Source organism: Podarcis pityusensis (genome assembly GCF_964106645.2).
Source record: "Podarcis pityusensis genome assembly, chromosome: 11".
NCBI classification, from domain to species: Eukaryota; Metazoa; Chordata; class Lepidosauria; order Squamata; family Lacertidae; genus Podarcis; species Podarcis pityusensis.
In genome coordinates, this window is record NC_138036.1 from 61858257 (window position 1) to 62002435 (window position 144179).

The 144179-nt window shown below is 44.0% G+C and overlaps 1 protein-coding gene across 4 annotated transcripts; it reads left to right on the forward strand.

The window, feature by feature from the left end:
• The first annotated feature begins 10375 nt into the window (after window positions 1-10375).
• Window positions 10376-86231, forward strand: CEMIP2 (cell migration inducing hyaluronidase 2). Of its 4 annotated transcripts, none has more exons than XM_080972296.1 (24): window positions 10376-10398; window positions 32952-33294; window positions 43189-43329; window positions 49609-50170; window positions 55146-55315; window positions 57855-58043; window positions 61889-62058; window positions 62622-62831; window positions 63932-64137; window positions 65378-65447; window positions 68201-68329; window positions 70850-70938; window positions 71731-71862; window positions 72076-72111; window positions 72385-72540; window positions 73919-74096; window positions 74240-74455; window positions 76867-77078; window positions 77851-78030; window positions 79972-80191; window positions 81386-81484; window positions 83771-83919; window positions 85517-85620; window positions 85833-86231. In XM_080972296.1, the coding sequence occupies exons 2-24, from the start codon at window positions 32964-32966 to the stop codon at window positions 86027-86029; spliced, it is 4146 nt and encodes a 1381-aa protein (XP_080828422.1). In that variant the 5' UTR covers window positions 10376-10398; window positions 32952-32963; the 3' UTR covers window positions 86030-86231. The 4 variants fall into 4 exon arrangements, with proteins under 4 accessions (XP_080828422.1, XP_080828420.1, XP_080828419.1 ...); XM_080972294.1 differs by lacking the exon at window positions 10376-10398 and adding an exon at window positions 13611-13716; XM_080972293.1 differs by lacking the exon at window positions 10376-10398 and adding an exon at window positions 16692-16827.
• The last annotated feature ends 57948 nt before the right edge of the window (window positions 86232-144179 follow it).

Sequence of the window (144179 nt, forward strand, 5' to 3'; positions counted from 1 at the left end):
GTCAAAGTGCAAGTAGATAAATAGGTACTGCTCTGGCGGGAAGGTAAACGGCGTTTCCGTGCGCTGCTCTGGTTCGCCAGAAACGGCTTAGTCATGCTGGCCACATGACCCGGAAGCTGTATGCTGGCTCCCATGGCCTATAGAGCAAGATCAGCGCACAACCCCAGAGTCGTCCGCGACTGGACCTAACGGTCAGGGGTACCTTTACCTTTTTAACTTTACAGGTATCTCTTTACTCCTTTGCACTAGTGAAATCAAAATGTTTAGTTGTTATACTTTACTGAAAGCAGAAATCTATTTAGTCATCAAACTCCAGCTTCACTCCTGTGTATTGTTTAAACATTCAGTAGTTCTAGAGAAGCTCTGCTAAATTTTCTTCTATCTGGTCACTTTGTCAGAAATCCATTCCTCAAATTCTTTTTATCCAGATGCCCTGTTTTAACATGAGGGGGCAATTGGCTCAGTTAATTGCTGAGAGAAAGCTTAACAGTTGACTTTCACCTCATATTAGTACAAGACGTATAAGACTGTGTTCTTTGTTTTCTGTTTGTCTGTTCTGTATGATTCAAAACCTTAATAGTTTTTCACATGAAAAGCTGCTCCAATAAAACTCAACTTAATTCCAAAGTACACCATCACATTTATTCTAGGGGTTGTTTTATTTTTTTTAATGAAGTAAAATCAGGGCAGCGATATAGGTGGCCATATAATAGCTGTTAGAGCTATCCGGGGTTGGTAACTTAACTTAGGTAGTCTACATGTGAAATCAACATTTGTCTTTGGGTAAAGCAGCTTGTAAATTCATGGTAGGATTACAGTTGTATTATTAATATATAACTTATAGTTGTGTAGGAAGCTAACTTTTATTATGTCCACACTAGCCCACATTTCTGATTGTAGCTGTGAAGAATGTGGGAGAATTTACCTCACTGTATAGCTTGATGCTACAGACAGCCACCCCCCGGTTGGCACTGCCTTACAGTGACTTGACCAGTGGCTGCTATGTGCCATTGTCCTCTCCTGTCCATCCTGGAGGGTGTTGTGGGCAAAATGATCCATTTTTATCAGCTAGTAAAGAGGCAGTCTGCAGCCTCTGGATGTGGTTGCCCAGCAGATAGTAATTATTAGTGTGAAAAAGCATTAATATACTTCTCCCCCCTTTTATATTTAGAGAAGTATGATGTGTTTTGCCATGCCAGGACTAATTCCTAATGATTTAACAAACTTGGGTCATGCCCAACATATTAGCTGTGGAAACATTGATGCAACCTAGTAATCTAGACATAGACTACCATAATATACCTTTTGAAAATACTGGAAATAAGTTCAAATTTTCTTATGCTTAGTTAGAATCAAATTACACTACTCAAAACACATTTTGCACAAGGCATTGGGGAGGGGAGGGGATTGGGGATGGGCTTTTGGTCAAGAGTGGTAAGTATGGCTTCTAAAAATGTATTTACAGTAGAGCTTTGCATGGGCATTGAAGCCAAGCCCTGTCACCCGGCATACACTCCATAGTTCCAAGTAAGGCTTGATGCTCATTCTGTACTGATACTTTTAAAATATATACAGTACAGGGCTGATAGTGGCAACTGGGAGAACTTTTGCAAACGATCACTGCATCTTTTCACTGTCAAGTGAAAGGGTAGTGGCCAGAAAAAGCTTGTCATCTTTATTTTAGAATTGGTGCTAAAAAGCAGTATGAACTACAGACTAGGAGATTCATTTCATTCCTGTGCATTATAAGCTTGGCAACTCTTGATGTTCATGATTTTGGGGGAATGAAGGTGGTTGAGTTGGATCCTATAGCCTGAGAGCAAAATGGGCGCATGATGTGTGACTTCAGGCTGAGCACTACCTCAAACTGGTCTGGTTACCTAGGGATATTTGAGACCCTCACAATTGAAAGTGTGTTTAGAATACAATTATGAAAGTGTTGCTTTGGTAAAGAGGTTAATTAATGTTTCTACAGGCAATGCAAGGAATTATCTGAAATGGAAACTATTTGCATTGACTTAAATCTAAACCACGTTAATGTTACTAATGTTTTGCTTGTGTTATTTCTCTTCTCTTAAAATTCGGTTTATCTAAAGTTGGGTCTAAGCTTTACCCACTGTTAACTGTTTAAACATTCTGCTGATTATTGTACATGAAGACAACTCAAAGACAACACAAATAAAGCCTATCTTTTGACTATTTCATTGTTTCAACATTTTTGTTGTGATTCTTTACAGCTTTGCAGAAACTGATTGGAGCAAATGTTCATGAGATCATACATTTATTGTATATGAGCCAGTGGATGCTAAAGGTGTATTAGTACAAACATTATTTAGAATATGAAGATGGATTTGGTTTTTGCTACCTAGGAATTAGCAAATCATTTCCTACCTGTAATATATAAAGTCTATACAAAAAAATACCCTTTTCCCCTCTGTCGTGGAAGCATATTAGTATAGTATAAGTACCCTACGCCATGGCTGATATAAGGTACCGGTATATGTCAGAGATGAATGGTCTCTGGCCCTCCAGACAACAGACTATGATTTGCATAATCAGTGATCATTTGCCACATGGGCTGGGGCTGAGGAGCACTGAGGAGTCCAACAGTATAGGGAGGACCACAGGTTTCTTATTCCTATTATCTGTAGTTGAAATCTATTTTTGCAAGAATTAGCTCACTTGCAACATAGAAACGCAGGTGACGCTGTGGTCTAAACCACAAAGCCTCTTGGGCTTGCCAATCACAAGATCAGCAGTTTGAATCCACGTGACAGGGTGAGCTCCTGTTGCTCGGTCCCAGCTTCTGCCAACCTAGCAGTTCAAAAGCATACCAGTTCCAAGTAGATAGGTACTGCTGCAGCGGGAAGGTAAACGGTGTTTCTGTGCACTCTGGCACTCTTCATGGTGTCCTGTTGTGCCAGAAGTGGGTTAGTCATGCTGGCCACCTGACCCAGAAGGCTGTCTGTGGACAAATGCCAGCTCCCTTGGCCTGAAAGCAGAGATGAGCGCCACCCTGCATAGTCAAATTTGACTGGACTTACCGTACTTTTCCGTGTATAAGACAAGGTTTTTTTATTTAAAAATTATGTTAAAAAATTGGGGGTCACCTTATACACGGATAGTGCATGGTAGGGATGTGGGATTGGTTACTGCCCGAGAACCGTAGATTGTCAGCCGGTATTTGGCGTGTTATTGGTGGCTGCGGCAAGTGCTGATGTTGATTGGCTGTCGTTGTGGCACTAGGACGGGCGAATGGCAGCTTCTGCTGGCACGGGGACAGACGATAGGTGTGTTTTGGGAAGCGTGCGAGTGGCACCGTAGGTCAGGTGGGTGAGCTATTTTCGCCAATCCCACCTAAAATAAGCTCAACAACCCTGGGGCACCCCCCCCTCAAAAAGCTCAACAACTCAGGGAAATCTCCCCCCATTTTAAAAATTTTGTGTCTCCCAAAATAGGGGGCATGTTATACACAGAAAAATACAGTAACTGTCCAGGGGTCCTTTACCTTGCAGCATCCACTTGTTTTTTAGCCAATGATCCCCAGCCACCATGGCTAACAAATAAGAGCTCTGGGAATTGTAGTTTAGCGAGTTGCAGTCTAGCAGCATCTGGAGGTCTACAGGTTCACTATGTCTAAGCTGCCCCAAGCACAGGATGTAGAAGCAAGGTGATCTGGGAGAATATACTGAAGATCACATGTATACAAGATCGGTTGTATTCTAATCCATCTTCCCTCATGCTGCCAAGAGTGGTGAATTAAAGTTTACATTATTTTTATCCCATGAGTTTTCACATCAGCTGCTTTCTGAACTGAGAGCTGATTTGGGCACCTGAAAAATAATATATGCAAGCTGAGTAAGAAATGCATGACAAAAGACACCCGAGTGGGGTGCTAGGTTTATTGGGCCTCTAATGGGTGGGCTTTGTTATTATGCTTAACCCACAAGCTACTCTTCTGGTGGGCTAAAAATGGCAGTTTCATAATGGACATCTGTGAATGGATTGTTGCAGACAAAACACTGCACTTAGGTGCTAGCCATGACGGGCATAAGAGTCTAATGTAGGCTGCTTCAGTAATGTGAGCACCAAGCTCAACCAGACCTTCTGGGCAAATAAATGTTCAGAGCTGAGGCAGGTTTTTATCCTCGTCCTGTGCCCACTTCACTTACATTGTTCAGGTGCAAGGGTTGCAATGTCTGTAAAATAACACTCCCAGTAAGACTTCCCTCCTTGTATTTGGTATCCTAAGGGCTGCTTAGACTAAAGGAAATACTTCGTTAAACTATGGAATTCACTGCCACAAGATACAGAGAGGGCTGTCCAACTTGGTCAGCTTGAAAAGGACAACTTCATGGAGAATAAGTCTGTCTATGACATGTTTATAAATTACCTTTGGGAGAGGCATGTTGCACCCAAATCTGGTGAGCTTCCTATAGGCATTGGATTGATCCCTGTGGGAACAGAATTCTAGACTAAGATAAGTTTTTGGTCTGATCTAGCGGGGCTGTTAGATTTTAGCGTCTCTTGTGGCATAACCTTGCTTGCACTGGAGTCATTGAAAAGCTCGTGATGACAAATCTTGCAGCTGTTAAGGTGCCCCAATATTCATTCTTTTTGCTGCAACAGTCTAACAGCTACCATGAAAAATGACACTGCGCTTCAGAAAGATGGCAAAACTAGAACTTTTCTCTCTGACTTCTAAGTTTGAGGGGTTAACATTTGTTTCTGAAGCACCTCAGTGAAAATACAGCGTTTTGAAGTGTAGCTTAAATCAAACCTGTTGGGCTTTGTTAGAATGAATATGCGTGCCCTCTGCTGACATATTGCTGGAATGACTAATAATAGTTAACTCTCCTAGAAGTGTTTGTAACCAACCATAAGCTCATGTAATGCATACATGTAATGCATGAAAACTCAAAAACCCAGTTTGAGTCTTACAAATTAAAAACTCGAGAGGGGGAAACTACCCTGTTTAAACAAATTACCAAAAATCCCCACTTTAAATCCCATATATAACTTGTCAACTTTATGTATTTAAAACCAATAAGATTATTTTAAATTTTTGTGTTACTATATTTATGGATTTTATAAATTGATTTTTATTTTACACTTTTAGTAACATTGTAACAGTAGTTCCTAAATCAGAAACAATGAGACATTTCAAAGTACCTACCAGTAATACGTTCTAAATTGAGGCAAATAGAAGAGAGAGAAAGTATCAATATATCACCCTTATAGCTCCTGTTACAGTAATTTATTTTTTAAAAAAATACCATCTTTCAGTAAATCTTGACTTCCAAAGTAATTTTTCAAGCTAATTTCTTTGCATATAACTTATATAATTTGCTTATTGGTTGAAGTAATTAAAACTTTCAAATTCAGATTTTGTTCTTAAGTAAAAATATTTGCACATCAATTTATTTATGCACTATCTTATGTGAAAACTGTAATTATGCATCCATATTGTTTTTCACTGCTACATAGAATTACATCTAGTTACCCCCTACTACAGTAATTCCTGTATAGCAGTTAATGATTTTAGCTTCATAAGAGGGAGAGAGCCCAGATTCCATGTGCTGGTACCATGGGTGTAGTCAAGGGGGTAGTGCAGGGGGGCAACTACCCCCCCAGTCAATAAAAATACTTAACTGAGGTTCTGTCTCCCCTAACAAAAGCCTGCCCCCCCCCACAAAAATCCTGGCTATGCCCATGGCTGGTACACTGTTCATTTTTTAAAAAAGCCAGAAACTGCTTTTTATGCTGATCACCCCCACCTGTCTGCTACTTAGTTAGATTAGAGGAGTTTGTCACCTGTCATAATGGTTTTGAAGATGATAAGGAGCTGGCTAAAAAGTTCAATGAATAAATGGTTATCTTATCCCCATGAAGTGAGGATCTTTTACTTTACTGAAATAATATGGTGTCTGTGCTTAAAACCCTTGCACTTGAGGCTAGCCTGGGTTCTATGCAGTGACTCATCACGTAACATATTGGAACTCATAACAAGGCAGCAAATTCACAGTTTAAAGTGGTTTTTATTTGAGAGCCAGGAAGAGAATGAGTATTCTGAAAGAAGCCCATGTACAGTAAAGGGACACAGATCAGTGGGACTTAGATAAATATTCCAGGCAAAGTCATTTGATCGGGACGTGTGTCTTCTAACCAAATAGAGTGGAAGATGAGGAGTCACAGGGGTTGGGAGTGAATATGTATGAATTCAACAGTGCTTACGGTACTTTATTTTTTGGTTGCTGTTAATATTGTTTAAAGGTTATGAATGCTGTAGTACTCGCCCAGCTTGTCCGGAGTTTTGGGCTGGGTTGCCATCAGTATGCCGATGACACCCAACTCTATCTGTTGATGGATGGCCATCCTGACTCGGCCCCAGACACACTGACCAGATGTCTGGAAGCTGTGGCTGGATGGTTACGTGGGAGCCGGTTGAAGCTAAATCCTTCGAAGATAGAGGTCCTGTGGCTGGGACGGGACGATATGGGATTGGGGGGGGCAACTCCCATCTCTTGCGGGGGCGCAATTAGTGCCAGCACCATCCGTTAAGAGTTTGGGTGTAATCTTCGACACCTCCCTTTCCATGGAGGCGCAGATTGCAGCTACAACAAAGGCGGCATTTTTCCATCTCTGCCAAGCTAAGCAGCTGGCTCCTTATCTCTCTCGCCCTGTCCTAGCCACTGTGATCTATGCAATGGTCACCTCCAGACTGGATTATTGTAACTCGCTCTACGTGGGGCTGCCCTTGAGACTGACCCAGAAACTCCAGCGGGTGCAGAATGCTGCAGCGAGACTCCTTACGGGGTCTTCGCTGCGAGATCATATTCACCCGGTGCTATACCAGCTGCACTGGCTCCCAGTGGAGTACAGGATCAGGTTTAAGGTGCTGGTTTTAACCTTTAAAGCCCTATACGGCCTAGGACCCTCGTACCTACGGGACCGCCTCTCCTGGTATGTCCCACAGAGAAACTTACGGTCTTCGAATAAAAACATATTGAAGGTCCCAGGCCACAGAGAAGTTAGGCTGGCCTCAACTAGAGCCAGGGCTTTTTTGGCTGTGGCTCCGATCTGGTGGAACACTCTGTCACAAGAGACCAGGGCCCTGCGGGACTTGACATCTTTCCGCAGGGCCTGCAAGACAGAGCTGTTCCACCAGGCCTTTGGCCAGGGCACAGCCTGACTCCCTCCCTCGGCAATCTTCGCGGAGCTCTGGCCCAATGGTTGCCAGTGGCTTGAATTAATTAATTTTATAATGAATGATTTTAGAGTGTTGTTTGTGCTGTACTTTTGTACTGTTTTATTGTTGTTAGCTGCCCTGAGCCCGGCTTCGGCTGGGGAGGGCGGGATATAAATAAAATTTTTTATTATTATTATTATTATTATTATTATTACTTTGTGAATCCTGTAATATGACTTTTGTTGCAATTGAGCCATTTAGCTTATTTTTTCAGTTGTTTTTCTAATAGTTTTATAAATTGTAATTGTCTAACTAATGATTCGTAATTATTAGTTAGTCAGTGGGGTCACTCAGAGGAGAAGATGGTGAAATGCAAACAGGGGACACAGAAAGGGCTGAACTCCTCAATGCCTTCTTTGCCTCAGTCTTCTCCGATAAAGAAAACAATGCCCGACCTGAAGAATTTGGAGCAAATGATTCAGCAGAGGAAACACAGCCCAGAATACTTAAGGAGATAGTACAAGAATACTTGGCTAGTTTAGATGTATTCAAGTCTCCAGGGCCAGATGAACTGCATCCAAGAGTATTAAAAGAACTGGCAGATGTGATCTCAGAACCACTGGCAGTCATCTTTGAGAATTCCTGGAGAACAGGCGAAGTCCCGGCAGACTGGAGGAGGGCAAATGTTGTCCCTATTTTCAAAAAGGGGAAAAGAGAGGACCCAAATAATTACCGCCCAGTCAGTCTGACATCAATACCAGGGAAGATTCTGGAGCAGATCATTAAGCAAACAGTCTGTGAGCACCTAGAAAGGAATGCTGTGATCACCAATAGTCAGCATGGATTTCTGAAAAATAAGTCATGTCAGACTAACCTGATCTCGTTTTTTGACAGAATTACAAGCCTGGTAGATGAAGGGAACGCAGTGGATGTAGCCTACCTTGATTTCAGCAAGGCATTTGACAAGGTGCCCCATGATATTCTTGTAAAGAAGCTGGTAAAATGCGGTCTTGACTATGCTACCACTCAGTGGATTTGGAACTGGCTGACTGACCGAACCCAAAGGGTGCTCATCAATGGTTCCTCTTCATCCTGGAGAAGAGTGTCTAGTGGGGTGCCACAGGGTTCTGTCTTGGGCCCGGTCTTATTCAACATCTTTATCAACGACTTGGATGATGGACTCAAGGGCATCCTGATCAAATTTGCAGATGACACCAAACTGGGAGGGGTGGCTAACACCCCAGAGGACAGGATCACACTTCAAAACGACCTTGACAGATTAGAGAACTGGGCCAAAACAAACAAGATGAATTTTAACAGGGAGAAATGTAAAGTATTGCACTTGGGCAAAAAAAATGAGAGGCACAAATACAAGATGGGGGACACCTGGCTTGAGAGCAGTACATGTGAAAAGGATCTAGGAGTCTTGGTTGACCACAAACTTGACATGAGCCAACAGTGTGACACGGCAGCTAAAAAAGCCAATGCAATTCTGGGCTGCATCAATAGGAGTATAGCATCTAGATCAAGGGAAGTAATAGTGCCACTGTATTCTGCTCTGGTCAGACCTCACCTGGAGTACTGTGTCCAGTTCTGGGCACCACAGTTCAAGAAGGACACTGACCAACTGGAACGTGTCCAGAGGAGGGCAACCAAAATGGTCAAAGGCCTGGAAACGATGCCTTATGAGGAACGGCTAAGGGAGCTGGGCATGTTTAGCCTGGAGAAGAGGAGGTTAAGGGGTGATATGCTAGCCATGTTCAAATATATAAAAGGATGTCACATAGAGGAGGGAGAAAGGTTGTTTTCTGCTGCTCCAGAGAAGCGGACACGGAGCAATGGATCCAAAGTACAAGAAAGAAGATTCCACCTAAACATTAGGAAGAACTTCCTGTCAGTAAGAGCTGTTCGACGGTGGAATTTGCTGCCAAGGAGTGTGGTGGAGTCTCCTTCTTTGGAGGTCTTTAAGCAGAGGCTTGACAACCATATGTCAGGAGTGCTCTGACGGTGTTTCCTGCTTGGCAGGGGGTTGGACTCGATGGCCCTTGTGGTCTCTTCCAGCTCTATGATTCTATGATTCTATGATTCTAATTGCTTAACCAATTATTTGTTAATTTTTCTATATAATTTCTGTTGTATTTATGATGTTCTATTATGTTATTGTTATTTGCTGTTTGTAAGTTGCTTGGCCATTCCGTTGAATGAAAAGCAGCATAGAAATATAATAAATCAAACAAATCCAATCTGTCATTTGTATAACTGCTCTAAAAGGCCAAAATGTTGAGCTGCTAAATAATGTACACCCCTTTCTTTCTGTGTTGTTACCGTACTGAAGGTAGCAGGACCAAAAACAGTTGAGTATTTTTGTCTTGACATAAAACCACTGGAAGTGGCAAAATGAAATTGAACTGAAACTTATAACCTGACCTGATTCCTGTCAAATTTGGGTGTTCAGTCTTTCCCCTTTTGCATATCAAAATGTTTCAGACTGGAGACTTGATAGAAATAGCATTGATCCACATGTGTGCAGATTTCAAGGCCTACTGTGAGATCTGGCTGCCACCAATTTCTGTGATGATGATATAATTTTATTATTTGTACCCCACCCATCTGACTGGGGTGCCAGTAAGCACATTCTGTGGGGGAGGAGGCAAGGTTCTTTGCCTTCTAAAGCAGCAACAGCTCCTGACTTTGCATGTTTCCTAGAGCCGCTGTGGTGTAGTGGTTAGCATGCCAGGCTAGCACCTGGGAGACCAGAGTTCAAATCCCTACCTGACCATGAAGCTCACCTTGGACCTCTCAGCCTAACCTACCTCACAGGGTTGTTGTGGGGGTTAAATGAGGGAAAGAAGCTTGAGTTCCCTGGAGAAAAGGGTGAGATGTAAATGCAACAAATAAATAAATAATAGACAAAGCCCTTGCATTTATTAAGTAATTAAGGCTATATCCCATCATCTCACATGGTGCTCCCATGGAAACCGGCTTGTGGCTAATAGGCATTATGAATCAGCGGATGTAATCATATGTGTTGAAATGGACGATCCTCTCCCCAATCTATTTTTATTGTTGCCAAAACAGCAACCAAAGCTCATAGCTAATGTGCCAGGAAGTACAACACGAAGGACCCACCCGGCTCAATTTCCCGCTTGCTTGCCCGCTGCTGCCACTGCTGACTGGAGTGACGTGTAGAGCTCCTGTCCTCTGTTCTGGTAAGTGACTGCCAAAGAGATGACTGCTAATCAGCTCGCTGGGGAGACTGGGGTTGCTTTTGCTTTTTACTATTATGTTATGTGTCTTGTGTTTTTATGTTCTAAACAGCCACGAGATCTTTGGAAGCAGGGCGGTGTGTGTGCGCGCGCGTGTGTGTGTGTGTGTGACGGGAATGTGCTCTCCAGCATTTCAGCATGGACCTTTTCCCTGTCCCATCAGGAGATGCTAGTGACTGACCTTATGCATACAAGGCAGATGATCTACTTCTTAGCTATTGTCAGGGAACTGACATCGGAGCGAGAGGCGAAGGGGAGGCTCCTAGATGATGCTGGAGAAGGACCCAGCAGCAGGGGGAGAAACAGCTCAGTTGAGGGGGAAGCATTTAAGCGCAACACCAGGGATAAAGGTGGGCAGATGGGGGAATCGGAGAGAGGGCTCCAGGACTCTTCACTGGAACTCAGTGAGGAGGGGACAGGTCCTCCGCTACCCACGCCCTCCCTGCGCAGAAGACTCCCGCGCAGTGAGAGGAGGAGGAGACTGGGTGTCAAACAATTTTTATGTTGGAAGAGGTTCAAGAAACGTCCACTGACGGATTCTGCCAGTGACTGAGGCAGTCACAATTAGAAAGGGCTGTGCAGTCAGAAAGGTTTAACAAGGCAAATTAGCCTAGAGAGGCACCAGTTTACGCACGAGTAACTCATACTCATCACAGCTATGTATGGCTTTAATCCTAAATTAGCTCTAATCATGACCATATATTTTCAAGTCATAATAGCCTTTTTAAGAAAAAGAGGAGGAAAATGTCTTTTATGTACATCTTGCATTGCTGTCAAAGAATCCCTGCTTATGAGATTTTCATTAGAAGCAGGAACAGCAGCAAATAATAATATTTTATTGGTTTTGGCATTCTTCTGCATGGCCCAGTGAGTTTTATGGGAGGTAGGAGCTGAAGTTGGTCCATCTGGCTGGTTTCGTTAGTGCATTTTTGTAGCATTAAAACAAGGGATATTAAATCTAGAAATATGGAATGAAAGTTTTTGTAAAGGAGAAAACATTGGTTGAAACTGCAAGAAAAAAAAAGCACAACCCACCCATAGTTAACTTCAAATGCCACTGACTGCATCAGCACAGTGTAGTGGTTAAGAGCAGAGGACGTAATCTGGGGAACCGGGTTCGCATCTCCGCTCCTCCACATGCAGCTGCTGGGTGACCTTGGGCCAGTCACACTTCTCTGAAGTCTCTCAGCCCCACTCACCTCACAGAGTGTTTGTTGTGGGGGAGGAAGGGAAAGGAGGTTGTGAGCCGCTTTGAGACTCCTTCGGGGAGTGATAAAGCGGGATATCAAATCCAAACTCTCTCTCTCTTAAAATCAGTGGGATTTTAAAGTGCTGAACTTTGGCTGAATCATCCACAAAGCAATTATGAAGAGGCCATGAAATTAGTTGCTTTCCTCCATGTTATCTCATCCTAATGAAATTCAGTATTATGCGTACCCCCCAAAATAAATTTGAGATTCCAGTTACAAATTATAGCATGCCTCTTTATGATTTTTTCATATGTCATGTATTTCATGAGGCAGCTTTCCTGGGTTTTATTTTTCCTGTAGCTTTACACTCCTCCTTCAAGAATTAAAGGCTAATGTCATGTATCATTAAAAGGTTTGCACATATGTGCAGCTGTATTCAGAGAAGTTCTCTAGGGACTCATGAATCATACTGCATCACAAACATTTTAGCTTGCCAGTAATTGTTGGCATAGTTGCCAGGGACAAGAACACATCAGCAATTATATTCAAACCCTATTTGACTTTTCCAGTTTTATTTGTGGAAGAAAACAACTTCTTGTGAAAGAGGCATATAGGTAAAATTGAACAGGTGTGAAGTAACCTGAGTTTATTTCTGGACTGTTGGAGGCGGCATTACCTAATTAAAATATCCCATCCAATGTAGTCAGTACATTCAAATGATATACTGCATGGGAAATTGCAATAACTGGTTTAAGCACCGTTGCATTGTGATCTTATATGTGTTTACTTAAGTGAAAGGGTCATTGGAACTTTGCAAAGTGCAAGTGAGATCACTGGAACTTTGCAAAGGATTGCCGACTTAGCCTTAATCCGTTTAAAAGAGAGATGGGGAGCCTGTGCCCAGACGCTGCTAGACTGCAACTCCCATCATTGGCAATTGACCACACTGGTTGGAGCTGATGGAATTTGGAGTCCAACATCATCTGCAGGACCAGACTCTTCATGCCTGGAGGGTTCTCTAAATGAGGGGAAGTAGTTGTGTTTATCATTGTGCATATATAAAATTTGCTTTATCACAGTTACCAGATTAATTCAATGAGGTACTGAAGTGTAAAATACTAAAAAGAGGAGCCAGATGTCACATGATTCAGATACTCACAGTAGCCTATAGACTTAATGCTATGTCAAAAAAGAGAACTTTGTGAAGTAGGCACGCATCAAACCCTGAGTTAGAGTCTGCAGATTGCAACATTTAAAATATATCAAGAATTGGTATTTTGTTTGGTTTGAATTTTCATAAACCACTTTTCAATTAAATAAAATAATAAAATAAAATTACAGTAAAGATAAAACAACTTAAACCAATGTACTTAAAACGGTTGTTCCCTGAAAGAAATGTTACCATCAGTATCTCCATGCCAACCCAGTGATTTCATTATTTCAGTTTTACACATGGGAAAGTGAGATAGTGATTATCCTGTGAATCCATGACCTAGCATGGATTTGAGCCTTAGTCCATGTACAACCGTCTGCCCAATGGTTCTGTATCCATTGTACTGATGCTGAGCAATTGCATCTCTCTAGACAAAGAGGGATCTATTCATAATCAGCAATACCAAATATCCCAAGTAAGGGATGAAGTCTTTGCATTTAAGGCAGCAATTGCCCTAGGAGCAAGCCCCACTTTATCGGTGCTACTTCTGCCTAGGACTGTGATTCAAGTCATTTTACACTGAAAAGTATCACCGATAGTAATAAAACATTGGATTTGAAATGGTTGCACAATCCCTTTACCAACAATATTTGGCTCGCATGGATGTGTCACATGAGACAATTCCTGTTTTTGTAAGTCAGAAAAATAAGAATCTGCCATGACATCCTGAACAGAGAGGATGATAGATAATGCCTTTCCTGTTAGCAGCGTCAAGCCTTTATATTCATTCCCTGAAAGCTTAGATTGTTTGCTCATTTGTTGACTGTCCATATAGACAGAAAACTGCAGTTATTGTGTGAGAGAAAAGGATTTCTAGTTCTTCGCAGATCATTAAGTGTTTTGGATACTCCTAACCAGGTAAGTGTAAAAAGTATTTTATTCTGCAATGTTATTTTGAAAGTTATAATTAAGTACTCGGATATTCTGCTATGTGCAGGATTGTGACAACTGAAAGCTCAAGTGAGCTGCACTTTACTTTTCAATAAATATTTGTGTCTCAGGATCTCTAATTCTCGCTTATGTTTTATTTTTGTTGCATTCTGTTTCCAATTTTGCCCATATTTGTCATGGTTACTGAACCTTACTATGTTTTCAGTGAAACAAACAATGCTGTTTAAGGATATATGCATCCTCTCACAGGAAGTTAACCGACTGCAGAATCCAGATTTCCATTGACCCAATAGCTACTAGTTGTCAATAATTAGAAAGAGAAATTACACCTTTTTGTTTAACAGTTTCCACTGAATTGATGCTGCAAACCTGTGCTCGGTTGCCTGGTAAAGGGACCCCTGACCAACTCTGGGGTTGCGGCGCTCATCTTGCTTTATTGGCCGAGGGAGCCGGCGTACAGTTTCCGGGTCATGTGGCCAGCATGACTAAGCCGCTTCTGGCAAAACCAGAGCACCGCACGGAAACGCCGTTTACATTCCCGCCGGAGCGGCACCTATTTATCTACTTGCACTTTGACGTGCTTTCGAACTGCTAGATTGGCAGGAGCAGGGACTGAGCAACGGGAACTCACCCCGTCGCGGGGATTCGAAGCACCGACCTTCTGATCAGCAAGCCCTAGGCTCTGTGGTTTAACCCCCAGTGCTGCCCGCGTCCCTTTTACCAGTTGCCTGGCAGTAACTTTTAAATGGGTTTACTTCTGAATACACACGATTCCACTGAAAACGTGTAAACATATTACCATATTTTTCGCCCTATAGGACGCACTTTGCCCCTCCAAAAATGAAGGGGAAATGTGTGTGCGTCCTATGGGGCGAATGCAGGCTTTCGCTGAAGCCTGGAAAGCGAGAGGGGTCGGTGCGCACCAACCCCTCTCGCTCTCCAGGCTTCGCGCAGATCTCTGTAAGCCATGGGAGCCCACGCCGGGCTCCCGCGGCTTGCGGAGAGTTGCCTGCATGCTGAAGCAAATATGAGCTCAGCACGCCCAGACTTCATGCAGCTCTCCGCAAGGCGCCTGGGGGGGAAATAATTTCCCCTTTATTTCCCCCCCAAAAAACTAGGTGCGCCTTATGGGACAGTGAGTCCTATAGGGCGAAAAATACGGTAAACAATAGCTGTTCTCCAACTTTGTAGTGAAGCTCTTTTTAAAATAGCATTTAATCCACTACATTATAATTGCGGTGCAATTACTGTAACGTCTTATGTTCTAATTTTCAGAAAGAACTCTACTTTTTTGTTTTTCTTGGATCCAGAAGATAATTTTCTGACATGGCATCAGTTCAAACTGTAAATACCAATTGCATACAAAATGGCATTTTGCCATAAGGTCACATAACCTTCAGGAAGAAAAAGTTGAATTCCATGCTGCTTATTTAAGCAGAATGCATATCTGTGCAAATCCTTCTTTATTTGCTTTGGATAAATAAATAGTATGTAGTGAATACTTTGATAATGTCACAGCAGCAGAAAAATGTCAAACAAATATACATGGAAATAGAAGAAAACAGAAACAGGGACTGCTTCTCAGATGGTAATCCCAAGACCTGCTTTTCTGGGCACCTGATGGCAGTTTTAACTTCTACATTGTCAGCCACAGAGCTGGACAAGCTGGCATGTGAAAACAATGAAACAATTATTTGCTTTTACTGGGGTGGGTGTTTTAGGAAAACTTGCACACAATGATCCTGTTCTCTACTTTATCCATACTGAGCAAGATAGAACTGACCCAAAGTGTGGCCCTGAAATAGCACAGTATGGCAGTGTCCACTGGGGTAATGCTACTCTTGCAGCAGCAGCAAGGTACCTTGGCCAGTGGTGAAGGAGGGGGAAATTAGTGCTGAGGCGAAGGAGGCGTTTTTCACGAGGAATCCCTTGCTTGGCTGGGTGCCTATGGAGTCGCTCTGTTGAGCGGGATGTTTGGCTTCTAGCCTGATGTCTTCCCTGCACCTTTGGAACCCCAAGTCATCCTTGCCGGCAGAACACCCAAAAGGTAAGCGTTGCAGCGTAGCGGGACTCAGCCCCACATCTGGCTTTCAGGCTTCACTTAGGCATCTGGCTGGTCCCTGTGGAAAAAGGGGGCTGGGCCAGAGGGCCCTTTTCCCAACCAACCAAGCAGGGCTGGTCCTGTTTTCCCATTGCAATGCACTTCCTTAGGGTTACCAGGCTGCTGCTGCTGCAGCTGATCACTGTGACCGTTCTCTTGTGGTTGTAGCCTTTTCCCGAGCAAAAAGTTTGTTATGTCACTAACACAAGTCCTTGTATGTGTGGAGCTGTTCTGAAGGGTGTTCGGGGCAGGGCCAAATCCCCAGGGAAGTCCTGCACGGCGCGCAGTACAGAAATCCGGGCAGCCGCCGCGGGGAACGAGGTCGGGAGGCCGCTTTTCTCTCTGGCCCCCGGCGGGCGGGCGGGCGGGCTGCGGGAGCGCCAGGCCCTCGGGGCCGAAGGAGCAGCTCTGCCCCGGTCCGCGACGGCCGGGCTCCGAAAAGGGGCCGCGGGAGGGAAGCGCAGCGCCGCCTCGACCCGCTGGCTCCTTCTGCTTTGGCGCTGCTGCCCGGCGAGCTTGCGCTCTCGCCCCTTCTGGGCCGCGCAGGGATCCTCGAAGGCAGCAGCGGCGCCGCCGCCTTTCCCCTTCGGGCTCCGCGCAGAAGGGCGAGGCGCCGTCTCGGGGAAGCGGCGGGGGCTTGGCGGAGAGCAGGGCGCCAAGTGCGCCGGCCTCGTCTGTTCCCCAGGGCGGCCCTCGGGCGCTTCCAGGACGCCAAGCCGGGCTCTCTCGGCGGAGGCGGCTCTTCGCCCGGGCGCCTCTCTCCGCGCCTGGCCGGGCGAGGAGGCTCCTCCCGGAGGCGGGGCTGGTGGGCGCGGCGGGGCGGGCCGGGGCGGCGAGGCGGCGGCGGCGGCGGGTGCGGGTGCGGCGGGGGAGCCGGCGGCGTCGCTGCGTGAGGAGGGAGCCCGCCATGCCTCAGCCCCCGCCGCCCTGAGCGCGCCTCCTTCGCCGCCTCTTCCCCGCCTGCGCTCGAGGCCCCGGTGAGTGCCGCCCCCCCCCCGGCTCCAGGCCCCCTTCCCGCCCGGCCTTCTGGTTCTCCGCCCCCGCCGGCCTCGCCTCGCCCGCCGGCCGCGCCTCTTGCGCCCCTCGCCGGCCCCGGCCTCCCCGCTCGGCGGCAGCGCCCGAGACTCCTCCCTCTGCTCTGCTGCTGCTTTCCGCCTTTTCTCTCGCTCGGAACTCCTTCAGACCAGTCGGGCAAGAGCCGGGCATTCATCTTCTGGGAATGCATATGGGAAGGAGGAGGGAAGGCAAAGGGGGAGTCAGAGCGGCCTGGTTCTGTAACGCCTTCGGGCGCCGCCAGAGGACCTGCGGAAGGAGCATAGTCTTCCTGGAGCTTAGAGGGTGTGAGCCATTTGGTGAGCATTTGATTCCTGTGCAGAGGGGTTAGATGACATCGCATCCCACACTTTTCTGTCATCTCCCTCATCACTTTCCTTATTGCTAACAAAAAGAGTGGAATTGGATTATTGAGCAACACGTCCTAATCAACTGTAATGGCACAGCATGACTTTTAATGAGGTTGAATCCCATCTGAAAGTACAGGCAATGATCATTTTCTGTGTGTTTAAAGCACTTGCGACCATGCGCATGCACAGCGCCACAAACCCAGAAGTGGCAGGAAAAGGGGGCAGGGCACGCTAATGTGCATTTATTTTTATACATGCTCTGCCATCATGCACAATGACCCAGAATGCAACCCCCCTCCTGCAAATTCCCTGTATCAACAGCTCCCACATTCCTCAGCAGTTTCTCATCTCAAACAGCAGGGACACTCCCCCCCCCCAAATCTTCCACACTTCACTCTGAATCTGAATTTGATCTGCTCTCTTTGGGGGAGGGACTGTAGAAGTTTGGTAGTAGAGCATATGTGTTGTATGTAAAAGATCCAAGGTTTAATGCCTGTACGAATCACTGGTCTGATATCTGCTGCCAGTTAGTGCAGAAAATATTGGGCCAGTTAGACTTTCTGTCCATATCTGTACAAGATGGGTTCCTAGGTTCCTGACCTTTCCCAGCCCTCTTGGCACTGCAAGAAGCAAGCAATTTACAAGTTGCCTTGTTAACCTGAGAGGGAAGGAACCTGGCATCCTATACTATGTTGCTGTTAAGCCCATAGGAAGTTGACTTGCACTGAGTGGGAAGGGGCAGCTAGTCCAGCTCCCTACAGTGCAGGAATCACAGCTAAATGGATCAGCCTAATTCAGTATTGTCTTCTCTGACTGGCAGCAACTATCCATGGTTTCCCAGCCTTTCCCCAGAGATGCTGGAGTTTGAATCTGGGATCTGCTGCTGCTCAGCTACAGTTCTTCCTTTGTTGGAAGTGGTGATGCAGAAACAAAAACCAGTCACTACAGTAAGGAAGAGACTTCTCCCATCTCTCCAGTTATCCTACCTATGCACACTCCTCCTTTTGCTTGAGACTTGGCAGTCAAACTGAAAACTCCCTCCAAAGGTGAGAGCTGGATGGAATAAGCCAGCAGTCACTTACACTTGAACGCAAGTGTGCAAGGATTCTTGGCTTCTCATACATATATGAAAATTCTTGCATGTTTGGCAGTGTCCCTATTTATGGCCATTGCTTGCTGCTCAATTCATGAATTGTCTGAGATGCTGCCAGAAGTACTGATTTTGTTGCTGGAGCCCATTCTTCACCCCACGTTCTCTGGTACCCCCAGATAAAAGTAACTTGCTTGCACTTAATCTGCATTCCCTTCATCAGATGTAAGTTACTAGCTTTCATCTTGTTTTGATCATACTGTTTGATCAAGTATGAAGAATTACATTGTCAGCAAGTATGTTGATGATGTCCTCTTCTGCTAACAGTACAGAATAAAACTTATTTGGAGTTGTATGGTTCACGTTATTTGAGCCACATCGCATGCATTTAGACTTTCATGAAGCCATATGAAAGCATGCAATGCAAAAGGCATTTCCTATCATCTTGTAGATAACCTTTATGGTGTGTGCCAGTGGGGCAGTGGATATCTCTGATATCTCTAAACGTAGTGCTTTTTCTCAGGAAAAAGTAAAAGATGAATGCCAGGTAACCTATGCAACCACTTATAGGCAAAGTATGTGCAAGTGCACATAACGGTTTGGCTAGTTTGGTTAGCAGTCATAGACCACATGAAATTTAATATTTTAATGAAGTTCATGCTATGCAGCAGTTGCTGATGTAGTGGAACCTCACGTTGAAACTACACTGTAGGTATGATAAAACTGCTTCTTTACTGTGCCATTTGTTCTGGTGTAGTTGTGTCCAGAGTTGTGTACATGCTAGTAAATCTAGAAAGTGCAACTTGGCATCTAACAGACCTCATATGAAATGGTTTGGACACTTGTTAAATTTATTGGTCTCCATTAGCTCTCAATGTGAATAATCGTGGCAGGGCTGAAATAGATTGTTGTTTCTAGGGATGGGTGGACCACAGCAAGCTTTCCTCCTGTATAGCTTTTTCAAAACAATAGAGAAGAGCTACAACTTGGCCTCATTCACAATCATGGCTAAGTAGGAATTAACCAGTGTGCTGGTGCACAGTTAGAAAATCTTGGCCACTTCCCTCCTCCCCTGCTCCCAGTAGTGCAGCCGAAGGAGGGAGGAGAGGAGCAGCCATGAAGATCTAACTGCACCAGCACACTGGTTAATTCCTGCTTAGCCATGGTTTGGTTTGGTTTGGCTTAGCATTGCATGCAAGCCATTTCAAGGTTTAAAAGAATGTTTTTCTTAATATTGAAGTTGTGTCCAGTGGTACATCAAATAACCCATTAAATGTGCCATGGACCTTGTAGTATGAGATTCCTTGTTTTGAAAAGAACTTGATATGGAAAATCAAAATATTCCATTAGGTTGCATCTTTGTTCCCATAGAGTAGCATCACTCCCCCAACTCTCTCTCTCCCTCTTGGTGCTACCCTAACACCCCCCCCCCCCGCTTCTCCATCTCTGATGTTCTTTGTTACAAGTGAAATGTCATTTATTTATCTGGGGTATTTTAAGTCTGCCATTCATCCAAAGGTCCCAGGAAAGAATTAAAAATATCACAATTAATATTAAAGATTTAAACAAAACAACAGTATAATAGCAGAAGGAAAATATTGCCATGTACTTATTCCCTCCCCGCCCCCCACCGCCTGCGAAAGGATGGGGAAATGAGACTAACTGTACCACTTTGAATGAAAAATGTTTTTTTAAAAAACCTACTCTCTTAATTGAGGTTAATGTTAATTGGCAGGAAAATATATCCTGTTGGCTCCCAGTCTCTGGAATGCCCTTCTCTATATGTCTAGTTCATGTTGTTTTTGAGTGTTCGGTGCCAGCTTAAAAAAATATTATTTGCCCAGGCCTCTTAATTCAGCTGTTGCTGTTTTCTTGCTACTGATTCGTATGTTTACGGCATTACTTTCTTTCTTTTTTTAATTGTGGTTTTTATATTCTGAAGTCTCATTGGAAGTTGTTTTGAGGTGACAAGGATGTAGTAACTTCTTGGCCAGAAATGAATCAGCTGTCAAAGCAACTGCACAAGGACACTGAGCTCTGTGCCTGGCTGCTGACTTAGAACTTATTGTCAGGGAACTGCCATCGGAAGGAAGGGAAGTGAAAGGGCTCACACAGGTTGGGAGAGACTCAGCAGCTGAAGAGGGAACCAGTAGGGGGAGAGGAGCTGGGCTGAGGGAAAGGGAGCTGGAGGGATGGCTCAGAGACACTTCCAGCGAAAACAGTGGGGAGGTTTCAGGACCTCCTGTAGGGACACCCACTCCTCGCCGGAAACTGTCACGCAGAGAGTCCAGAAGACGTGTTTCCGTTAAGGAGCTTTTATGTTGGAAGCGATTCCGAAAGCAACCACTGTCGGAATCTGCCAGCGACTGACGGAGCCATGTTTAAGGGGCTCCGTTACAGACAGAGGTTTGCAAACTTGACCAAACTCTGAGGGACTAGGATTTTACACACAAGCAGCTCATCGTCCCATCACAGCATTCCGACAGTCTTCGTGAGCAGCTTGTGCAGGAGAAGGCATCATGAGCAACCCAGCCGGAACCGGAGAAGCAGGAGCTGGAGCGGGTCCAAGCCTGGAAGAAAGGTACCGGGTGTTGGAGGTCCAGCTAGCGCTGCAGACGGCGAGGCTTGAGGAGAGGAGGGCTCAGGATGCAGACAAAAAGGGGAAAGACACCCAGCTCGTCAGAAAGGCGCCCGGAAATGCTATCTCTGCCAACAGCCAGGTCACTTTGCCAGAGTCTGCCCCCAGAGGAAGGAATGGCAAGGGATGGTAGGAGCTGTGGAGGGAAGAGAGGAAGAAATACCGAAGCAAGTAAAAGCCAACGCCTGGCTGCCACCGTCGGGGCACAGCAGTCAGGCCAAAGAGCAGTGAAAGTGCCCACGCCAGAACCTCCTAAACCCGCCCTAGTGATAGAAGTGGCGCTAGAGCTGCCAAACGGACACCCTCTAAAGATAAAGGCGCTGTTGGACTCAGGCAGCTCCTGCAATTTCATGAGCAAAGAGTTTGCAGCTGAACACCAGATACAGACGATCCCTTTAAGCAACCCCCTGCAGGTGACCACGATCGATGGCAGGGAGCTGTTGGGAGGAGAAGTCAGCTTGCAGACCGTCCCAATGATAATGAAGGTGGCAAGGCACACCGAACTGATAGCGTTTAATGTGGCCACCTTGGGAGGAGCTCCCATTATATTGGGGATGAGCTGGCTAGCGTTACATGATCCGCTGGTGGGCTGGCATCAGAGAGTGGTTTCTTTTGGTTCAGCACATTGCTTAGAACACTGCAAAGAGGGAAAGGGTTTGGCAGGGGCCCAAGCCACCCTAGCAGGGACTGAAGTAACGGAGAACGTGAAGGTACCACGACAATACGCAGATCTCCGCGACGTCTTCAGCGAAAGGGAAGCTGACCAATTACCCCCGCATAGACCCTTTGACTGTCAAATCAATTTACTCCCTGGGGCACAGCTCCCTGTAGGCAAGCTGTACGCCATGTCAGACAGAGAGATGCAGGAGCTAAGAGAGTTCATTGACAAGAACCTGAAGAGAGGGTTCATCAGAGAGTCCAGGGCGGTGGGGGGCAGCCCAGTGTTTTTTGTGGATAAAAAAAACACGAACAAGCCGAGGCTTGTGTGTGACTTCAGGGCCTTAAATGCAGTGTCAGAACCAGTGGCTTTCCCTATGCCCAGGATTGACGACATTTTGACAAGGGTCAGGAAGGGAAAGATTTTTACTAAACTGGACCTAAGGGGGGCGTACAACCTGATACGAATAAGGAAGGGGGATGAATGGAAAACCACCATGTTCACCCCTTTGGGGGCATTTGAATATTTAGTTATGCCCTTCGGCCTACAAGGAGGCTCTGCGTGCTTTCAATCGTTTATGAACCACGTCCTGGGGCCTTTGCTTTACAAGAATTGTGTGGCCTTCTTAGACGACGTGTTGGTGTATTCTGAGAATGAGGAGCAGCATGTGAGAGACGTCAGAGAAGTGTTGAGCAGGCTGCAAGCCAACCAGCTGTGGGTGAAACTGGAGAAGTGTCAGTTTCATACCAAGGAGGTGGAATTCCTGGGGTATCGCCTGTCAGACAAGGGATTGGCCATGGATCCCGGCAAGGTCCAGGCGGTGCTGGAATGGAAAACACCCAAAACAAGGAAGGATGTGCAGAGGTTCCTAGGATTTGGGAACTTCTATCGTAAGTTCATCCGAAACTTTGCCCACCTGACGGCGCCCATTACGGACTGTCTCAGCAGTAAGAAGAAGTTCGTTTGGACTGAGGAGGCGGAGCGAGCATTTGAGGAACTAAAAAGGGCCTTCGCCTCGGAACAACAACTCCTGCATGTGGATTTACAAAAACCGATGAGAGTGGAAACTGACGCATCAGACAGAGCGATTGGGGCGGTGCTTCTGCAGCCAGGGAAGGAGGAGTCAGAGTGGAGACCGTGTGCCTTTTTTTCGCGAAAGCTGAACAAATCCGAGAGGAACTACACGGTGTATGACCGAGAACTACTAGCCATTCATGAGGCGTTCCGGAGATGGAGGCACCTGCTAATTGGCGCACAACATAAGGTGCAAGTGTGCACTGACCACAAGAACCTAGAGTATTGGAGGACGGCACGAGTGCTCAACCAACGGCAAGTGAGATGGGCCCAGGAGTTCTCCAAATTTAACTTTGAGATTTGTTACGTGCCAGGCCCAGAGAACATTAGGGCGGACGCTCTCTCACGCAAACCTGAATATTTGGAGGAGGAGGGAGCACCCGAAGAGAGACATGTCATTCCAGAGGACCGCTGGGTGTGTGGGGCGGCATTGGTGGGACAAAGAGAACTGGTAGAGGAAACAGAGAATGATGAATACGCCCAGAATAAGCTCAGAGGTCTTAGGGGTGAGGGAGAGGAACCAGGGGGTTTCGAGGAAAGAAATGGAGCTTTGTATTACAAAGGGGCACTGTATATCCCTGAAGGAGACTTAAGGGGGAGGGTACTCAAGCAGTTGCACGACAGCCCCACGGCGGGGCATTTTGGACAACACAAAACCATGTGGTTGGTCACCAGGGAATTTTGGTGGCCTAAGGTGAGGGAAGATGTACGGGAGTATGTAAGAGGGTGTGAGCAATGCCAGCGAGCCAAAGGGGAGAGGCGGGCACCGGCGGGGCTATTAGAACCCTTACCAACCCCAGAACGACCTTGGGAGGCAGTGTCGATAGATTTTATGACTGATCTGCCGAAGTCCAAGGGGAAAACAGCCATCATGGTGGTGGTAGACCTACTAACAAAGATGTGCCACTTTGTAGCCTGCTCGCATGCAGTCACGGCGGAAGAGACAGCGAAGTTATTTGTAGAACACATTTTTAGGTTGCACGGGGTGCCATTGAGGGTGGTCTCAGACCGAGGAAAACAATTTACTTCCAGGTTCTGGAGGAAGCTCATGAGCTTACTGCAGGTGGAGGTCAACTTTTCGACTGCCCGGCACCCTGAAACCAACGGGCAGGCGGAAAGAGCAAACGGGGTCCTCCAGCAATACCTGAGGTGTTATGTCAATGACAGAGAGAATGACTGGGTAGAAAAGTTGGCGCTGGCGGAATTTGCCTACAACAATGCCGAGAATGTGTCCACAGGGATGAGCCCCTTCTTGGCTAATTATGGGTGTCATCCCAGGGCTTTCCCAGGGGGAGAAGGGGAGAGATGGGGTGTCCCGGCAGCCGAGCATTTTGTAGAAGAAATGGAAGCAATCCATCGTCAGCTCCAACTCAACTTAGAAAGGGCGAAGGAAGAATACAAGAGGCAGGCAGACAAGAACCGAAGGGAAGGTGAAACCATAAGGGTGGGAGATAGGGTGTGGCTGTCAACCCAAGGGTTGCCGTTCAAAGGAGGTTGTAAGAAATTAAGACCCAGGAGATTGGGTCCCTTTGAGGTCATTCAACAGGTCAACCCAGTGGCTTTCAGGCTCCGGTTACCCAACCACATGAAACTGCACCCAGTATTTCACAGGTCGTTACTGTCACCGTATGAGGGGGGACGAGAAGGGATGGCCACTCGGGGACCGGTCATAGAAGAAAGGGAATGCAGCAGCCATGTGGCAGAAATCCTCGACGCCAGATGGAAGGGGGATCAGGTGGAGTATTTGGTAGCGTGGGAAGGAGAACCGGAGTCAGAAAACACTTGGGTAATGGCAGAAGATATCAATGACGAGGTATTGATAGAAACGTTCCATCAAAGGTTCCCAAGGAAACCTCAGCCTGTGGAGAGGTTCCGGAGGGAATACTTTGGGACCACCGATGAGGAGGATGAGTTGGAAGGATTCTCGGAATCGGAAGGGGAAGGGGAGATGGACTCTGAGGAGGAGGAGTACTTCGAGACCAGGAACCGCAACAGGTGGAGAGAAGTGTTCGGGACATCGGAAGATGAAGGAAGTTCATTCCGGGGTTTTGCCTCCTCACCGCCCGTAGAGGAGGGGGCGAGAGGGGATGAAGGGGGCCCTGGAGGGGAGGTGGATGTCAGGGAACTGCCATCGGAAGGAAGGGAAGTGAAAGGGCTCACACAGGTTGGGAGAGACTCAGCAGCTGAAGAGGGAACCAGTAGGGGGAGAGGAGCTGGGCTGAGGGAAAGGGAGCTGGAGGGATGGCTCAGAGACACTTCCAGCGAAAACAGTGGGGAGGTTTCAGGACCTCCTGTAGGGACACCCACTCCTCGCCGGAAACTGTCACGCAGAGAGTCCAGAAGACGTGTTTCCGTTAAGGAGCTTTTATGTTGGAAGCGATTCCGAAAGCAACCACTGTCGGAATCTGCCAGCGACTGACGGAGCCATGTTTAAGGGGCTCCGTTACAGACAGAGGTTTGCAAACTTGACCAAACTCTGAGGGACTAGGATTTTACACACAAGCAGCTCATCGTCCCATCACACTTATACTGGTATATAAATATCACAGTGTATTGATTGACATGAAAACGTAATTGTAAGTACAGCTAGATGGCAGATAGATAAAGACATCTATTCTAAAAACCCAACCGTATGCACCTCTGTTTACTCCCAGGTAAATGTAGGATTGCAGCCAAGTAGTCTGTTCCCCAGCCCTATTTTAGGGTACTTAAAATAGGGTACTTTATCTACAGTGATACAAATGTCACATACTGTACTTAAGGAGTGCAGGTGTCTGTACTTTGCTTCCCCTTGGGGAGTGGGTAACTTAAAGGCCAACGAAGGTGCTTGGCAGAAAAAGTCTATAGCAATGGCCTTTAATTTCTGAGGGCCTTCATTTCATGCTGACCTGCACCAGAGGACCACTTAAAACAAAATCACAGAGCAAATCTATGCATGAGCTCAGAAGGTGGTAGACTCTTCTTCATTGGAGAGCAAAGGCTGGATGGCCATCTTTCAGGGATGCTTTAGTTGTGATTCCTGCATTACAGAGGCTTGGACTAGATGATGATGATGATGATGATGATGATGATAATAATAATAATAATTTTATTTATACCCCGCCTTCCCCAGCCAAGACCGGGCTCAGGACGGCTAACAACCAATAATAAAAACAAGTTGATTAAAAGAAAATTTAAAAGATTAAGACACAACATTAAAACATTAGGATGCAGCCTCTTCACAGGAGGAGAAAGGAAAAAGAAAGAGGGGGAAGGAATCAAACTGATTCTAAGCCAAAGGCCAGATGGAACAACTCTGTCTTACAGGCCCTGCAGAAAGAAATCAGATCCCGCAGGGCCCTGGTCTCATGAGACAGAGTGTTCCACCAGGCTGGAGCCAGTGTTGAGAAGGCCCTGGCTCTGATTGAGGCTAATCTAACTTCCTTAGGGCCCGGGACCTCTAGGGTGTTGCTATATATGGACCTTAAGGTCCTCCATGGGGCATACCGGGAGAGGCGGTCCCGTAGGTACGAGGGTCCTAGGCCGTGAAGGGCTTTAAAGGTCAAAAGCAGCACCTTAAATCTGACCCTGTACTCCACCGGGAGCCAGTGCAGCTGGAAAAGCACTGGGTGAATATGCTCCCATGGCAGAGACCCTGTGAGGAGCTTCGCTGCAGCATTCTGCACCCACTGGAGTTTCTGGGACAGCTTCAAGGGCAGCCCCACATAGAGCGAATTACAGTAGCCTGGCCAGTGCTGTGGCCAGGTCGGGGCGGGAAAGGTAAGGGACCAACTGCTTGATGCGGCGAAGGTGGAAAAATGTTGCCTTGGCTGTTGTTGTAACCTGCGCCTCCATGGAAAGGGAGGCGTCAAGGATTACACCCAAACTCTTAACGGAAGGCAATGGCACTAATTGGACCCCCGCAAGAGAAGGGAGTTGGTCCCTCATCCCCATACCATCCTGACCCAGCCAGAGGACCTCTGTCTTTGAAGGATTTAGTTTCAATCAGCTCCCACAAAATCATCCAGCCACAGCTTCCAAACATCTGGTCAGTGTGTCCGGGATCAAGTCGGTATGGCCATCCATCAGCAGATAGAGCTGAGTGTCATCAGCATATTGGTGACAACCCAGCCCAAAGCGCCAGACAATCTGGGCAAGGGGGCGCATAAAGATGTTAAAAAGCATTGGGGAGAGGATTGTGCCCTGCGGCACTCCACACACCAAGGGGTGGCAATACGACATTTCCCTCCCTAGTGCCACCCTCTGTCCCCGACCAGAGATAAAAGAGCACAGCCATTTATGGGCTATGCCCTGTATCCCCACGTCGGCGAGGCGGTGGTCCAAAAGATCGTGATCGACCATGACCATGTCATGACTGCTGACAAATCTAAAAGGATCAGCAGTCCTGACCCGCCTCGATCCAGTTGTCTGCGGAGATCATCTGTTAGGGCGACCAGAGCCGTCCTGGTCCCAAAACCAGGACGGAATCCAGACTGAAATGGATCTAAAGCCGATGTTTCCTCCAGAAACCTACCAAGCTGTTCAGCAACTGCTCTCTCAATTACCTTACCCAGATATGGGAGATTTGAAACTAGGCGGTAATTGGATAGATCTAAAGGATCTAGTGAAGTTTTCTTTAAGAGCGGACACACCACTGCTTCCTTCAGCTCCCCTGGGAATATCCCCGTGCCAAGGGACAAATTGATAATTTCAACCAGGGGGGGCCGTGTGATATCTGGGCACGCCCTAATCAGCCAAGACGGGCATGGATCGAGGAGGCAGGTGGTGGGCCTACCAGCTTGGAGGAGTCTATCCACATCAGCAGAGAGTATCCGATCGAAATGGTCTAACACTGGACCCGATGATGACCCCTTAGATCAGGCATAGGCAAACTCGGCGCTCCAGATGTTTTGGGACAACAACTCCCATCATCCCTGACCACTGGTCCTGTTAGCTAGGGATGATGGGAGTTGTAGTCCCAAAACATCTGGAGGGCTGAGTTTGCTAATGCCTGGCTTAGATCCTTTCCAGCTGCTATTGAGTACACCTACAGTACATAACATAAATGTGAACTTTGTGGTGTGACATTCCTACAAACTACTAGGCAATTCTTCCAAACGAGTAATCCCAGATCCTTTCTAGCTAGATAGATGTTGACCTTCATGGGGCACAAGCCTGGGCAGTGTACAGTCATACCTTGTGTTGCGTTAGGTTCATGTTGCATCTTTTCGGCTTGTGAATGCGGCAAACCTGGAAGTGTATACTTCCAGGTTTCGCCGCGTGCACAGAAGCGTTCGGCGCACTTTGTGCTCTGTGTTTGCACAGAAGCCCCGCTCTAGTTGTGGACTTTTTGGGGTGCGAACAGCACCCTGGAACGGATCGTGTCCGCAACTAGAGGTACCACTGTATCTGGAGGTCCTGGGCCGCTTGGACGACAAAACTCTCCTCTTGGACTCAATGATGTGGTCCAAAGGAAAGCAGAGCAAGACGTTTGGCACCAGCTGGGCTGTAGGAGTTGCCGGAAGGAGGTGTACCAGGCTCCATCTGACCATCTTAGGGATTCCACTCCTGATTTGTGTAGGGTTTACTCCTTAGACTTTTCTTCTCCCAAACATACCCCACAAGGCAGCAGAGGTTTAGGATCAGAGTTGTCCTTCTCAATGATGGGCTGTTATCCCAGGTTGATGAGCCCGATCTGCCCCTCACTTTTCTCTACGGCACGTGCACAAACTCTTATTGACGGTTAAACCCTCTTTTAGGCTATTCTGCTCAGTCTGCTGATGTCTGTCTTTGCATGCATGGAAAGTCCCTAACTCACCAAGGGTATGAGACCCATTGGCTACCTTCACCTGGTTTAGCTGGGATGTGGCTACTGTCTCATGCTGACAGCTTCTAGGAGCCACAGGCCTGGAAAAGAGACACCAGGATTTATTTATTTATTTATTTATTTATTTGCAGGGGACAATGACCAGAAACTAACACACCCCCCCCCCGCCGCCCAAAATAAAAGATTAAAAGGAGAAAGACATTTCTCTGAAATTTTCTGGCTTTTTTCTGGGCCTTCCTGTCTGTTTCTAATAGGTCATTGCCTTCCTTCCTCTAGTCACCTTTCTCTTGCCAAATCAAACTTGAACCTGTAATAGGACCTGAAAAACCTGATAAATTCATTCATTGAAAAGGTACGTTCTCTCAGTGGATTTGGAGACTAAGATAATCTCGGGGGCAAAAATCAAGTAGATAATATGGTCCCTCAGCCTTTGGATATAATGTCAGAGCTTCCAGTGAATTTTAGTGGCTGAGTCTTATTTTAGACTTTAGTATAGATGTTTGGCCTGATTCTGCAGTTATCTGGACAAATAGCAAAAAGTTGGAAGTTTTGGTGGGGATCCTATTGGTATGTTATACTGTCATTTACTTCCTACTGGATACATTTGTCATCATTTGTTTTAGTCAAACTATCATTTTAGTAACTGCTGCTCATTTGCACTGCACAAGTTATTAAGAGGCATTAATGTATTCAGGTGTCAGCAAAGTTTTGAAAGCAATGGAGTCCTGCAGATATTTTAATCTCCTGCTCAGTGATCACCTCCCTGTGACTTTACAGTTTTATAAATGTTTCTGATTCTGCATTCATTTGAAAGAGGAAGGAAATACTGAATACTTTATATTCTGAAGTTTCAAAATTAGAATAGCTGAAGGAAGAGAGAATACGTACTCTACAAATAAGTAATCTGGCATAAAAATTCTTTTGTTACTGCTTCAAATTAGGGGGTATGGGTGGGGATTTGGCTGAAATTGATACTGTTTTTTGTCAGGCTCCAGAACAGCACCAACACTTGTGCTGAAAGAGGACTCTCAAAAAATGGCCCCAGGACATAATTTGTATTATAGGTTCTTACTGTTATGAGCATTTGCCACACTTGGAAATGTGCGTGCTGAGGCCTGGGCTGTTCAGAGAATTTACTTGACTGTCCTGTGATTTGTATCTGCTTTGTTTCTTGTTTAGAACAAAGGAAATGGGTTAAACACACCATGTCCAACTCCTTGGTTTTTATACTGGGCTGACCATTTTGACTGAAGCCTTGGTGACACAGGGAACAGGTGCAAGAAACATGAAGGACTTGTGTACCCTGTACTCCTTTTAATGTTTTGATCCTGTCTGGCAGGGCATTGTCTCCTCTGAAAGCGTTGGGCACAATGATCTTATCGCAGTGATGAATTGGAGTCTGCAGCTTTGACATTACAAAGAAAGAGTTCTTGCTATGTTTCTGCCTAAGATTTGAGATTAGCTGCTATATTTCATTTGTTTTTATTGTTGGCCCGTTTCAGTCCTTCTGAGCATGCCGTGTATAGTTGAGCACACCAGGCGTCAGTTGGCATACTCTGTACTTTCTTTTTTTACAGGAATTAGAGCTTCATAGAAAGGTATCTGGGTTTAGGGTTAATCTTGCTTATTCAAGTTAAAGGCATCAAAATTCCATCTAAGGAAATGAGAGACCCACAGTGATTATCCGCAGTTACAGGGAATATTTAAAACCTGCTAATACTTAGGAGGGTGGTTTACCCCTGGTTGGAGGGAGCAGGAAACAAGGCCACGTTCTCTTATTTGCAAGCTTCCGGGGGCCTCAACCCATAGTTGAGTGGGGGGCAGATGCTGGTTTTCTCTGAAACAGGAGATGCTGCACTAGGTGGACTTTGGATCTGATCCAGCAGGGCTCTCCACGTTTTTATATGGACCATATCCTGGTAATAGAGAAATGAATTATCACATTAGCCTGCGTGTATAATTGGGAAACAGATCTGCAAGTCGAACTGAAAGTGGAAGACTGGCATAACATTTGAGAGAGCTGTTCATCTTTTATTATGTGCCAGTTTTAAATAGCTGTCTTAAAAATCCAGATGGTGGGTGGCACATGATCTCTCTCTAGCTCATTTTTTAAACCACTGTTGGGGCAGGTCAGTTCTTGGGAGGATGTATTTCAAATAACAGATTTTCAACATGTGGTGTGGGATAAACAGGTCAGAAAAGCTTAGCAGGAATGACCATGCCTTGCTGTAACTGCTTGCATGGCAAAGAAAGAGGAAACTTGTGATAAAACGTTAAGAAATTGCTGAGAGTAGCCAAAAGGTAATGCCTTATAAGGTATTAGGACGGTTTGTGGGTGATTCAAAACCACAAGGGAAAAAGGAGGAAAACAGAAAGCTATTGCACTTGCTTAAAAGGGCTGTGAATATTAGTCAAGCCACCCCTGGTGGAGCTAAAGCTAATCAGCATGAAGAAGGGGGGTATGTAACGGTGGGGGTACATATCAAGGGGAAAACATGAAATAGGTGGACCAGGAAGTTGGTAAACTGCAATTTCCTAAACAATAGGAGATTGTAGGAGGGAAATTTGGACGGGCTTTAGCGTATAAAGTACCTTTGATGTGCCCTCTTTGCAGCATGAGGCTGGGGAGTTGCTCGCGCAGCGCTGTCTCAGGAATAAGCAACCTTTGGTTTTGCCTGACCCCAGTGTCAGACTCCTTCTTCTCACAGAGCAATTGACTCCCTTTAGGGAAGATTCCTGGGGCAAATTTGTCCAACAGGTGGGGATCTGAAATTTGTATAGGACTTTTGGTTTGAACAGCAGCCAATTTCTCTGCTACCCCTCACTTGTCTTTTTCTTTTAACCATCTAGCCTGCTGAAGAGTTCTGGGGACCTTGAAAGCTTGCACACTATTTTCTGGCATCTTGGTTAGCCTAATAAAGATGTTTTCTTAATATATATTGGACTTGATTGGCACATCAGAAGCTCCAGCCTATATCTTGCTGTATTTTAATGCCCTGGGGATGATACCATCACCAGTCCACCAATTGTTTCTTATTTAATGTTGGCAGCTCAGCCAGAGTTAGCTTAAAGTGGAATTCTTCAAAGGTAAAGTGTAGAATTTCTTCACCGCTGAGATGTTGCGGACAGTGTGTTTACTTTCCTTGAATCTATTCATTGAATATTCAAGATATCCTGAAAAACAGAAAATTGTATACTTTTTTTCGGCAGGAGGAAGGAGGTCAGCTGCTAAAACTAATTCAGTTTTATTATCCTAATAGTTTACTTGTGATTGCAGTTTATGATAGTCCTGTTAGCATGGCATGAAATGGAGTAATGGTTTTTAACAGTGCTATAGATTTTGAAGCAAACTTCTTCAAAGGTTATTCTAATGGCTATAAAGACAAATCTTTTGTGTGTGATCTTGTGCAAATGTGGCAGAACCTGGATGAAAATTGGCATATGCTTTTGAGCTGTTTTTTGCAAAAAAATTCCTCTAAATATTTGGGACTGGCCAGATGCTGACAAGCGTGCCCTGGGTGAAGGGGTGCTGCAGACTGGGGGGGCACTGGTCTGTAGGGACCTGTACCAGCCAAGAGGCAAGAGTCAGAATCAGAGGAAGCTTCAGAGCTGGAGGAAGAGGCAGACCAGGCAAGTGAAGGAGAGGGTGCCTCTCCACCCTCCCCTGTACCACAGTCTCCAAGAACCAGAAGAGAGCAGACTTGGCTTCTGTGCAGGCAGAGTGAGCGCAGCCCATCAGGGGAAGGTGCATCAACTGGTGGAAGGGGGCTGGTCCCCAGTTGCTGCAACAGCGCCATAGAGTTCAGACCTAGGAATAGCTGGCTAGCCAATAGAGGGATGCGCGTAGGTTTCCAGAGCTGTTATCTTGGATAATAAAAAGTTAACTTTCTGCTGTGTCCTTGGCTAGGAAGCACCATTGGCACTACATTAGCTTTGGAGTAACCTGGTGGAATACATAAAAAGGTAAAGGACCCCTGACAATTAAGTCCAGTTGCAGGCGACTTTGGGGTTGCGGCGCTCATTTCGCTTCACAGGCCGAGGGAGCCGGCGTTTGTCCACAGTTTTTCCGGGTAACGTGGCCAGCATGATTAAGCCGCTTCTGGCTCAACGGAACACCGAAACCAGAGCAGTGCAAAGAAACGCCGTTTACCTTCCCGCTGGAGTGGTACCTATGAATCTACTTGCACTTTGGGGCGTGCTTTCAAACTGCTAGGTTGGCAGGAGCTGGAACCGAGCAACGGGAGCTCACCCCGTCGCAGGGATTCAAACCGCCGACCTTCTGATCGGCAAGCCCAAGAGGCTCAGTGATTTAGACCACCCGCGTCCCTGGTGGAATACATACTCCCACATAAATAATTGCAGGGCATAACTAAAATGACTCCTCTCACATTTCAACATTAATCTTTTTTTTTTCCTTTTGTTTTTAATCTAGTGATTGCATAACATGCAAGCCGCTGATCCCAGAGGGAGGACTCCTGCCTTCCTTCAGCCTCAGAATGGAAGCAGCCATAAATCTTCTGGCTATTTCCCAGGAAGAATTGTCCCATTTCGTCCTCCTCCTCCTCCAAAGAACCAAGCTTCAGCCAAATTTACCTCTGGAAGACAGGAAGCTCGTGCAACAGTAGCCTCCTCAGCAGATGGGCAGCGCAGTCAAGCGGAAGCGAGCAGAAAGAAAAGACACAAAAACACACTCATCTGCTTTGCTATGTCTAGCTTTTCATTTTTTATTGCACTTGGCATTATTTTGGGGATAGCATCAAAATATGCTCCTGATGGTGAGTTTCCATTTCCACTACTTAGTACCACTACTAAGTGCCAATAGAAAAATCCAAATATTTGTACTGCTGTTTTGGAAGAAGATTGATAGTTTTTAAAACTAGTTTTTGTATAATTTATAATTGTATAATTTAAAACACACATAATTATTCCTCTGTTAAAGCAAAAGAAAGGGACCTTTCTCTATTGTTGACACTAGTGACTGTGATAAAGGCCCATTGGCTTCATCTGTTCTCACGTTCTGTGCTTCCACAGCAAAGTTACATAACATATAGAACAGCAGTAGAGAACTATTTGTCAGCATCCGTATAGTCCCGCTCAAGGTGGCATTTTCCAGAAAAATGTGTACCGTATTTTTCGCTCCATAAGACACACTTTTTCCCTCCTAAAAAGTAAGGGGAAATGTGTGTGTGTCTTATGGAGTGAATGCAGGGGGGAGGCAGGCAGGAAAAGCCCCCCAAAGCCGCACACAAGCTCCGTGCGGCTCTTGCGGGCTTTTCCTCAGGAGGGAGAAGGGACTGACGCGGCCAGTCAGTCCCTTCTCCCTCCTCGTAGAAAAGCCCGCAGGAGCTGCACGCTCCTTAAAGGGTGCGCGGCTCTTGTGGGCTTTTGCGGGAGGTGGGGGTATTGCCATAGCCTCACGCAGCCTCTCCTGGCTGGAGAGGTTGCGCGTGGCTATGGCTCTTTGCTCTTTGGGGCCGGGGGGGGAAGCAGGGCTTCCCCGGGAGCCCCAAGAAGCTCGCGGAGCAGCGGGAAGGCCGCGCGCCTTTCCGCTGCTACCCGACCTGCTCTTTGGGGCTGTCGGTGGGCTTCCCCCCGCCAGCCCCAAAGAGCAGGTCGAAAGGAACTCCCGCTGCACTCCGGAGGCTTCGGGTTGCCTTCACTGAAGCCTAGAGAGCGAGAGGGGTCGGTGCGCACCGACCCTTCTCGCTCTCCAGGCTTCCAAGGTAGCCGCCTGAAGGCGACTGAACGCACCTTGAACGGCACATTGTTTTAGAGGGGGAGAACAAGAGGGGGAAAATTCTCCCCCCTCTGCGCAGTGCCTCCTGCCGCTTTGCTGAAGGGGCGCTGGGCAGAGGGGGAGAATTTTTTTTTCTTGTTCTCCCCCTCTAAAACAAGGTGCGTCCTATGGTTGGGTGCGTCCTATAGAGCGAAAAATACAGTAAATGTCTTTCCTAGTCTCATTACATGAACAGTGTTTTCTGAACAAAATACAGGACTGCATTGTACACACTGCAGTAGCATCATGTCTGTCAAGAACACTGGCAGGAACAGCAAAGAACCAGAGCAGAGTTTCTCCAGGTGACAAGTATTCTTGTGCAGCGTCATCACAGCTGATATTCCTTCACGCCACGTGCCCAACGGCTAGATGTCATCATGCATTTAGGGTTGGATTCCCATAATGAGCCCCTTCAGCGGAAGCCCTGCACAAGGACTTTTGCTTGCACAGCGAGACTTCCTGCCCCACCTCTTCCCCCTCTGTGCCCCACCCACACTTCCTGAGGTTGGGGGCAGAAATCATTCCATCTGAACATAAAATTCCTCACGTAAACCAATTATTTATGTATTTATTGCATTTATAGCCCAGCCTCCCAGGAGCCCAAGGTGGTGTACATAGTTCTCTTGCCCATTTTATCCTCACAACAACCCTGTGAGGTAGTTAGGCTCAGAGTGAGTGACTGGCCTAAGTCATGCCGTGAATTTCATGGCTGAGTGGGAATTTGAACCCCGGTCCTGCTCCTACACTCTAACCATGCTTCTTATTTGACTAACCCTGCAGTTCTTGCTTGGTGGTAATTAAAGTAACTCCTCTCCTTATTAGTTCTGAGATTCACTCCTAGAATGTAAATCAGTTGCAATGAAGGGAGAAAGAGCTTCTAACCCATTTGAATCCCATGTTTATTTCTACACTGTTATTGGGCTGTTAAAATAACTTTTAGTATCTCTTATGTTAACGTGATAGAGTTGACTCCAGAGGAGAGACTGGATTAGAATTGTTTAAAAAATGCATCTCCCCTCCTCTTCAAACACATCCAATTATTTCTTCTTCTTTTAGCCTTCCCTTGGTCATTTAATGATCCCACAGTGGGTTACAATGTATAAATAAAACAGATCCAATCTGATGGAGTTTAGACAGTGCATTTAAAACTAAGTCTCTCATAAAAATTACTACAGTGTCAAATAACATTTATCAAGTGTTTCTGATAACTGAAATAGTCAACAAGAATTGTCTAATTACTAAAATTCATTAATATAGTTTTAACCATTATTAGCATTTGCATTGATAATTGGCACAGATGGTTTGAAGAAGTGTGCTTAAGATGAGTGATGGGGAGAAATTCCTAATCTCAGATAACTGGGAAAGGGCAAAAGGGGAGGGATCACAAATGCAAGATCACACTTCAGTATTGCTAAGAACCAGTAGCACTACAGGTTGATTTATCCATGGTCTTTGATTGGCGGGTCATGGTCCTATCAGAGGTTAGTCGTAACAGAATACGACCGCCATGCAAGTATAGGGTGAAAGATTGAGGAATGAAGTTCCCAAAGCATGTTTGGTTAAAAGTGGGTCCTTGGTCTGAAAAGGTTGAAGACTAGAGGATTGAAAAAAAGACGGGCCTTCCAGAATTGGCCCAAACGTCCACCTAATATTGTATTCTGTTTACAGCAATTGGTTTGTCACAAATGACTCATCCTCATGTCTAAAATTGTGTGGTTGTTTTGTTAAAACATTTATTTTGCAATTTAAGCTGCTCCTGGGAATCTCTATAGTGAAAAGGGGGGTGTTGCATATTTTAAATAAAAAGCACAGTCATTTTATTTCATTTCAAACTGCATTCAGAAGGGTTTGGGTTTTTTGGCAGGGGAACTCCACATGGACATGCAAGTGAGCATAAAGAATAATAAGAAATCTATTGTAATTAAGGGGGAAAGAGCTAAGCAAGAGAAGGAATCCAAAGTAATTATGTTTTATCAGCATGAGCCAAATAAGTTTAATAGCAGGAAGCAACTCCTAATAGTCAAGTGAAACTTACTGTAAAGCTTTCTCTAAAAGGAAACAGGAACAACATGAGTGTAATTTTCACAATTTTATTGCATCCAAGTAAAGTATTGTATCAGGAAATGTTGAATCATTGGTAAGGAAGAATAGAGAGAAGGGAAATGAGTAGTTTGGCTGAATGAGTCAGTAACTTGTTGATATTGTACATGACTCATTGCAGTACATGGGGGCAGAATGGAGCTAATGGCTCCCTTTTTTCACAGAAGGGCTGAAAAGGAGATCATTGCAGGCTGTGATTAAAACAAAACAGAAAATGGGTATCTTAAACAGTAAAAAATGGCAATTGGATGAAGATGCCCTGTAAACACTGGGACACATGTAAAAATGGTCTTAATGTGGGCCAAAACACAGAAGCTGAAGAGCAATGGTATTTCCTAATGTGAAATGTATACCCAAATGAATTATGGGAACAGCTGAACAGAGAGAAAAACTTCCGGAGGCGGCGCCATCGGCAATGGCGGATTCCCTCTAGTCTTGAGGGAGTAGCTCCGCGGAAATCGGGTCTTGCCGCTACGGCGAAGCGGGGACCCCTTCGAAAATCACAGGCGGGTGAAGCCTGTGACCGTGGGACTCGGCGGGCACCCTTAGCGCCCCCCCAATCTGCAAGGGAACCCTGGAAAGAGTTCCGGAGCGAAGCGGGGAGTCTGGCGCGGTGCTGAGAGTCAACTGCTTCTTCCGTGGAGTGAAGCCGCGCAGCTGTTGCCGGAGAGCGCCGACCTTTTTCCTGTGACAATTCGGCTAAGAAACAACTACCCGTGAGTAGGTTAAGTTTGAAGATTGGGGAACTTAAGGAAAAAAGGACTAATTCGGCACTGAAGCGGGAAGGTGTAAACAGGAAGTCCACCTTCCTTTTATGTAAATAGATCAAAGCAAAGACTGTCAAAGCAAAGAGCCTGAAATTTGCGTTGAAAAAGACTCAAATCTTACATCAACAAAAGGAGAACTCCCTCCCTGTGGTGCGGGAGAGGGGAGGGAGAAGGGGAAGTATCTTTCGCCCACAAAAGAAGAGCGAAAGGGAATTAAGACCATCACTTAATGCCTGGGAACTGACTGTCAAGGGACATTTGAACTGCCGTATTGGGAAACGCGCTGTCAAAGGATAGTGCAACTTTTTGACAGCTAGCTCTGTAAGAGGGATACTTTGACTCTGAAAAGCTCCACTTGACTTGAAACTGTTGCTCTTTTTGGCTAAAGGGGGGCTTTTTGAAAGTTGGAATTGCTATTTTATTGTTGCAAATTGGAACTGCTATTGTGTCCCCCTAGAAGAACTTTGAAATTGCTACAATTGGCCAGGGAATTTTCCACTCTAAACTGGCCATACTAAAAGGGGATTTTCCACCATAAACAAGTAATCGTGGGACTGACCTTGATCCTTAGATAAAGTGGTATGGCAGACTTGACTCAGGAAAAAACAACAAGATCTGGTAAAATTAGACTGCAGCAGCGTAGACCGTCAGCATCCGGCCTCCCTGCCCCACCAGGGGAAGATTCAGCCCAGGTGGCGTCTAAAGGAATGGCAGCTGAAGGGGGCTTAGCTTCAGCTTTAGATAAAATTTTTGAATCTTTGGAAAAGTTGAGTAAACAAGTGGCTGAAGCGACAACTAAAATTGATGAAAACACTACAAGCATCAATAACTTGGGGCAGAAGGTGAACTCAAATACAGAATCTATTGAGAAGCTGCTGCAGGAATCTGCTTCGAATCGAAAAACAGCTGAAGAAGCTAAGCAAAAAGCATTGGCTGTGGAGGAAAAGATAGAGGAAAAGATACCACCGATATGTAGACAGTTGGAGGATCATAAGTCATTGCTGTCTATGATCGAATTAAAAGAAAAACAGATAAATCTAAGGATCAGGGCGGTACCTGAACTTGAGAAAGACAACTTGAGTGACTTTCTTACGCAGGAATTTACAGACTTTTGGGACTTAGACCCAGACAAGTTAGACTTCAAGATAGTAAGTGCTTTTAGACTTGGAAGAGGGGGGGGAGAAAGAACAGGGTGAGAGACTGTTTGATTACCCTCCGATCAAGAGAGGAGAGAGACAGAATATTGAGCCTGCACTTCCAGAAGACCCTGGAAATAAAGGAATCAAGAGTGGAGATATTTAAGGATATCCCTAAACATCTTTTGGATCTCAGGTCCAACTACGGAGACTTGGTGGCCGTGCTAAGAGCAAATAGAATCATTTTTAGGTGGGAATTCCCTCAAGGCCTATCTTTTACTTTTAAAGGGAAAAAGTTCAAAATAAGATCAGTGGAAGATAAAGAAAAAATTCTGAAAGATCACAAAGAAGATATGCAAAAGAAACTGAAAAAGAGCCAAGAGCTTTAAAACCAGGAATACAGGACATAGTATCACTACCTTCGGGATCGGACAAGTTAGAGAAGGTGATACCACCAACAGAACAAGAACAATTACTTGGTGCAGTTGGAGGAAAAGTAAAATAAATACACCATGTCTCTGCAACTATTAAGTTGGAATATTCATGGATTTAATTCCCCGGAGAAAAGGAAAAAAGTATTTCATTTATTGAAAAAGGAACAATTGGACTTGATTTGTTTGCAGGAAACACATGTGATAAGGCTCCATAGGAAAGTATTGATTAATAAAAGATTAGGCCAGGAGTTTATTTCATCAGACAAGGTTAAAAAGAGAGGAGTTGTAATTTACGCAAAAGAGAGCCTATCACTGAAATTTATTTTTAAAGATGATCAAGGAAGATATGTGGCAATTGAAATTCAAACACAAGGAGAAAAATTTCTGATAGTAGGAGTATATGCACTAAATGAGGGGAAATCTGAATTTTTTAAGAGGTTGCATGAGACATTGTTAGACTATATGGATTACAACATTATCATGATGGGAGATATGAATGGAGTGGTATCCACAAACATGGACAAGTCGCAGAGACAGGTAGTTACCAAAGATGGTAGACTACCAAAAACTTTTTTTGAGATGACTGACAATATGGATTTGATTGACATTTGGAGAATAAAGAATCCCTTGGCTAGGGAGGGAACCTTCTTCTCTGAAGCCAAAATGACATGGACAAGAATTGACCAAATCTGGATTACTAGAGGACTGGCACCTAAGACTCGAAAAGTGGAAATTTGCCCTAAAACCTACTCCGACCATAATGCTGTGAAAATGGAGATGAAATTAACACCTAGCGGCTCCTTTAGATGGAGGATGAATGACACCTTGTTTAGAGATCAAGAAGTTACTAAGAAGGCCCAAAAAACCTTGAGAGACTACTTTGAGATAAATATGAACACTACCATTGAAAAAAGAGTAATCTGGGATGCAAGCAAAGCAGTTATGAGAGGGTTTCTAATTCAACAGAATGCAATAAAGAAGAGAACTCAAAATGAGAAAAAAGATAAAATTTTGGAAAAAATAAAAGAGGGGGAGAAGAAACTGAGAGCGAAACCAAAGTCACAAGAGACTCTGAGAGAAATAAAGTTATACCAAGTTCAATATATGAAGATGATGAATCAGGAAATAGAATGGAAAATTAAACAGATGAAACAAAGGACATTTGAATCGGCTAATAAGTGTGGAAAACTGTTAGCTTGGCAAATGAAAAAAAGACAAAAACTTAACACCATTACCAACTTGGAAGTGGAAGGAAAGAACATCCAAAATCCAGTGGAAATTAGAAAATGCTTCCAGAGGTACTTCAAACAGCTATATACGCAAGGGCCACAGAAAGAGTGTGATTTAGACAAATTTCTAAAAACAAATGGACTTCAAAAAATCTCCCAAGAAAATAAGTTAATGTTGAACTACAAAATAACAGAACAGGAGGTGGAAGGTGCCATTCAGAACATGCAGTTGGGCAAATCTCCAGGGCCAGATGGCTTAACCTCAAAATATTATAGGTCCTTGAAGGATTGGATAATTCAACCATTAAAGGAGGCTTGTAACGAAATTTTGGAGGGGAAAAAAGCGCCGGAGTCGTGGAAGGAAGCTTATATTACACTAATACCGAAAAATGAGTCTGAAAAGACACAACTTAAGAACTACCGCCCCATATCCCTGTTTAATGTGGATTATAAAATTTTTGCAGATATTCTGGCTAAAAGGTTAAAAAAAGTATTAGTGGAGGAGATACATAAAGACCAAGCTGGCTTTCTCCCAGGTAGACACTTGTCTGACAATACGAGGAATATAATCAACATTTTGGAGATGCTTCAAGTGAATATTAATACTAAAGCTGTTTTAATTTTTGTAGATGCGGAGAAAGCCTTTGATAATATTTCTTGGCGTTTCATGAAGAAAAATCTTCAGGGGATGGGGGTTGGTCAAGGGTTTGAAAATGGTATAAGTGCAATTTATTCAGAACAAAAGACCAAACTAATAGTTAACAATGTGGTGACAGAGGAATTCAAGATAGAGAAAGGGACACGACAAGGCTGCCCAATTTCCCCATTACTTTTTATTTCGGTCCTGGAGGTTCTGCTAAATATGATCAGAAGGGACCGTCTGATAAAAGGTATACAGGTCGGAGCCAAACAGTACAAATTGAAAGCTTTTGCAGATGATTTAGTATTGACGTTACAGGAGCCAGAATCTAGTACTAAAAGAGTATTAGAATTGATTCAGGAATTTGGTCATGTGGCAGGATTTAAGTTCAACAAGTTAAAAACTAAGGTGCTCGAGAAAAATGTAACACTGATTGAGAAAGAGAGGTTTCAGAAGGAGACAGGTTTAACACTGGTTAAGAAAGTAAAATACTTGGGGGTTAATATGACCGCTAAGAATTTAAACCTATTTAAAGACAATTATGAGAAATGTTGGTCAGAAGTGAAAAAGGATCTAGAGATATGGTCAAACCTGAAGCTTTCCTTGTTAGGTCGAATTGCTGTTATAAAGATGAATGTATTGCCAAGAATGTTATTTCTGTTTCAATCATTGCAAATCTTAGACAAAATGGACTGTTTCAAGAGACATTTCTAGATTTGTCTGGCAGGGCAAGAAGCCCAGAATAAAATTTAAAATATTAACTGACGCAAAGGATAGAGGTGGATTTGCCCTGCCAGACCTTAAACTTTATTATGAATCAGCAGCATTCTGCTGGTTGAAAGAATGGCTGCTTCTTGAGAACACAGACATTTTGGATTTAGAAGGTTTTAATAATGTTTTTGGGTGGCATGCATATTTGTGGTATGACAAGGTTAGAGCACATAAAGCATTTAAAAACCACATTGTCAGGAAAGCATTGTTAAATGTCTGGATAAGATATAAGGACTTACTTGAAAATAAAACCCCAAGGTGGTTGTCACCAATGGAAGCAAAGGCTCAGAAAAGGCTCAATATGGAGGCCAAATGGCCGAAATATTGGGAAATTTTGGAACAAGAAGGAGACAAATTGAAATTGCAGAGTTTTGAGAAATTAAAAGACAAAGTGCGAGACTGGCTTCATTATTATCAGATAATGGAGGCATAACATTTGGATAAGAAAATTGGCTTCCAGGTGGAAAAATCAAAATTGGAAACAGAACTGTTAGAACCCAAAACTAAGATTTTGTCAAAAATGTATAACTTGCTGTTGAAATGGAATACTCTGGATGAAACGGTGAAATCCGCTATGATTAAATGGGCACAAGATCTTGGACATAATATTATGTTTGCTGACTGGGAACAGTTGTGGACCACAAGTATGAAATTTACGGCATGTAATGCCCTAAGAGAGAATATTATGAAAATGATTTACAGGTGGTACATGACACCAGTCAAGCTTGCAAAAATCTACCATTTGCCCGATAATAAATGTTGGAAATGTAAAGAAAACGAAGGTACATTCTTTCACCTTTGGTGGACGTGCCCAAGGATTAAGGCTTTCTGGGAAATGATATATAATGAATTGAAAAAGGTATTTAAATATACCTTCTTGAAGAAACCAGAGGCCTTTCTCCTGGGCATAGTTGGCCAATTGGTGTTAAAGAAGGACAGAGCATTTTTTATGTATGCCACAACAGCAGCAAGAATTCTCATTGCAAAGTATTGGAAGACACAAGATCTACCCACTCTGGAAGAATGGCAGATGAAGGTGATTGACTATATGGAACTGGCGGAAATGACTGGCAGAATCCTAGACCAGGGAGAAGAGTCGATGGAAGAAGATTGGAAAAAGTTTAAAGACTATTTACAGAAATATTGCAAAATTAATGAATGTTAGAATGATGTTGGATAGAAACTAAGTGGTCTTTAGCTGAAATGTTATAAGGGAATATGAAAAAATGGTTTATCAACAGGTTAAAAACTAAAACTACAATATTTTATGATTAATGATTAGGATACATAAAGAGGGGAGGGATTTGTTGAACTAATAATTGAACTGGAATACAAAAAAGGGGGGTGTGAGGAGGTCCTGGAAATAAGCAAATGAAGGATAAGTAATGGAAGGAAGGAATTGTTTTTAACTATTTTTACTTTGTATTTTTCCTTTTTCCTTTTTTCTTTTTTTGTATTGTAATATTCTGAAAACCTTAATAAATATCTTATATAAAAAAAGAAAAACTGAACAAAAACCCCAGGCATTTTGCATTGCCCTCTGAAACTCAAAGAGGGCATGCTCCTTTTCAGGGGCTATAAAATGAAAAGGTAAGAAAGACAGCCGAGTATTGATTGGCTAATGTGAAAGTGCAGATCACTTTACTTGAACTTCATTCAGATTCAGAGGATTTTTCTTATTCTCATGGGTAGAATGGGGAGCTTTTTACTGTGTCTTTATTCAAATCTGATACCAACAGAGTTGGATGAAAATGCTTGGAGCAGGAGTTGGCTGCCTTGATGCTTCAGTTATAAGTGTTTCTTGCTTCTGTTGCAGAAAATTGTCCAGATCAGAATCCTCGCCTTAAGAACTGGAATCCTGGACATGATCGAGAAAACAAAGTTGTACTCAAACAGGGAGATTTGTTTCGCCTCAGTGTGGATGCTACAGTGCACTCTATAGTGATACAGGATGGAGGTATGTAAAGTGACATCCCAGCTTCAACATATCTTAGGGCCAAACTGACAAGATGAAGGAGCTGTGTTTACTTATTCCTATGTTTTTTCCATTTACAAGGAAAAAGGAGTGTGTGTGTATAGCCTAAATTTTAGAATGGTATAATAATATAAGCCTAGAATACGTAATTTTAATAAAATACTTTTATAATTACAATGTTTTATATTTTATTTATTATAAAGTTACAATCACACACACACAATTTTGCGTGTGAATTTAAAAAGGGGTAAAGTGTTGGACTAGGACCTGGGGGACTCAGGGATGAAGCTCGCTGGGTGACCTTGGGTGCTAGTCACTGCCTCTTGGCCTAACCTGCCTCACAGGGCGGCTGGGGGATTTCAGAGAAGGAGAGAGAGGCCCATATGCATTACACTGTGCTCCTTTGGGGGGAAAGGTGGAGTCTTGATGTCGTCATGTGGCTGAAGGGAGCTGCACACTCCTCACTCTCCTTGGTTGTACTTGGTCACCAAGACATTTTTCTCCTCAGCCCAGTTCTCTTCTGGTATCAGATCTGGGCCTTCAGGAGGAGATGGACAGGATTCTGCTCCCCTCACAGGCATAAACTTTCTGTTGTAAAGAAACATCTCCATCCCTACTTCCCCTCATCTTTTGTTCTGATAGTTTTGGGGAGGTGTACTAACACATTGAAAGGATATCCTGGGTAAACCGTGTGAGGAAAAACTAACACTTTATTTTTCTCAATATTTCTTCCTATCTAAGGCATTTTCTATCGCAGCACTATATAAAATAATGTTGCACATAATTGGTCCATTTTTGAAATTGTTTTTTAGAATATAGCATTTGAAAAGATAGGGAACAATTAACATTGGAATCATGCAGTATTTCCAAATCTTGCAAGATTACATTACGAGAAGGGCGTCGTGAGTTAGCTCGTTGCTAAGGTATTACTCGGTAATTGTTTCAGTCATTTCTTTTACTGAAAATGCTATTTGGCGTGAGGGAAAAAACATATGTCCCTAAAACGTAACTTGTATTTGTTATATTTGTGGATATTAACAGATCTCCAAGAAATGACTATCATACTGCAAATGACATAATTTTTTACTGTTTACATTCAGTACAAGTTATCTTGGAACAGGGAGCAGGCAGAGCTGAGTAACAGAGCAGCTTCAGAACAGGCATTTGAACCCAATCCGTCCAAAAGGAAGTTTCCTCCCAGTTTACTTCCTGGAGAAAGAAACATTCTCTTTATAGCACTTAACTTAGAGCATTTGTAGGAAAAAGCAATGGGAGAAGTTTACACTGAGCTCTGCTCTCCACTGAGTTTACACTGAGCTCTGCTCTCCACTGAGTCTTGGAACCTCCTCTCCGATCCCCCCATCTGCCCCCCTTCTCCACTGGTGTTACGCTGATTTCCTTCCCCAGCAGATGGGCTGCCTCTCTTCCTACTGGGACCCTCTCCTGCATCCCTCTGGAGCCTTCCCTCCGCCTCTAGCTCCGATGGCAGTTCCCTGACATCCACCTCCCCCCCAGGACCCCCTCCGCCCCCGGCCCGACCTTCAGATCCAACCTCGTCCCTTTCCTTGGCCGACGATGCGGGGAAGCCCCTGAAGGTGCTGTCGCTATCCTCTGAGGATTCAAAACCCGCTTCCCACCCGCTCCGATATCTTCCCGCGGGGTGGGCCTCCCAGTCTGATTCTTCTCTCTCTGACACCTCCCCTCTGTCCTCTTCGGAGGCCGGAAAACCCACAAAGTCCTCTTCGTCGTCTGTGGTTCCAAATTCTTCCTCCCAGAATCTCGCTAGTGGTTTCGGTTTATCTGGGAACAGGCTGTGGAATTCTTCCACTAGATACCCGTCATTGATCGCCTCAGCGGGGACCCACGTGTTTTCTGACTCGGGTTCTCCCTCCCAAGCCACCAAGTACTCCACTTGGCGCCCTCGCCACCTTGAATCGAATATTTCCGTGGCTTGGTTGTGGTGTTCCCTCTCCTCTACCCGCGGGTGGGTGGTGACTCCTCCCTCCCGCCCCCAGAAATTCCCGCCCCTCCCTGTATGGTGAGAGTAGGGACCTATGGAACACCGGATGTATCTTCATGCTGTCAGGCAACTTGAGCTTGAATGCCACAGGATTCACCTGCTGTGTTACCTCAAAAGGTCCCAGCCGCCTTGGCTGCAACTTCTTGCACCCTCCCTCTAGGGGTAACCCTTGGGTTGACAACCACACTCGGTCTCCCACCCGTATGGCCTCCCCCTCCCGACGGTGCTTGTCTGCCTGCCTCTTGTAAACTTCCTTGGCCCGCTCCAAGTTCATCTTGAGTTGCTGGTGCAAGGCCTCCATTTCTTCCACAAACTGCTCTGCCGCAGGTACACTCCATCCTTCCTCCCCCCTCCCCGGGAAGGCCCTGGGGTGACACCCATAATTGGCCATGAACGGGCTCATTCCCGTAGACACATGTTCAGCGTTATTGTACGCAAATTCAGCCAGCGCTAGTTTCTCTACCCAATCGTTCTGTCTCTCGCTGACGTAGCAGCGTAGGTATTGCTGGAGTATACTGTTCGCTCTTTCTGCTTGCCCGTTGGTTTCCGGGTGGCGCGCCGTCGAGAAGCCCACCTCGACCTGCAACAAGCTCATGAGCTTCCTCCAGAACCGGGAAGTAAATTGTTTCCCGCGATCTGAGATGACCCTCGAGGGAGCCCCATGCAGCCTGAAGATGTGATCCACAAACAACCTGGCTGTCTCCTCTGCCGTCACCGCATGTGAGCAAGCTATGAAATGGCACATCTTCGTCAGGAGATCGACTACTACCATGACTGCTGTCTTCCGAAGCGAACGCCTTCTTCAGTCTTTCAAAGGATTGCTGGGCACTTTCCGTCCAGGCGAACTTCCTTTTGCTACTGAGACAATCTGTGATGGGCGCCGTCAAGTGGGCGAAGTTCTTGATGAACTTCCTGTAGAAGTTGCTGAACCCTAGGAACCTCTGCACATCCTTCCGGGTTTTGGGGGCCTTCCATTCTAGCACCGCCTGCACCTTGCTTGGGTCCATAGCTAGTCCCTTGTCTGACAACTTGTACCCCAGAAACTCGACCTCTCTGGTGTGAAATTGGCATTTTTCCAGCTTGACCCACAACTGGTGCTTCTGCAGCCTCTTTAGTACTTCCCTGACGTCTCTGACGTGTTGCTTCTCATTGTCTGAATAGATTAAGAAGTCGTCCAAGAAGGCTATGCAGTTCTTGTACAGCAGGGGCCCCAACACGTGGTGCATGAATGCTTGAAAGCAGGCGGAGCCCGATTATAATCCAAATGGCATGACTAAGTACTCAAAAGCCCCCAGGGGGGTGAACATGGTGGTTTTCCATTCATCCCCCTCCCTTACCCTGATCAAATTGTACGCTCCCCTGAGGTCCAGCTTGGTAAAAATTTTCCCCTGCCTCACCCGTGTTAAAATGTCGTCAATTCTGGGCATTGGGAAGGTCACGGGTTCTGATACCAGATTTAACGCCCTATAATCTACGACTAATCTGGGCTGGTTAGTCCCTTTTTTGTCCACAAAGAACACCAGACTGCCCCCCACCGCCTTTGATTCCCTTATGAACCCCCTCTTCAGGTTCTTGTCAATAAACTGCCGTAACTCCTGCATCTCCCTGTCTGACATGGCATACATCTTACCCACAGGCAGCTGAGCCCCTGGGATTAAGTTGATTTGGCAGTCAAAGGGCCTATGGGGGGGTAGTCTGTCTGCCTCCTTCTCGCTGAAGGTCAGCGTATGGTGGTGGCACCTCTCCCTTTGTTTCCACCGCCAGCCCAGCCACCCTGGCCACTGTCATTCTTGGGGTCCCCCCCCCGACAGTGTTCCAAACAGTAAGCTGACCCAAAGGTGACTGACCGCTGATGCCATGACACTACTGGATCATGCAGTGCCAGCCAGCTCATTCCCAGTATTATTGGGGGTCCTGCCAGTGTGGCCACGTGAAAGGCAATGGTCTCCGTGTGCCTGGAAACCCTCATTTGCATTGGCGGGGTCTGGTGTGTCACTTCCCCTCCCAGAAGTTCCCTGCCATCGGTGGTGGTCACTTGCAAGGGAAAATCCAGGGGTAGCAAGTGTATTTGGTGCTCCAAAGCGAAGTCCCTGCTGAAGAAATTGCAGGAGCTGCCCGAATCCAGCAGTCACTCAACCTTGACTGGGTGCCCATTCGGGAGTTCTAGCACCACTGCTATGGCTATCGCTGCCCTGGGGGGGTCAGGCTGGGACACTTCTATTGGTTGCTGGCCTGGCTGCTGGCCCCTCTGGTTGGCAGCCAGGCTTTGTCGTTTCCCTGCGCCTGCCCTTCATCCCCCTTCTCCTCACAGCCAGCAGCCCCCACCATCCCTTGCCAGGCCTTTCTTTGAGGGCAGACCCTTGCAAAATGTCCTGGCCGTTGGCAGAGGAAACACTTCTTGGTGGTTTTCCAATCCTTCCCCTCCCTCTTGCGACCTTCACTGGAGTTTGAAACCTCGTGCGCGCGTGCGCCATCTATTTCCATTGGCTCAGCCACCTGGGAAAGCTGTCTCGGTATTTCAGGAATGCGGTAGTCATGGCAACGTTCCCCTCTCACTTCGCGTTTCTCCTGAGCCCGCGCTTCCTGCCTCACTCCAATCGCAAGCACAGCCTTGGTCAGCTGATCCATCGACTGTGGGCGGGGCGCGCGGGACAGCTCGTCCTTCACCGTTGGGGACAACCCCTCCTCAAACAACATTTGAATAGGTTCACAGTCCAGATCCCACCCAAGACGGTGGATCAACATTGCAAAGCGCGACCAGTAGTCTCTAACTGACTGGCTCCCCTGCTTGCACCCCATCAGTTCTCGCCGAGTCACACTTTGCTGGACTTCACTGGAATACATCGCATCCATCGCCTGAAAGAATTTCTTAAGGTCCTTCAAGGCATGATTTTGCGTCGCCATAAGGGGCCTGATCCATTCTCTTGCCCCATCCTTCAGATGCCCCACAATGTAGGCTACCCTTTGCTCATCGTTAACAAAGTCATCATGCTGCAGTTCCAAAGTGTACTCTATTTCCATTCGGAACGCATTGTAGTCCTGGGGTTTCCCCCCAAACTTGTGTACCAGCCCCGGTACCTTCCTTGCGATGGGGGTGGGTCTGACCTGAGCATCCTGAGCTCGTCTTTCGTCCAGCCGCGCCGTCAGGAGAGCTACATGCTGTTCCAAATCTCGGTTTCTCTCTACCAGACCTTGGACTGCAGCTGCTTGCTCCGTCTCTCCGGCTCCTCTGGTCTGGCTCATGGTGCTGCCTCTCTGGAGCTGCGCACAAGCAACGTCGGTGACTGATGGATTGCTGTAATGGATTTAGGGGTTGCTCGTGCGTAAGTTGCCGCCACTGCTGGCGAGGTTACCTGGTTAAACCCTTTCTGACTGAACAGCCTCCAGCATCGTGACTGTCTCAGTCGCTGGCAGAATCCGTCAGTGGGCGTTTCTTGAACCTTTTCCAGCATAAAAGTTGTTTGACGCCAAGTCTCCTCCTACTCTCCCTGCGGGGAAGTCTTCTGCGCAGGGAGGGTGTGGGCAGCGGAGTACCCGTACTCTCTCCGCTGGTCTCCGGCGAGGAGTCTTGGAGCCTCCTCTCCGATCCCCCCATCTGCCCCCCTTCTCCACTGGTGTTACGCTGATTTCCTCCCCCAGCAGATGGGCTGCCTCTCTCCCTACTGGGACCCTCTCCTGCATCCCTCTGGAGCCTTCCCTCCGCCTCTAGCTCCGATGGCAGTTCCCTGACATATCCTTTCCAAGTCTATACGTCTGCATATCTTCCCCATCTAGCTACTTCTTTGTTATTATGTTGTCGTTCTGGTCTGTTTTCAACATTTATTACTCCTGACTTCCTTCGGTACATTTTTTGCAGCTGTGCCAGGCATATCAAATACCTGCAGATTAAAAATACTGCTTGGTCATCAGTGTTTAAGAGCCTTACACAGCAAGATTTGTTTGGTAACTGTGCAAGGGCAAGATCCGGCTCGTAGGCTGCAGTGCAGAATGTTTTGTTCAGCTGCTTTTCGTTCTTTGTACTTTTCCTTCCTCTGATAACTCCTGGACAAACTGAGTTATGCAGTTTTCCATTTGAAAACTGCTTTGTGTATTGAAATATAATGCTCACTAATTTTTTTAAGCTTTGTTATTAATGCAGTGATTAGTGTTTTTTCTATACCACAGCAAATTTTTATTCCTCAAAAAATAGTTGGTTAATACTTACTTTATCGGTTGCTTACCAAAAACATTGTTCCCTATAGGATTGCTTGTCTTTGGAGATGATGAAAAAGGATCCAGAAATATAACACTACGAACACGGTTTATCCTGATAAAGGATGGTGGAGCGCTTCATATTGGAGCAGAGAAATGTCGTTATAAATCCAAAGCAACTATCACCTTATATGGCAAAATGGATGAAGGTGATTATGTGCCAACATTTGGCAAAAAGTTTGTGGGTGTTGGCCCTGGTGGAACACTGGAATTGCATGGAATTCAGAAGTTATCATGGACTTCTCTGTCAAAAACTCTGTATTCTTCAGGATTGGCCTCTGGCTCATATACTTTTGAAAAGGATTTTTCCCGAGGCCTCAATGTGAGAGTTATTGATCAAGACACTGCACAAGTTTTGGCAATGGACAGATTTGATACTTATGAATCTCAGAATGATAGCAGGAGACTTCAGGATTTCCTAAAAGGCCAAGATTTTGGTCGCATTGTTGCTATTGCTGTGGGAGATTCAGCTGCTAAAAACCTACTAGATGAAACCAGAACAACAATACAGAATCTTCTGGGAAGTAAGCTTGTCAAAGGATTGAGTTACAGGTAAAAAATAAAAAAAATGTATTCTGTGCTCTTGTGGGGAAAAAGAAACTAATTTAAATTTCCTTTGGAGTTCAACCTGTATGTTCTAGCTCATGTTTTGACTTATGCAAATGTATGAATATGATAGGTTGTGCTTCAGAATATATCTTTGGAGGCAGCACAAGGAAGATGGTTAGTTTAATATTTTAAAGTTATAAACCCTTGTGAATTATAGCAACGCAGCTTGGAGTTGTAACTGTGTACCCTCCCTCCCTCGAATTAGGGTATTTCAGTAATATGGCCATGCAACACTCCAGAATTTCATGCATATATTTTCCTTTGGGTATTCATCATGCTGCACCCCTATATTCAAATTTACATTGCATCAAAGTCTTCCCCCTCTGTTATTTTGGTTTTCATTGCAAGAATCAATACTAGCTGTACAGACAAGTGCCACAACACTGCTTCTCTTCGTTGTTTTTGAATGTCTGTGTGCCAGTATTTGAAACTGTAAACTTGGTACACAAATTTTTACAAATTTTGATTTTAAAATTGAGCTTAAATATTTATTTTCTTACATTTCTTCTATCATGGACACCAAAGCCCATGGTCCCTGGGTGGTCACCCATCCAGGCACTGACCAAACCTACCTAGCCTTCAGGACATGCTCTTTCATATTGGAGGTTTTGGGCCGGGGGAGAGCCAGAAGTTGCTAGTTGAAACCATATACATATTTATTGTTGATCGTTTGGTATAATAAAAGTAAATTCTTTTATTCAGTTCTTTGATTTGTATATTTAACAACTGATCGTATGAAAGCAAAGCCTTTCCTTCGCACATGAGTCAACTAGTTGTGTTCTAACTAGTGGTTAATCCACCCCTGCATACATGCACTGCAAACATGACACATGCATTTGTTACATGATACATGTAATGTACCTACAGTTTTCCTACATACAAATACTATATGTGCAGGAAAATCATCTTCTAAGAAGCAGCCATAAGACTCACTTTGAATTATGTTCCTTCTGTGAAAGATCTTGAAAGCACGTCCATCCTGTAAAATTCCCTGGTGTGCTTTTACTCTGCCCTGAAATGGCATTTAAAAGTCATGAGGAGAGAGAAAGGAAGGGAAGGGATTCCAAGTATAATGATGAAACATGCTGTGATTGGTTTACCTTCAGCTCTTGTAGTCCTGAAATTGATTAAAAGAAAAATGTGGAAAGTTTATTTCATTTCTCTAGCTAACCTCTGTGTAAGATTCCTCTGACTGTCCAATTGTTTTAGAAGACAGATAAAACCCTTTTCATTTTTCAAAACATTTTCTTTTATTGTTTGCTTTAATTTTTTTATCTGATATTTCTGGATTGTATAAAAGGGTACTACTGCTTTATTTCAGTGTGGATTCATTTCAGATTGTTTTTATAGTTCGTTGTAGGTGATGACGCTTATTGTGAAAAGACAGGGTAGAATTGTTTGAGCCTGTGCCCGTCCAGTGTACTTGAAATAATAGAGGAGACAGATTCATCTCACTACTGTGTGCAGCCGTTCTTTCATTTCAAGTGAGAGGTATCTCACTCTAATAAACTTGGTGCTATAATGGCGTTAGAGGAAAGGTTAAGGAGTAGATTGCTTTCCAGTGTTGTTTCCTAAGTGAAGTGGTGATTCATGCTGAGCATGAATTAAGAAGTGGTGGATATTTCTGATGGATTAGAGAGAGAATGTGTTGTTGCATGGGCTCCCTAGTAGATGTAAATTTGACTACTACTTTAACTTGGTGTGTCTTAGCAGGCTCTTTTACTTCAGACTTGCGCTTCTTTGCCTCATGGGGTGACTGGGCTATTCAGAACCAGAGCTTTGGTCATCTTTATGTGTCACCTGAAGATACAGGCACTGGAAGTTGAGCTAGGAATTTCCTTCTCATTCTGTTTGTCCCCCTTTTAATTTTTTTTTAAAAAGCATGTTCATCTTAGGAACTTGGCTGCTGGCTTGGTAGCTGGCTGAGTACAGGCCAGAGTTGGGCAGCTGACTTTGGCCAGAGGGATTTGTCCCCCGGGGGCACTGCACCACATTGGCTCTCATATGCTAGCTAAACTTCTAGCCCTGTGAGGGCCTGTACTTGACAGTTGCACCATGTGGGTCTGGCTCCAACAACACTGAGCTTTTCCTTGCGCTTGAAAGATACTGCCTTTCTCTTATCTACAGCCAGAAACTTCTACTGGATCAAACAACCTTCCATTATCACGAATGCACCATTGGATGCAATGTAACCCAATATCTTATATTCTTAAATAGAATTGTAAGGAAACTATTCCATTGAGTTGAAATTCTTGGATAATTTGAAATGCAGCATCAGCAGACTTATGTGCCCAGCAGATGTATTCTGTAGTTCATAACCGTGTTATATGAATGATGTAACATAGAGTGAAGACCTACTAAGAGCTACTGTTCTAGTTTCAAATAAGAATGCCAATTTTATAGCAGTTCGAAAGCACGTCAAAGTGCAAGTAGATAAATAGGTACTGCTCCGGTTGGAAAGTAAACGGCGTTTCTGTGTGCTGTGCTGCTCTGGTTCGCCAGAAGCGGCTTAGTCATGCTGGCCACATGACCCGGAAGCTGTCTGCGGACAAACGCCGGCTCCCTTGGCCAGTAAAGCGAGATGAGCGCCGCAACCCAAGAGTCAGTCACGACTGGACCTAATGGTCAGGGCTCCCTTTACCTTTTTACTATGAAGCAACTGGGTTAAAAGCACTGGTCCGGGGGGGGGGGTGTAGAAATTCTATCTTTCCCCCCTTTCCTAACATCTTGCCATTCTCTATGTTGTTATTAAGGCTTAATTTGTGAGTCAGATCATTTCAGGCACTTTGCTGTACCAGCTGCTTCTCTCCCAGTTCCAAACAGATATTTCAAATGAAACCATTAATTCTGCGTGAAAAGTAACTCTCCCTGAAAGCTTAAGCCTTTGCTCCAACTGAGGGTGAAGACAAAAGTCCTGTCAAAATATGCTGGGAGCCTTGAGCCCACATTTTCTGTCCTGAAAACTGATGCCTTGGAATGCAGTAAATGTTCATTCAAGCCATATCCAGTCACATTTTAGGGAGCCTGTGTGTGTCTTTACCTTAACATGGCCAGTTCTGCAGCTACTGACATCCTTGGGCAGCAGCCTGCATAGATGCAGCGTTACCGTTTTTGTATTCTGTGCTAGGTTCTTTGGTAATGCTCAGTTTGTGTCTTGCTTCACACATGCTGCCTGTGGTTCTCTATCAAGTTCAGCTTACGAATCTTCCTTAGCATTCTTGTGTCTTGGCAGGGAGGGGAAGGGGTGTCCCTCAGCGATGGAGCATTTGCAGAATGCCCTAGGATATCTAGGTATAGGGCTGTTTGAAAGCCCTAGAGAGCCACTGCCTGTCAATGTCAAAAATACTGAGCTAGTCTGATCTGATACAAGGCAGTTTTTAAAGTTTCTATGAGGAGCTTATAATGTGGAAGCTGGAGGGACCTGGAAGCTCCTTTTAAGAGACACCTTCTCTCTCTCTCTCCCCCCCCTCTGCCCCCCCTCATTTGCATATGAGATGGGGAATGTGTGTGCTCTTATGGTGTTTGCAGAGCAGTTCATGGTTTTGGAGCGCAGTCTTGCAGAGCCCTCACTGCTCTGATTTTGAAAGGGAAGCAGTCTGCTGTTGCCACTCCCTTGTCCCCTTTAAATCCATAACCTGCAACATTGCAGAGGTTCATAGTACAGTCTATGCTTTTTCACTGCAATGGTGTCAGCCCTCTCAGCAGGCATCCTAGCCAATTCAAACGGGAATGGATAACATCCATATCTGAGGTGCCTGGACTTGCAGTTGGACTGTTATGTTTAAAACTGGTGACTGTACAAGCTTTTCATAAAGAACGCTGAGCTAAAAATATCACACAACACTTTTCTTGAGCAGTTGTGTGCTGTTTAAACTTAGCTCTCCACTTGTGGAGGTTCTAAATGTAAGAATTGCTGGAAATGTTGATACCAGTTGGCATGCAACTTGAAGGAAACGAAATCCCTTGGCTGTGGTGCTGCCGAGTCAGAGCTGGCTTAGATTAAAGCTAATAGGAAAATCAGGAGTAACTAGAGGCATGAACGTAATGCTAGGGCAGTATAGCTTTTCAAAGCTGGAGTTAGAGAAGAGAGTCTGGAGGAGGCTCTTGGCTTGCCTTCTGCTCTTGAACACGTAATTTATGGGGTGTCTACAATGAGGGCTCCATGCCAGCCTACTCAAATGTCCAGCTGCAGCACTGGCAATCTTTTATCAGCAAGGCTCCAGAAAATATAGGCATGGAAACGTTTTTCCATTATTGGTGTTCAGCATGGACCTACCAAAGAGTTTTCTTCAAGATGCCAAGGCACACAGTTAGTTCCACTGTGGTTCAAAATGCCAATCCTGTTTGCCTCTTTATTAGTGAGGCATAACACCCTCTCCATCCCTACCAGTTGTTTCAACACAATAGAAAATGTAATGAATTTCACAGAGTTAGGGGTGTAATATCTTTTACTGTTTTATGATTTTCCTTTTTATTGGATAATATACAAATATATGTAATTGGTTTCCATTTAGAGGAGAAAGTACTCCTTTCCAGACAATTATGGGATTTAATTAAAATCTAATATTTCCATCTCCCACACTGAGAGCTGGGCTTGCACTACTTTTTCACAAGCAGTTGTGAGTGGGACACAACAGTCTATATACATCCTCAGGGTTTTTTGTGGGGGAAGGGATATGGCAAGTGTTGCAAATTTTTGTGACTTCTGACAAGGGATGATAGCAATAGTACTTACAGCCTTAATGCCCCAAAGTTATAAAATTCTTTCTCCTTTTTTTCAAAACGGATTTTGAAGAATGTTTCAGAAAACTAAGAATAACAGTTTCTAATACATTTGTTCATGCTGCATTCTTGCTACTTGTAAACACCTGCACTAAGGAAGAGTTTTGTACTTAAACATGTATTTTATTTTTTCCAGGCAGGCCTGGGCTTTAGTTGGTGTAATTGGTGATGGAGATTCATCGTGTAGTGAGTCTGTGAGAAACTCTGAAAACCACAGCACGGGAGGGAAAGCTATCGCACAAAGAGAATTTTTTACTGTGGACGGTCAGAAGTTTGCTGTGAGAGCTTTCAGTGAATGGGATGATGGTATGAATATACTTTATTCTTCTTTTATAAAGCAATACAGGTAATGCAATAATTGAAAACAATCTTGTATAGCTGGAACTACTTAACTCTGAACGCACCTTCCTTCCATGCACCTGTGCTGCCCACTCTCTGCTGTGATCCTGCTGGAAACCAGAAGTGTCTGTTCCAAAGCAAAAATCCAAAAGGGAATGTAGTTTATATTATTCTGTTCATAGAATCATAGAATTGTAGAGTTGGAAGGGACCCTTAGGATCATCTAGTCCAACCCCCTGCAGTGCAGGGATATGCAGCTGCTCCATATGGGAATCAAACTTACAACCTTGGCATTATCAGCAGTCCTGTGCTTATAGCCAAAATAATAGAATACAGCAAGATGGAAGGATAGATCAACCTGCTGCCAATAATAATAATAATAAAAGTTTAACTTATTTGCAGATGTTGAATATTATTATAATTCTTTGTTTCTATATATACTGAGTTGCTGCTTTGGAAAACTGTCAGAAATGTGCAAAAAAAAGCGTCCCAAAGCGCCAAAATCCTGACACACTTTTTCCACACAAAAGGTGGCAAACATATACCATCAGTCCTGGAAGTGTTCCAAGCTAAATCCCTAGCACAGCTATTATATGGGGCTCAGATCTGGACTGGCACTTACCTTGTATGTACAGAAGCTGTCCAATCAAAGTTTATAAGGCAAATTATTTCTGTGCCACCCTATGTCCCAAACCCATCATTGCACTTAGAGGCCAATCTCCCTTCGGTAGAATTATGGATCTGGCGCAGGACATTTGACTTCTGGCTTCACCTAAAATCCCCCCGGTCTAATATCGCTAGTGTTGCAAGACTGTCACAAGAGTGCCTGATCTAAAATAGTCTATCAAAAACTGCACAACCCCACAACAGCTACTCACCGTGGGTTATAGTAAAGCAAACAGTCTAATTTGTCAACGCCTAAATGATATCGATTGTCAGAACAACTTGGCCACAATAAGAAAATTTTGCCCATGGTATGACCACTTTCCACTTTCCCACTTTGATTCTCTGGCACCCTACCTGCATAACCTAGCAATTCCAAAATACAGACACGCTTTTACCCTCACAAGATTGAATGTGTTGCCCTCGGCTGTACTTGGGGGACGATTCCAACAGATTCCATACAAAAAATGCTTATGTCACTGTGGAGATGGCAGCACTGAATCAGTAGTGCATGCCCTCCTGGCTTGCACTTTTTACAAAGACATTATGACATTATCACCCCTCTTTTATTGCCCATTCCGGGTCGCCCAACCACTTCCACAGTGTCTTTTCTCCTGGCAGATCAAGAGGAGCAGATGACAGCAAAGATTGCAAGGCTTTTAGCTGGGGCAATCAGAATAAGGTCCACAATTTGACTGCTGATTCAGCAGTGTGTGTTATATAATTGACTGCTTATTTTGTTCTGTGTATGCCACAATGTTTTTTTGTTGCTATGGCTGATGGCTGACGCAAAAAAAAGTTTCATTCATTCATTCTTTCATATGCACACTTACTGTTTAATAAAAGGTCAACAACTTTGGGAAGCCCCCCTCAAAACTAAGCTCAAGAACTTTGACCTGCCCCCAACCCCCCCCCCATGGGTAGATCAGTGCAACCCCCCCCCCCCCCGAGTAGATCACAGTCTCTTGGGAGTTGAATGTCCCTGAGATAGATGGTTCACTCTTTTTTCATTGGTCTCTTCCTTTGTCTTTAGTTCCCCACCATTCCATTCTCCTTCCTACCTCGTTTTCAGTTTGTTTCCTCTTAATCAGAATTGTGTGGTTATTGAGTCTCTATTTAGGCTGGTGTTTTGCAGGGTGTTTACCCCTTAGGAGTCTTTTTTTACTGTTGTTGTTTAGTCGTTTAGTCGTGTCCGACTCTTCGTGACCCCCTGGACCAGAGCACGCCAGGCACTCCTGTCTTCCACTGCCTCCCACAGTTTGGTCAAACTCATGCTGGTAGCTTCGAGAACACTGTCCAACCATCTCGTCCTCTGTCGTCCCCTTCTCCTTGTGCCCTCCATCTTTCCCAACATCAGGGTCATTTCCAGGGAGTCTTCTCTTCTCATGAGGTGGCCAAAGTATTGGAGCCTCAGCTTCGGGATCTGTCCTTCCAGTGAGCACCCAGGGCTGATTTCCTTCAGAATGGATAGGCTTGATCTTCCTGCAGTCCATGGGACTCTCAAGAGTCTCCTCCTTTTCTACTAAAGACTTTTTGTTTTGCATTTCTGTGAATTTTTAAGTAAACCACAAATCTGCTGACACCTCCCTCTGAAGCATGGATGGTGCAGTGTTGTCTTTGCTTCAGTAAGCATGGGAATATTTTGGGGGGTAGGGGGAGTGGATAAGGAATCACATGAGAGAATAAGCAATTGATAATTTCCTCTTAGCTGCTGTACAATGTTTTTAATCTTGTTTATTGGTTTTAATGTGTAAATGTTTTGAGCATTTGAGGAAATGGTATTCATATGTTTTTAAAATAAATTAATATGTTTTGTTTGATTTTATTTATTTGTTTGTTTAAGGTGTTCCAAAGTCAGGTTTCCAGGTGGAAGCAGTGCATGGTGTGATACTGGATCTGTCAGAAGATGTTAGTACCTGGAAGCCTGAAGATCAGATTGTTGTTGCAAGCACTGATTATTCTATGTACCAGGCAGAAGAATTCACCCTCCTTCCTTGTTCAGAATGCAATAGATATCAAATCAAAGTTAAAGGTATGGTGCAAGCTTTTGCTTTCCATGTGTCTGTGGTCCTGATGCCTAGTATAAATGCAGTCACATTGACTTTCTGGCATTGATAAACTTTTCCAGCTGCTTAACATTCACTGCAGTCTAAGATCCTCATTTGACCCTGACGTGACACATACACACACCGTTGTACGTATCAGCACAAAGGAAGGGAAGTTTCATATCTCAAGTGTAGCATATGTCAGTGCTAAATTGTGTTTTGCTCTGGACGTGATTGAAATGCAGCTTCCCTTTTTACTGATTAATGTCCTATGCGCTTTCCTTTCGCTCAGTTGTTTTGGGCTGCTCTCTTAACCACACAGGCATTTATCATTCTTTGCTGTGTCACTGCTCTTTCTTCCTTCAGTGTTTGTGCCATATCTGCAACATTAACAGCTGGAGATCTCTTGTATGGAGTTAGGAGATCAGGATAGTAGTTCCCCTGCCTCCCTATATCATTTATTCTGTTATCACCAGGTTGGGCATCGCTTTCTCTTGGGTGAAGACAGAGGCAAGGTTCCGCCTTTTCTCTGTCACCCAGTAGCATTTCTCCATCTTCCCCATGCAGAGGACCTACCACTTGCTTGTTGAGCTCCATCTAGGAAAAGCAAACTGATCTGTGCAGCTTTGAGCTGTGGTGAGACTGGGAGTTATGGTTAGGTGATCACGGTAGAGATGGTTGGTGGTGTATATTTGGGGTTTCAAGGCTTGGATGTGGGGTGGCAGGAAGAGTTGGAACCATCCATACCTGGACCTCGTAACTGTAGGGGGAAGGGAGAGGTAATTCAAGCCAAGAGATGCAGGTAGAATTTGGATACACATTTAGCTGTGTGCAAAGGTAAATAGCCTAAAGTTCTAGGAAGTGCTGTCTTAGAATTTTTTATTTCCTCTTGTGGTCTGTGCAAGTTTCATATGATTTCTGAGGATTCTCTGGGGAAAAACTTTTCTGGTGTGCCCAGCTGCCCCTTTTGCTTGAATCATAGAGTTGGAAGAGACCACAAGGGCCATCGAGTCCAACCCCCTGCCAAGCAGGAAACACCATCAGAGCACTCCTGACATATGGTTGTCAAGCCTCTGCTTAAAGACCTCCAAAGAAGGAGACTCCACCACACTCCTTGGCAGCAAATTCCACTGTCAAACAGCTCTTACTGTCAGGAAGTTCTTCCTAATGTTTAGGTGGAATCTTCTTTCTTGTACTTTGGATCCATTGCTCCGTGTCCGCTTCTCTGGAGCAGCAGAAAACAACCTTTCTCCCTCCTCTATGTGACATCCTTTTATATATTTGAACATGGCTAGCATATCACCCCTTAACCTCCTCTTCTCCAGGCTAAACATGCCCAGCTCCCTTAGCCGTTCCTCATAAGGCATCGTTTCCAGGCCTTTGACCATTTTGGTTGCCCTCCTCTGGACACGTTCCAGTTTGTCAGTGTCCTTCTTGAACTGTGGTGCCCAGAACTGGACACAGTACTCCAGGTGAGGTCTGACCAGAGCAGAATACAGTGGCACGATTACTTCCCTTGATCTAGATGCTATACTCCTATTGATGCAGCCCAGAATTGCATTGGCTTTTTTAGCTGCCGCGTCACACTGTTGGCTCATGTCAAGTTTGTGGTCAACCAAGACTCCTAGATCCTTTTCACATGTACTGCTCTCAAGCCAGGTGTCCCCCATCTTGTATTTGTGCCTCTCATTTTTTTTGCCCAAGTGCAATACTTTACATTTCTCCCTGTTAAAATTCATCTTGTTTGTTTTGGCCCAGTTCTCTAATCTGTCAAGGTCGTTTTGAAGTGTGATCCTGTCCTCTGGGGTGTTAGCCACCCCTCCCAGTTTGGTGTCATCTGCAAATTTGATCAGGATGCCCTTGAGTCCATCATCCAAGTCGTTGATAAAGATGTTGAATAAGACCGGGCCCAAGACAGAACCCTGTGGCACCCCACTAGTCACTCTTCTCCAGGATGAAGAGGAACCATTGATGAGCACCCTTTGGGTTCGGTCAGTCAGCCAGTTACAAATCCACTGAGTGGTAACATAGTCAAGACCGCATTTTACCAGCTTCTTTACAAGAATATCATGGGGCACCTTGTCAAATGCCTTGCTGAAATCAAGGTAGGCTACATCCACTGCGTTCCCTTCATCTACCAGGCTTGTAATTCTGTCAAAAAACAAGATCAGGTTAGTCTGACATGACTTATTTTTCAGAAATCCATGCTGACTATTGGTGATCACAGCATTCCTTTCTAGGTGCTCACAGACTGTTTGCTTAATGATCTGCTCCAGAATCTTCCCTGGTATTGATGTCAGACTGACTGGGCGGTAATTATTTGGGTCCTCTCTTTTCCCCTTTTTGAAAATAGGGACAACATTTGCCCTCCTCCAGTCTGCCGGGACTTTGCCTGTTCTCCAGGAATTCTCAAAGATAACTGAAATACATATCTCAGCATCTTACTAGTGAAATTTAATTTCTGCTTCTCTTAATCCTTGGACTTCAGCATCTGCAGATGCTCTCTCACATGAATGAGGAAAGGCAAGCAAATTACTCCCATATGGAAGCAGTTCTTCAGCTTTCTGTTCATTTAATATCCAGTTTCCTTCAGTGTTCCAAAAATGTGTCAAGAGCCTCATCCCTTCCTACTTTTCAAACGTGTACAGTCTTGCTAGGTTTTGATGGAAGAAATAAACTTAATTTGAGCTGTTAACATCTGGAGGTGTACATTAAGTTATTTTCTTTGTTACTTTTTGTAGTTCGCATGCTAACGAGTTTGATTTGAAACTGCATCTATGCTATGTGTGTTTAGAAAAAAATATGTTCCCTACATGGTTATGAAAGAGCTGTTGCACAGGTGGTCAATAAAAGTTTTACAGAACTTGTATTGCTAGACTGACGTGCTAGCTGAACACTTTCAGAAAAGAGTAATGTGGAACTTAAAGCTTTTATTGAAGTGAGACCAAGATACATGATAGTTTAGCTTTTTCCCCGTCTTGGTGCTTTGTTATTGTTCTACTCTATGCCATGAAACCAGCCCACTTAGTAAAGAGAATCTTCACTATGGCAAAAGTGGATTTGGTATAAATACTGGATTCTGCTAGATAAAAGGCCACTTTTAAACAGGAGAAGTTTGATTTTGGGTTGTTTTTTTAAGGCAAAGTAAAGGAATTTGTGATAAAACATTGAAGAGAGAGAGAAAGATATTAAATATTATATTTATCTGTAAAATTATTCCTAACTGTAGCTATGAGGCCTGTGAAGCCATATCATATTTTCAGCTTCTGAAGCTATTAAAGTAGCTCATTCACTTTCCTTGTCTAATGTAAGTGTCCTACCTTAAATTTTGGTGTGAATGTTAAAACTACATAAACTCAGCATGATAAAGGATTTGGAAGAAAGTAATTCTTGACTGCCACATCAACTGTCATCTCCCATTTATGTTTTTGGTCATCCATCTGCACATGGCCATTGTAGACCACTTTTCATTCCAGATAGTGCTCCTAGAAATAATTTGTATGGCAAAATCATCTGTGAACAAAATAATGAACGCTTGAGTGGGCTTCATTCTTCAAATTTGTACAGATCCTAGGAAGGTTTTCATAAGATCAAACCATATGTGAAAACTTCAGCATACCTGTTCATTTTGTTTCTGACACATGGCAGGCATAGCACTAGATCACATGAACTCCAAGGTGGGACAAGATTCATCTTCCACTCCATAGCTCTGCCTTTCCAGCAATGAAGCTTAACTGTGTTAGCAGGCTGCATACATTCACAACAGATAAGAATCAGAGACCTCCATTTTTCACTTGCTTTGCCTTTGAACATGAACTTCTCTTTCAAACAGAAATCCCTCAGTTCCTTCATATAGGAGAAATTGTTGATGGAGTGGACATGAGGGCTGAGGTCGGAGTTCTTACTCGGAACATCTTAATAAAGGGAGAGATGGAAGATTCCTGTTACACTGGCAAAGAGTGCCAGTTCTTCCATTTTGATACTTTTGGTGGACATATCCAGGTATGGACAGGGGGGGGGCATGCATGTGGGGGTGCTAAATTGCTTCCTTCATTGCCCCAGTAACTTTTGCTGATGCAGACTTTCCATGGTGATTATTCCCTTCCTGTTTTGAGATATAATATTTAAGTTGCCATATTTCAAAAAGTAAAGACCAGGACACTCCAAAGTTGTTGATCCAGGAGAAAGCACTGGCACGGACAGGAATTCTGCTTTTGAAATCCCGGTAGTGTCCAGGAAAATCCAGACGTATGGCAGTCCTATTACATGTACAAGTAAGGCTTTACACTGAATACAACTATGGCAGTCTTGCCTATAGCAGGGGTAGCCAATGTGGTGCCACTGGGGACGTGACCTGGAGCCTTACTCGTTTCAAAACTGTGCTCTGTTTATTACTCTTCAGTGTAATTGGATTTCCAATGTAATAGTTTTGATGCCGTTCTGTATTGTTGTGTGTTTATCTGGGGGAAAAGGGTGCTTTAAATCTTGTAAATCACTGAACTGTTGTTGATCTGGGGGGAAAAATGAATTGGTAAACAATGAGATTATTTTTTGTGCTCTTCCAGATTCTGAAGAATTTCACCTCTGTTCACCTCTCTTATGTGGAACTCAGACAAATGGGTCAGCAGGTCCATGGAGCTTACCCTGTTCACTTCCACCGCTGTGAAGATGTGGACGAGAAAGGAGGGTACAACTACAGGACTTATGTAGAAGGCCTCTCAATTCATCACTGCTTCTCTAGATGTGTGACTGTTCATGCAACAAATGGCTTGCTGGTAATAGCAGTGCTCCTTTGCCTTCCCCTCTACTTCAAACTTCCTCTGTTATTGACCTCTTTGGATCATGCCATGCTAACCATGGTTAGTTGCAAACTTCTATTTGCAACTGTGGTTAGAAATGGTGTTGCAAACTGCCAGTGGTGCAGGCATAACACGAATCAAGGTTACAGCTGCAAAGGGAAGGGAGGAGAGTCTCTGGGGCACTCAGGATCACATGGCCATGGTTAGGAGATCGGGCAGTATTTCATCTGCACAAATCTCTGGATGTGGGTTTTTGGATTTATTACTGTGCTTATCTCTTTCAGTCCCTATGGATATTAGCGTTTGTGAGGAGGTTTCGTCCTAACTGTAGGATCTGATAAAGATGAATTGGGCAGTTTGTAATTGTTTACTTTTCTTCAGCAAAGAGGATGCACAGGTGTATGGAAGACACATCATCGCTTGGCCTAAGCGTCAGCATCATCTAGAAGCTTTTTAAATTTGATTGACTGGTCTTAAGTTTTGATGATAACACCAAGATCCACTTCAGTGTTCTTGGCCCTGGGAACCTGGAATCATGAGATTGCCTTTCCATGTTATCAATTGCTTGTATGAAGTGTTGGCTAGATGATTTGATCAAGTGCTAACCATGTCATGGAAATAATATTGGGGAGTGGGACAGGGCTTTCCTAGCACATCAACCGAATAACATGCCACTGGCTTATGTGTCCCTATGAATACATGTGAAAATAGGGTTTAATGTTTTCATAAGTTTTTGTTTTGTTTTGGGAGTATGCTAGAATATTTTTTTATAATTTTTGAAATCTGCATTTTGCTCCTGAACCTCATGATTATTGTCAGCTATCTATCAACACATCTGGATAAAGTGATGTATGAGACATAATATGTAAACATATCTGGCAAGAATTTGAAGCCTAAGTTCATCCTAAAGTTCTGCATTTGTGGGCAGAAAATGTGTGTGGTTCATTATTCTGATTTAACTATTACATTGCTAACAGTGAAGTGTCTGTCCTACTGCAGCTGTGTCAAAATAGTGAAGATGTAATGCAGTTCTCAATATAGGCTTTTGGGAATGACATAAACTTTTATTTCTGCAGATAAAAGACACCATTGGATATGACACACTAGGTCATTGTTTTTTCCTGGAGGATGGCATTGAGCAGAGGAATACACTGTATCATAACTTAGGGCTAGTCACCAAACCAGGCACACTCCTTCCTACTGACAGGAACAGCACAATGTGCACGGCCATGAAGGATCATGTCTATGGAGCCTATGAGCCAGTTCCAACCACAGACTGCATGTGAGTGACTGGCTAAATGATTGGGGGGGTGGGGCTGGAATTTCAGGTGCTGATTATTTGATTGGTATTCTATACAGAGGTAACTTCTTTTCAATAAACTACCCACAGTCTGTGTACGTGGCTTCAGTGCTGGTATGTTGAAGGAGGCACTGTTGTACAGTGGCTAGCTCTCTATGCTGAGCCATTGAAGACTTGGATTCAAATCAGTGCTGAGCAGTGTAATTCATTAGGCAACTTTAGGCTAGCCAAAGAGATTGATTTGACAGGTTTGTTGAAATATGAGCTTAGCTGAATATATATTGCAACATTTAGCCTGTCTGAAGTCCGTGGAATGCAGCAGGAAAGGTAGTGGGACTAAGACTTAATGGCTTGGATCCAGAGCTGCCATGCTACAATTCTCAGGGCTCTCTTCCATTCACGGAATGGCTTTAATCCAGTGAAGGTTTCCACCGGTGGAAAGGAAGGTGATTTTCGTTGATTTCCCTTTTCCCTTGTAGCCATTTCCCATGCTGCTCCAGAGGGTCCCCCACTCTCCAGAGCACATTTGGAGAAACATTGGGGAGAATTGGTGAAAATCATTCTCCTCTACCTTTTCCCACCAGCAGGTGCATCCTGAGAGAGACATTCCACTCCTGAGATCTCAAGATCCAAGCCAAATATTCCTGTTTTAGGAAACAAAATGCATAGCGTTCCAAACGACAAAAGGCTATTAATGAAGAGATTGTGTTAAATACGTCCTCGCTTCCACAGTTGATTCAGATAGTATGTGATTTTACTTCAGGGCCTTAAGTTTCAGTATAGGAAAGCTATATTTGAATTGTTTATCTATTCTTTTAAGCATTGTTGCTCAATCTGCAGAGATCCCCCACCCCAGTAAAAATGAACGTTGCTTAAATTTGCAAGTTTACGCTCTTACTGGGAGCCAGTGTGGTGTAGTGGTTAAGAGCGGTAGTCTCGTAATCTGGGGAACCGGGTTCGCGTCTCCGCTCCTCCACATGCAGCTGCTGGGTGACCTTGGGCCAGTCACACTCCTTTGAAGTCTCTCAGCCCCACTCACCTCACAGAGTGTTTGTTGTGGGGGAGGAAGGGAAAGGAGAATGTTAGCCGCTTTGAGACTCCTGAAGGGGAGTGAAAGGCGGGATATCAAATCCAAACTCTTCTTCTTCTTCTTCTACTGTGAGACATATGAGTATCTGTAGGATCTGCTGCTTACACTTTTTCCATTTGTGTCACTTTGCAGGGCTGTTTCCACATTTTGGATTGCTCATCCCAACAATCACCTTATAAATAATGTGGCTGCCGGCTCTCAGGTGAGGCTCTTGGAGCACTGGGTTAACTAATTCTACAAAATGGAAGCATACTGGAAGCATATAACGTTCATTCATCTCCCTGTTTTCTTATCATAATGTCCTCATTTTTATATTTAATATGCATAAATGATGCACTGTTCAGAAAAGCTCATAAAACCTATATTATAAATCACGGGTTGGATTTGAACTAAGTTAGTTGAACCCAATTAGTTTCAGTGGTAATTAACAGGGCAGTCCTAACCCATGTCTTATTAAATTCAGTGGGGCATACTTCTAGGTAATTGGGATTAAGTTTGCAGCCTAAATTCAGGGAATTTAGCCTGGATCAATTTCCATGTATTTTGCTGAATAATATTTTTCACTTTGCAGACCTTTTTCTTCATGTACAAAGATGTTTAAAGAAGATTTGTTTTTATCTTTTACACGCCAGTAAAACTGTGTTACTTCAAATGCATTGAAAAATCTCCCTATTCCAAAGAAAAAAGTTACTTTTTGCAAATGAGAGGTTGTTAATTTAAGCATAAATCTCTGTGGTCTAACTGGTTGGATGTCTGTTTATTTTTAATGGTAGCTTAGTTTTAGGGTGCTGAGACCTAAATTGGTTAGATTTTATTTGAAAACTCATTTGACTCAATATTTCACTTACACAGGTAGAGTGCCGTACTATTCACTATGCAGTAAGAAACAATGAAATTTACATTTTCTGTTCTTACGGTATTCGTTAGTGGGCTGGAGATTAGGGCCTAAGACTAATCTTAACTCAGAAAGAGTCCCATTGAATCCATTGGAGCCTACAGAGAAGGGTTTATGGGGAGTTAGGGGAGGGATAGTACCTCTGGTTGTGCTCCTTCTGGGTTGAATCAGAATTCAGGATGAAAAGACCAGATGTGAAGAGCTTATGCATGAACCAAGAGCAAGTGCTTACATGCATGGGAGTTCATAGGTTAGTGGGGAGCACTGAAAATTTGGGTTGTATGTTAAGTCAAGCTTAACTATTTTGACATTTTGAGGTGTAAAATATATGGGGAAATCCAGGGAAGATTTGAAACTGATGAATAAATATTGTGAAGGTTTCAAAGAAGCTAGAGCTTTGCCCAGGGCGTTCTCTGCTGGGAATTTTCCAGGCTGGGTCTTAGGGTACAGATAGTGTTTTCCACTCAGGCTGCAAGGCGACCCTGGAGAATCACCATGGAGACCTTTTGCAGCCACTCTTAGAGCTGCACTGCTAGTTCTGGTGGTTTTTTTTGCAGTGGCCTCTTTGCACCCCATGGTTATGGGTGCTTTTCTGTCCCCAGACTCTGTGCCTACAAATGGAAATGATTTCTGCACAGCCTCCTGGGCTGCAAATGACAAAGAGATTCATGCAGCCCAGGAAAAGTGTCTCTCACATGTGCAGCCAAGAAGGCTTCACCCTCAGGGAAGGAGGGGAAAGAACTGGGCGGCTTGGTGGTTTAATTCAAGCAGACCACTGAGAGGGCTTCAGTGTGTGTCTATGGGGGGGGTGTTGTTGTTGTTGTTGCTTGCTTGCTTGTTTACTTGATTGTTTGACTTGACTGGTTCACCATGCAAACCTTCACTTGCCTCAACTTGGACTGGACAAGGAGACATACTGCAAGGGCCAGGGAATTTTTTGTTTGATCCTGTGCTGGAGAAGGAAAAAGCTTTCTGGATCTACTTTCCTCTGAAGGAGAAAACCTGTCAACAATCCTTTAAGAACTGAATATTTTTTTTAAATATTATTGCTTTCCTTGGCAACCCCAGGAAGAACAGTAGGAAATGAATTTTGTAACAACAGCATGATATGAATGATATAAAAGTAGTTATTGTTAATGTTTTAAGATAAGACCATGAGAAGAGCCCTGCTGAGTCCTGCTTGTCCAACTTAGTGCAGCAGGAGTTTGTTGAATTAGGGGCCATCCCCGTATCCTGGGGTCGGCATTCAACAAAGTGCTGTGTGAAAAATTAATTATTTTTGTCTGTCTTAATTATTTCTCTTGTTGGAACAGAAAGACCCCTCTCTCTACATCCTGTACAATTCTATAAAGCTTTTATAATGTTCCTCCTTACTCACCTTTTTTTCTAAACCTGAAAACCCTGATAGTTGTCACTTTCTGTAAAGGGAAGGTGATTCAGCCCCCTGATCATTTTTGCTGCCTCTTTCTGCACTTCCCCAGCTCTTCATGGTGGTTCTTGAGGGGTAGTTAACAGAACTTTAAGCTGTATTCCAGGTGTGTGTAAAAGTATTACTATACTAACTTTTAAAAAAAATCAATCTCTGGCATGGAATTCAATTTACTCAGTGAGCAACAGCTTAAGAGAACATTTTTACTGAGCTATTCACCACATTCTTAAGAGTTTTCTTAGATAGTAACCACCAGTTGACACCCCATCAATGTGAAGTTGGGGGGGGGTGTCCCAATGTTCAACACTTGCTATTTTGTTGCCCATTCACCTATTTTGGAGAGATACTTTTTGAACTCATTGCACTATATTTTGGTTTTTACTACCCTAAATAATTTGCTAGCATCTGTAGCTTGGGTCCCCTTGTTGCTCACCCCTAATGCCAGAAAATTTATGAACAAGTTTAAAAACACTCACCAGTCCTTGGAGGACTGTAATTAGCTGGGAGTAAGAAGCATAATGTGCTTTCTAGGATTAGAAAGCGCATTATGTAGTAGTAATTATGATTGTGTTGCCGTGTTCCTATCCAAACGGATCCATGACTAAGTTTATTTATCACCTCTTGTTTCCAGGATGCTGGCATATGGTACATATTTCACAAAGTGCCTACAGGAGAGTCTCATGGGTTGTTTCCTGAAACCAAAGCTGAACTAACACCACTTGGAATTTTCTATAACAACAAGGTGCACTCCAACTTTAAGGTAAATAATTCTTCAAATGAATTGAAGAATTATGTATGATTTCTAGTCTAAAGTACCGTATTTTTCTCTCTATAAGGCGCACCTGACCATAAGGGGCACCTAGTTTTTAGAGGAGGAAAACAAGAAAAAAAAATATTCTGAATCAAATGTTGTTGGAGAGGAGTTTTAAGTGGGGAGGGAAGAAAAAACACTGAAGGGACAAGGAGCACGCGTGGGGCGTGTGGAGAAGGAGGTGGCTAACGATGCAGGAGAGGGGTTTAAGAGGAGGGAGGAAAAGAAGGCAAAAGTTTTCTCCCCCCCCCCGCCCAAGTCAGCCCCTCCCCTCTCTCCCTCACCTGCATGTTTTCTGGCTGCCTGCGCGTCCATGGCATGCTTCCCTGGACGCAGCACCGGAGAGGAGGAGGCGGGGGCAGCTGTCGTTTGCGCTCCTAGCCGCCGGAAGCTGAGCCGGGTGGGCTGCAGCCTGCACGCAGTGTGGCTAGGAAGGAATTAGCAGGAAGGACGCGATCCTTTCCCCTCTGCTTGCCGCGAAGGCAGGGGGTTTCCCTGCTCTTTGTTGTGTTTGTCTGCCACCAGTCTCTTTCCTTAGCATGTCTGCTTACTGCGAGGTGATGCTGCCACAGCTGGCGCTGAGCAACGGAAGGGAAAAGGATCATGTCCGCCTGCTAATTCCTTCCTAGCCGCCGTCACCTCGCAGCAAGTAGACGCGCTGAGCAAGGGGAATGGGCCATCACTGGCCCGATCCGAGCAAACACAGCAACCGAAAACACAAGAGGGTGGGCAGTAAGACCCTGAGGGAGAGGGCAGGAAAGGAATTCACTGTAGCTGTGTGCTCCCTGCCAGAAAGGGACAAGAGCAAAAGGCGGGGAGCAGCGGCTGACTTTAACCGCCCAGTTAAAACTGTACGCGGCGGGGAGCGCAAAACAAAATAGGAGTGGCAATTGAATCCTTAGGAAGGCGCTACAAGAATTAGGCAAGGGGAACAGGGCTGATGAACAAACGGTAGCCTTGGGATGCCGTACAGATGGAGAGGCTCCACACACAAGGACACTCAAAACGCCCTCTTTAACCACTCCCGTGCAGCAACACGACTCACACTCCTCCACACACACACCAAAATATTCCCAATACAGGAACCCCAGCAGCCTCCTCATGCAGCCTTCCCTCCTCCGTGACACATGATCCGATTTTTGCCCCTGCACTCTGGCGATTCAGCTCCAGGGACCACACATTCGCTCCATAAGACGCCCAGACATTTTCCCTTACTTTTTAGGAGGAAAAAAGTGCATCTTATGGAGTGAAAAACACAGTAATTGCAAATGATGATGATGATGATGATGAATATCATTTACCGTACTTTTCCATGTATAACATGCCCTTGTGTATAACACACACACCCTGCCAATTTTGGGGGACTCAAAATTAAGAAAAGGGGGGATTCCCCAAGTTCTTGAGCTTTTTGGGGGGCATAGTTGTTGGGCTTTTTTATGTGGAAATGCAAAAAGTCACTCACCCGCCAGACTGACAAAGCAACCTATCCTCTTTCCCATCGCTGAAAAAGCCAATTGCCGCAGCGACAGCCAATCATCAACAGCCCTTTCAGCAGCCACCAATAACAATCTCCAACTCGTGGCAGCAACCAATCCTATGCCCCACAATGCACTACCCATGTATAAGAAGACCCCTAATTTTGAACATGATTTTTAAATTAAAAAAAATAGGCTTATACATGGAAAAGTACGGTAATTTTTTACATTTCTGTAGTGCCCTTCATCTGAGGATCACAGGGTGGTTTACAATATAAAAACACAAAAATGCATACCTTAGTAACAAACAAAACCAATCACCTCCTCCCTGACGCCCTCTCCCCAAATTGCAGACAGACCCATCTTTTCTCAGGATTCGTGGCCAGATAGACATTCTGAGCATCTCCAAAGAGCCCAGCAAAATCATACTACTTGACTAGATTCAGAAATTGACTATGACGAATTGCCTCATTGGAATGAACTTGACATTGCCATAATTTTTCATATTCTTGTCATCTTTCCAATTGGTTTTTGATGTCGTTCCAACATTTTCTTGGTGTTCTTCCAACACCAGCCAAGCCAAAGGAAAGGCTTCATGTTATTGTGGACATGCTAGGTAGGTTCTGCAAATAGAAAGAATGCATGCTGACATTTTCCAGTTCATTGTCCTCGAGTCCTAGAATTTTAGCTGAAAACACATTCCAAGTCTTAGGTGTGGTAACACGAACTCTTCACTTCCGTGAGATGGCTGTTTGAGAAGAAGAAGGCATTTTACTGGCTATGACCTAGGATAGTATAGTGGGTGGAATATTCTGAAATGTTCAGTTTCTAATGCAGGAGACAAGACTCTCCTGATTTCTTTCAGTCTGTGAAAGCTTCAAGAATATGTTCCCAGGCACTTTTTCCTTCTCATATTAGCTGTTGTAATTAAGAACTGCAAGACTGTAAACACCATACTGGTTATAAAGTTATTTGTATCTTTTTATTATTTCAGGCTGGATTGTTCATTGATAAAGGTGTGAAAACTACCAATGCAAGTGCTGATGATAAAAGGGAGTATCTTTGTTTGGACAATAACGCAAGGTAGAACATACTATGTGGAAGGAAATGATTGAGGATTAAATACAGGAGTGTTATTTTTGTTGTCCAGAATTTGCAAACCCTAGCTTAATGCACATGGAATGTCTTAATGTAGTTGTGCACATGTTTTGGCTGCTGAATCCACAATTTTTGCAGCCTTATTAATCATCTGGATAGTGAAACACTTCCAGTTGTTACTCCCCCACCCCCCAAAGGCTACCACTGAAGTGCAAGCATGTTGTTGCTACCTCGCTGTTTCATTCAGTTCTGCCTGTTCCTGTTTGTTGAATTGCGGTCCATGGGCACACTTACTATTGGGGTGTATAGAGAAGGGTTGGTCAGTCTGCCAATTACCATTACCACTGCTCTACCTGTGCACAGCCCTCTGCGTAGATAGAAGCATTCCAAACACCACTGGATTTTGTGTTCTAGAATTAGGTAGCCATTAAGGACTTGCAGCATTTTTCTTACTTTTTTCCACACTCTCATAAATAAAAGGGAGGAAAGCTTCAGCAATAAATTCCCTCCAGGACTGAAGCATCTGCATCTGTGGGTATGTTGTCCTTTTCCAGTATGAGATTACTGGGGATTGCTTTATGCTATGGAAATTAGGTTTTGCTTAGTGACAAAGACCCTTGGAGTTCAAAAGTAAAACCTGTTTCTTTTTTGCAGTATGCATGTGTGCTTGAGCTGATTTTTTGTAAACATTTGTGTGAGGTGCTGTCGTTTTTATACTGATGTACGCAGACTTGCAGGTGTGCAGGTCCATTCACATCCCCTCCCTTCTTTTTCAAGGTTTCGACCACATCAAGATGCAGATCCTGCAAAGCCCCGAGTTGCTGCTCTCATAGACAGGCTAATAGCTTATAAAAATAATGACCATGGAGCTTGGGTCAGAGGAGGGGAAATCATTATTCAGAACTCTGGGTAGGTTGCCCTTCAGCAAATACCTACACATTGTTAAAGTAAATAAAACAGCTATCTTGAACAGACTTGCACAAGGTGACTGTACAGGTAAAACTTTGCCCTGCCAATTTCTGGAAATGTAAACTATCGTCATTTTCACCTATCTGGATTGGGGCTTTAGGTTTAGGTTATTGGTGTTTTTCCTGAAATAATTGGTTGTTTTTTCTCTTCTAGCTTTGCTGACAATGGAATAGGCTTAACCTTTGCCAGGTTAGTGCTGTTTCATTTTTACTACTTCTGTATTAGTCTGTCTCCTTTGAAGTTTTAAATGTCAAATCAGAAAACAGATCCTAACAAGTCTGTGCCTAAGTTATTGTTGGACTCCAGGTCAGAGGCAACGCTGCCCTGCTGGCTTTCACAGATAGCTTCAGTAGTTTTTAGCTGCTGTGTTGCACAGGTAGAGAATATTCTGTTCAGGTTCTTAAATAAGCAAGGTTGTAGTTGAAAGTATTATTATTATTATTGTTATTATTTTATTTGTAGTGATGGAAGCTTCCCAAGTGATGAAGGCTCCAGCCAGGATGTATCAGACTCTCTGTTTGTTGGTGAAAGCAATAATTATGGCAATTCAGGCGGCCAAAACAAATACTGGGGCACTGGAGGAATAAACAATAAAAATCGTACTTTGCCTAGAAACCGGTAAGCATACAGTGCCTGAAACAGAGTGACCTTTCCGGGGCGCAGCTCTCGTTACCCTCCCTGTGAGAAACTCTGCAAATATCTTACTAGAAATTTCTGACTTGGAGTTGGGTTTCTCAAGCTCTCCTCTTTTTATTTTTGGCCCATGCCAGCTCCCCTTGCAGTCTTAGTAACACAGGCCCGCCATCCTGTCCAAGCACATTCATGTCTTGAGAGAGCCTTCTGGATCCCATCTTCTTCCCATTGACTTGCTCCTGAACCTTCTTGTTAGAGCCGACATGCGCTTACGCACTGGGACATTCATGTGGGCAGGCCTCCAAGTAATGCTCTTTTAAATTACCTTTTGTGTTTCACAACTCCTGCAGTTTTTCTTACACAGTGTTTGCATTTCTGTTAAAGGAGATGAAAGAGCTCTAGTGACCTTTTAGGGAAAACGTTTGTTCAGCTTTGGGAATGCCAATTTGACTCCGCTTTGCATTCCTGTCAGTAAAAGAGTCTGGATCTCTTGCTGACCTTGCAGGAGACCTGCTTGCTTAAAAAAAGAATATTTGCTGTCTCCTAGAATGATAGCTTCATGTCAAGGTGCAAGTAGAACCACATACACGAAAGAGTTGATGTGGAGGGAGTCAGTTTAAGTCTGCTAGCAGCCGTCAGTGGCGTTGGACAATGAGCATTTGTGACCAGTTTCCTGAAGCTGCTTGCAAATAAAGTCCTTTGGAGGTTTGGGCACTCTAATTAACAGTATTAACAGGTTTTAGGCTTACCATGCTAGTCTGAATGATAGGCTAGAAATGAACAAGATCAAAGTGCAAAAGTTGGACTATTGCACAAAATCTACCTGCTAATTGGTACCTCTTCAATACTTTCCTCCACTTTCCTATTTAACCAGCTGCAGGGGATTCAGCTGTCTGCAGATGCCCTTAGGATAATTAGAGTAGAAAGAATAAGGTTAGAGTTCATAAATTCCTCTATTTAAATAAGGATCATTAGAGATACACTCACTTTAAAAAAAGGCTGAGTGCTGAGCCCTTGAGATAGAGTAGAAATAGGAGTTATATTAATTGGGTGTGGATATGGCCAGAATAAGCATGCATTGCTTGCAATTAGAACCTAAAAAAACCACAAATACTGACTCAGCTTTGCATTAAATTCAAAAAATTGCTATAATTTTAAGGCTATGTTAGTATGAATATTTTATATATACAGCTTAATCCTATGCATGTTTACTCAGAAGTAACTCTCACTGTGTTGGGTGGAGCTTACATCCTTGTAAGTGCCATGGATATTGTCTGCCTAGTCCATATCTAAGTAAAGAAGTGTACTTGGCTGCTGCAGGCAAAAAGGGGTCTCTAAATATGTACCTATCTACTTTTAACAGGACGTATCCCATCAGAGGCTTTCAGATTTACGATGGACCTATACGTCTCTCCAAGTGCACATTCAACAATTTTGTGCCAACTCCAGATAGATTCACTAGTGCAATTGGGTTCCTAATGAAAAACACCTGGCAAATTACCCCCCAAAACAATATTTCTCTTGTGAAGTTTGGTGAACAGGTAAGTTTTCAGATTGAAGCTGTTTTTCCCAAATGGGTAAAGGATGACTGAGCAATGTTTGGTGGAAATACAGGGTACAACAAACAAATATTTATTGATAAAAGATTATTGCCATAAAATTAATGTTGCTCTTGTCTTTTAAGGTTTCTCTGAAAGTCTTTTTTGGTAAACCTGGGCCTTGGTTTGAAGAGGCTGATCTGGATGGCGACAAGAACTCAATATTTCATGATGTTGATGGATCTGTGACTGGCTACAAGGACACCTATGTTGGCAGAATGGATAACTACCTGATTCGACATCCTGACTGTGTTAATCTCACCAGGTGGAATGGTGTGCTCTGCAGTGGGACCTTTGCTCAGGTTAAAGAGAGGCCATTGTTAATATGCATAAAACTTGAGTAGCTGATGTTACTGTTTACCCATTTCTTCCAATTTTTATAAAAGTTATAGTAGAATTCTCTATGTCAAGGGATGGACAGTCTCTCTCTCTCCCCCCCCTTTGTCTTTGTATACTGTCTTAGTTTCATGATGTTAGCTGCCCTGAGCCCGGCTCCGGCTGGGGAGGGGAGGGTACAAATAAAAAGATTGATTGATTGATTGATTGATTGATTGATTGAGTTGTCTGTCTGTCTGTCAGAGAGGTGGGCCAGACCAGAAGCAAAAGTGGCTGAGGGCTGTGTCCCCTGTTTCTGTCTCTCTTTCTGCCCCTGCCCTTTCCCTTCTTTTCCTTTTGTTGCTTATATGTGCATTAAATTAGACCAAGGGTCACATGACATCAGACTGAGGGCAGCCTGTGGTACTTGGGCCCCAGCTTGTCATTTCTGATTTACATCCTTATTTATATTCAAAGCTCAGCCTACTGAATGGGTTCTCTCTTTCACACTCATATACCATCTCCCTGCTCCCAAATTGTCCGCTATTTTTAAAACAGTGAATAGGAAGAGGGCAAACACTTTCATCAAATGCAGGATTAGATGTATGAAGACAGAACCAGCACTCACAGAGAAAAAAGACTTCCTTTATCATATTTGCACAGCTTAGAGGCGGGAACCTCAGAACTCCATTCTCTGTTATCATTTCACACAAATACTGAAAAAGGCATTGGGCAAGTCACTTTATTTTATTTTTTTACTTTAGCTCTTGGTCTGTGATAAAGTACTTCCTTTATTAAAAAAAACTGTAGAACTACTATGGTTCCATATAAAGAGTACAGTGTTGTTGTTTAGTCATTTAGTCGTGTCCGACTCTTCATGACCCCATGGACCAGAGCACGCCAGGCACTCCTGTCTTCCACTGCCTCCCGCAGTTTGGTCAGACTCATGCTGGTAGCTTTGAGAACACTGTCCCACCATCTCGTCCTCTGTCGTCCCCTTCTCCTTGTGCCCTCCATCTTTCCCAACATAAGGGTGTTTTCCAGGGAGTCTTCTCTTCTCATGAGGTGGCCAAAGTATTGGAGCCTCAGCTTCGGGATCTGTCCTTCCAGTGAGCACCCAGGGCTGATTTCCTTAAGAATGGATAGGTTTGATCATCTTGCAGTCCATGGGACTCTCAAGAGTCTCCTCCAGCACCATAATTCAAAAGCATCAATTCTTTGGCGATCAGCCTTCTTTATGGTCCAGCTCTCACTTCCATACATCGCTACTGGGAAAACCATAGCTTTTACTATACGGACCTTTGTTGGCAAGGTGATGTCTCTGCTTTTTAAGATGCTGTCTAGGTTTGTCATTGCTTTCCTCCCAAGAAGCAGGCGTCTTTTAATTTCGTGGCTGCTCTCACCATCTGCAGTGATCATGGAGTCCAAGAAAGTAAAATCTCTCACTGCCTCCATTTCTTCCCCTTCTCTTTGCCAGGAGGTTATGGGACCAGTGGCCATGATCTTAGTTTTTTTGATGTTGAGCTTCAGACCATATTTTGCGCTCTCCTCTTTCACCCTCATTAAAAGGTTCTTTAATTCCTCCTCACTTTCTGCCATCAAGGTTGTGTCATCTGCATATCTGAGGTTGTTGATATTTCTTCTGGCAATCTTAATTCCGGCTTGGGATTCATCCAGCCCAGCCTTTCGCATGATGAATTCTGCATATAAGTTAAATAAGCAGGGAGACAATATACAGCCTTGTCGTACTCCTTTCCCAATTTTGAACCAATCAGTTGTTCCATGTCCAGTTCTAACTGGAGCTTCTTGTCCCACATAGAGATTTCTCAGGAGACAGATGAGGTGATCAGGCAGTCCCATTTCTTTAAGAACTTGCCATAGTTTGCTGTGGTCGACACAGTCAAAGGCTTTTGCATAGTCAATGAAATAGAAGTAGATGTCTTCCCCCCAATTCCTGGAAGAGGTTTTGTTTCTACCTGCTCTGTCCAGGCAGTCATGTCTTGGGGGATCCAACAAGTCTCCTTCCTCTCTCCTATGTGGCCCCTTTCTCCACTTCCTATTTAACACTAGCCATAGCTTGTCATCGTATCAAAATTTTATTACTATTATTGAAGGGGATGGTGTAACAGCGGCCAACGCCACCAAACGATGGTTTCTGATCTTGGTTTCCAACTGAGGTCTCGTATGAGCAGAGGGACTTTATCAAAACTTTCCATTAAGTATGTCATGTAATCCAGTGGTAAACAACCATTTTTTTCTTAATTCAAAGTTTTTGTTATCCAAATATATTTAGATATCCTCTAGGCCATCCAAACAACTGAGAGCTGGACTGTTTGCAACTGATGTGGTATAATCTATCCTAGTTTCTACATATTTATTCTGTTTTGATAACTGTTAGGTGTACATTCAGACACGGAATCCACAGAATCTTACCATGACTATGGTGCGAGATGAATACCCTTCCAGTCCTATGATACTGAGAGGGATTAATAATCAGAAAGCTGACTACCAGCAATACCAGCCTGTGGTGATGCTTCAGAAGGGCTACACAATACATTGGAATGGACAAGCCCCACAAACAACATTTCTGTACCTCATTAACTTCAACAAGTAGGTTGCCTTTCAATGTCCAGTTTTGTTTAAAAATGCAGATATATTCCATGAACTCTCATCTACCTCATAAAGCAATGTGAAGCATGTATTTCTTTGTTAGTTTTTGAAGTATAATAATGTATTATTACAAACTGAGCAAAACTCTTATCAGCCATAGACAAACAGCAATGACAACAAAAGGAAGAACACATGGTTTATATCATAGCATAATCCTCATTGACAGCACTAACAATGCAAATTGGCTAGCTTGATTTAATAAATGATTTAAACTTCCTCTCAGAGGAGAAAACCAAGTTCTGTGGCACAGGTCATCAGGCTGTCCTCATGTGCAAGCCACATTGAATGTTCCTGTGTCCTTTTCAAAAGAACATTGTGGAGCAGAAGATTTTTCTCTTTTGTTCTAATTTTCCCAGCAGTCCTGTCAACCTTTCAGTAGTATTATGTTGTGAAAAAATATGCTCAGTATTCACACAAAATGAGTATGGCATGGTGGACAGAACTTTGGAAGGTCTTGGTTTAAAATTATAGCTAAAATAGTTCCCAAAGAACTTTGTTCATTCTGCTGCAGCTAATTTTACTTCCACATCTGTAAACTAGGAATTACAGTTGAAACTAGGAATTTTCTTGTTTCTGTGGTAAGGATACTTGTAAACCGTATTAGAAATCATTTTAGTACTATGTGGTCATGCTGAATGATAACCACCGCAAGCAGCAAATGAAAAAGCTTTTATAAGCATATGGTAATGTTTTTGTCACTTTCTGTTTTCAGGAATGACTGGATTCGGGTGGGTCTCTGTTACCCACCAGACACTACTTTTCAAGTAACATCTGATGCATTCCGGAGGCCTGCACCTCCCAATAGTGTGGAGGATTATGTGTCTGCATCTTCAATGGCGGAATTGCAGAATAGTCGAATGGAGAGAAAGTTTTATTTTGATAACAGCACTGGGTAGATATTTGCCACAAAACCATAATTTGTAGTATAATTAAATGTTCAGTTTTTTAGTATCTATAAGAACTGGATGACTTGGTTTTTTTGTCAGTGGAGAGCTATAGCATGAATGTAATTCTAAGAGGAATCATCAGGATTTGTGGTTATGTATGCAGTAGTTTATCAAACTGTCAATTCCCCAAAGGTCACTGCAGTGTAGGCTGTTCTGAGTACACAGAAAAATATGAAGTTTACATTCAACAAATGCTTTTGTTATCCATCTCAGGCCATTCTGGGTAGGGCTTTCCCTACCCACCCAAGGTCTGAATGCATTCTTTCAGACCGCCCTGTTGTCCCACCAGGCTTCCCAGCAATCTGTGCAAACAGTGCACTCTGCACAGAGGAAGAATTGCAGAATACATCTTATTTCCTTCCTCCCCTTCCTCTCTATGTGGTTATGCACTAAAGATGCAACATACAGTGAGGGGGGAAAGTATTTGATCCCCTGCTAAATTTGCCTGTTTGCCCTCTGACGAAGAAATGACCAGTCCATAATTTTAATGGTAGGTTTATTGTAGCTGTGAGAGACAGAATAACAACAGGAAAAACCCCAAAAACCCAGAAGACAAAAGCCAGAGATTGATGTGTGTTACAATGAGTGAAATAAGTATTTGATCCCTTTGCAAAAGATGACTTGGTACTTGGTGGCAAAACCCTTGTTGGCAATTACAGAGATCAGACGTTTCTTGTAGGTGGCCACCAGGTCTACACACATCTCAGGAGATATTTTGTCCCACTCCTCTTTGCAGATCCTCTCCAAGTCAGTAAGATTTCGAGGCTGATGTGTAGCTACTTGAACCTTCAGCTCCCTCCACAGATTTTTGATGGGATTAAGGTCTGGAGACTGACTGGGCTACTCCAGGACCTTCATGTGCTTCTTCTTGAGCCGCTCCTTTGTTGCCTTGGCCGTGTGCTTTGGATCATTGTCATGCTGGAATACCCATCCTCGACCCATTTTCATTGCCCTGACTGAGGGAATGAGGTGCTCACCCAAGATTTGACGATACATTCACCTTCGATGCGGTGAAGGTGTCCTGTCCCCTTAGCAGAAAAACACCCTCAAAGTGTCCCCCTCCATGTTTGATGGTGGGGATGGTGTTCTTGGGGTCATAGGTAGCATTCCTCCTCCTCCAAACACGGCGAGTTGAGTTGATGCCAAAGAGCTCGATTTTGGTCTCATCTGACCACAACACACTCACCCAGTTCTCCTCTGGGTCATTCAGATGTGCATTGGCAAACTGCAGACAGGCCTGTACATGTGCTGTCTTGAGCAAGGGGACCTTGCAGGTTCTGCAAGATCTCAGTCCTTCACGGCATAGTGTGTTACCAACTGTTTTCCTGGTGACTATGGTCCCAGCTGCCCTGAGATCATTGACAAGTTCCCCCCGTGTAGTTCTGGGCTGCTTCATCACCGTTCTCCTGATCATTGCAACTCCACGAGATGAGATCTTGTATGGAGCCCCAGACCAAAGGAGGTTGACAGTTATTTTGTGTTTCTTCCATTTGCGAATTATTGCACCAACTGTTGTCACCTTCTCACCAAGCTGCTTGGCAATAGTCTTGTAGCCCAGTCCAGCCCTGTGCAGATCTTGTCCCTGGCATCCTTGGACAGCCCTTCGATCTTGGTCATGGTGGCTACTTTGGAATCTGCTGGATTGATTGCTTCTGTTGACAGGTGTCTTTTGTACAGGTACTGTAACGAGCTGGGATTACAGATAAGACCTCTCCCTTACAGCAGGTGCTTCTAATCTCAGCTCATTACATACAGTGAAGATACCAGGTAGCTTGACTTCTGGCAAATGGCCTCATGGGAGCCATGTGAAATAAGGAATAGTGCCAGCACTGCTGGTTTTGTAATAAAGTGTGATCTGTTCTTTGTTTTTGTGTGTTCATGTACAGGCTGCTGTTTTTGTTTCTTCAAGCCAAATACCACAGGGATGGCCACAGTTACTGTTCCTTTCGGGGATGTGAAAGAGTCAAGATTCAGGCCAGCTTTCGGCCAAAGTCTGTCAGTAACTGCTTGACAAAAGCTTACCCAAAGTACTTCCAGAAGCCAACTGTGGTGAAAAGAATGCCCACAAAGACTACGGGCTCCTGTCAGAAATGTGGCTCCACTCAGGTGGGAAAAGGGCACAGCATCAAGAGCGATATGGTTGATTAGCGCATAACCTCTTGCAGTTTCTCCCAGGGTTTTCAACCGTGTTGACAGGACACTCGCAGTCATGAGTAAATGGGGCAGGATTTGAATGTAAGAAGAATGAGGTGGCCTGATGGATCAAAGCAGAGACTGAAGGATGGGATGGATAGAGATGAGATGAGATAAGATGAGAAGTTTTAGGAAATCACATTGCTGAACAGCATCATGTTTAAAATCTCAGCAAAACTTGAAATCAATTGGAAATGACTGCATCTGCATGATATGTATATTTTGAAAGAATAAGAATAGAAGGCCCTTCTAAATTAGGCCAGTGGTCCATCTAGTCTAGCATCCTGTTCTCACAGTGGCCAACCACATTCCCATTATGGGAAACCCTCAAGCGGCAACCAAGCAGGGCTCCATTATACAGGAAGTGGATAGACAACAGTTTCTCCCCCCCCCCCTCTCTCACACACACAGGAGGGCTTTTGCCCTCACATTTCTGTTCATGGGTTTCCCATAGGCATTTGAATCAGCATGGTCAGAAATGGGATCCTAGGCTAGATTGACCTTGGTCTTACCCAGCAAAATTCTTCCTAATAGCACTGCATCTCAGTGTTAGCTGCTAGACAGATACACAGGGTGGTGAATGTGCCTGACCAGAAACTGCACAGCTGGACATTATTTGTAAGGGAATCCTAGGTGGGATTGGGGAAGAGCAAAGCAGCAGATCCAGCCCTGCATCCCAACCCTTCCTAGGGGGCAGGTGTAGCTGAGGATCCTAAAGATCTAGCTTGGGGAAAGTTGAGGAAAATAAGCCAAACAGAATCACTTTAATCTTGCCTTTCCATTATGCTTTTGAGGCTTTTGTTTTTTCTTTCTTTCACATTTCTCTGTGCTGTGCTGTTTTTTTCTGCGGTGTGTTTTTGAAGCTTTCCTTTTACAGGAAAAAAAGGCTTTTAATGAACTGAACAACTTTTTAAAGCTTCAACAGGAATATAAGGTTTTCCATCTTTTATTGTATGATGCTGTACTTGTGAATATACTTTTTCTAGTCCTCACCCAAATCTCAACACAGTAGGCTTCTGTCACCTGACATTCCTGTTCTAAGAGAAAAATTATACACTATACACTCATATAAAGGCTACTTTTAAACATTAATTGTATTCTATTCAGGTGGCATTTACCAGTGATCCTCATAAAACCTACCTCCTTGTGAAAATTCAGTCTCCAGACACAGTTGAATTGCAAAGGAACGAAGAATCTTATGTCTCAGTAAGTATTCTTGCAATCTTGCTTTACCACAAGCCTTTATTAACATCATGCAGGAATGCCATTACCTGTGTAGGTGTTTGGAAATGGATCATTTAGGAACAAACCATATCAGCATAAACTTGGGGGGAAAGAATAAGAGAATAATTTGGCATCCTCAGCATTCCTGTTATTTGCAGCATCTTTGCATATTGATTTGTTTTCAAAACACCATTGGTAAAATTTAAATTTAAAGTGTATAATAGTGATTTAGAATAAGATACACTCAGGTTTCTTGAGACGTATCCCAAGTTCAATCAAGTATGAGTTAATGTGTGCAGAAATAGATATACACATGACTGAATAATGGGTGTGGGCCAGCACTATAAAATACTGGTTGCACTGCCATTGCCAACCTTCGAGTCTGCTTCTTTCTTACTTAAGGACTCTTATAAATCCAGAGGGTTTCAACTCATATATTTTGGTATTGCCTTGGAACTCTTGTATAATTCAGGTGATCAATATATTTATTGCAATATTCAGACTAGATTAAGGGACATTGAAAAACAAAACATCGAGTCAGGTGTAAATAAAATTTGGTTCCCCAAGTTCTATGATTTAAATCCAACAGATAACAGGGTCACTTATATTTCAAAAATAATAATTCCAGTCCAACACAGGGCCTTTATGTTAGCCCAACTGAACATTTTCCCCTCAGCTTTTGTCAAGGGCAGATATTTAAACACCCCCAGAAATTATAGACATTGCGGATGTTTTTTGAATGTGCCGGACACTGTAGAACATATTCTTTTGTGCTGTCCATTGTACAACCAGCTATGCAAATACGTCCTGTCCCCCATTTTGGGTAGTCTGACATCGTGGCACAGTGAAAACATCAGATTCTAATCTGTCTGACATTAACCTGGAAGCAACTGCAAGGGGGCTGAGTTTTTGTCAATACAGTGGTACCTCGGTTTAAGGACAACCCTGTTTACGAACGATTCAGTTTATGAACTCCGCAAAAGTGTCCTGGTTTGTGAACTTTACCTTGGTCTAAGAACGGAAGTTGAATGGTGGGAGGGCACTGGCAGCGGGAGGCCTCATTAGGGAAGGCATGCCCTGGCTTAAGAACGGACTTCCGGAATGGATTAAGTTTGTAAACTGAGGTACCACTGTACTATTTCTTAAAGTGGTGAATGTCAGTAGTGTACTGGGCTTCTTACAATTACATGTTCAGAGGGGTGTGGAACCTGTGGTACTCCAGAAGTTGCTTTATCTTTATTTATTAATTGCCCACCCTTCACTCTTCAGGTCCCCGGGAAGTTGCAACACTTAAAACACAATATTGCTGCAACTCCCACCATCCCTGGCTGGGCGGATGAAGTTTGTGGCCCTCCAGGTGTTGCGGGACTCCAGCTTCCCCACCTCTGCCTTAAAACGATGACTAAATTAGAGGATAGAGTGCTGTCAGTGGCTGCAAGCCATGAAGGCTGTGGGTGGCCCTCATGAGGCAGACCGGGGGGGGGGGGAGTTGCTCCTGAGCTCAAGCCCTGAGTGCAGGTTTCCCACAGGCGTCTGGTTGGGCACTGAGAAGAGGAGGCTGGACTGAGGGCCTTTGGCAGGATCCAGCAGGGCTGTTCTTACGTTCCTAGATGGCTGAGATGGGGATATTTACTTCAGCTCTAAGGGGTTAAATGTAGTGATGAAAAATTAGTTCTGGTTTGGGGCCAAATGTGCGGCTGGGAAATGAAGGCATCAGAGTTTGAAGGTTAGAACTGAATCAGTGGGCAGGTAAATGCACTTGAATCTTTCAGGGAAATCGGAGGAAAATAGAGTTGCAGCATTAGCATTTTTTATTGCCTTAACATGGCAAACTGAAGCTTCTGAGAATGGTTCTCATCTGATTTTTAAAAGGGGCTTTGAACAACTCTTTCACTGACGACAGAGATGGCCTTCCTAAGGCTAAACGAAAGACTAATTGGAGCTCAGTAATCACTGGATCAGAAGCCATTATTACAGGGCCCAAAGGGGGTTTGTGGAAAGGACATGGATATGTGTCAGTGGCTTCAGTTACACAAAGAAAACAGGAAAGCCCTAACCTGAGGGCCATAGAAATCTTATCAGCAAAGATTTTGAAGGAAAAGACTAATTCATAGGAAATTGTTCACTGCCAGGAATACACTATTGCCATCTGGAAGCCAAATGATGATAAATGCAGTGGAACTGTGAATTTACAGCAGATTATTGTATTTACAAATTACTGGTTTTGGGAAAGGGGGGGAGTGTGATTTATGAGGTCTGTAATTTCAGGTCAGTGGCATTAAGTTTCCCTTGAGTGCTGTGGGTGTTCTTACCGTAGTCATTGATGCCTGCACTGGCAAAGTAACAAAAGAGAGATTTTTCTCTGAAGCAAACGTAAGGAATCTAGAAGAATATGTCAAAACTGGAATTCCTCAAAGGTATGTGATACAGTATAAACACCAGCTTGCAAATAGCATTTCGTGGGAGTGGCATTTAAGCTATTTTGCATAACCTTTTAAAAATGCACAGAGGTGCTTCTTTTCATAATACTTAAATGTTTTTCAGAGAATGGTGCTTAAGGTACCTGTGTTACTGCTAAGAATTGTTCATATCACCTCACTTTCTGTGTTTGAAATTAAGGAAAGAACTCTTGTACTCTGTTACAGTGGTACCTGATGCAAACGGGATCCGTTCCGGAGCCCCGTTCGCATCCTGAAGCGAACGCAACCCGCGTCTCTGGAGCGCGATTTGCTGCTTCCATGCATGCGCATGACGTCATTTTGAGCGTCTGCGCATGCGTGAGCGGTGAAACCCGGAAGTAATGCGCTCCGTTACTTCTGGGTCGCCGCAGAGCGCAACCCGAAAACGCTCAACCCAAAGCTACTTCACCCCGAGGTATGACTGTACTTAAAAAGCGGGTGGGGTAGTAGGAGTTGTATCCCAGGGCACATCTTGCAAATGCTAGAAAGAAATCTAAATTCTATGTCCATAAAAGCTTGATACTTTTGCAACTAAGGCATGTGATTTGTGTTCACCTAATTCTGTTTTTGTTAGCCATATAAGAGGACCAAGTCAATAAACATCACTGAATCCTCATCTCCACAAGGCTTCTGAGAATTCTTCAGGAACTGCCCATATGTTTCCAAGATGACCTTTGCCAACCCCCAAAATTAGAAATTTGTTTTTTTAGGAAAGTAGAAAGTTCCACTCCTATGCAGGTCTACTCAGAAGTAAGCCCCACTGGTTTTGGTGGGCTTACTCTCAAATAAGTATTCAGAGGATGTTTCTGGTACAGTCAGACAAATAAAGCTACTGTTCTGGAAAGCAATTGAAAACAATCCCTTCCTAACTTCAGTGTGATTTCTTTCTTTCTTTCTTTCTTTCTTTCTTTCTTTCTTTCTTTCTCTCTCTCTCTCTCTCACTCACTCACACACACACACACACACACAACACACACACACGGCAGAAGCCTATCATTCCCCTCCCCCTCCGGACATCTGGGAAGAAAAAATAGCATTTTCCTCAAGCAATACAACCAGGAAAATGTAAATGGAAAATTATTATCTTTTTATCAAATGAAAAGGAAGTAAGATGGAGATTGTGATTGCTTAAATTGTGTCACAAATGTGTTAGGCATTATGGATATTATAATTCAGTATAAATTCATACAAATTGATTGTTAGAGGTCTTGTTTTTTGTTACCATGTTTAACAAAATGTAGGTATAATGTGCTACACCGGATTAATTTGTTATGGATATGCAAATTTTGACATTTGCAAAGTAAGCATGATTTTTATTTCTTAAAAAGTTTGCTTTCTCCAGATGGCAATTTATTATAGAAAAGTGTGTTAGTCATATTGACGTTCCACATTTACGGCTCTATGAATATGATGTCACCAATTTTAACAATTTTATATGCTGCCTTTCCAAAGCAGCTTGCAATAGATATTTACTTAAAACATGATTTTTTTAGTGGCAGTAAATCAGTGTTATTTTCTCCTCTTCAACCTTATCCCTTCATTTTCTTTCTCTCAGGTCTATAGTTGTATTAAGCACCAGAGGGAATATAAAAAACCTTAACATTTCTCAAGCTTTAATGACCCTGGGAGCAGCAAAACCAGCAAATCTTCACAACAAGGGTGTGTTCTTCTTTTTACATATTAAAATGTGCCTTTTCCTTTTCTAGAAATGGAATGCAAAAGATGCTGTGCAAGTTGCTGTTTCATATTCAGTGTTGATAAATTTTCAAAGTTTGCTATGATATTGGAACAGAACATTTTAAATGTTGAATCCGTTGCCCGTTATTGATGATGTGTATTCTGTTCTGAAACATGCATTTTTCCTCTTTCAGGGAGCATAGGCTTCTTTGGGTTCAGAGGGAACTTCAAACCATCTTGGATCAAGCTATTGACCAGTCCTGCAAGACAGGGCCTGAGCCAAATGGAAAAGTATCTCCCTCTGCAGCTGGAAGAGTACGGCTGTGCCAGAGCAAATACTAGCCGACGGAAAGATTTGGAACTTCTAAAGCAGGCTACAAGAACACAGTAGAAATTAAGGTGCATATGCACACTGGAGACAATGTGAACTAATTTATTTATTTTATGGAATTTTAATGTGTACTATTACCCAAGTACATCACTTTGCTGTTTTTGATATGGACATTTGCCTACGCTGAATGCTTGAATGCCCATCTGTGCACCTTTTGGATTGTACAAAATATTAAAGAATTAAAGTATTTGTTTAAAAAACAGTTTTTGTAAGGGAGTGTTATTTCAATGTTTGTCCTTTATTATAAAAAGCCTTTTGTCTTCTACTCATTTTATATATATTTTTTTGCATTTTCGAAAGGAGAACATTGGAAGTGTCAGTCATCTTGAAGGATGGATCAGAAAACATAAAATCTTACCTTTAGATTGGCTGAAAGTCTTTAAAAACATGCATATATGTTTGCAATGTGGGTGCCAGTTTATACGTCACAATTCGTCACTTATTTTCTTTCTTTCCAACTGAACCGTGTGGTCTGCATATATGTACAGTGAACATAAGAGCCTAGGAGCTGATGGAACATGCTATGAGATTTTCTGATCTTTTTTTACTATTTAAAAGTTTATATCCCACTTTTCTACATGCAGGTCTAATAGTGGTTTACAACAATAAAACCACTTAAAACATAAACTTAAAACATAAATTAAACCTCCAGAATTTAACGATCCCAAACGCACAAAAATGTAAAACACATGAAAAGCAATCAGCGTGCAAAGGTCTCCTGAAGTAAACAGTTTTGACCTGGCATCTGAAACTTTGTAGGGACAGTGCCTGTTTAACTTCTTGTGGGGCAGAGATATATAGAGTTGGGCCTACAACACTGAACCCACAACTCCTCATTGGCCCATAGAGGCCCATAGAGAAGCAGAGATTTCCCTGTTTCCACGACATTCTCTATTCACATGGTAAATGAAATGAAATGAAATGAAATTTATTATTACGGTTGGAGACCAGGTCGTAAAACACAAATGGAACTAAACAAGCAAAACAAACATTTAAAACAATATAGAGCAATGGATTTTAAGTTTGAAAATGTAGTAGGCATATAACACACAAAAACTTTAAGAGAGACTACCATAGAGAAATGACCCAGAGTCGCCCGTGGATCCGAGTTTGGGAATTTTCTTAAACTAGTTAGTCACATGGTATCTATGAGTAAGAGCCGTCTGATGAGGTGGGCAGAAAGCTATCTATTACAATGCATGAATTTATCCCAAGGTTGATTAGTTAGCCAGACCTTGGATAGCTTCAGTAGTTCATGTCTACTAAACAAATATTAATGAATACATTTGCTTTCCCCTTCACTAGATGAAGGAGCATTAAGAAAGTTTAAGTGAAAATATTTAGTAGCCTCTTCAAAAGTTCCCATGTGGTGACTCACATGGCTCCCACTCACATGGTTGGGTTAGAAGAAGTGAAGGCAGGTCTGAAGAGGAAACAGACCACAGCACAAGAGGCCTTCTGTGTGGAGGGCGGGAAAGAAGGCCCAGGTAACTACCGTCCAGTGAGCTTGTACCAGGAAAGGTCCTAGAACAGATCGTTCAAGCTGGTCTGTGAGCATTTAGAAAAGGATGCTGTGATTTCTAAGACCCAGCATGGGCTTCTCAAAAATAAGTCATGGCAGATGAATCTCCTTTTCTTTTTTGATGGAGTTACAAGCTTGATGGCTCAAAGGAATGCTGCGGACATAGTGTATCTTGATTTCAGTACGGCTTTTGACAAAGTCCCCCCTGGCAAGATGTGGGTTGAGCAAGGGAGTTATTAGGTGGACTTGTAGCTAGCTGACGTGACAAAATCCAAAGAGTACATATCATTGGTTCCTCTTCATCCTGGTCAAAAGTGACAAGTGGGGTGCCACAGGGTTCTGTCCTGGGCTTATTGTTGTTCAACATCTCTAAAAACAACTTTGACGAAGGAATTGAGAGGATGCTCATCAAATTTGCAGATGACACCAAACTGGGAGGGGTAGCTAATGCTGCAGAAGACACAATCGGGACTCAAAATGACCTTAACAGATTGGAGAACTGAGCCCAAGCTAAGAAAATGAATTTTAATAGGGACAAATGTAAGGTGCAATGGGACTTGCTTCCAGGTAAGTGGGGTTAGGACTGCAGGTTTAGCCACTTCTCTTTTACATTGTTCCATAAGAGCTAGTAGTGCGAATCTCACCTGAGATGCATTGTACGCACACTTCCCTCCTTCAAGAAATGTTTGCCCTTCTATAAGACATCACAGCCTCTTGGTGATACTACATCAGTCATCAATTTTTAAAAGTTTGTTTAAAGACTGCATGGTGTGTACACTTTTCTCAGTGACACCCGTGCCCTCTGCAAAAAGCCAGTTGGCACCAGACCACTCAGGAGCAGCTGGCACAGAAGCACTTCGGACAATCAAAAGACTGTGGGAATAGGGACTGTTGCATCCAAAACTAGACACCCCCACCTAACAAAGCTCAGTTCCTGATCCTTACTAAGCTCTGTATGAATCTGCATACAATGTCATCATAAGTAGTAGCAGAACTTTGATTTTTTGCTAAGGAGGGGAAATGAGTGAGCTCAAATTCAAGAAACAGAAGAACAAGTATATAAGAAGAGAACTGCTGGATTCATCTAGTTCAGCATCTGTTTTCCACAATGGCTAGCCAGATGCCTCCAAGAAGCCCCCCAAAGGCACCAACTCTTAGCCTACTCCCAATCATTAATCTTCGGTATGTAGTATCTCTGAATCTGGAATCTTTGCTTAGCTGTCACAGCTAATAGCTTTTAACAGACTCATCATACATTAATTCTTCTTTTCAAACATTGTGAGTTTGGTTGCAGCCAGTGCTTTTTTTCCTGGGGCTACGCAGACCCCTAAACATTTTGTTTAGAAAAAAAGCACTGGTTGCAGCAACAGTACTATACATTATACAGTACTACATGCAGCACAATGAGAGATCAAAAGTTCAGTTAAACATCAGCTCAGGTTAATTATCAGTGGGTGCACCATGCTGAAATATTTTCTTCTTCCATAACTGGGAAGGGGTGTTTTATAAAATCTTCAATCATGTTTGCTCCCTTCACTTCCAGAAGGATGAAATTATGGACAGAAGCATCTAGAGCAGAGTTTCAGCGCAGAAAGCTACTGACATAATACTAACAAAGTCTGGTCTATCTAACTGACCAGTGTGCCTTTTTCTGCTTGTGCTCCTCTTTGTTTAGGATATCCTTGAGCTTTCCCCTGCTGATAAACTTTGGCTTCCTCTCAGGAAATTCCATAACTTGCTCCAGTTACTATCTTTTCCTTACTTCCTCTTTATCCCCTCCCTTCTCTGCAAACCAACCACTCTGTTTCAAAAGCAAAGAATAAGATGATGTCACATAAGTGTGGTGCTCATATTTGAAATGTTTTAAATTACTATTTTAAATCATTGTTAAGATTGGGGAGACCTTGGGAGGACTTTGCCCTAAAAGTCAGTCCATAAAAAGTTGAAATAAGTACTGATTAATCTGATTTCTTCATCATATTTTTGCTGCCCATCTGATATTATGTAAGTAGCACTTTTAAAGTTTTCCCTCTGCACTTCCCCTTTTCAAAATATTTAAATTACCTAGGGTAAAAGGGTTTTAAGCTAGTTTTGTGATTTATGCATTACCTGATAAAGAACGGATACCAACTGTTTGCTTGAAACAATTAAAACTAACACTATAGTTTGTTGCAATGAAACAGACCACTCAGGAGCTCAATCCAAAACCCTGATCAAGCAGCTCATGTGCTTTTGCCATGTATCTCCTCAGCGACAAAGGGGTATTTGTGAAGTTATGGAAGGTGTGAGGAAGCTTTGGCACTCCCAATGTTGCCCAGCTCATACTCCCTCCAGCAAGCATGGCCAATGGACAGGGACGATGGGAGCCGCACTTCAGCAAAATCTGGAGGACCAAAAGTCCCCCCCCCCCCACCTGGGTTACAAGATTCACTTTGGCTGGTCCCCTCCTACACATGAAAGGAAGGTCAGTGGCTCTGTCTGAAGACAGACTTCTAATCCTGTACCCACTTCCCTAGGAGTAAGTTTCCTTGACCTCAGTAGGGCTTACATACATCTGAGAAGACATACCTATGAGTGTGCTGGATTGTGAAATAATAAGTGCCCAGAACTTTATGGGAGCAAAACCTGGTAGTTACTGTGCAGAATGTTTCTTCATGAAGTGAGACGTATCCATGCTATTTCCTTGATATAAATATTGAAATAAACCCACTATGTGAGCTATTGTGGCATATTTAAGGTTAATGTCAAAAACATTTTATTCTCCACAATGTGATATTTTACATAGAAAGGCACACATTGGGTCTTTGTGTTACCATGTCATGAATTCAGTTTTAAGAGTTTATGTGAAGCTAAACAAATTCCACATTAAACTCCACTTTAAACCAGACTATTTTAAAGTAAATAAAATATACTTACTACCTCTGCATTTTCTTTTTTTTAAAAAAAATAGTGATTTTTATCCACTCTGACAGCTTTTTTTTACCTTTGGGCATTTCAAATTTATGTGCCCAGGTTATATACTAAAGAAGCTCAAGTGGAATGTGGAAGATCCATTTTCCATCATTCTTGCATGTGTGCTTGCATACACTCTGAGTATGCACCCATTACATGCAGTCACAGCATCCTCAAGGGAGGCTGTAATGAAAAGCGTGAATAGTAAATGCCAGAAATCTATCCCACAGTCCTCCAGAGCCAATTAACACAATAAAGCAATCTAATGTTGTAGATGTTGAGCTTCCTGTCAGAGCCACGAGACAAGCCTGTTAGCCTTTTCTGTCTTGAATAGGGAGTTTGTTAAGTGTCACATTAGGCTTGATTTGACAGCAGCTAGGCAATAAGAATAAATAGCACTAATGATTTTAGAAAACATTGATTCCTTGGTCTTGCTTTCAATGGTCTTGCAGTGTGCTACACATTTCCCTGCCAGACCTACATAATTAATGTGAACCATTTAAAAGCAAGCACAGGAGATTTCATGACACCTTTGTTAAAAGTTACACATGAGTCTCCTTCAAAACCAAGGTTAGTAAGTTAAACAAACATTAATGAGCACGTGCTAACAGATGCTGTTTATGGGGTGCAATAAAATCTAGAGCAGAACAAAGTATTCAAGTGACTGCTGGTGAGTGCAGGATTCTATAGATACCCACATTGTTTCCCACTTACCCCATGAGGGCTTACAAGGCAGAGCTGTTTGTTTTGGAGCAAAACCACTTACACTTAGCTATGGGTTAGAGTAATTCCCTTTCCTGCTTATCCCATCCTCTTTTCTTGCTTAGCAAAATGAGACTGACCTAGGCCTGATACAAGTAAACTACATTACTTACTTACTTACTTACTTACTTTCACCATTGCCAACAACATATTCAAATCAATATGCTGGGGAATTAGCTCTGCATGTTTCTCAAACTGCCTGGTGTACTACTTAAATTTTCCAATTTTTTACAGAATCCATGCATTGGTATGCAGGAACCAGGCTATGATAAGACAAGACATTTTAAAAGCATATCTAGCTCCAAACTTCTGGCATTTACTATTCACGCTTGTGATTTGACTCCTGCAGTTTGGCAGACCTAAATGGGTGCTTCTCAGGGTTGAAGATGGGCAGGCTAGTCCCATGTGCCCTAGGAAGAGCAAGGAACATGTCTGGGGTCTGCTTTGTGTCCTGTGCATTACTTTGCATAGAGACTGGCCTGTTTGTTTTACAGAATGGAAGTACCGTATTTTTTGCTCTATAAGACTCACTTTTTCCCTCCTAAAAAGTAAGGGGAAATGTGTGTGCGTCTTATGGAGCGAATGCAAGCTGCACAGCTATCCCAGAAGCCAGAACAGCAAGAGGGATCACTGCTTTTGCTGCGCAGCAATCTCTCTTGTTCTGGCCTCTGAGATTCAGAATATTTTCTTTCTTGTTTTCCTCCTCCAAAAACTAGGTGTGTCTTATGGTCTGGTGCGTCTTATAGAGCGAAAAATACGGTAATTGTGGGTAAGTGGGAAGTGGCAGAGTTTGGTGGTTAGATGCCCGGTAGCACCAAACAGGATAGTGTTTCATCTTTGTATTATTTTTGTAAGGGCCTCAAAATCCATGTTAGCTGGGATGGTATTCTCTGGGAGGTTGCCAATGGATTGTCCTTTCCTCAGGAAGTCAGTAGTATCCACAAGTAACTTGGAGTATTGGTGGCATACGGGTCATCAATCCAGTTAACGTTCTTGATACTGCTTGCCTTTGGGGAATATTCAGGGGCGAAGGAAGGAGAACCAGCACCCGTTGCGGGCTGTCGGGGGCGGGGCAAACCGGCCGGCGGGGCATGTGCTTGCGTCATATGTATGCCGCATGAGCAAAACTGCTACGTACGGTGCATGTGTGCGTGCCGCTGTATACGGTGCATGCATGGTGCTGTATGTAGTTGGGCGGCTTGCCGACGGAACCGCTTGAGCGCCGTACGGATGGCGGTTGGATCCTCTGCTCATGGCTGTAGCAACGGTGGAGGGATCCTCCACTCACAGCGGAGGGATCCCACTGCTGTCAGTACGACACTCGAGTGGCGCTGTGCATGTGCGTGCACTGTACATACGGTGCATGTGCACCATACATAGCCCAGTTTGTTGACGGTGCCGTATGGTGTCATACGGATGATGGCGGGATCCCTCCACCACCGCTGCAGCCGCAAGCAGAGGATCCTCCGCATGCAGCTGCAGCGGTGCGATGGCAGCGGGACAAGCCCCCCGCGGGGTGCCTTATCAACCCCCTCAGAGATGGCACCTGGGGCGGCCCGCCTCCCACCCACCCCTTCCTCCGCCACTGGGAATATTGCATCAGTTTTCCTATGTTCCTTTCACACTGCAGTACCTGCTATGTTATGGCACTACGGCTTTTTAACCACTCTATGAACAGGTCATGCTAACCTTCATTCATACCAGTGGGCCTGGTGTGACACAACAAATGCAATTGGTCAGCTTCCTGTCCCCCACTTTTTCCACACACACAGCCTCCTGTTCCCCCATGAAAACAGCAGGCACCAAATTTTATCACTTTACTCCCACGGTTTTGAGGGTTAAGGGGGCTGTAAATTGATTTTTTGTGGAATCGAATAACACGGAGATGAGTGTTGTATTCCATTAGTTTTCCTGAAGTGGCTTTTATGTCATGTGAAAGTTCAAATATAATGCAGAAATTAAAAGTTAGGGAAATGCTGAGGAAATGGAATAAACTGCTGTGTGAATGCAGCCTTTGTGTGTGTGTGTGTGTGTGCATGCAAAAGAGAGAATAAATATAGTGGACAGAGTAAGGACTTGGCAAATACATAAACTCTTGAGACAAAGGCCAGTGTCTGCAAAGGTCACTTACACTCCAGGAGGCAAGAGTCTATTCCTGGCAAAGTTTCCCACCTATCCTGAGTGCTCAACAGTGAATTAACTGTTGCATGCCCTGTTGAATCCAGCATCCAGCCTCCCCATTCTCTGTTCCCTTTGCCTGGGCAGGGATGGAAAGCCGGCAGCTCTCCTGATCTTGCTGGGCTACAGCTCCCATCATCCTTGCCCGTTGGCTGAGACTGATAGGCGTTGGAGTTCAACAACACCTGAGGGCAACAGGCTCCTCATCCCTGGCCGAGGAGGAATCCTGCTGCAGGTCTTCACAGAAGCCTGTTATTAAAGCAGTTGTTTACCATCATCTGTTTGTGGTCCAAATCAAATACTTATTTAGTGTACCTATTATTACATTTCTGTCCCACATTTCCCCGAAGGAGCTCAATGTGGCAGACATTTCCTCTCCCTCGTCTTACAACAGTCCTGTGAGGTAGGTTTGGCTGAGTGACAGTGACTGATTCAAAGTTACCCAGAAAGCTTCATGGCTGACTCAGGATTTGAACTCTGGTCTCTCAGGTGTTAGTCCGCGTCCAGCACCCTAGACACTACGTGACACTGGCTCTTTATTTATGGTTCAGCACACAGCCCCCCAAAAATTTGCTATTAACTCTTCCCTGCTCATGCATTGATTTATTAAAATGAATGTACATTTCTACAGTGCCTAAGCTAAACAACAGATGGCTGTAAAAATTAATAGCTCAAAACTGAAATGCAAGCAACATCCATTCCCCAACGATGCTGCAAAACTTCATTATTTCTTATGTCAGGCACAAAAATTGTGAACCACATGTAACCCATGGCCCCTTAAAGGAAATATTCAAGCATCATTAGAGTTCTGCACAATGATACCAGACAAACTGGATAGAGGGAGCAAAATGTAGAAATTAATCCATTTTAAGGGGTAAACTATTTAGCCCAGCCAGCAGCAGAATGGAAATAATTCCTCAGAAAGGAACTGGTCTGAAGCTTGGTATCTGACTGGGCTCCTGCTAGTTTGTTTGCAGGCCAAGCTACAAGAAGGTACAGTACCAGATATCTCTAGCAATCCCAAGAACAGCCACACTGAGAACTGAAGGCAAGAGAAAGACCTTGGTGGCAGCAACCACAGGTTTACTCCGAGTGTTCTCTGTGAAGAAGGTAACATGGCAGTACAATCACTTGTATGCAAAGCACTCCCTTGATGTTGCTGAATATATTAACATAACCAAGGATTAGGCTATTGCTACATGCTCTGTGATACATGATTCAGCTGCAAACAATTCACATTATTATTATTATTTAAAATTTGTATACTGCCCTTCATCCAAAGACCTCAGAGTGCTTCACAGCATAAAAATACAATATAAAAGCATAAAATGCATAATGAAAACAAGAACCAAAAGTACACAAACCAAGAATACCACAAACACATTTCACATAGAATGTTCATCAGCCAAAGGCCTGGCTGAAGAGGATTGTTTTCACCCGACACCTAAAGGCATAGGGAAGAGGCCAGACCAGCCCCTCACAGAGAGCATTCCACAAACTTCATAAATGTGTGTAAGATGTCACTTTGTTGAGCACCCCACTCTCTTGTACTTTTAAAAAACCCAGAAACAAAACAGAATAAAATAAAATAAGAACAGCTTATTTGTCTTACCTTCCTAAGGGAACGTGAATAATATGTGTGCCTGCGAGAGAGGAGAAAGGCTGCATACACGCCATATATTTAAAGCACATCTTCCTCCATATAAGCCTGGGAACTGTAGTTTGTTAAATGTGTTGAGAATTGTAGCTCTGTGAGGAGCAAACACTTCCCAACACTTCTTGGGAGGGGAGAGAGAAGGTGCTTTCAAAGTATGGTGTGTACACAGTCAGAGATTAGTTCTGCCATTCCTTGCAACTCCAGGAAGAAACTCCAGGAAAAAATGTTGAGATTGCACAGTTAATGAAATCCTAATTCCTCCTGCTTTCAGAACCATATTTTGTTTTTTGGTTTTTTTTTAATGATATTTATTAAAATTTCAGAAACAAAAAATTACATAGTTAAAAAGAAAAGAAACAAGGGAAAAAATAAAAAAGAGAAAAAACATACAAAATACAAAGTACAGAAAAAAAACAAAAAAAAACACTTAAAAACAAATTAATCCTTCCGTATCTTACATTTCATTTCCTTGCTTCCCTGACCTCCTCTCACCTCCCTTTTTTGTATTCCAGTTCAATTGGTTAATTCAGCAATTCCTTTCCCTCTTTGTTTTTGTCTTAGTCCTTTAACTTAATATATTATAGCTTTAGATTCTCACCTATTAACAATCCATTTTTATATACACCTTTATGACATTGCTGCTAAAACCACTTAAGTTCATTCTGACATCATTCTAACATTCATTAATTTTGCAATATTTCTGTAAATAGTCTTTAAATTTCTTCCAATCTTCTTCCACCGACTCTTCTCCCTGGTCTCGGATTCTGCCAGTCATTTCCGCCAGTTCCCTGCAGAACCATATTTTGGCTCATCCTGGGATCTGAGCTGCACAGTTATGAAGCCTTAGATATTAATTTATCTTTTTGTTTAAATAACAGATGAAGCATAATATTTCATTTTATTTTGCAAGACCCCTGAAGCAAAGAGACATTGCAAGCTGCCTTCCTGGCCTCTCCATGGCCTCTATGCGGAGAGTCAGCTGCAGACCTCACAGTTAAAGCTTCCTAAATCATTGCATTCCCAACAGTATCCTGATGAGCTTGTTACTGCCAATTAACTGCCAAGATTCTGTCAACAGTTTTAATGTGCTAAGACGCTTTGGGGACTTCACATTTTAGCTAATGGCTAAAAGGGGAACAGTGAAGGAAGGGAAGCTGCAATCTTGGACGAAAATTGCCAGTTGCAATAACAGCGACCAAAGTTGTTGACAGCCAGGAAGCTTCCAAAGAATGAGTGTGATGGTGAAGTTAGGCTGAAACTCTTCTTTTCAAAGAGAGAGTGTGCAACAAACACAATGGATTCTTGTAAATGAAGAGGCTTTTTGTAAACAGCGTCAAAGCACAAAGTGTATCACGATGTTGCAGCAACAATGAAAGTGCAAGAATGCTCAGGCTGGTTTCATACTGGTTTCTTCCTCTGTTTAACCACTATGTATCTTAATGTGAAATTGCTCTGAAACAACAGCCAGTGCATCTTTCAACACAGGCTGTGACAGATCAAGATGCTTTTAATTTGCTTCTTTGATTGGCCAGATGAGTATCATCAGACAGAGACTATTCAAAGAGAAATGTGTTCCTGTGCAAGCAGAATCGTTTAAGGAAAACTACAGACCTGCTGTTTGGGGTGGGCAGGGGGGCAGACAGCGCAGGCAGGCAGGCAATGGCCTTGATGTCCTGCCTGTGGGCTTCCTCTGGGTGGCGTCTGGTTGGACTCTGTAGGAAACAGGATGGACTGCACCAGGGAGCCTGAGGGCCACTTTCCCTCCTGAGAAACCTTCATTGGGCCGCACACCACAGGGAAGTGAGGCCAAAGGTCTCAGTGGGTGCGCAGCCCGTCCCTCTCTGTCGTCCATGAACCTTCAAGGGGGGTGCAAAGCCAGGCTGGTGAAGGGTGTGGCCTGAAGTGAGTCACAAGGGCCTGACTGTGAGCCCTGAAGGGCCACACTGGCCCCCTCGGTCTGACATTCCCCATCCCTAGGGTGCTTCTGATGTTAAGAGCAAACATGTAGCTCTTTCTTTTAAAAGCCACTTCAGAAGGGGTGATTGAGGCCCCAAATAAATATGTGGCTATTTATTTTTGTTTTGATAAAGTGAATAGCTGGTGCAGAGAAGCCAGAGCCAGATCAGGGCCAGTCTCTTGCCCCCCCCCCCCACCTCACTATTTCAAAACAGCCAAACCTAATTGTGCAAGGGCCAATAAAATAAAGTCGCATCTAGTTTGGCCTTGAGGGTGGAACAGCAACAGGCCCGTTCCCAACTGGCCACCCCAACTACCTCTTCGCTGGCCAGGCTTCCCCAAGATATGTTTGCAATGGCCAGACGGTTGCTGAGGAGAGCAGCATCTTCCCTCCTGAAGGAAATTACCAGGGGGAAATGGAAGGAGAGACAACAGGATGTGGCTGTTTCAAGAGAAAGGAAGCTGCTTTGTGGGCTCAATAGCTGTGCAAGCAAACAGGGCAGGAAGTACCAAGCATTTGGTTTAAAAAGGGAAATTTCAAAATCTGTTTACAGTAACTACTCAGAGGCGATGGGCAACCCCTCTAGCTTGCCTGGAGCCTGGTGGTCGTCTTTCTGTTTTTGTATAAGTCATAGAATCATAGAATCATAGAGTTGGAAGAGACCACAAGGGCCATCGAGTCCAACCCCCTGCCAAGCAGGAAACACCATCAGAGCACTCCTGACATATGGTTGTCAAGCCTCTGCTTGAAGACCTCCAAAGAAGGAGACTCCACCACACTCCTTGGCAGCAAATTCCACTGTCCAACAGCTCTTACTGTCAGGAAGTTCTTCCTAATGTTTAGGTGGAATCTTCTTTCTTGTAGTTTGGATCCATTGCTCTGTGTCCGCTTCTCTGGAGCAGCAGAAAACAACCTTTCTCCCTCCTCTATATGACATCCTTTTATATATTTGAACATGGCTATCATATCACCCCTTAACCTCCTCTTCTCCAGGCTAAACATGCCCAGCTCCCTTAGCCGTTCCTCATAAGGCATTGTTTCCAGACCTTTGACTATTTTGGTTGCCCTCCTCTGGACACGTTCCAGTTTGTCAGTGTCCTTCTTGAACTGTGGTTCCCAGAACTGGACACAGTACTCCAGGTGAGGTCTGACCAGAGCAGAATACAGTGGCACTATTACTTCCCTTGATCTAGATGCTATACTCCTATTGATGCAGCCCAGAATTGCATTGGCTTTTTTAGCTGCCGCGTCACACTGTTGGCTCATGTCAAGTTTGTGGTCAACCAAGACTCCTAGATCCTTTTCACATGTACTGCTCTCAAGCCAGGTGTCACCCATCTTGTATTTGTGCCTCTCATTTTTTTTGCCCAAGTGCAATACTTTACATTTCTCCCTGTTAAAATTCATCTTGTTTGTTTTGGCCCAGTTCTCTAATCTGTCAAGGTCGTTTTGAAGTGTGATCCTGTCCTCTGGGGTGTTAGCCACCCCTCCCAGTTTGGTGTCATCTGCAAATTTGATCAGGATGCCCTTGAGTCCATCATCCAAGTCGTTGATAAAAATGTTGAATAAGACCGGGCCCAAGACAGAACCCTGCGGCACCCCACTAGTCACTCTTCTCCAGGATGAAGAGGAACCATTGATGGGCACCCTTTGGGTTCGGTCAGTCAGCCAGTTCCAAATCCACTGAGTGGTAGCATAGTCAAGACCGCATTTTACCAGCTTCTTTACAAGAATATCATGGGGCACCTTGTCAAATGCCTTGCTGAAATCAAGGTAGGCTACATCCACTGCGTTCCCTTCATCTACCAGGCTTGTAATTCTGTCAAAAAACGAGATCAGGTTAGTCTGACATGACTTATTTTTCAGAAATCCATGCTGACTATTGGTGATCACAGCATTCCTTTCTAGGTGCTCACAGACTGTTTGCTTAATGATCTGCTCCAGAATCTTCCCTGGTATTGATGTCAGACTGACTGGGCGGTAATTATTTGGGTCCTCTCTTTTCCCCTTTTTGAAAATAGGGACAACATTTGCCCTCCTCCAGTCTGCCGGGACTTCGCCTGTTCTCCAGGAATTCTCAAAGATGACTGCCAGTGGTTCTGAGATCACATCTGCCAGTTCTTTTAATACTCTTGGATGCAGTTCATCTGGCCCTGGAGACTTGAATACATCTAAACTAGCCAAGTATTCTTGTACTATCTCCTTAGTTATTCTGGGCTGTGTTTCCTCTGCTGAATCATTTGCTCCAAATTCTTCAGGTCGGGCATTGTTTTCTTTATCGGAGAAGACTGAGGCAAAGAAGGCATTGAGGAGTTCAGCCCTTTCTGTGTCCCCTGTTTGCATTTCACCATCTTCTCCTCTGAGTGACCCCACTGTTTCTTTGTTCTTCCTTTTGCTACGAACATACCCATAAAAGCCTTTTTTGTTGCTTTTAACCTCTCTAGCAAGCCTGAGTTCATTCTGTGCTTTAGCTTTTCTGACTTTGTGTCTACACGTGCTGGCTATTTGTTTGAATTCCTCTTTGGTGGTTTCCCCCCTTTTCCATTTTTTGTACACATCCTTTTTTAATCTAAGTAAAGGACACATTATGAACACACAGAGAAAAATACATCTGAACAACTATGTAATATTATAGAGAACATCATATATTAATTTAGCTTATGTGAGTAATATTTAAAATCATTAAGAAGAAATAAGAACAATACATATTATAGTAGTCTTTTTAATAATCAAGAGGACTTAATGCCAAGACGGATGGGATCTTTTAAAAAGGTTGCTTCATTATGGGACATTTCCTGTCACCAAGGCACTAAAGGATTAGTGACTCCAATTTCCACATTAGTCACACAGCCCTAAACTCAGTTCATCCAAGTGCTTTTTCACTCACACTCTTGCACATATACAGAAAAATTGTTTGTTATATGTTACTGTCTTTTCAGAAGTATGGCTTCATGGTTCATTACTGAATTATAATAGCTGTGCCACTTTTGGATTCTGTATGTGTGCGCACACGCATTTGTGTACAGAATGCATACAACTGTGTACACACACACACACACACACACACACACAATGGATTACACAGAATGGGTCCACAATACTTTCAGGCAGGAGTTAGATGTTGCATCACACTTTATTCTGAACTAGGCTATAGACAAGTTTCTGTCAGCCAGCTAAATTTTAGTTTGGTTTGTCATACTACATGATTTTATCCTGGATCCTTCCAAAGAATTTTGGAACAAAATGCACTGTCCCTAGTTAAACACAGATGCATCACTCTTGGAGATGTTTTCACAATGCAACAATACTGTAACAATCTGTTCATGATGTTCCATATCGCCATGACCAGCAAGCCACAGTGGCCCTGCCATTCTTCCCAAGCCCTTGGTATTGTTTAGGATTGCATTGTTCAGGTTAGGCTTCTTGGGTCATTTTTTAGTGAATGGGTCTGATATTAAATCTATTGATGCATATCAATGGAGGGGGAGGAACTGCTTGTCATTTGTCTCTGCTGGGAGGCTCAGCGCTGATACGCACAGCTTGGTCCTATAGGCAGAACACCCCCTGCTACAAGCATCATTTGTTGCAGCTGATCTTGGCATGTACCCAACAGAGGCTGCTGTCTGAACAAAAAATCTCCAGAGGACAAAGGGAACCAGGCGAAAGGAGTACCCATCATTCTAACTGATTAAGGTGAAGCCTTTCTCGCAAAAGGTCACTTTAATCATTAAAGTTAATGTATGCCACTAATTTGAAACTCTAATGAAGGAGGGTCTCAAAGTAACCTCTGGTTCAACCAAATTAACACTATTTGCAGAAGTTCGGTGTGAAGAAATACAAAGAGTTGTTGCTATGGATACCAGCGAAAAGTCTGGGTTGGAGGGTGAATTAAAACAGGCACCACAAATGACTTTGAATAAGAAGAGATTTTCCATTTCTGTAGCTTTTACTCTGGAGAATTAATTTACAGATGTAATTTCCATTCCAAAATATTCAGCAGATGTGGCTCATAAAAGGGAACCTGTGCAGTGGATACTTAATAAATGCTTAGAATCACCTGTCGCTGTATAATGGGTGAACAATGCCACTGTTTCACATCTTATTGTTGCGGGGAAACTTATGTAACCCGAAGAAAGTGAAGGCGTGGTAAGATTCTGGTGCCAGGCCCACGGCTTAGGAATGAAGTTGTTGTTGTTGTTGAAGCTTTGATGAGTCATGTTTTTAGATTTATTTTATTTACTTATTTAGGGTACTTCCCCTCCCCCACCCAACAGCCTTTGATTTTGAAATCCCCCGAGGTGACGTACAACACCAAAACACACATAAAACTTGGATCTGTGCTGATTCCTTCAGTCACCAACATAAATGGGTCAAAAGTCTATTATCTGGGTCATGTCTATTGCTATCTGGCAAACCTGTTTTCAGCTGATGAGCACCACTCAATGCCTGGTACACAATGAGGGCACACACACTTGTATATATAACCCCCCCCCCCCAAAAAAACCCTGGATACAGTACCTAAATACCCTCCAAGTGTCCTGTTTTTCCTGGGACAGTACCGGAATTCCAAAAGCCATCCTGGCTTCTGATTTGATCTTGGACTGTCACTGTTTCCCCCACCAGAGCCAAGTTTGGGGTGGAGGAGGAGCCGGCACTTGTTCCAAGTGCGAGGGAGCAGCCTGTTGCCTCTCTGTGGTTGTCGCTTCTGGTCTCCTCCCTTGGGCAGATTTTAGCAACTGCTGGTGAGCAGTAGAGGAGGAAATGCTGCCACAGCTGAGGCCCATACCCTGGCAGCGGCCAACCCCCATCCACACCAAAAATGGGTTGTTTCTACATCAGAAACAAGAGGCTAATAAAATCCTCATCGGGATCTGCTGCCCCGTGGAACCTGCCACCCAAGGCAGTTGCCTCATGTGTGAGCCGGCCCTGCAGTCAGGCAGTTAGGACTATGCCTGTGTAACCTTATCAGATAATTGACTGCCAAGAGCACCAACAGGCTAGTGAGAAAGCTGGATTTCGTCCCAGCTGCTCCTTTTTGTTGTTTGGTGCCCACAACATGTGCACACATGTGCAGAGAAATTGGTTATGAAAAGGCACAGACTATTTAGGCTTTTATATATGCACACAAAATACCAGAACAACAAATTATGCCCAGAACCTCACCCAGCTGCCCAGCTGACAACCTTCACCATGCAGTTTTTCTTCTTTCTTTTCCACAGTTTGCATGAGAAGAATACAAAAAAAGAAGAAAAGTTAGGTGAGTGTCCAAAAGTTGGGAGGAACAAATATTTTTAATTTTCAAACAATTTTTATTTTTAATTTCCCAAACAACACAACAAGGCAAGGAAAACATCAAAGGGGAAAATGCAGATAATATATTTTCAATGTCCAACACATTTTTTTTTATTCTTCTGTTATGGTAACAGAAATGAATGGTCTACCCTAGACTGTATTGTGTGGAAATGCATGCAAGGTTTTTTGTAACTAGCATCTTCACCATGTATGTTTCTATTTGCAGAATGTAGTCTTAGCACAGTGTTCTCGAAGCTACCAACATGAGTCTGACCAAACTGCGGGAGGCAGTGGAAGACAGGAGTGCCTGGCGTGCTCTGGTCCAGGGGGTCACGAAGAGGCGGACACGACTAAACGACTAAACAATAACAAAAGTCTTAGCACTTAGCCTTAGTAGGCTGTTGATTAACATGGCGAACAAAAAACTACAGTATAGGAATGCAGAAGTATTAATGGGACCTGCAACAAAATGCTGCAGTGTAGAGGGCTCCTATTCAGGATCCCAGTCACTGAACCATGCCTTTCCCAGGATACTCCATTCCGTTCCTCTCCCCTCTTTTTCATTCACCCGCCTCCAATCAGTCTCAACTCCATGCCTGTTAAATATGCTCGGCCATCATTTAGCTGTTTTAGCATCGTTTAAATCGTGCAGCCCCCCCCCCCAAGCCCCTTAAATATTTTTTTCATGCTTCCTCAGAGCTTGGCCAAACACACATATGCTTTGTTTGTGTTTTATGCTTTTCAGAGAGTTGCATTCACAATACTCTTCCTTGCTTAGAGCTCCTTATTTCAGCAGAGGGCGATGTAGCCATAAAACTGTCTGAAATCTGATTTCAGTGCTTAGGTTAGGTTCTTCACCCTCCACCCCCTGATGTATTCGTCTTCTGTGTACTGGGTAAGTTTAACAGGGAAAGGTTAAGAATATGATAGAGGCTAACAGAATTGAAAATGGAGGAAAAGTGGATCTCCTTCCCTCCGTCCCCCCCAAACATGGATGAATCCGCGAAATGCAGTGGCCTCAGCAACAGGTTCACAAGCAGTTTGAAAAGCGATAAATACCAATGGAAAGAACGGAAGAGTGGTTTCTGTGCAAGTTCCTTTTTCCTGTTAACCAAGATATGAGCTACCATCAGTCATGTTTGCTTTTCACATGTGCATCTCTCCCGTTCCACAGATTTCAAGGACACTCTTTTACAAACTAGAGTTGTTTTTCCAGGAACTGTATTTAACAAAAGTTGCATCAGTGCAAGGAAACCATGACACACTGCCAACGAAGAGTCTTGTGTCACTTTAAAAGACTAACACATTTTATTACATCAGACGTTTTTGTGGGCTACATCCACTACACCCGATGCGTAAAGTGGGACATGGTGGTAGGGGACAGCGTGGTCTTATGAATTATAAGCAGTTAGGCCAGAGGGAATGGAAATGCAAAAGTACAGGCAGTATCAATTGAGTTAGTGCTAGAATGTATGGCAAACTGGCAAGGGGATGCTTTAAAATTAACCCAGCACGTCAGGCTGGTTATTTTATCACTTATCACTGCTGTTGTAAAGCCCATGTCTGTTCACAACATGTAATGAAATAAAATCCCCAGTTCATATTACTATTATTATTATATTCAATCTTTTTTCCAAAGAACTTTGGCCCTATCCATTTCATTCTCACAACATCCTTGTGAGGGATGTTAGGCTGAGATACAGCAGCTGGCTGGGATTTGAACCCTGGTCTCCCAGATCCTAGTCCAGCACTCTAACCTCTACTCCACATTGGCTAGGATTAAATAGCACTGTTTCATACCCAGTTAACCTTATTTTTGATGTATTATAGTATTTTAATACTTTTTTGGAAGCCGCCCAGAGTGGCTGGGGAAGCCCAGCCAGATGGGCGGGGTATAAATAATAAAATTATTATTATTAAATTATTATTCACTAGTTAAACAAATGGATGGGAACTTTATTGAAAAAGCCCTGCCTGCTGAACGAGCAGGTACTCCATCTGCTGGGTGGCAGCAATTATTGCTGTGAGTTGTCTGCTCCCAATCAGTTGTGTAAGGTTTCTGCATTCTCAAGTGATGCTTTAAAGCTGCTGTTGGCATCATTAGTTATGGCAATTCAGCATGTTTTAAGGCTTCAGTTTGAATAATAAAGATTTCCTGAGTAGAGATGAACAGTCACATTATTTTTTGAGCTACCTTTTAGACCAGGCATAGTCAAACATGTGTTTTTAAAAACTAATTAACCCAGGCTAATTCCCTTGGAATTAGCATTCCAAGAGCAAGACCAGAGCATGCCTGGCGTGTTCTGGTCCATGGGGTCACGAAGAGTCGGACATGACTAAACGACTAAACAACAACAACAATTCCCTTGGAGTTGTTGGTCTGTGGGGTAATGAACCATTAGCACAGGCTTCCTCACCCTTGGCCCTCCAGATGTTTTGGGACTACAACTCCCATGATCCCTAGCTAACAGGACCAGTGGTCAGGGATGAGGGGAATTGTAGTCCCAAAACCTCTGGAGGGCCCAGTTTGCCTATGCCTGGTCTAAAAGGTAGCTCAAACCATGAGAGCTGAGTGAAAATGCTCTCCGTCCCCCACCCAGCATTCAACATTCTATATGTGGGTGGTGAAATAATCTCAGGGTGGGATGGAATTCTTCAATAGCTCTGTGACAGCTGAAAACAAAAGTTGTCCCACAAAAACAAGGGGGGGAAACGCTTTTTGATAAATTTGGACTCGTTTAATCCTGAATGAATCTCTACTGTTGGCTCATACAGTGGTACCTCGGGTTACAGACGCTTCAGGTTACAGACTCCGCTAACCCAGAAATAGTGCTTCAGGTTAAGAACTTTGCTTCAGGATAAGAACAGAAATCGCTGGCGGCAGCGGGAGGCCCCATTAGCTAAAGTGGTGCTTCAGGTTAAGAACAGTTTCAGGTTAAGAACAGACCTCCAGAACGAATTAAGTACTTAACCGGAGGTACCACTGTACTAGTGGGTGGTTGAGAGAGAACTGGAAGGAAGCTCATTGTCTTCACCTATGAAACAGCCCTATTTACTGTATTTTTCGCCCTATAGGACACACTTTTTCCCCTCCAAAAATGAAGGGGAAATGTGTGTGCGTCCTATGGGGCAAATGTCCTTGGCTTCAGTGATAGCAACGCGAAGCCTCCGAAGCCTGCGTTCCGGGGTTGCGTTGCTTTCGCTGAAGCCAGGAGAGTCTGCTCTTTGAGGCTGGCGGTGGGGGAAAGCAGCGCTTCCCCCCACCGCCAGCCCCACAAGCTGGGTCGAAAAGCCCACAGGAGCCGCGTGCTCTTTAAAGGCTGCGCGGCTTCTGCGGGCTTTTCTATGAGGTGGGGGAATTCCCCCACCTCATAGAAAAACCCGCAGGAGCCGCGCAGCCTTTAAAGAGCACGCCACTCTTGGGGGCTTTTCCCCAAGGAGGGAGAAGGGACTGACTGGCCAAGTGGGCTTTTGCGGGACGTAATCCTTTACCTGGCTTACTAGCAGTACATGTGAAAAGGACCTAGGGTCTTGGTGGACCACAAGCTTAACATGAGTGAACAGTTTGATGCAGCAGCAAAAAAAAAAAAAAAGCTCATGCTGTTCCATTCTGCAGTCTAGTGTCCAGATCAAGGAAGCTCATGTTGTTGTCGTTTAGTCGTGTCCGCCTCTTTGTGACCCCATGGACCAGAGCACACCAGGCACTCCTGTCTTCCACTGCCTCCCGCAGTTTGGTCAGACTCATGTTTGTAGCTTCGAAGACACTATCCAACTATCTCGTCCTCTGCCATCCCCTTCTCCTTGTGCCCTCCATCTTTCCCAACATCAGGGTCTTTTCCAGGGAGTCTTCTCTTCTCATGAGGTGGCCAAAGTATTGGAGCCTCAGCTTCACGATCTGTCCTTCCAGCGAGCACTCAGGGCTGATTTCCTTCAGAATGGATAGGTTTGATCTTCTTGCAGTCCATGGGACTCTCAAGAGTCTCCTCCAGCACCACAATTAAAAAAGGAAGCTCATAGTACTATTCTATTCTGCCCTGATCAGACCACACGTGGAATACTGTGTCCAATTCTGGGCACCACAATTTAAGAAGGATGTTGACAAGCTGGAAGGTGTGCAGAGGAGGGCGACCAAGATGGTCAAGGGTCTGGAAACTAAGCCCTAAGAGGAGCGCTTGAAGGAGATGGGTATGCTTAGCCTGGAAAAGAGGAGACTGGGAAGAGACATGATAGCCATCTTCCACTATCTCAAAGGCTATCACATGGAAGATGGAACAAGCTTGTTTTCTCCTGCTCTGGAGGGTAGGATTCGAGTCATTAGCTTCAAGTTACAAGAAAGAAGATTCTGACTAAACATCAGGAGAAATTTTCTGACAGTAAGAGCAGTTTGGCAGTGGAACAAAATCCCTGGGGAGGTGGTGGACTCTCCTTGCTTGGAGGTTTTGAAGCAGAGGCTGGATGACCGTCTGTCCTGGATGCTTTAGCTGAGATTCCTGCATTGCAGGGGGTTGGACTAGATGACCCTTGGGGTCCCTTCCAACTCTGCAATTCTATGAAATTAAAATAATATTAAAAATACTTACACCTGGATTCACAACTGTGGCACTTTATTTACAGTCAGAGGAGCTAGGGGTACATTTAACGGAATATCAAAATTATAAAAAATAAATAAATCAGAAGATTATTTTATGAGAAATTTGGACACAGTCCTTGAAACACTGTATTAGCTGTTTAATGAATAAGGAAATGGAATGAGAAAGGTTTAATCCTAAAGAATTAACATTATTTTTGCCACAAGGTGGCAGTCATGATTTAAGCTTGGACTACAATAATTAGAAAAAGTTTATGGATGTTCAGTAAGTGAAGTAGAAAATGGATGCCAAATAATATTTCTTCCACGGGGCATCGTAGAATTTTTAAGGCCCAATGTGTGTGGCTGGAGGTGAGACTGCTCCTAGTCAAAATATACACAGTGCTTTTGCAGGAAACCTAACAGTTCTGTGTCTGCCAATGGAAAGTCAGGCTATGTTGTATATTAACACAGCTTGCTCACTGCTGGCAGCTCTGCGAGATTATTAACTTCTCCAGCACACTGGAAACAAAAGCAATCCTGCTGAATAGATTTAATTACTTATAATAAAATGCCCTAATTATGCAGCTGATGCTTATGAAAGGGTAAAAACAACAACAACAAATCAGGGGAGAGGTTATTTGTCACCATGTGAAACTTTGGGGCTTTTAGTCAACAATCTAAGAGGGTCTGCCTTTCATTAAATCAAAAGATATATGTACTTATATGTGTATAAGAAACAGGAAAATGCATTAGATGGCACTATATATTATACTGACTTCTTTACAAGGTGGAAAGATTTTCTCCAACATTTTCAGCTGTTGTTTTATGTCAGAGAAATCAGTTTCCCCACTCACCCCAGCCAGACACTGTATATAATGGGGCAGAAATCTTCAGGTACTGCAGTAACTAAATCCTTCCATTTTGCCAGATTGGACTGAGAGAACAAACAACTAAAGTACAGACATTGTGAATTGAACCACTAAGAGCAGAGGCAGCTCCTCCACCTGCATCGTTGGCTGTTACTTGGTCACATTAGAACATGTGTAGGCAACCTTAGGCCCGGGGGCCGGATCCAGCCCAGTCACCTTCTAAATACGGCCTGTGGACGGTCCGGGAATCAGCATGTTTTTACATGAGTAGAATGTGCCCTTTTATTTAAAATGCATCTCTGGGGGCATAGGAATCACTGTATTTTTCGCTCTATAGGACGCACCGGACCATAGGAAGGGGAGAACAGGGGGGGAAAAATCTCCCCCTCTCTGCTCAGCGCCCCTTCAGCGAAGCGACAGGAGAAACGGAGCCCCTTCCATTTCTCCTCCCGCCTGGCTGAAGGGGCACTGCGCAGCTCACCCTCTCTGCTGAAGCCAGGAGAGTCTTGCTCTCCCGGCTTCAGCGAAAGCAGCGCAAAGCCTTCGGAGCACAGCATGGGTTCCCACTGTGCTCCAAAGGCTTCAGGCGGCTATCCCTGAAGCCTGGAGATTGAGAGGGGTCGGTGCGCACGGACCCCTCTCGCTCTCCAGGCTTCAGCGAAAGCAACGCGTAGCCTCCGGAGCGTGGAGGGAGCGCTCCCTCTGCACTTCGGAGGCTTCGCGTTGCTATCGCTGAAGCCAAGGAGCCTGCATTTGCCCCATAGGACGCACACACATTTCCCCTTAATTTTTGGAGGGGAAAAATTGCGTCCTATAGGGCGAAAAATACGGTAGTTCATTCCCCCCCCCAATATACTCCAGCCCCGCACAAGGTCTGAGGGACAGTGGACCGGCCTCCTGCTGAAAAAGTTTGCTGACCCCTGCACTCGAAGGTGCCAGGAGCCAGGAGCCAGGAGCCAGGAGCCAGGAGCCAGCTGTTAGAGATACTTTGCATCTGTGTTACCCCTCAGTCCTCCCATGGCCTAAGGGTTTGCTGATGGGTCAGAGTCCCACCCCACCCCCCGCAGACGCTTGGGTAGGAGGAAAAAACAAAGCAATGAGATAGGAGCCTTTTCATGAGAACAAGAAGAAATTCTTTCCTATCTTTTTCTGAGCCACAGAAACATTACTCCTCCTTTCCAGTCTTGACAGAGCCCATCTCCATTCCCTCAGCTCACTTTAAGGGTACAACAATTTAAGGGTACAAAACCGTGCCCTGGTCATAACTGCCGCAAGGAGAAAGTTCAGAGAGATCATAACACTGTCAATCACTGTGACATCAACAGTGGGTCACTAGATTTGCTGAGATTTATCAATCCAAAATACTGAACTGTAAATCTGTTTAAATTAAGTTGCCTGTAAAATGGCAGACTACTTTTATTGTTTTCATCCTTACCTTCTCAGACAGAAAAGACGTGTCTGGCAAGAGGGAAAGAATGAACATTTTACCTCAGGAGTTTTTACCAGGATGATTGTTGCTGCATGGTGGGCAACGGTCAAACAATTATACTGAGATATAATTTTTTAATTAATAGAAGCAGAAGGTACTTTATGAAAATGTCAGATTGTACCTGCAAAATCTGCCTTGCTAGAGTGAGTCAAGACTGAAATCTAGAGGGATCAACTGGTGAGTCTGCTACAGCCAAAACAAGGTAGGTTGAGATCCAAGTGGAACTAGTGGAAGGTGTATCCAGTTTCAGCCAATTTTCCCCCAAGCTTCAGCCCTCTGTCTTGAATTGCACACCTTTGCTTCTTCATTTATGTGAGAGTAAAGCAACAACGCTTTCATCAGTGGGAGATGAAAGAAGGGCCACCTGTTTGGCCTCCTCGCCGATTCCTTGTTGCTTAGTAACTCCTTGTTGGTGAAGCAGATCACTTCCTTCCAAGCTTCGCTTCCTTCCTGCTTCTCCTCTAAGCCTGGTCCGTGTGAGTCAGCCAATGTTTTCTTCTTGGCTCTGTCTTGGCCACATGTGAAACCTAAACTTAGAATGACATTGCCTTGAGTTTTCTTTAACCTCATATTTTCTTCATCCCTTCAACCAGCAGTCTTACCAGATTCTTACTTTCTGCACACTGCTGCAATATATTTACCAAACTGGCACCAAAAAGAGCACCTCACAGGAGCCAGGAAAGCCTCTCGGAAGAAGGTATCCAGAACTGGAAAGGTCCCTTGTTTATTAGTCACCCGCCCCCCCCCTTCATTTGGCATCCAGAAAATGGCTTCAAAAGGGGAACCTAAGGTCCAAGTACCAATTGAAGCTAAAGAGTGTTGTGGCATCTTAAAGACAAGAACTTGGTTGTGGGGTATGCTCTTGTGGGTTAAAGCCTACTTTTTCAGATGCATGAAGCATCTATGAAATTAACAGGTACATAAACAAATGTTTTGTTTCATTTTACTTTTTAATAACTCTCTACCCATGTATCTTGTTATTTGCTGGAATTATGTACAGTACTTCATGCATTTGAGGAAATGGGTTGTAAAGTCAAAGAGAACTTATGGCAGAGTAAATAAGTTAGTCTTGAATGCACCAATGAGCTCCAGATTGTACATTGAATCCAATATGCACTCCTGGTATGATTATTTGCAAGTCTATTCCAAAGTTAACAACGGCAGAGTTTTAAAACACAGTCAGAAAGAACTGCAGGCACAAGGAACATAAGAGCCCTGCAGGATCAGGCCCAATGGCCACTTAGCCCAGCATCTTGTTCTCACAGGGGTCAGTCAGATGCAGCAGCCCTCTCCCCACATAGGTCCCAGCAACAGGGATGTGCCTCCAACACACGAGGTAGAACAGAGCCATTGTGACTAGTAGCCGTGGAGAGCCTTGTTCTCCATTCATTGGTCTAATCCTCTTTTAAAGCCACCCACGTTGGTGGCAGTGGCATAGGAAGGGGTGTGTGGTGGGGGTGGGGTGTTGTCCCTGAGGGGGGTGACAAAATGCTGGCTGAACTCATCTCAACGAGGCGAAGAAGGCGCCCAGGGCAGGGGCTGTGCTGGGCACGGTCTGTGTGCGTGTGCATGTTTGTGTGTGTGTGTGTTTGCGCGCACACAATTACCTCAAGGAACCAAGTGGGGTTGAGTTGCATTGCATCCCTTTCCCACCTCTGTGACTGGGCGCATGTTCCGCCCTCGCTTGGGTGCTGTGTGTGTCTGTGTGGCCACGGTCGAAGCTGTGCTGCTCACTGGGCAAGGTGGGGTCCTTCTGGGGCTGACGCGGACTCCTGAGAAGGGCATGGAGGCGAGAGGCTGTGGTCGCCTGCTTTCGCCTTTCATTTAAGGGCCAGGGCCACACGTTACACGTGGGGAAACCCGCATGGGGTTCCTTTCTGTGTAAAGTCTTCAAGCTGTGCCTGCATGTGCCTGCTTGTATTCATGGGATTCTTCTCCTGAGTAATGGGCTGTGTTTTTGAAGTTGTGAACAAATTAAGAGGGCGACACTTTCCTCCTCTCTCTCTCTCTCTCTCTCTCTCTCTCTCTCTCTCTCTCTGCCCCCTCCCACCTTTCCATATCTCCTCGCTTAACTGTTTCCTGCTTCACTTTAAATCCTTTCTGTTATGTACTGAAGTTCTCACCCTGGGCCAGCAGGGGGATACTGTAGATAGTTATGCAAATGAAGGATCGAAAAGTGACGTTCAGCGATTGGATAGTTTTAGAAAATGGCAACAGTTACATTGTTCTGGAGCTCTATATAAGCAGGCTGACTGAGGCCTTCAGTTCACTTCTGTTCCAGCTTACAAATAAAGAGCTGCTTTGGAAGAATTGCTGTGTCGTCTGATATGTTCACCCACAAGTTAACACTTTCTCACGTGGAAAGAAACCTTTGGGAAGCCATTTTGCCCTTTCAGCTCCTTTCCCCTAGAATTATAGCATTGTAGAGCTGGAAGGGACCCTGTGGAGGATCGTCTGGTCCAGCCCTCTGCATTGCAGGAATATGCAGCTGTCCCATCCTTTTTACATTTGCTCTCAGCCCTCGTTTGCCCTCCTCCTGCTACGTCAATTTACATGTCTCTCTCCCTCCCTCTCCCCCCCCACATGCACACGGTTGCCTCAGATGCTAGTCCTACTCAGAGTAGACTCACTGAAATGAATTAAAAATCCAAACATTAATTTCAAGGGTCTGCCCTAAGTAGGATTTAGTTGGATGTAGCCTGTTATTATGACCAAAGTATCTTATTGAAATAAACTCAGAGTCGCAAAGTGATTTCATGCTCTTTATTCAGCTCATAGTGGTGAGGAGGAAATGAATAAATGTCCCCTCACAGTATCTGCTTTATATACATTATTTACACAATGGGCTGCACATGATTGGCTAATTCTGGAATTCTACTGTAAGCCAATCAGGTTGTGGATTCACTTCTATCTGGAGCAGGATTGGGTGGTTCCTGCCAACCAATCATACTGCTGCATTGTTCTAGGACCAATCAGACTGCTGCATTCTGAATCCTATTGTTCTAGGACCAATCAGACTGCTGCCTTTTGGATCCTATTGTTCTAGGACCAATCAGACTGCTACAGTTTGGATCCTATTCAACTCAGTACATAACACCCCTCCCCTCTAAGTTCCAGTCCTGCCCGGGAGGTCGCATTCATAGTCCTCAAGGTATGCCGGCGGCCTACGTGTGCGTTGTGGCCTGGGGTGTTCCCTGGTCCGGGCTCCGGGTTCTGGCTCGTGTTCCAAGGATGCTGGCTGTGATGCGGCTGTTTGGTCTGGTGCAACCGGCTCGCTCAGTCGTGGTTCTGGTTCCGGTGTCCTTTCGGCCTCACGGGTCCTCTCTGTATTTACTGATTCTGCCTCTCCTGCTGGCCCCTCCTGCTCTATGGGCCTCACTGCCCCGCTGTTCCCTTGGGACTCCTCTGACCTGTCCTCCTCCTGGTTTTCTCCCGGGAATCGTCGCCGTATCTGGTCGCAGTGGCGGCGCCAGCATTGCCCCCCATCCGTTAGCACCTCGTACGACACGGGGCCAGTGACCCTGGTGATTGTGGCGGGTACCCATGCTGGGCCTGCCCCAAAATTCTTTGCGTACACTGGGTCCTGGGCCTCGAAGGTCCGGGGGTTCCTGCCTTCCCCCACCACTACCTCATCCTGAGCTCTATCGGGGTGAAGGCGGTCCAATCTGATTGCAAGGCGCCGACCCATTAGTAGTTCAGCGGGGCTCCGGCCAGTCGTTGAGCTGGGGGTGCTGTGCTGTGCTAGAAGGAATGTGGCAAGGCGGTACTCCCAGTCCCCTTGCGTCATGCGGCGAAGGGTGTCCTTGGTGGTCCGCACCATGCGTTCTGCTTGGCCATTGGTGGCAGGGTGGAACGGCGCCGAACGGATGTGGCGGATGGCGTTCTGCGCTGTGAAGGTTTGGAATTCTCCTGACGTAAATGCAGTCCCGTTGTCTGAGACGAGAGTGTCAGGGAGCCCGTGGGTTGCAAACAGCCTGCGTAGTACCCGGATGGCTGCGGACGTGGAAGTGGACGGTACCAGTGCGACTTCCAGCCATTTGGTGTAGGAGTCCACCACTATGAAGAATGTTTTCCCCTGAAAGGGGCCAGCGAAATCCACATGCAGGCGTGACCATGGTGCTCGGGCGGACTCCCAGGACTGGACTGGGGCCCTTGGGGGATCTGGGCGGGATTCTTGGCAGGCCTGGCAGTGTTTGACCCAGGCCTCTATCTCTCCATCGATCCCCGGCCACCACACATAACTCCTGGCAAGGGCCTTCATTCTTACTACCCCTGGATGTGTCTCGTGTAGGGCTGTGAGGACCCTTTTGCAGAGGGGCTGGGGAACAACGACTCTGCTTCCCCATAACAGGCACCCCTTGTGGGCCGACAGTTCATGTTTGCGGGTTGTGTAGCCGGCGAATTCTGGCCCGGGGCTGCTGCTGGGCCATCCCCTCCACACCCAGTCCAGGACCCGGGAGATGACCCTATCTTTCTTGGAATGGTGTGCAACTTCTTGTGCCTGAATGGGGCGGTCGGGAAGCAGCTCCAGGCTCATAACCTCTTGTGCAGGTGCTGGGTCAGGGCCTGTTTCCGGTAGTGGTAGCCTGCTGAGGGCGTCCGCATGGCCCATCGCCTTCCCAGGTCGGTGAATCAGTGCATACTGGTAGCTGGCAAGGAAAATTGACCACCTGAGGACGCGAGGAGACAGCACTTGGGGGGTCTGCTTTTCGGGGGCAAACAAGCCAAGCAACGGCTTGTGGTCAGTCACCACGGTGAAGGGCCGCCCGTACAAGAAATCATGGAATTTTTTTACTCCCTTTACGATTGCCAGACCCTCCTTGTCGATTTGCGAGTAGTTCCGCTCGGTTGTGTTGAGTGTCTGGGAAAAGTACGCCACCGGTACCTCTCTTCCATCCGGGAGTTGGTGCCCCAGGACAGCTCCAATGCCATAGGGTGAGGCGTCGCATGCTAGCACCACCGGCAGCCTCTCGTCGAAGTGTGCCAAGACCGAGTTTGAGACAAGCAAGTCCTTGACTGCCTGGAATGCGGCCTCCTGGCGCTGGCCCCACACCCAAGGGGCCCGCTTGTCCAGGAGTCTGTGTAGGGGCTCCGCTACCGCCGCCTTGTGGGGAAGGAAGGAATGGTAAAAGTTCAATAGTCCCAAGAAGGCCTGAAGTTCAGTCTTGCTCTTGGGCGCTGGGGCATCACAAATGGCCCGTACCTTGTCCCCAGTCGGGTGGACCCCTTCTGCGTCCACCATAAATCCCAGAAAGTCCACCTGAGGCACTCCTAGTAGACATTTTTCCCGCTTCACCTTGAGACCCGCCGTCTGGAAACGGTGCAGAACGGTGCGGAGGCGGTCCTCAAACTCCTCTGGTGTGGGGCCGGCAATCAACACATCATCGAAGAAGGGGGTGACGCCAGGAATCCCTTTAAGGAGAGAGTCCATTATATTCTGGAATATGCCTGGTGCCACGCTGACACCGAATTGCAGCCGCTTTACCCTGAACGCTCCTCTGTGCGTCACAATCGTCTGTGCCTCTGCTGTGGCCTCATCTACTGGCAGCTGTTGATATGCTTGGGCCAAGTCCAGCTTGCCAAAAATTTTCGACCCAGCCAGGGTGGCAAGGACATGGCTGACCACTGGCACTGGGTATGCGTGGGCCGTGAGGGCCTTGTTTATGGTACATTTGTAGTCTGCGCAGATGCGGACCGAACCATTAGGCTTGACGGGTGTGACGATTGGGGTTTCCCAGGGAGCATTAGGCACCGGCTCCAGCACTCCTTGCTCTACGAGTCGGTCCAATTCCTCGTCTATACGGGGTTTCAAGGCGAACGGGACCCGGCGGGCCTTGAGCCTGACCGGTCGTACTGCGGGGTCAAGCTGTAGCGCAATGGGGGGGCCCGTATACTGTCCCAATTTCCCATCGAAAACCCCTGGAAATTCCTTGCATATGGCGTCCACGTCCACTTGTAAGCTAGTGTGGTTCACCCCGGTGACAGCTAGCCCCAGTGGTCCAAACCATGCCAATCCCAGTAAGCTAATGTAGGGGCCCTTGACCACAAGCAAGTCCAGTTGCCGCGTCCGCCCTCGGTATTGCACCCTGAAGGTCCCCACCCCCATTGTGGGGACCTTACGTTTCTGGAAGTCCCGGAGGGTGAATGGGGCCGGCCTGAGTTTGGGACCCCCAGTGGGACACAGTTTCCTTAAGGTCCTTGCCGAGATTATGGATAGAGTTGAACCCGTGTCAAGCTCCATGCGGCATGGGGCCCCCTCTATCTGTACCTCTACATAAATTTTCTCTACGTTGGGGTGGGGCAACTGGTATACCTGGAAGTCCGTGAGCTCCGTCGAGTTGCCTTGGTGCGTTGGGCCCCGGGACCTGGGGCTCTTGGATTGGTCATCTGATGCCTGGTGTCGGGTGGGCCGAGCCCGACACACCCGGGCGATGTGTCCCGATTTTCTGCACTGCCTGCACTCTGCGTTGCGGAAACGGCAGGTCCTCCTCTCGTGACTCTCCCCGCAGCTTGCGCAGTTCCCTCCTTCTCGTCGAGGCAGCTGTGGTCTGTGCGCTGCTTGAGTGCGCTGCTGTACTCGGTGCACCTCCTCCCTGTCGGATCCTGAGTCGTCGGTGAGGTCTTCATGGTGGACCCTCGGTTGGGATGGCAGGCTCGGCCGTGCCTCTTGGGTCGACCTCTCGGCAGCTTCTGTTGCCAGGGCCTCCTCCAGAGCGACCTGGAACGTTAGGTCCTTCTTAGCGTAGAGGCGCCGTTGCAGCTTCTCATCCTTCCGGCCACCGACGAGGCGGTCACGAAGCATGTTCTCCAGCTCTGAGAAGTTGCAGAACCGGGCGGCTTGGCGGAGAGAGGTCACAAACCCAGTTATGGTTTCCCCAGGGGCTTGCCGCTTTGCGTAGAAGGCATTTCGACGAGCCACCACTGAGGGCTGCGGCGAAAAGTGCCCCTTCAGCTGTTCCATTATTGTTTTGTATGGAACAGTAGCGACGTCTTCAGGCGCAAGGAGAGCCCGGGCGATTTCAAACGTCTCCTCTCCGCAGACGCTGAAGAATATCGCCCTCTTCTTGGCGTCTTCTTCGTCGGTGACCCCTTTGGCTTCTAGGAGGAAGGTGAAACGGGAGGCGTACGCTTCCCAGTCTCCAGATGCTGGGTTGAATGGCGAGAAGCTGCTGTTGGCTGCCATTCTGAGTTCCTTGTGCCCCGGAGCTGAAGCCTGGATACACGGTGCGAGGCAGCGGTGCGGCAGTTGGCGGTGCTGCGGTGCTGTGTGTGGCAGTCAGCTCAGCGGGATCCCACCTTCGTCGCCAGTGAAATAAACTCAGAGTCGCAAAGTGATTTCATGCTCTTTATTCAGCTCATAGTGGTGAGGAGGAAATGAATAAATGTCCCCTCACAGTATCTGCTTTATATACATTATTTACACAATGGGCTGCACATGATTGGCTAATTCTGGAATTCTACTGTAAGCCAATCAGGTTGTGGATTCACTTCTATCTGGAGCAGGATTGGGTGGTTCCTGCCAACCAATCATACTGCTGCATTGTTCTAGGACCAATCAGACTGCTGCATTCTGAATCCTATTGTTCTAGGACCAATCAGACTGCTGCCTTTTGGATCCTATTGTTCTAGGACCAATCAGACTGCTACAGTTTGGATCCTATTCAACTCAGTACATAACACTTATCCAAAAAGATATGCACAAACCAGTTTACTGTATCTGAGTGCATTATTCTCAGGGTGGGGGGACTCATTTATTTATAAGTGCTTAATCATATGGGACTCTAGGAGTCTTGGTTGACCACAAACTTGACATGAGCCAACAGTGTGATGCGGCAGCTAAAAAAGCCAATGCAATTCTGGGCCTCATCAATAGGAGTATAGCATCTAGATCAAGGGAAGTAATAGTGCCACTGTATTCTGCTCTGGTCAGACCTCACCTGGAGTACTGTGTCCAGTTCTGGGCACCACAGTTCAAGAAGGACACTGACAAACTGGAACGTGTCCAGAGGAGGGCAACCAAAATGGTCAAAGGCCTGGAAACGATGCCTTATGAGGAACGGCTAAGGGAGCTGGGCATGTTTAGCCTGGAGAAGAGGAGGTTAAGGGGTGATATGATAGCCATGTTCAAATATATAAAAGGATGTCACATAGAGGAGGGAGAAAGGTTGTTTTCTGCTGCTCCAGAGAAGCGGACACAGAGCAATGGATCCAAACTACAAGAAAGAAGATTCCACCTAAACATTAGGAAGAACTTCCTGACAGTAAGAGCTGTTTGACAGTGGAATTTGCTGCCAAGGAGTGTGGTGGAGTCTCCTTCTTTGGAGGTCTTTAAGCAGAGGCTTGACAACCATATGCCAGGAGTGCTCTGATGGTGTTTCCTGCTTGGCAGGGGGTTGGACTCGATGGCCCTTGTGGTCTCTTCCAACTCTATGATTCTATGATTCTATGACTAAATTGCATTATGCTGTAAGGACCTTTCATAAAATCTTAGAATTGTAAAGTTGGAAGGGACCCCAAGGGCCATCTTGTCCACCCCCCAGCAATGCAGGAATCTCAGCTAAAGCATCCATGACGGATGGCCGTCCAGCCTCCAGTTACAAACTTCCAAGGAAGGGTCCCAAGGGAGTCTGTTGCACTGTTGAAGGGCTCTTGCTGTCAGAAAAGTTCTTCTTGATATTTCATCAGAATCGCCTTTCATGTAACTTGAAGCTATTGTTTTGTGTCCTACCCTCCAGAGTGGGAGAAAACAAGCCATGTGACAGCCCTTCAAATATTTGAAGATGGCTGTCATATCGCCTCTCAGTCTACTCGTTTCCAGGCTAAACATACCCAGCTCCTGCAAGCACTCCTCATAAGGCTTGCTTTCCAGACCCTTGATCATCTTGGTTGCCCTCCTCCTTCTCCCTCTCTCTTATAAAAATGGTGGCAATATAATAAATAATAATAATAATAGTAGTAGTAGTAGTAATAATAATAATAATAATAATAATAATAATAATAATTTATACCCCGCCCTCCCCAGCCAGAGCTGGGCTCAGGGTGGCTAACACCAATAAAATTACAATAGAACATAACGGGGGGGGGGGGGGAGGAACAACAACAACAACAAAAACCGGTTGATTAAAATACGGGTTAAAATACAATTTAAAATGCAGCCTCATTTTAATAGTAGCCCATAAATCAAAACCATAAGGGGAGGGAAACCATAAGGGGAGGGATCAGACTGAGTCCAAACCAAAGGCCAGGTGGAACAGCTCTGTCTTGCAGGCCCTGCGGAAAGATGTCAAGTCCCGCAGGGCCCTAGTCTCTTGTCACAGACCAATCTAACCATCTTGCGGTTTGGGACCTCCAAAATGTTATTTGTGGACCTTAAGGTCCTCTGCAGGGCATACCAGGGGAGGCGGTCTCCGTAGGTACGTGGGTCTTAGGCCACATAGGGCTTTAAAGGTCAAAACCAGCACCTTAAACCTGACCCTGTACTCCACCAGGAGCCAGTGCAGTTGGTAAAGCACTGGATGAATGTGATCCCATGGCAAGGACGCCGTAAGGAGCCTCGCCACAGCATTCTGCACCCGCTGGCTCAGTTCTGGCTCAGCTTCAAGGGCAGCCCCATATAGAGCGAGTTACAATAATCAAGCCTGGAGGTGACCGTCGCATGGATCACTGTGGCCAGATCGGGGTGAGAAAGGTAAGGGACCAACTGCTTAATACAGCGGAGATGGAAAAATGCCACCTTTGCTGTGGCTGCAACCTGCACCTCCATGGAAAGGGAGGCGTCAAAGGTTACACCCAAGCTCTTGACAGAAGGCGCTAGCACTAATTGAGAGGACCTCTGTCTTCGAAGGATTTAACTTCAACCAGCTCCCACACAGCCATCCAGCCACAGCTTCCAAGCATCTGGTCAGTGTGTCCGGGGCTGAGTCAGGGCGGCCGTCCATCAACAGATAAAGCTGGGTGTCATCAGCATATTGATGACAACCCAGCCCAAAACTCCAAACAATCTGGGCAAGTGGGCGCATAAAGATATTGAAATCATCGGGGAAAGGATTGCGCCCTGCAGGACTCCACACACCAAGGAGTATAATGGTTTCCCATATTCATTATAATGGTTTCCTGTATTCAGTCGCTGGCCAGAGGAATAGAAACAGAACAAAAGCCTTGCTGTGAATCACTTCCATTTTTAAAAAACTGAACAGTTCACGTAATTTCAATTCAAGGCAAGTTCTCTGGTGAAAGTCAAGTCTTCCCCTTGCTGCAGAAAAGTTTCCAAGCTGCTCTTGAAGAAGACTGCCTTTCAGTGGTGGAAATCAAGAGAAATGAGAACAATGGGCTTCTACTTGTCCAAATGAGAACTAGCAAATCTCAGTATTAAAAAAAAAAAAAAAAAGACAGCACAGGCACTAGCACCCCAACTTCATAACAAATTTGTTGAAAAGGAACTGCCCAGGTTTTCTATATTGCTTTTAACAAAAGAAGACCTTTTCTGAAGACGTGTTTTTTAGGTGCATAAAATAGGCAAAAGACTTAGATTGCATGTGGAGTGCATTGAAAAAGACCGACTTAGTCTCAATTGATTGTAGAATAAAATATTGTTGTGTCCATAGCCATTCATCCAGTTACATCTTCTTTTGCAAATATGTGCTTGTCACATATTCTTTACATTTTTAGGTGTCTGTGAAGAGAGTATTGGGACAATACGTGCATCCAACAGGCTCATGTGATGTACCGTAATTTATGACCGCAGGTGGGGGATGTTCTCTGCACATTCAGAACTACTAGGATGTGAGAAGACAAGGCTAGAACTCAGTGCTACTTCTGGGTACTCCAGACTACACTGTCAGGGGAAATATATAATAATCATCTGGATATAGCAAATACACAGCTCCTCCCTCACTGATATTAACCCCATATCCCAATGGTTAGTGCAGGTATGGGAAGAAGCCAGATTTCTTGGATCTTAGAGCAGCAGCTTCTTCTTATTTGTAGCTGAGTAAGATGGTAGTCCATAAACATGGTTTTAACAATGAGTCCGTAAGTGACTGTGGAGGCCAATTCTGGATCCACACGTCCTTCCACAGTGGGGACATTGGTTTCCGTGTGGGGATTGATCACAGTGTGGATTTGCCAGGCGTGCCTTCCTCTTAGCACGTTTCTCCCTTGCGTCCTGAGTTCGAGTGTCTTCAAAGCCCATGACACCTTTGCTAAAGGCTGTTCTCCAACTGGAGCGCTCGCAGGCCAGTGTTTCCCAGTTGTCGGTGTTTATACTACATTTTTTTAGATTTGCCTTGAGACAGTCTTTAAACCCCTTTTGTTGACCACCAGCATTACGCTTTCCATTTTTAAGTTTGGAATAGAGTAGTTACTTTGGAAGACGGTAATCAAGCATCCGCACAACATGACCAGTCGAAAGAGTTGATGTTGAAGAATCATTGCTTCAACACTGGTGATCTTTGCTTCTTCCAATACACTGACATTAGTTCGCCTGTCTTCCCAAGTGATGTGTAACATTTTTCGGAGACACTGTTGATGGAATCTTTCGAGGAGTTGGAAATGGCGTTTATAAGTGGTCCGTGTTTCACAAGCATAAGTAAGGTTGGTAGTACAATAGCTTTGTAAACAAGCATTTTGGTTTCCCTGCGAATGTCCCGGTCCTCAAACATCATCTGGAGCATCACCACCAGCTGAATAACCATGGGTCAGATGTGTGGAACCTGTGGCCTCTCTGAAGTCTCTGAACTTAAGCTCTCATTATCCCTGGAGTTTAGGGTTGGCAGTCATCAGTCCCTGCTTTGAGGCTATAGAAGTGACCATTTATTTTATTTTTTAAATGATATTTATTGAAAATTTTTAAAATTACAGAAAAAGACAAAGCAGAGAAAGAAAAAAGAAAGAAAGAAAAAAGAGAAAAAGAAAACAAACCACATCCAACAATACAAATTCAAAAAACAAAAATACACCGCAAACATATAAAAATAAAACCAACATTCTCAAATCTTCAACTTTCATTACGTTCTTTCTTTGACCTCCTCCTTCTCCGTTTTTTTGTATCCCAGTTATTAATTATCGCAGCAAATCCTTTCCATATTTCATAATATTCTGTCATTACATTACCTTAATCTATTTTCATCTTATCTTATAAAAAACCTTACAACTTAAATCTTATTTTAAACATTTTTGCTAGAGCCAAGTAATTTCGTTCCAACATTTTTCTAACAGTCATCAATTTTATAAAACAATCCTAGTAGTAAAAAAAAAGAAATAGAAACAATCCAATCTTCATCCAGCGTCCCTTCCTCCTGGTCCCGGGTTTTGTCAGTCCTTTTTATCCCATCGATCTAGCGCATTAACCTGGTAACCTTATATCCGAGGCCCTTAAGTCCCTTCCATGTCCCTTCCGCAGCTCTTCTTCATATTCACCTTCCACTCGTGTGAACTCCAGCTTGGTAATGTTTTTGACCCTTTTCAACAAATCAGCCCCTTTTCCATAGTCCAGACTAAACTCCATGTAGTATTTAAAGACATGTTTCAGAATCCCTCCAAAATTGAGCGCCCCCACAGCTCCAAACATCTCACGGCCCATTGCCAGACTCGGAAAGTCCAAACATCCCTGCATAGGGGAGTCTATCCAACCCCCCATTTCCAAATCAGTCCAAACTTTATCTTTCCTAATCTGGCTTTTTCCAAGTTCATTTGTCAAATCCAAAAGCTCATGTTCCTGCTGGGCCGCAGCTCCCTCCATCTCTGGCGCCCGAGGTTCAGCAACATCCTCTTCTCTCATCTGTTCTGTCAGGACACACTCCTGATTTAATTCTTGGGTGGGCTCCAAATAGTTTCCCACTGCCTGTTCAAAAATTCTGACCGCATTAGTCATCAAATTCGTCTTCTCAGTTAACTGTTCCAGTAGAGCATTTATTTTGCAGAGAGCACACAACAGAGCTTCTGAATACATTGTCCTACAAGGTCACAAGCCTTTTCCCACGATTGTAATCTGTGACAGCTGCAAGCTCCCTGGAATTAGTTACAGTTTCCCAGTCTCCCTCTAGGGGAAAAACTTCTAATTGTTCTTGCAACAAAGTTTCTTTTTTGAGATATTTTGTCAATATTTGTTCCTTTAAAATGCGAAAGGAAACATTGGAATCACTATGTTTCTCTTCTTTTAGCTATCTGTCAAAAAACGTTTGTCTCTGGTCAATGAGCTTCAAACGTCAGTCCTGACACCCCGCTCTAGGATCAGGACGGTGGAAAGTTACTTTACTTTAAACTCACTTCTGCAGGTTTAAACAGTCCGAAAAAGATCCCCCTTCTTCTCCTGCTGCCGAAGGGGGGTTCGAGGATTTTAAATGATGAAAGCCGATCCTTTAGAAGCGATTTTCTGAGCTCTAGTTTACGTTGTCTTTGCTTTATTCTGTCTACAAAGAAACGGAAGGCTGACTTCCTGTTTAGACCTTCCCGTTTCAGTACCAAATTGAAGTAAATTTTTAAATCCAATTCCTTTCTGCTCGCAAATCCTTATTTAAAGTCCAATTTGTTCAAAGTTTAAGTACTCACGGGTGCTTATTTTAGAAGCCAAATTGTCCCAGGAAAAAGGCAGCGCTCTCCGGCAACGGCTATGCGGCTTCGCTCCACGGAAATAGCAGTTGACTCACAGCACCGCGCCGCTTCCCCCTCTTCGCTTCGGAGCCCATTAGTGGGTTCCTTTGTGGGTTGGGGGGGCGCTAAGGGTGCCCGCCGAGTTCCATGGTCACAGGCTTCATCCGCCTGTGATTTTTAAAAGGGTCCCTGCTTCGCTGTAGCGGAAAAGACCCGTTTCGCGCGCCGCTAGTCCCTCCAGTTCAGAGGGAGTCCGCCATTGCCGATGGCGCCACCCCGGAAGTCCTAGAAGTGACCATTTATTGTCTTTTAAGTAATTTTTCTTACGGCTCTTTCACCATAAGAACTCGAGGTCAACATTTTATGTTATTTTCCCTTCAGGTTTAATACTGAAAGCATTTACCATTCTTAGGCTCATGCCTTTTTGAATCTTAGATTTCTGCTCAGGGTTTTAGATTTTTTGCAATGATAGTTATTGATTTTTGGTAAAGCAGATAGATTTTCCTCTTTCACGAGGCTAAAAGGCAATTGTAAAAGTTGCTACTCCTGGAATGGTAAACCTTTTAAAGATTCTGCAGTCAGAGACAGCTAGAAGTTAGCAAATATGCGAAAGTTCAGGATTGTGATGGCAGAGTCACCCTTCCTTACCTTAACAGCTTCAGGGCAAAATTCTTTTGTATTCTCCCAGCCGTGTTCCTGGTGTGCTTGTCTCCTTAATGATCTCAGTATTAAAGAATATTCATTTGTGATTAAAAGATATTCAAGGCAACAGAGAAAGGTTGCTACAGCAGATGTACTTAAAAACTCTCTTAACACATCTGTAGGGCCAAGATAATAGCACACCTGGAAAGATAAAAATGAAATGAGGTGGTATTTTGATAAGAGGCAGTAATGCATTTATAGTAGCACGGATGCATTTTGACATGGAGTTGCTGGAGGTAATGGAAATGTTAAAAAAAATGAAGGATATATGATTATTCGGGCTGGTTCTCTTGATTTAACAGAACTGAAAATAAAAATACATCACTCGTTGGATGCACTGGATACTTCATAACCACCAGGAAGGGACTCAAATGTGGTTTAGTCTTGAGGTGCAAACAAATTTAGTTTGCTATGAATAAATGGCTCACTGCAATGCCATTAGGGGAAAAAAACCTTCTTTCTTACTATCTTGTTATTTGTGCTTTGTATGTGCAGTACACAATACAAAGCTAGATAGGTCTACTCAGAAGTAAGTCCCATTAAAACATCCAGACACTTTTTAGGCAAGCCTGTCTAGACATGGAGATGTTGATGCTTTGGTTTACTTTGTCCTGGGCAAGTGGATATAGACTTGAAGCTATATCAGCCCTAAATAACTTCTTGTTGGCATCTGTCTGTCATGGGAGACAATGGGAGAGTGTGCTTTCAGGGGTGAAGTCAAACTGTTGGCGAGTTACAGTGCCTGCTTTGGCTGTAGAGACACATGTTTTGTTGCAGCTGGGTCAGATGAAGCTTCCAGTTGTGCTGTTGCAGATGCACCATGGCAATTCTTCTCTCTCCTCCTGCAGGTCCTCTGGTCGCTGCTGTGGATACTCAACCTGTCTGTCTGTTTCCAGGCACTGTGGTTGTCTGCAAGGGATTCCCACATATCAGGGTTAATGTTGCCAGCCTTTGTAGACATGTTTGTATTACAGAGTTGGTCTACCAATGGGCCTGGTGCCTGGAGCCAGGTCGCCGTAGAGTACATCCTTGGGGATTCCACCACCTTCTATTCTGTGGACATGACCAAGGCAGCATAGACGTAGCTGAGACATAAATGTGAATATGCTGGGAATGTGGGCTTGGGACAGCACATCTTTGCATGAGACTCTGTCCTGTCATGTGATGCCTCAAATCTGACACAGTGCACATGGAAGGCATTGAGGCATTGCTTCTGATGGGTGTAAGTTGCCCATGACTCACTTCCATAAAGCAGCAGGTTCAACACACAAGCTTGGTAGACCTTCATCTTGGTATTGGGCATTAGCATCATATTCTCCCAAACCCTTTTGGAGAGACGAGCCATTGGCATAACTGCCTTGCCAATATGCTTGTCCAGCTCAGCACTGATGGAGAAAGTGCTGGTTATGGTGTTGCCAAGATAGACAAAATCTTCTACCACCTCAAACATGTGGTCACCAATGCTGATGCATAGAGGCTGATGGTAATGTTGAACTACCTGTAGGCTTCGGCAAAACAGTTGGTAAGTCTATATGGAGCTTCCTCAGAGTGCACCGTCAAGGCTGCGTCATCTGCAAACAACATCTTTCTGATAAGGACCTGTCACACTTTTGTCTTGGTGATGTGGCAGGTTGAACAGACCCCCATTGCTCCTTGAATGGATGTACACACTGTCTTCAGTCGAGCTGAAGGCACATGAGAGCAACAGGGAGAAGAATATACAGTCATACCTTGGAAGTCATGTCAGACTAACCTGATCTCATTTTTTGACAGAATTACAAGGCTGGTAGATGAAGGGAACGCAGTGGATGTAGCCTACCTTGATTTCAGCAAGGCATTTGACAAGGTGCCCCATGATATTCTTGTAAAGAAGCTGGTAAAATGGGGTCTTGACTATGCTACCACTCAGTGGATTTGTAACTGGCTGACTGACCGAACCCAAAGGGTGCTCATCAATGGTTCCTCTTCATCCTGGAGAAGAGTGACTAGTGGGGTGCCACAGGGTTCTGTCTTGGGCCCGGTCTTATTCAACATCTTTATCAACAACTTGGATGATGGACTCAAGGGCATCCTGATCAAATTTGCAGATGACACCAAACTGGGAGGGGTGGCTAACACCCCAGAGGACAGGATCACACTTCAAAACGACCTTGACAGATTAGAGAACTGGGCCAAAACAAACAAGATGAATTTTAACAGGGAGAAATGTAAAGTATTGCACTTGGGCAAAAAAAAATGAGAGGCACAAATACAAGATGGGTGACACCTGGCTTGAGAGCAGTACATGTGAAAAGGATCTAGGAGTCTTGGTTGACCACAAACTTGACATGAGCCAACAGTGTGACGCGGCAGCTAAAAAAGCCAATGCAATTCTGGGCTGCATCAATAGGAGTATAGCATCTAGATCAAGGGAAGTAATAGTGCCACTGTATTCTGCTCTGGTCAGACCTCACCTGGAGTACTGTGTCCAGTTCTGGGCACCACAGTTCAAGAAGGACACTGACAAACTGGAACGTGTCTAGAGGAGGGCAACCAAAATGGTCAAAGGCCTGGAAACGATGCCTTATGAGGAACGGCTAAGGGAGCTGGGCATGTTTAGCCTGGAGAAGAGGAGGTTAAGGGGTGATATGATAGCCATGTTCAAATATATAAAAGGATGTCCCATAGAGGAGGGAGAAAGGTTGTTTTCTGCTGCTCCAGAGAAGCGGACATGGAGCAATGGATCCAAACTACAAGAAAGAAGATTCCACCTAAACATTAGGAAGAACTTCCTGACAGTAAGAGCTGTTCGACAGTGGAATTTGCTGCCAAGGAGTGTGGTGGAGTCTCCTTCTTTGGAGGTCTTTAAGCAGAGGCTTAAACCATATGTCAGGAGTGCTCTGATGGTGTTTCCTGCTTGGCAGGGGGTTGGACTCAATGGCCCTTGTGGTCTCTTCCAACTCTATGATTCTATGATTCTAAGTTGAACGGAATCCGTTCTGTCTGGATTTTCACTGTTTAAATACAGCAACCCTACATTACACAGCTCCCCGCAAATGCCGAAGACACACATCTTGACCCTGGATTTTGACACCTAAAGTGTATATTTTAAGGACCAACTTTATTTTTGTTATTGTAAGTTGTTTAAAAGTGTTTTACTACTGTGTTGCAAAGATGTAACCTGCCCTGGGACTTTAGGGTGAAGGGTGGGTTATTAGCAACAACAACAGCAGCAGCAAATCTATACCCACCTACCTGGGATGAAGCAAACCCAAGGGGACTTAAATGGGACTTACTTCTGACTAGACATGTCTAGGATTGCACTCTTAGTTACTTTTAGTATATTATTCATTTCATTTATTTGTTTCATGTTACAGTTTTTATGGTTTTCAACTTACCACCATATTACATAGAGATCGCATACCATATGCAATAGGCAAAATGTACACATGTAAAAATAAGACACAACATATGCACTATATGAAACTCTATAAAATTATTATCTAAATTAGGAACATGTACGATATACATATGATTAGCATGTAACTACATTCAGCATATCTGATGAATCATTGCTGAGAAACATTTTCTGCCTTGTTTGATCAGGTCTTTATTTATTTTGCTAATGGTCAGTAACAGCAACTTCTCAAGAGGCTCCAGCTGCTGCTACTGACATCACGGTCACTTTCCTGGACAGGGCAGTGGCCAGGGCTGCTTAGATGCACTGGAGGGAGTGCTGGATGGACTCTGCCTCTGGGTCTGTGCAATCCTGACCTTGCCACACACCCACCCTGGCCTGCTAAACTGCAGCAATGCTGGTGACAGGAAGGCAGATCTCTGCCTCCACCCCACGAGCCACTGTTATTTATTTATTTACTTATTGGTAGTAGTGCCTCATATAAGGAAGATTTCAATAACACAATGTGTTGCACGAATGATTCTTCAGCACTGGTCCAGGGACTGCTAGTTTGCCAAAATGAGAATGAAAACAATAGATACAGTTTCCTAAAGGGCATTGACTGATTGTCCCAGCACTCGCAATCCATAAGGCCTGTGCTTATGTCCAGGTTGACCTCTGTGTGTCCAAATAGCCAAAAGATGGAGCAGTTGCAAAGACAGCATCCTTCAGAGGTGAATTTCGGGCAGTGCAACCGGTTCCGCCGCCAAGCATGGGGGGCGCTGCAGCTCTGATGCAACGAATTGAGCAGAACGGAAGGCAAGAGGGGAGGGCGCTGAATTTTGACCTTGCACAGGGTGCAACTGAAATTTGAAAGACCAAAATCCACCCCTGCATTGTTGGCCCAGTCCTAATAAAACTTGTTGTCAGGTGTTTGTTCCTGAAATCCTGTGCAGCTTCGTAATTTATATGCCTGGTCATTGTTGCTTGCCCTTCAGCTTTCATATGACATCATATGATGTCAGCCTTCCACATTGTTTGAATAGCTATTTCATTTCTGATTTGTGATTATTTGAAAAGTTTGGGTTGCCTCCTGTCTCTCAAATCTTGCAGGAATCGAATTCCTGTAGACAGAGATAAAACTGCATTTCCTTCAGAGGCACAACAATCCTGTTCTGATAATGCCCTCATCTGTCTTTTTTTAACACATCATACTAATTAACCCACTTCAGCATGGAGGACCATGTTCCCTAACACTCACCGACTAATTTAAAGCCTTTCCTTGGCACAGTTCTCCATTATTTTCCTTTGACAAGGGCTTAAGCACATCACATGTCAGTAAACCAGTCTTAGCTGAAGCAAGCTCATAATGCACGCCAAGATGTTCCATGAGGGCTGTGGCAGATGCTTTCAAGAGAAAAATATTTTATGCCAAATGCAAAGCTGTCAGTAGAAATATGGCTCTTTAATGCAAAGCATTTCAGTCTGGGTGATTTAGGGAAAACCTGAAAAGCTTTCAAGGCTATGCACAAATTAGCTCTGTGCAAATGAAACAGTATGTTATATTATGCTACAGCAATTAGCACCTTGTTGTGACTGCACAAAACTGTTTGTGTGCTTTCTTGGTGTTGTTTTCAGTCTACAGTTAGTAGTACATTTACAGGGGAACTTCTGTTTCACATGAAAGCAATTTAGAGAGTCTGGGGGAAATGGGTTGGTTTTTTATTAGACAACCAGCTTGAAAATATTTCCTAACTGACTTATTATTCTAGGAGGAAAGGAAACTGTTAAATGTTTAGTATAAAAAAATTAAAGGCCTAGAAAGTCATCCAATGAAACTGACTGACAGTACGTTCAAGACAGAAAAAAGTATTTTTTATTTACTTGTTTTTTAAAAAATCAATTAAGAAACAAAATACATAATTGCAGTGAACAGCATAAAATCAACAAAAACTAATACAAAATATGTTGCACATCAGTAGATCAGATTAATACATTAACAAAGCTGGATCATTAACAAAGCTGCTGAGTTTTGAACAAGCAAAAATGACAATTGTGTTGTTCACTGAAAACATATTCCAAAAGGCAAGTGCCACCTCATAAAAGGCCGGGTCTTAGTGGACATAAGATGAATCTCAGGAGCATAAGGTATTGCTAAGAGTGTCTCTCAAGGACCAAAGTGACTGGGGAGAGGTATTCAAGGCAAGGCGTTCTCAGAGATAACCTGGGTGGGAGATGCTCAGGGCTCTGTCTTCCAATAGCTTGACCTTAATCTTGGCCAAGTGGCAGATCAACAGCCACTGCAGCTCTTTCAGCACTGATATGGTGAATCATTGACATGATCTATTGCTACACATGGGATGTACAAGGTACTTTGAACAGCACTTCATGAGCTCTTTAAGAGATTTGGTACTTTAAAGAAAGCTGTTGCTGCAGCTGAAGGGGCCAAAGGCTCAAGTTTGTTTTGGGAATCAGAGTGGGGTATTGTCTGGCAGTTTTTGTTGGGATCAAGATTTAATTTGGGTTATGCTTAATTTTTCTGCTGTTAATGGTATTATATTTTTGTGTCTTTATTGTTAGATCTTTCTCATTATGAATTATATGGGGATCACTGATATGTTTCATTTGTTGTTTACTTAAACTTAGAGCATGACTTACCTGTGGAAATAAACAGAAGCATGTGCCTAATAAATTCAGGTTGGAAGAGAGAGTGATTCTGATAAATGAGGTGAAGAGAAGGTAAAGATAAGGCGTTTGAGGGAAGGAAAAAAGAAAAAGGAAAAAAGAAAGAGAAGACCTGAAGCTGCAGAGATGAGGAAGGCTGAAGTTCAAATTTGAAATAGCCAACTTTATCTTTGGTTGCAGACATCTAATATTTTTTAATGTTAGGTTGGTGCGGACAGGTGCAAACTTATAAAGTTCTCTATAAAGAACTTGATATTATTTGTTTATGGTGCTACTGATTCTTGTTGCTGAAGAGTTCTATGAACAGCAGTCCTCCATCAATCTAAGTTGATTCAATGAAATCAATATATCTGTCATTTGTCACTTTGCAGATAAAGGAGTCAGCTACATTAGTAAAGAAAAAGTGCTTTATGGAGTCCCATCTTTCGCCAATGGGATTTCCCTTTATGAAGTTTACAACGCATTTAACTGAATCGCTTTTTTCATGTGACTAGATCCAGCCATAGATATAGATATATAGGCTCACAGATCTGAAACAGCTGACTCAATCATTCTAGAATATCTTGGGTTAATGACAGGTTTAACAGTGACCCAGGAAAATGGCTCTCTTTTTGCTACCAGCAGTCAAGTGGAATGTTTCAATGAAAGTAGGGAAAAGGTAACTGGTTTCCTGCTTTTCCTATTGGTTCAGGGTGGAATATAAACGCTTCTTAATCAAGTGTAACTCTATTGCCCTCTAGCGGTTGACTTACCACATATGACACTGTGAATAAGCATAATAAATTGCTTGCCTATATAATAAATAATAATTTATTATTTATACCCCGCTCATCTGTCTGGGTTTCCCCAGCCACTCTGGGCAGCTCCCAACAGAATATTAATAACTCGATAAAACATCAAACATTAAAAACTTCCCTAAACAGGGCTGCCTTCAGATGTCTTCTAAAATTCAGATACAGTCGTTTATTTCCTTGACATCTGATGGAAGGGTGTTCCACACAAGGTGAAAATAATGCACAGATATCTCAGAATTTTATTCCAGAGCAACTCAGGTTGGTCAAACCATCACACAAGTGCTCTAAACCAGGCAAAGTGTACCTCCTCTGCAGTAGCTCACTTTTATTTTCTGAAAGGTAACTGAGTTATACTAGCTGCTTTTCAGATTTTTCAAGCTAAAGTGTCATCCCAGCTAATTTTTGGGATCCCAATATGGATACAAGCATATACTAGGGAGACGTATCCTGGTGCTCCCAAGTTCAATCAAGTAGGAGGCAATGTGTGCAGAACTAGGTATACACATGACTGAATATTGGTTGTGGGCCAGCACTATAAAATACTGGTTGCACTGCCATTGCCATTGCCAACCTTCGAGTCTGCTTCTTTCTTACTTAAGGACTCTTATAAATCCAGAGGGTTTCAACTCAGATATTTTGGTATTGCCTTGGAACTCTTATATAATTCAGGTGATCAATATATTTATTGCAATATTCAAACCAGACTAAGGGACATTGAAAAACAAAACATCGAGTCAGGTGTAAATAAATTTTGGTTCCCCAAGTTCTATGATCCAACAGATAACAGGGTCACTTATATTTCAAAAATAATAATTCCAGTCCAACACAGGGCCTTTATGTTAGCCCAACTGAACATTTTCCCCTCAGCTTTTGTCAAGGGCAGATATTTAAACACCCCCAGAAATTATAGACATTGCGGATGTTTTTTGAATGTGCCGGACACTGTAGAACATATTCTTTTGTGCTGTCCATTGTACAACCAGCTATGCAAATATGTGCTGTCCCCCTTTTTGGGTAGTCTGACATCGTGGCACAGTGAAAACATCAGATTCTAATCTGTCTGACATTAACCTGGAAGCAACTGCAAGGGGGCTGAGTTTTTGTCAATAGTATCTCTTAGAGTGGTGCATGGCACGATTTAGCGGGAATAAATCCCAATGAAAATCCTCATTATATATTTTACATGGCTATTTATTTGTGTATATTTTTAAATTTTATATAGAGGTTTTATGATGGCCTATACTTGTAATGCCTAATAAAGGTTTGGCTAAGCAAGTAAGAAAGGAAATAAAAAAGTAGGCTCAACAGATCTCAGCAAGTAAACATAAAGGAGGATTTGCTTTTATATGCGACTTTTAAAAAACACAGTACTGTAACAGTTTGTCTTTATGTCCATATCTTACCTATTCTTATGTTTACTTATGTTTGCAAATTTAATGCCGTGGAACTTGTTTCTAATGGTTTGCAAATTCTTTTGAAGACAGAATTAAAGGGATACAATATTTTAAAAACTAAAACAAAAATGCCCCCTCAAACAATTGTTTAAAGATTTAAGAGAACAGCACCGTCCATTTATAAAACCAAGGAGTAGCTTTGGATGCTAGATGCGGAATCTGAAGCTCTCTCTCTGTGTGTGATATTTATGGGTCCTTTTTATACACAGTGCTTTAGAACCAGTTTGGAAGATTGGCAACATAAGGGATGTGGGCTGCATGTGGCCTGTAGCCAGGCCGTTCCCCACAGAAAAGATCTCTGTTGTCTCCTCCCTGCCCCCCATGAAGCAACTTACTTTGGCATGAGACTTTACACTGAGTCAGCAAAACACTGCTTGGGTTAACAGAGCACTGGTGGGTAAGGCAACGTATCGCGTTTGGCCCAGAATATTGCTCAAATGGCACCGCTTTTTGAATAGAGAATAATAAAAATTTCAGCAAGCAGATTATTGGGGGAAAGCCAAATACCTGTACTGAAAGCAGCCACCTATGCAAGCTGTGATTCATCCATTATATTTTGCTTCTTGCTATTCCTGACAAGTTATCTATTGCCCTTTCCCCCAGTCTTGGAGCCATTCCCAACTGCTCTTGTTTGCGTAGTTGAAAGCTTAACTGAGTAAGAAGGCTGAAGGTGTAAATCTTTATTATATCAGTAAACTCATATATATCTTAAGACACCCTCAAAACTGGCCTACAATATCTATGTATCAGCTACACACCTGACTCTGCCCCCCAGCCCCAGCCCTCAGCAACAAAGATGCTGGAATTGGCTCTTCTGGGTGCTGGAAATGGTGATCAGGAACACAGGCTGCCTGGAATTCCAGGTGCCAAAAAAACAACAGAGGAAATATGGTAGGCAGAGAAGCAGCTAGGAACAAAGGAAACTGCCCTAGGCTGGGTCTACACAGACTGGGAGAGGCTCCCCAGGACCCCAGACAGGCGTCTCTTGCAGGCCTACCTGGAAATGCCAGGGACTGTAACTGGGTCCTTCTGCCACTGAACTGCAGCCCTTCCCGGGGGGCTCCATATCGTTTGCCAGTGGAACCATTTACCTAGATGGGTGGTGGGATTGTTGTTGTTGTTGTTTAGTCGTGTCCGACTCTTCGTGACCCCATGGACCAGAGCACGCCAGGCCCTCCTGTCTTCCACTGCCTCCCGCAGTTTGGTCAGACTCATGTTTGTAGCTTCGAGAACACTGTCCAACCATCTCGTCCTCTGTTGTCCCCTTCTCCTTGTGCCCTCCATCTTTCCCAGCATCAGGGTCTTTTCCAGGGAGTCTTCTCTTCTCATGAGGTGGCCAAAGTATTGGAGCCTCAGCTTCAGGATCTGTCCTTCCAGTGAGCACTCAGGGCTGATTTCCTTCAGAATGGATAGGTTTGATCTTCTTGCAGTCCATGGGACTCTCAAGAGTCTCCTCCAACACCATAATTCAAAAGCATCAATTCTTCGGCGATCAGCCTTCTTCATGGTCCAGCTCTCACTTCCACATATCACTACTGGGAAAACCATAGCTTTTACTATACGGACCTTTTTTGGCAAGGTGATGTCTCTACTTTTTAAGATGCTGTCTAGGTTTGTCATTGCTTTCCTCCCAAGAAGCAGGCGTCTCTTAATTTCGTGGCTGCTGTCACCATCTGCAGTGATCATGGAGCCCAAGAATGTAAAATCTCTCACTGCCTCCATTTCTTCTCCTTCTATTTGCCAGGAGGTGATGGGACCAGTGGCCATGATCTTCATTTTTTTGATGTTGAGCTTCAGACCATATTTTGCGCTCTCCTCTTTCACCCTCAATAAAAGGTTCTTTAATTCCTCCTCACTTTATGCCATCAAGGTTGTGTCATCTGCATATCTGAGGTTGTTGATATTTATTCCGGCAATTTTAATTCCGGCTTGGGATTCATCCAGCCCAGCCTTTCACATGATGAATTCTGCATATAAGTTAAATAACCAGGGAGACAATATACAACCTTGTCGTACTCCTTTCCCAATTTTGAACCAATCAGTTGTTCCATATCCAGTTCTAACTGTAGCTTCTTGTCCCACATAGAGATTTCTCAGGAGACAGATGAGGTGATCAGGCACTCCCATTTCTTTAAGAACTTGCCATAGTTTGCTGTGGTCGACACAGTCAAAGGCTTTTGCATAGTCAATGAAGCAGAAGTAGATGTCTTTCTGGAACTCTCTAGCTTTCTCCATAATCCAGCGCATGTTTGCAATTTGGTCTCTGGTTCCTCTGCCTCTTCTAAATCCAGCTTGCACTTCTGGGAGTTCTCGGTCCGCATACTGCTTGAGCCTTCCTTGTAGAATTTTAAGCATAACCTTGCTAGCGTGTGAAATGAGTGCAATTGTGCGGTAGTTGGAGCATTCTTTGGCACTGCCCTTCTTTGGGATTGGGATGTAGACTGATCTTCTCCAATCCTCTGGCCACTGCTGAGTTTTCCAAATTTGCTGGCATATTGAGTGTAGCACCTTAACAGCATCATCTTTTAAAATTTTAAATAGTTCAGCTGGAATACCATCACTTCCACTGGCCTTGTTATTTGCAGTGCTTTCTAAGGCCCATTTGACTTCACTCTCCAGGATGTCTGGCTCAAGGTCAGCAACCCCACTACCTGGGGTGTACGAGACATCCATATCTTTCTGGTATAATTCCTCTGTGTATTCTTGCCACCTCTTCTTGATGTCTTCTGCTTCTGTTAGGTCCTTACCACTTTTGTCCTTTATTATGGCAATCTTTGAACGAAATGTTCCTTTCATATCTCCAGTTTTCTTGAACAGATCTCTGGTTCTTCCCATTCTGTTGTTTTCCTCTATTTCTTTGCATTGCTCGTTTAAGAAGGCCTTCTTATCTCTCCTTGCTATTTTTTGGAAATCTGCATTCAATTTCCTGTATCTTTCTCTATCTCCCTCGCATTTTGCTTGCCTTCTCTCCCCCGCTATTTGTAAGGCCTCATTGGACACCCACTTTGCTTTCTTGCATTTCCTTTTCATTGGGGTGGTTTTCGTTGCTGCCTCCTGTATAATGTTGCGAGCCTCCATCCATAGTTCTTCAGGCACTCTGTCTAGCAAATCTAAATCCTTAAACCTGTTCCTCACTTCCACTGTGTATTCATAAGGGATTTGATTTAGATTGTATCTTACCGGCCCAGTGGTTTTTCCTACTTTCTTCAGTTTAAGCTTGAATTTTGCTATAAGAAGCTGATGATCTGAGCCACAGTCAGCTCCAGGTCTTGTTTTTGCTGACTGTATTGAGCTTCTCCATCTTTGGCTGCAGAGAATATAATCAATCTGATTTTGATGCTGCCCATCTGGTGATGTCCACGTGTAGAGTCGTCTCTTGTGTTGTTGGAAAAGCGTGTTTGTGATGACCAGCTTGTTCTCTTGACAGAACTCTATTAGCCTTTGCCCTGCTTCATTTTGCTCTCCAAGGCCAAACTTGCCAGTTGTTCCTTTTATCTCTTGATTCCCTACTTTAGCATTCCAATCCCCTATAATGAGAAGAACATCCTTCTTTGGTGTCACTTCTATAAGGTGTTGTAAGTCTTCATAGAATTGGTCAATTTCAGTTTCTTCAGCACCAGTAGTTGGTGCATAAACTTGGATTACTGTGATGTTAAAAGGTCTGCCTTGGATTCGTATCGAGATCATTCTATCATTTTTGAGATTGCATCCCAGTACTGCTTTCGCCACTCTTTTGTTGACTATGAGGGCCACTCCATTTCTTTTGCGGGTTTCTTGCCCACAGTAGTAGATATGATGGTCATTCGAACTGAATTCGCCCATTCCCGTCCATTTTAGTTCACTGATGCCCAGGATGTCAATATTCTTGCCATCTCATTTTTGACCACATCCAACTTACCCAGGTTCATGGTTCTTACATTCCAGGTTCCTATGCAATATTTTTCTTTACAGCATTGGACTTTCCTTTCGCTTCCAGGCATATCCGCAACTGAGCGTCCTTTCGGCTTTGGCCCAGCCGCTTCATCAGCTCTGGATCTACTTGTACTTGTCCTCCGCTCTTCCCCAGTAGCATGTTGGACACCTTCCGACCTGAGGGGCTCATCTTCCAGCGTCATAACTTTTATATGCCTGTTGTCTTTGTCCATGGAGTTTTCTTGGCAGGGATACTGGAGTGGCTTGCCGGTTCCTCCTCCAGGTGGATCACGATTGCTCAAAACTCTCCACTATGACCTGTTCATCTTGGGTGCCCTGCTTGGCATAGTTCATAGCTTCTCTGAGTTCTTCAAGCCCCTTCGCCACGGCAAGGCAGTGATCCATGAAGGGGGATACTGGGCCCTTTTTATTACAGCTATTAATGCTTTTGGGGTCCCGGTCAGTTTCCATTGCTGCTGCAAAGTGAGAAGAGGGGCTACGGCCACGGAGCATTAGCCCTGCTCTCTTCTGAGACATCACTGTTTAAGGAACTGTATTTAATGTGAATCTATGCTATGATTTGAAAGCATACAGAGACTCTTTTTTTTTTAGATAGTGGGGGAAAGAGGGCAAATACAAGGCTATCTCCCCTGTCGGGCTTGCACACAGTCCCAGATTCAGTCCCCAGATAGGGCTTGGGAGGAGAGCTGTTGCCTGCCAGTGTGGGCAGCACTGAACTAGATGGAACAGAGGTTTGACTCAGGACACGACCAGTTTCCTGTGTTGATAAGTTTTTTTAAAAATTAAGGCATTTATATCCTGCTCTTCATCAACTGATATCAGAAAGGCTGAAACTATATTTCCTAACTATTCTCCATGAAACTGCTCATTCCCTCTTCATAATAATTTTAGTGGCATATCCAATTTTGATCAGGTGGCTTGTGTACTTTTAAAATAATTGATGTAGAAAGAAGTATGGCTTTTTATATTCTTGAAATATTCATCTGCTATTTTATTCTCAGTCAACTTATGTATAGACTGTACATGTAATTCTTCTGGGTTCAGTAGCTGCTTTCCAAATACAAAGCAACCTTTAAAATGGAAGGAAGACATTTGGGGGAAAAGGAAGTTGCCAGCGGTAAATTACTCTGGATGGGAAGCGTCACTGTATGGTGAAAATATCATCATATTTGAGCATAAATATCATTTGGGGAGTGACTTAATGGCCTGCCTTACTTCTCTAAGAGAAACATATGCCAATCTGTTGCACAGTGTTTTACATAATGCATTTATTATTCACTATAAAAATGAGGTGGCCAATTGATAGACATTCTAGCACAATGCACCAAAAAATGAGTATCTGAGGGTGCAGTCCTACAGCTGCAACTATAAATGCACATTCTAGAGAGTTTCACCTTTGGACACGGTGGGACTTATTTCTAAGTTCTGCTCTGGAAGCAAGTCTCATTCAAATCAATGGGGCTTCTGCAGAATCATGATTAGGTTTGCACTACAAAACAACTATTAGTTTATAATCAAAATAATAACGTGCTAAAGAAAACACACACCCAACAGAGCATAACTGCATACTCATGCTTACACTAATTAACAAAATTTAATAGTGCAACTTGCCCATAACAAGCATGGCAGTTTCATGATGAAGTTCGAAACTTGGAAGACGAACATTCACAAGGAGAATCAAGAGATTGGCTCTTATCTCATAGTTGTTATTCTAAAACAATTCATGCCTGTACAAATCAGGATTCCCTTTACTGTTTCAGTCACATTGCCTTTCTTTCGTTCTTTATGGAAAATCCACTGGCAAACAATTTTGTAAGCAATTTTCCTAGAGTGAGAATAAGGATCCTAGAGGGGATCCTTATTTCTGGTCCCTTCCTTCCTTTGTCACAATTATTGCCTCCCCAAGACAGGGTGGGGGAAAGATGCCTTGTTGAAATGTTGTTACTGTAGTTGTATTTTATTTTTGTTTTTAAGTTGTAATCAGATATTTATTGGAATTTTTTTTTTTTTTAAGAAACACCAAACATACAAGTTACCATCACCATATAACATACAAAAATATAAAATAAAGTTAGAGTAAAGGAAAGAAAAAATAGAAAAGATCAAAAGATACAGATTAAAGTAATTGTTGTTCACAAATCATAGTTTCATAATCTTCAGACTTCCTCACATCTCCCTTCCCTGTGTTCTCAATCTTATCGTTACATGCAGCAATTTATTACCTTATTTCCATTCTTGTTTATGTAAATTTCCATTAGTGTTACTCCATATTACGTCCTTTTCATTTATTTTCATATGTCTTACAATAAGATTACTGCTGCCATATTTCATTCAATCGTGCATTCTCCTAGCATTCATACAACTTATAATGTTTTTGTAAATAGTCCTTAAATTTTTTCCAGTCCTCTTCCACCATCTCTTCTCCCAGGTCTCGAATCCTGCCGGTCATTTCAGCCAACTCCATGTATTCTATCAGTTGCATCTGCCATTCTTCCAGTGTGGGTAAATCTTGGGTCTTCCAATACTTTGCGATGAGTATTCTTGCTGCTGTTGTTGCGTACATAAAAAAAGTTTGATCTTTCTTTAACACCCCTTGGCCCACAATGCCCAGAAGGAAGGCCTCTGGCTTCTTAAGGAAGGTATACTTAAATACCTTTTTTAACTCATTGTAAATCACTTCCCAGAAGGCCTTGATCCTTGGGCACGTCCACCAGAGGTGAAAGAATGTTCCTTCAGTTTCCTTACATTTCCAACATTTATTATCAGGCAAGTGATATATTTTTGCCAGCTTGACTGGGGTCATGTACCACCTGTATATCATTTTCATAATATTTTCTTTCAAGGCATTACATGCCGTGAACCTCACACCGGTGGTCCATAACTTTTCCCAGTCAGCAAACATAATGTTATACCCAATATCCTGTGCCCATTTTATCATAGCTGATTTGACAGTTTCATCCTGCGTATTCCATTTCAACAGCAAGTTATACATTTTTGAGAGTACCTTAGTTTTTGGTTCTAACAGTTCAGTTTCTAATTTCGATTTTTCCACCTGGAAACCTATTTTCTTGTCTAGCTTAAAGACCTCTCTAATCTGAGCATAGTGTAACCAATTTTGCACTTTCTCCTTTAATTTCTCAAAACTCTGCAATCTCCAAGTGACTCCTTCCTTCTCTAATATTTCCCAATATTTCGGCCAATTGGCCTCCATGTTGAGTCTTTTCGGGGCCTTGGCTTCCATAGGTGACAACCACCTTGGGGTCTTATTTTCTAATAAATCTTTGTATTTTTTAAGTTGTAATCATTCTTGTTTTTATTATTGCTTGTAAGCCGCTCTGAGCCCGGCCTTGGCTGGGGAGGGCGGGGTATAAATAAAAAATTATTATTATTATTATTATTATTATTATTAAAGAGGATTTTTTTACTTTATCTGGAATTTCCTGTCCTATTATAGCTAACAGGAATGCTTCTGGCTTATTGGGAAAGGAACATTTAAGCATCTTCTTTAGTTCTTCGTAAAAAATTCCCCACATATGGACTAACAAGCCCTCCTTGTCTAAACATTTCCAACATAAGCTGGACCCTCTTTTATACATTTTAACCAGTTGGCTGGCTGTTAGGTGCCATTTGGAGATCATTTTTTGGATGTTTTCTCTGATTTCATAACATGCTGAGAATTTTATCATGTTCTTCCATAATTTCCCCCATGCTGGTAGTTCTATATGGTGTCCTAAATCAGATGCCCAATGGATCATTGCCTCCTTCGCCAGCTCATCCTTTGTCTCCCATTCCAAAAAGATTTTATAGATTTTAGATAATAATTTCTTGTTTGTCCCTAAAATTATTTCCCCAAATTCTGATTCTTCTTCTGCAAACCCTTTCTCTTTGTCTTTCCTGAATAGCTCATGTATTTGAAAGAACTGAAATTAATCTGTAACACGTTCTGTAGTTTCTTCCCTTTTTTAGTCTTATCGAATCACTTTAGAACGCCAGAAGGTCTTTGTAGATTCCCCACTTGCACCCCATGTTTACTTTCTTAACGACCACTGCCTCAGTAAGGGATATCCAGTGGGGGGGGGGAGTGTCTTTCTTTCTAGTAGGTCACTGTGTCTAACTCAAACATACAGACTCCTTCTGATCACTTGGTTGAAGAAGGCCCCGCGTGTTCTAGTTTTATCATAATATAGGTAGTCGTGCCTACCGTACATTAAATCATGTCCTGCTAAGTCTAGGGTTCCTGTTGTTCAATCCACCCTTCATCTGTACCAAGCAAGCAGCCTCATAATACAATTTCAGGTCGGGAAGTGAGAATCCTCCCCTGCTCTTGCTGTCAATTAGGATTTTATATTTAATTCTTGGCTTTTTCCCTTGTCAAAAAAGTTTCCCTTGCCATACAAAGTTTGTCAAGTCTTTTTTCCATTGTTTAATATTTTATTCTGAAACTAACAGGCAAACCACCCTGTGAGGAAATTTTGCATGTATGAATAAATACATTTGTGGATTTTTGTTTTTACAAAGACTCGACAGAATATGCTTGCAGGTGTTTACCAAATGCTCTGAAATGGGACGGTGCTTATTCTGTTCTCTCTTAAGACAAGGAAATATTGACAGAGAAAAGCCAAGTGGCTCTCTGAAATCTACTCATGGCTTCGAATGCAAATACATCAGGAGTTTGTGTATGCTGTTCCACAGGAACTGGTTCTCTTACAAATATGGAATAAATGTGCACATATGTAGTTGTTGTACTTCTCTCTATAAGCTCATGTTTGCCTAAAGTGTTCCCTTGGAATAAATGCCATCCGTTTCCCCCAATTCTATGCAAAGGTCACATTTTTATCTCTGCATTGTCACTCTTTTTATTGTGTTCCCTCCAGTTATTATCCATACTGACTGGCTAACAATATCCTGTACGTTGGTCGTATTTATTACTCTCTGCTAAGCAGTGATTTAGAGGTTCCTTCCACTGATCTTTTTGAACTGTTCTCCCATTAGTTGAGAAGAAGGTGTGAGTTTAGATTTTTTAAATGATGATTATTAGTATTATTGCAGAAATAAATTCACTGAATCATTTCCATGGGAGACAGGAGACAGGAAGGGAGAGTTATGAACTAAGGAGATGTTTTAGTTCAGTTTCCCAGGGGGTTATGCTCAGATTTGCATTTTTTATCTCTAAGGTTCCACAGACTCCATCCTCATACAATTCCTCGGATGGAGGGGAAAAGAGAAGAGATAAATAATGCATGATGTTATTGACCAAGAAATATTGCGAGAATTCACTTCAAACAGCATACTCTATTACATTGTTAGATTCTCTGAGCTGTTCCATTAGGGCTCATCTAAACATGTAATATTTCCCAATTAAATGTGTTGGTAGAAATTATTCATTTTAATAATTAAATAGTTTCCAGAGCTCCCTGAAGAGCGTTACCATGGAGGATTTGACCCACTGCTGGGAATATTCACAGCATGCAAATGTACAGTGTAGGGTGGCTGCTTAATGTCAGAACTGCATATGCATGAAATCCAGGCTTGAGCATTGGGAGTGCATGTGTGCGAGTCTTTCGATTTCTCTTTCCACAAAGCAGCAGTCAGTATTGGAATAAGACTGTTTGCAAAGAATTCTGATCTCATAGGCTTTCAGTGGGAATGTTCCCACAACTATGGGCTAGTTCACACATACTTGTGTATCACCTTATCTCTTACTACTTTGCGTCTCACAGCTGCATATGTGAACTACTGACTCTGTTGAATAGTGTAACATTGGGAGGTGATGGGACATTAAATGAAAGCCTCTGACCCTCTGTAACGCCTATTCACACATGTCAATCTTCACTTGATGCGAGAGTCAAAAGAGGAACCTAAAGATGTCAGTATCAGACTTTATGCAACCTTCCTTTTATTCTGAAAAGTCTCAGAGAATAATACAGAGTTATTATAGAATTGATTTCAAAGTTTTTCTGTTCTTTGGAAACCATCAGTTCAGATCTCTGAATGTGTTTTTTTTTTTTAAGGAGAAGGGTATCTTTATTACAATTTACTATTGTAAATTGACTAATTTAAGGAATCTCATTCTAATACAAAATGGTCCAAAACAGGACTTTCTATGCACCCCTGTACAACTAAATATAAAACTCTAATGGTGCTGTAATATCTGACCACACACAGACATTTCAGTATAACCATCACTACCACTGCCAAGATTTTTGGACAGTTGTGAGCAGCATGGTGATGGTGCATCTTGCTGCATGAACAGAGCCTATAGATCTTATATCTTTTGAGTTTTGATAGAATGGCTGCCCCGTGATTTCTGGGCATCTGTTTCTCACACATTCTGCACCCTCTCGAGTTAGTTGAGAAGCTGATGAGGGGGATGAGAAACCACAGACAAATCGTTTCATGTCAGACCTGGATGGAGATCCTTGGCATTAAGCTAGGGATAGTGGATATTTAAATGAAAATTGTGTCAACCGAGTAGCAGAAATATCTCTAAGGTTGCTCAAGTGAACTAATACTGTTCAGTGCCTCTCTTATTTTTAGTTGTGTATATTTAGCTTCCTACTGTTTCGCTGTTCATTGACCTGCTGAATCTCTTCACATCACCTCGTCCTCCTCCACCCACCTCCAGCTGCCTGCCAGTCTGTGCTCATTTGCCACAGTTGTGTGAGCTGGTCCTGCTGTCCTTGGGAAAACAAGCTCTGCCTCATTTCCTTTCAGCACTGCAATCCCATATGGATGCAGTCAAAACAGAACCTTCTAGAACTACGTTACTATGGTAACTGCACTTCTACCTCTTCCTTAAGCCTTAATTTCTCAGTGATGGCATATAGATGGTATTTGAATTTTTATTTTAAAACATACAAAATAGGGTAATGTTGCTTATTTAATAAAACAAGCAAAATTTCATGGGTGAGCTAGTTCAATTCTGGAGAGGAAATACATCCAAACAGAACCTTTGAAATAAATCAGTTTGGGGAAGGTATTTTAGAGTGGCCTCTTAGACACCCCCCCCCCAAGAGGAAATACATAACCAAAGAGGGGTCAAAAAATAACACTTATTTGAATAAAACTTGCACATGCTAATTTGCACATGCATATATGCAAATCTTGAAATGAATTATAATGAATATAATTTTCATTGTAGTGGAGAAGATTGTGGCCAAGTGACCTGCCTGGGGGTCAGCTCAGTGTGCTGCCCAGCTGCTGAGGTGCTGATGAGCAGCTCCAAGCCCCCTGCTGCTCTCCCTTCTTACAGTTCCTTAAATGAAGCTCTGCAAATAGAGTGCTCTTCATAAGTAAGACACATTGCCACCTGAAATTATTACCTTATTCGTTTTATATTTTAAAAAGACATGCTAGCAAACATGTTTTGATGTTTCTATTCATAGCAAAGTCAGGGCCTTCAATTTCCTGGGGAAATTTTGCACACAGACCCCAAAATGCTCCCAGGGCAATCTCTCCCCCCCCCCCACCACTGGAGTAGGGGCAAGGTACTTCCAATATTGCATTGATTTCCACATGAGTTGCAGCTAATAAGTCCTTCGTAGGCAAAGCCATATATACATAGGTAAACTGCTGGCATAGCTGTCAGGGTTCTATAAAGCACATAAAGAGAGGGAGAATTACCATCTCAGTCCCTGTGGTGCTTCAGACTTTGGATGGTGCAGTATTTCTACCACTAGGAGAACATCAATACTACAGAGCTCTGTCACACCAAGGTGTTGTTCCATCTCAGAAAAGTCCAGTCTGGAACAAAAAGACAGAGAGATAGCGAGGTGATTTTCCATAAATGGTGTGATCTCTAGCATTTCCACCTCTGCAATTAGCTTCTTTTGGACATGGTCAAGTTATTGCCTCCTGGCTTCAATTTGCCTCTGGCTTCTTCAGCAGAATAATAGTGAACTACCATCAAATAGAGAAGCACACGCATTCATTTTAGTGAGAGATTCCTTCTTAATAACTGTCTTCTGTTTGAGCATAAATGCTCTTCAGTCATGAATGGGGAACCTGTGGCTCTCCATATGTAGTTGAAGTAGCCACCATGACCAGTGATCAGGAATGTAGTGGCTCCCCATCTCTGCTTTCAAATGAATGCTGAGGCATATCTTTTAAGCTGTATTTGCAAATAAAGCAGGAATATCTTGGGTTGGGGGGAGAACTAGATGCTCATGCATAAATTGCACCCAAACGCAGGCATTCATGTTGCATTCATAGTGATGTTGCACTCATAGTTTCTATGTACATTCTTATCAGGGCCGGATTAAGGTTTGATGAGACCCTAAGCTACTGAAGGTAATGGGGCCCTTTATATGTCCAGCTGTCCTTTGTCAACAACAAATTGTTGCTGTATTTTGTGTTGAATATATGCTAT

Coding starts and splice junctions, on each gene's coding strand:
- CEMIP2 (XM_080972296.1), top strand. CDS start 32,964: ATGCAAGCCGCTGATCCCAGAGGGAGGACTCCTGCCTTCCTTCAGCCT. Junction 74,097..74,239: donor TTGTGAAGTTTGGTGAACAG/GTAAGTTTTCAG, acceptor TTGTCTTTTAAG/GTTTCTCTGAAAGTCTTTTT. Junction 74,456..76,866: donor GCAGTGGGACCTTTGCTCAG/GTTAAAGAGAGG, acceptor GATAACTGTTAG/GTGTACATTCAGACACGGAA.